General features: G+C 42.1%; 4 protein-coding genes, 2 long non-coding RNA genes and 1 pseudogene across 12 annotated transcripts; 5 read left to right on the forward strand and 2 right to left on the reverse strand.

Annotated features, from left to right (window-relative positions):
- Positions 1 to 3,260, reverse strand: part of LOC118362125 (NACHT, LRR and PYD domains-containing protein 12-like) — an 18,057-nt pseudogene extending 14,797 nt beyond the window's left edge.
- Positions 3,261 to 22,011: 18,751 nt separating this feature from the next.
- LOC118362222 (G-protein coupled receptor family C group 6 member A-like) lies at positions 22,012 to 35,036 on the forward strand. 3 transcript variants are annotated; one of them, XR_008085956.1, is made up of 8 exons: positions 22,012 to 22,995; positions 23,669 to 25,775; positions 26,451 to 26,736; positions 28,456 to 29,286; positions 30,390 to 30,599; positions 31,227 to 31,344; positions 32,387 to 33,418; positions 33,487 to 35,036. XR_008085956.1 is itself a non-coding variant. In XM_052485811.1 (8 exons), exons 3-8 carry the CDS (start codon positions 25,591 to 25,593, stop codon positions 33,325 to 33,327), a joined length of 2,571 nt encoding a protein of 856 aa, XP_052341771.1. In that variant the 5' UTR covers positions 22,012 to 22,493; positions 22,895 to 22,995; positions 23,669 to 25,590; the 3' UTR covers positions 33,328 to 35,036. The 3 variants fall into 3 exon arrangements, 2 of the variants coding, with proteins under 2 accessions (XP_052341771.1, XP_052341772.1); XM_052485811.1 differs by having other exon boundaries at positions 22,012 to 22,493; positions 22,895 to 22,995; positions 32,387 to 35,036; XM_052485812.1 differs by lacking the exons at positions 22,012 to 22,995; positions 23,669 to 25,775 and having other exon boundaries at positions 26,109 to 26,736; positions 32,387 to 35,036.
- LOC127913552 (uncharacterized) lies at positions 26,710 to 27,329 on the reverse strand. The gene is made up of 3 exons (XR_008085957.1): positions 27,078 to 27,329; positions 26,903 to 27,027; positions 26,710 to 26,852 (listed from the first exon to the last, which is right to left on the reverse strand). It is a non-coding gene; the product is annotated as an uncharacterized LOC127913552 (long non-coding RNA).
- A 7,303-nt stretch (positions 35,037 to 42,339) lies between the features above and the next one.
- On the forward strand, positions 42,340 to 51,248 carry LOC118362225 (matrilin-3-like). 2 transcript variants are annotated; one of them, XM_052485813.1, is made up of 6 exons: positions 42,340 to 42,825; positions 45,732 to 46,301; positions 47,511 to 47,636; positions 48,070 to 48,150; positions 50,371 to 50,482; positions 50,691 to 51,248. In XM_052485813.1, exons 1-6 carry the CDS (start codon positions 42,603 to 42,605, stop codon positions 50,737 to 50,739), a joined length of 1,161 nt encoding a protein of 386 aa, XP_052341773.1. In that variant the 5' UTR covers positions 42,340 to 42,602; the 3' UTR covers positions 50,740 to 51,248. The 2 variants fall into 2 exon arrangements, with proteins under 2 accessions (XP_052341773.1, XP_052341774.1); XM_052485814.1 differs by lacking the exon at positions 48,070 to 48,150 and having other exon boundaries at positions 42,341 to 42,825.
- A 673-nt stretch (positions 51,249 to 51,921) lies between these two features.
- wdr35 (WD repeat domain 35) lies at positions 51,922 to 103,536 on the forward strand. Of its 3 annotated transcripts, XM_052485815.1 has the most exons (28): positions 51,922 to 52,276; positions 52,625 to 52,742; positions 53,943 to 54,014; positions 54,094 to 54,186; positions 60,051 to 60,179; positions 60,471 to 60,604; positions 60,783 to 60,948; positions 64,554 to 64,693; positions 65,049 to 65,174; positions 68,865 to 69,050; positions 69,972 to 70,007; positions 71,601 to 71,661; positions 72,557 to 72,701; positions 77,454 to 77,523; positions 77,710 to 77,763; positions 77,884 to 77,993; positions 78,254 to 78,473; positions 78,816 to 78,896; positions 81,644 to 81,780; positions 86,249 to 86,452; positions 86,709 to 86,855; positions 87,509 to 87,641; positions 88,278 to 88,388; positions 89,479 to 89,643; positions 91,325 to 91,465; positions 93,184 to 93,340; positions 98,271 to 98,511; positions 101,193 to 103,536. In XM_052485815.1, the coding sequence occupies exons 1-28, from the start codon at positions 52,253 to 52,255 to the stop codon at positions 101,341 to 101,343; spliced, it is 3,552 nt and encodes a 1,183-aa protein (XP_052341775.1). In that variant the 5' UTR covers positions 51,922 to 52,252; the 3' UTR covers positions 101,344 to 103,536. The 3 variants fall into 3 exon arrangements, with proteins under 3 accessions (XP_052341775.1, XP_035598294.1, XP_052341776.1); XM_035742401.2 differs by lacking the exon at positions 69,972 to 70,007; XM_052485816.1 differs by lacking the exons at positions 98,271 to 98,511; positions 101,193 to 103,536 and adding an exon at positions 93,421 to 93,802.
- On the forward strand, positions 94,993 to 96,320 carry LOC127913553 (uncharacterized). 2 transcript variants are annotated; one of them, XR_008085959.1, is made up of 3 exons: positions 94,993 to 96,028; positions 96,170 to 96,212; positions 96,299 to 96,320. It is a non-coding gene; the product is annotated as an uncharacterized LOC127913553 (long non-coding RNA). The 2 variants fall into 2 exon arrangements; XR_008085958.1 differs by lacking the exon at positions 96,170 to 96,212 and adding an exon at positions 96,213 to 96,255.
- Positions 103,537 to 111,006: 7,470 nt separating the features above from the next.
- LOC118362012 (potassium voltage-gated channel subfamily S member 3-like) lies at positions 111,007 to 116,563 on the forward strand. Its single transcript, XM_035742225.2, has 2 exons — positions 111,007 to 111,142; positions 112,652 to 116,563. Exon 2 carries the CDS (start codon positions 112,748 to 112,750, stop codon positions 114,248 to 114,250), a length of 1,503 nt encoding a protein of 500 aa, XP_035598118.1. The 5' UTR covers positions 111,007 to 111,142; positions 112,652 to 112,747; the 3' UTR covers positions 114,251 to 116,563.
- Positions 116,564 to 144,179: the final 27,616 nt, after the last annotated feature.

The raw sequence follows: 144,179 nt of genomic DNA on the forward strand, positions 1-144,179 counted from the left end.
GACCACAGTAATACAAGAGAGGAGCCCTCATCAGACTACAGTAATGTAGGAGAGGAGCCCTCATCAGACTACAGTAATACAGGAGGAGCCCTCGTCAGACTACAGTAATACAGGAGGAGAGCCCTCGTCAGACTACAGTAATGTAGGAGGAGAGCCCTCGTCAGACTACAGTAATACAGGAGGAGCCCTCGTCAGACTACAGTAATGTAGGCGAGGAGACATCAGACTGCAGTAATGTAGGAGAGGAGTCCTCGTCAGACTGCAGTAATGTAGGAGAGGAGTCCTCGTCAGACTACAGTAATGTAGGAGAGGAGCCCTCAGACTACAGTAATGTAGGAGAGGAGCCCTCAGACTACAGTAATGTAGGAGAGGAGCCCTCGTCAGACTACAGTAATGTAGGAGGAGCCCTCGTCAGACTACAGTAATGTAGGAGAGGAGACATCAGACTGCAGTAATGTAGGAGAGGAGACATCAGACTACAGTAATGTAGGAGAGGAGACATCAGACTACAGTAATGTAGGAGAGGAGACATCAGACTATCAGACTACAGTAATGTAGGAGAGGAGACATCAGACTACAGTAATGTAGGAGAGGAGACATCAGACTACAGTAATGTAGGAGAGGAGACATCAGACTACAGTAATGTAGGAGAGGAGACATCAGACTACAGTAATGTAGGAGAGGAGACATCAGACTACAGTAATGTAGGAGAGGAGCCCTCATCAGACTACAGTAATGTAGGAGAGGAGACATCAGACTACAGTAATGTAGGAGAGGAGACATCAGACTACAGTAATGTAGGAGAGGAGACATCAGACTACAGTAATGTAGGAGAGGAGACATCAGACTACAGTAATGTAGGAGAGGAGACATCAGACTACAGTAATGTAGGAGAGGAGACATCAGACTACAGTAATGTAGGAGAGGAGACATCAGACTACAGTAATGTAGGAGAGGAGACATCAGACTACAGTAATGTAGGAGAGGAGACATCAGACTACAGTAATGTAGGAGAGGAGACATCAGACTACAGTAATGTAGGAGAGGAGACATCAGACTACAGTAATGTAGGAGAGGAGACATCAGACTACAGTCATCAGACTACAGTAATACAGGAGAGGAGACATCAGACTACAGTAATACAGGAGAGGAGACATCAGACTACAGTAATGTAGGAGAGAGACATCAGACTACAGTAATACAGGAGAGGAGACATCAGACTACAGTAATGTAGGAGAGGAGACATCAGACTACAGTAATGTAGGAGAGGAGACATCAGACTACAGTAATGGAGGAGCCCTAGACTACAGTAATGTAGAGAGGAGACATCAGACTACAGTAATGTAGGAGAGGAGACATCAGACTACAGTAATACAGTAGAGAGGAGACATCAGACTACAGTAATGTAGGAGAGGAGACATCAGACTACAGTAATGTAGGAGAGGAGACATCAGACTACAGTAATACAGGAGGAGCCCTCAGACTACAGTAATGTAGGAGGGAGACATCAGACTACAGTAATGTAGGAGAGGAGACATCAGACTACAGTAATACAGGAGGAGCATCAGACTACAGTAATGTAGGAGAGGAGACATCAGACTACAGTAATAAGGAGAGGAGACATAGACTACAGTAATGTAGGAGAGGAGACATCAGACTACAGTAATACAGGAGAGGAGACATCAGACTACAGTAATGTAGGAGAGGAGACATCAGACTACAGTAATACAGGAGAGGAGACATCAGACTACAGTAATGTAGGAGAGGAGACATCAGACTACAGTAATGTAGGAGAGGAGACATCAGACTACAGTAATGTAGGAGAGGAGACATCAGACTACAGTAATACAGGAGGAGCCCTCGTCAGACTACAGTAATGTAGGAGAGGAGACATCAGACTACAGTAATGTAGGAGAGGAGCATCAGACTACAGTAATACAGGAGAGGAGACATCAGACTACAGTAATGTAGGAGAGGAGACATCAGACTACAGTAATGTAGGAGAGGAGACATCAGACTACAGTAATACAGGAGGAGCCCTCGTCAGACTACAGTAATGTAGGAGGGGAGACATCAGACTACAGTAATGTAGGAGAGGAGACATCAGACTACAGTAATACAGGAGGAGCCCTCATCAGACTACAGTAATGTAGGAGGGGAGACATCAGACTACAGTAATACAGGAGAGGAGACATCAGACTACAGTAATGTAGGAGAGGAGACATCAGACTACAGTAATACAGGAGAGGAGACATCAGACTACAGTAATGTAGGAGAGGAGACATCAGACTACAGTAATACAGGAGAGGAGACATCAGACTACAGTAATGTAGGAGAGGAGACATCAGACTACAGTAATGTAGGAGAGGAGACATCAGACTACAGTAATGTAGGAGAGGAGACATCAGACTACAGTAATACAGGAGGAGCCCTCAGACTACAGTAATGTAGGAGAGGAGACATCAGACTACAGTAATGTAGGAGAGGAGCCATCAGACTACAGTAATACAGGAGAGGAGACATCAGACTACAGTAATGTAGGAGAGGAGACATCAGACTACAGTAATGTAGGAGAGGAGACATCAGACTACAGTAATGTAGGAGAGGAGACATCAGACTACAGTAATGTAGGAGAGGAGACATCAGACTACAGTAATGTACGAGAGGAGACATCAGACTACAGTAATGTAGGAGAGGAGACATCAGACTACAGTAACCATTTTCTGTCCTCCACACTGACACTGTTTACTGAATAAATTATTGCATCATGTTTCACTGCACCATAATTTGTGTGTAAACTAAGTCTTTACGTGATTGGGGAGTCGACTGGGGCGTCGCGACAACAGTGGGTTTTTCGCTGCTACACTGTGTCGGCAAAGTGTTATCAAAGTGTTATCGAAACACACACACAACAACTTTCCTGGGGATCGACTCCAGCCAAGACAAGCTGGAAAACATCATTACCCTGTATTTTGAGATAACTATCCCTTGAAAACAATCTATCATTTATTAATGATTTAATTTCAACAATCATAGTGATCCATTCCTTATGAATTGATACCGAGAAAGGACTAAAGCTGGCCAATCAGTGAACAAGTGTACTGACCACTCGGAATCTCGGACTCTGACCTCTGCTCTTGGTCACCAATTGTTCTGAAAAAAAAGAAGACGCAATTCAGAATGTATTTTTGCAGAACATGTTTTGCTTTCAATTGTTTAGAAAAATATGTTTTCATTTGACTCATCATGAAAATGAAATGTCAGGCAACCATGGCCTATTATACAGTACATATGGAGTGGCTGTGAGACCTGTGTTCAGGATACCCTTTCCTGTGCACTAAACAACCCTGCACAAGTAGGTCTTTCTTGAATTATGGTGGCATTTAGGCATGGCAATTTGGAGAAAAAAAAATCTGAATTTTTCAAGATTTTTGTGGAAGCTTAATTACTTCAAATATTTTTTTTTAAATATGATAACATTGTGCCATCAGTAGGAGTAGTAACACCAACGATGGTAACACAAATGAGACATTTTAGGAAAATTAGGATTTTCTGAAATGGAGGCCACAAATGCTCAAATCTAAGGTCATCAATGTTTAAAAAATAATTTACTAAATGTTATATGATTAATCATTTTGCTCAAATTGTTATTTCACTTAATTAAATTGAGTAACACTAAATTACATTTTAGATTTAGAAAGTAGTTTCAACAGAACACAGACATTTATAACACACTAAAAGGGTGTGATTAACTAATCATTTTCTTTAATACAGATCCCACTCCCGGTAACAATTTGCACACTGGAGAAAATGCTCAAGGCCCTCGTATATTTTTTGAATGAGTGATTTTCAAGGTGGTAACACCAATGACATAAAACTGACAAACAGTGATTATACAGCATACCACCCTGCATACCACTGCTGGCTTGCCTCTAAAGCTAAGCAGGGTTTGTCCTGGTCAGTCCCTGGATGGGAGACCAGATGCTGCTGGAAATGGTGTTGGAGGGCCAGTAGGAGACACTCTTTCCCCTGGTCTAAAAAAATATCCCAATGCCCCAGGGCAGTGATTGGGGACATTGCCCTGTGTAGGGTGCAGTCTTTCAGATGGGACGTTAAACAGGTGTCCTGACTCTCTGAGGTCATTAAAGATCCCATGGCACTTATCGTAGGGGTGTTAACCCTGGTGTCCTGGCTAAATTCCCAATCTGACCCTCAAAACATCACGGTCACCTAATAATCCCCAGTTTACAATTGTCTCATTCCTCTCCCCTGTAACTATTCCCCAGATCGTTGCTGCAAATGAGAATGTGTTCTCAGTCAACTTACCTGGAAAAATAACAGATAAATAAATACTGTACTTGTAAAGATGTTTTTTTTAAAGTTATTTAAATAGCCTTCTTTGTTTTTATTGATCTATACAATGTACTTTTATTCACTTTCTAGCATCATAAATATATAGATATCTCAAAATCCTCTTGTCACTGGAAATCTACACTTCTGAGGCAAGCCAATTTGCTTTCCTTAAATAGTTGAGAATGCTAAGAATTGTTTTATGATGGTTATACCATGAATCATTTGCGTAGCTATTTGATTTTGAATTTTAGAACCCTTGTAGGTATACAGTGCATTCAGAAAATATTCAGACTCCTTGACTTTTTCCACACTTTTTCCTTGACTTTTTTGTTGTTGTTACATTACAGACTGATTCTAAATTGTACCCCATAATGACAAAGCAAAAACAGGTTTTCAGACATTTTAGCAAAAAAAGAAAAAGAAACTGAAATATCACATTTACGTAGCTATTCAGACTGTTTACTCAGTACTTTGTTGAAGCATCTTTGGCAGGGATTCCAGCCAGAGCCCGGTCTTGAACCCGGTCATACATCTCTGGAGAGACCTGAAAATAGCTGTGCAGCTACTCTCCCCATCCAACCTGACAGAGCTTGAGAGGATCTGTAGAGAAGAATGGGAGAAACTCTCCAAATACAGGTGTGCCAAGCTTGTAGCGTCACACCCAAGAAGTCTTCTTAGAGAGTAGCTGCACAGGTCTCAGGTCTCTCCAGAGATGTTTGACCGGGTTCAAGACCGGGCTCTGGCTGGGCCACTCAAGGACATTCAGAGACTTGTCCCGAAACCACTCCTACCTTGGCTGTGTGCTTAGGATCATTGACCTGTTGGAAGGTGAACCTTCGTTCCAGTCTGAGGTCACAAGCGTTTTCATCAAGGTTCTCTCTGTACTTTGCTCCGTTTATCTTCCCTTCAATCTGACTAGTCTCCCAGTGTTGCAGTGCTGCAGAGATGGTTGTCCTTCTGGAAGGTTCTCCCATGTCCACAGAGAAACTCTGGAGCTCTGTCAGAGAGACCATCGGGTTCTTGGTCACCTCATCATTCTATTTGAAGTTGACACAGTGGAGACATTTTCCATTCTGGATTCTGTTTTGTGCCATGTCGAATTGCAATTTGGCATTTTCCATCTGGATTCTGTTTTGTGCCATGTCAAATTGCAATTGGAGGAATGCCACTTCAAGTTAAAAGGCACATTACACTACAAAATCACATTCTGCAATGTTGTGGTTGATATTTATTGTCATGAATCTTGTCCTGGAGGCAAAACTGAGCGATTTCTTACGCTAAATGGGCCAGCTGCAATGTCAAAATTGGCTACATCGTCAATTTTAAGTTAGGGTTAAGTATTAGGGTTAGCAGTGTGGTTAAGGTGGTAAGGTTTAAAATCAGATTGTATGTGCCAGCTAGTGACCACTCTGCAGCATGGCCACCAGGGCAAGATTCATGACAATAAATGCCAACCTGCACATTTTGAGACCTGAGTTTTGTACATCAGAGGTCTGAAAACATCTGAAAATGTGATTTGAGTGTAATTTAGTTTTACACTTCGGTATGCAACATATACAGGGCCTTGCGAAAGTATTCGGCCCATTTGAACTTTGCGACCTTTTGCCACATTTCAGGCTTCAAACATAGAGATATAAAACTGTATTTTTTTGTGAAGAATCAACAACAAGTGGAACACAATCATGAAGTAGAACGACATTTATTGGATATTTCAAACTTTTTTAACAAATCAAAAACTGAAAAATTGGGTGTGCAAAATTATACAAGTGTTTTTATCTGCTCTATTTTTATGCTTCCTGTTAAGTTAAATTTAGTTTTTTTGTATCTTTTACTTTCGGTTTTGTACACCAGCTTCTTTATCATGGAAAATATATTCAAAAGCGGTTTAGATGGTACAATGATTACCTAGACTACAATTGCTTGTTTTGTCACCAACTGAAATTAGGCAAACTATTTGAAGTTCAGCTGTAGTGGAACACAAAAAGGATCTCCCCTCTGACCCGCCTTTCATCCCGACTCAACAAATACCCATGAAAGAACTGACAGTACCGGATGAGCTACCCGCCTGGACTATGTCACCACCTGAAGAACCAAGCTTCCAAACAGCAGAACCTGACTGGTATCAACTGGCTCCGCCCACGGTAGAAGGAGAATCTGCTGGCTGGGAAAATCTATTTAGAATCATTATTGCTTGGATAGGCTGGACTCTATAAGAGGAAGGTAGCGCTTTAAGCTATGTAGGAAGTACATCCTTATATGGGTATGAACAGATGTATGTACTAGCCAACCACACAGGAAATAATATTGGGAGGAAGTAGTAGGTAATAAAAGGATGAATTATTCTGTGGAGGACACCTAGGGGATTTTGGACGGTGAAAAAAGGTATATATAGAGAAACTGCCAATACTTTGGCGCTGACTTCTTGAATTCTGAATTCATAGAGACAACCATTTGAACCAGGTATTGGTGCCTGGCTCATCTCTAGATTCTAACTCTATTGAATTTGGACTAGATTCTTGTGCTGAGACTCCTCGTGTTCCTATCTATTCCAAACCATTACTACTGGCAGTGTGTGGTTCTTGAGGCTTTGTCCACTATATGACAGTCCCTGCTTTGTGATCGCCTGACCAAGGTCTAATCACTGGCATTACTGGAAATAGTTTGGCATCCCGAGACAGGACTTAAACACTGAACCCAGGGGGTTTTCGTTGGAGGATAGTGAAACATCAGTAGACGATCAGTTGACCAAGAACGACTCTAGTTTCCTCATTCAATATAACTTGAATCCAATTTAGTTAAAATAACAACTCCAATTCAACCTCTCGGCAGTTAGAGGGGAGTCGCTACACTAAACTAAATTTCTCAAATTCTGACCGATTGAAACTCTGCTCCTGATCTCGTGGGTCTCCTCGTCCTCTCTCAAAGGTAATTAAATAACTATTACAAGTATTTAATATAGAGATAAGTGTTATCATTGTACCAGGCATTTTATAAGAGCATTAAGTCATTTGCATGTTTTTGATTAACGCTGTGTGTGACCAAGTAACAAATTGTGTATTTTGAAGTGTGAAAACAGAGTGTTTTCAAAAATAAACGGTAGTCTTGTTTTGTCTCGAGTAAAAGGTTCTCTCAAAGACAGTTAACGGCACGGGAGATAACAACTCTGACACTCCCCGCTACCGGGACACTGGAAACGGGGATCAATGCTCTATGACAGAATTAGTTAACATTAAAAGACAAGGAGGAAGGTGTGTCCAGTAGTGATTCATTTAATTGTCTTATCGATCTAAGTTTTATTTTCCAAGCGATACATAGCCGACGGGCAGAGTAGTGAGACTAAGTTGACTAAAGGTCTTCACACTTTAAACTAGATACATCACAGAGGGGAAATACTCAACCACAGGGAAATCATATAGAGACTGGTAGGACTAGTGCTTAATAACAACTCATGGACCAATTAGTGGTGAAACAAAGAGTCTAGAGGATAAAGGTGGGGTTCACACATCCCAGCTAGAGCTAGACCGTTGAGAGTGACAAGGCAAAAGACCTCTCTACGCGGACAACGCTTCGATATAGAAAGAGAGGCAGGGCTACGTGAGCGGTCCTGGTTATACCAAGATAACCTGAAGTATCTATAGTGCCCTGTCCAATCCAGGGAACGGGACGCTAACCACCTCTAGCACCCCGCTGCCGGCCAAGGGGCGGGGCTGAAGGTTTCGTATCGCGACACTTGGCGCCCAACGTGGGGCCCCACACCTCTATTTAAGACTCTACTACTACCTGAGTTAAAGGCCCCTACCAGCGCTCTATTTCCAAACAACTTACTAAAGTAGGTATCTTTAAAGAGTTAGAGATATGGCTACGGCAGTACCAACCTACCCAGACGCAGAGAGAGCATTGGCTCTCCCTGCGGATAAGGAGGAATTACAAAAAAATAGGCGAGCTAGTGCCTTACCTTACAAACCATCAGGATGTTTCATCTTACCGGGTTTACCATGGGGTAAACTGAGAACGGTAGACCAGACAGCCATAAAACATCTTCTGGGAATAGAAGGAAGGCAAACTTTCTGGGATGATAAAACATTCCAGAAAATAACCCTAAATGGCAACTACCATAGATACTACGGCAGCTCATGAGGAGCAAAGTAGAGTAGAAAATAATGGTACAGAACAGGAAATGATACGCAGGCAAACGGCAGGTCTACCCAGCACTGGGCTCGCAATGTGCGTACCAGGAATACCCTGGGGCCACTGACCAAGAGGGAACAGACGGCCCCTCCAATAACAGGATTAGGCAAATAGCCCTGAACCCTAAGAATTTCCCGTGAAGACACTGATCAACTTCACTAGAAATTGTTGGAACAGGTGAAAATTAATTATAAAATTATTAAGGAACACCAGTATCTTTTCAAAGTGTATAACAAATAATTGTATTATTTCCTTGGGAAAAGTAAAGCTAACATAGTGCGTAAGTGTCACTATGGGCGTTGTATGAGGGAAAATCCCTGAGAAATAAGAAAGTACTATAGAGTTTGTAACTAAATAGGAAATCTAAATAAAATCTTGAGGTAAAGAGCAATGGCGGGTTAGAGTCTAGTCTTTGAGAAAAAAATCCCTGAGGAAACTAGAAAATATTATAGAGTTTACAACTAAATAGGAAATTTATACAAACCTCAAGGTGAAGATATGTTAACAAGAGTGAATTATTTTCAGCGCCGTTAAGGCAGGCAGACCTCGTAGTAATAGGAAATTGGGTTCTAATTAAAGGTCATTCCAGAAAAAGAAGGAGGGCCAGAGGATGTAAGTGTGTATTGTGGCAAAGTGGCCTTCTATGCACAGCCCTGGTACCCCATGGCAATTGCCCTGCTACAAGACGGGACTCCAACGAATCTAGGAGACACTAGTGTAATGTTGAGAGCCATGCAGGAAGAGTTATGTTAAATATTTAGGGTATATTTTAAGCCAACAGGGCAGAAAAAAGATGAAGGTAGAAAAAGAGTGATTTTATAAGCATTAAATTTAATTATGAAAATAAATATGTTGCAGTTCTTAGGGATAATAAAGTACTGTAGGTAATGGATCACATACTACGCAACATATATACAATTATTGATGAGACTGAGTTAAGATTAACCCAGGTTATTGTTAGATAAAATACAGTGGACTCCCGAAAGAGAGATTTCATTAGTACAGAAAACATATGCTATGTTTAGCAGCGTTTTGGCCTTATCTAATCATTTGAAGGTTTGTCTTCAAATAGTAGAAAGATGACAAGAATATATGGCATCTGTTGTGACCCAGGGTCATTGAGAGTATCGGGTTAATTAAGTTGAACTATATAATTATCTACATAGAAATGTTGAGTTCTATAAAATGCATTAGTGTAAACAGGGAGACAGTGAGACAGTCAGTCAATATTTGGAGACAGAGATCATATCTGGTACTGTCAGTATTAGCTGCGGCAACAGGAAGCAGATGCGGAAGCGAAAAAGGCCGGTTTTAAACGACAGCCATTAAAAGCAGCAGTTAAGAGGAAGTTAAACATAGACATAACTATATTGAAAGAACTGAGACAGATAGTGGCCCATGTGCAAATGTATTAGATCAGTTAGACACTGACACAGTAGGGGAATGTGACTTTACATGGAAGTAAATATTGCAAAGAGTGGACGCCTCAGGGTAAAATTTCAGGATGGACTTTAAAAAAAGGATATGAAAATAATAAACCACATAGGGATAAATATGCTACAAGGAGAAGAAAATCTCCTCAGCTTATCGGACGCAAAAAAAAATATAAGTAAGGGGAGTCATAAAAAATTATTTTTTTGTTGTTCCAGACTAAATAGAGAGAGTCAGAACACACAGAGGCAGTAATAGCAGCCCTAGACAGACTCAACAGAGCAGGCATGAAACTGAACTTGACAAAGAAGCCAAATAGGTCGAGAGGAAGTGAACTTTCTCGGTTTCACAACAGGCACTGGAATTACCGCAAGCAAAATGTATTTGAAAAAGTAGCAAAGCTCAGCAAGCCTCGCACAGTAAAGGAAATGCAGAGGGCCCTAGGCAAAATAGGGTATCTAAGAAACCACGTCAAAGGTTATAGCAGAGCTGCAAAGCATTGCTACAGAGGCATAACAAGAGAAGGGCATCAAAAGGCCATGTCACACAAAGAATATGGTAGACAAACCATAACAATGGGACAAGAAAATGGAAGAATCCTGGGAAAATTTGAAATTAATGGCCAGAGAAGCCTAAGAAAATAAGCCCAGAGACCCCAACGTACCCCTCTGGCTGTGTCTGAAACCTGAAGGGCTAGAGGTGGTGAGGGATGGCTACATTTGGATTTCGAATGAGCTATCAGGAAAAACAATCAAAATGTTACAGCAAACAGCTGAAAGGGCCCACAATGAAGTACTCCAGTACAGGGGCTAAAATGGCCCTGCTAGAGCTATACTGGAACAAAATAGTGTCCCTTGCCCAAGGACAGGCCATAATCATAAAAGACACAGAACTAAACGAACTATGGGCCAATAACCATACGAAAAAAATGGTAGGTATTACAACCACCACTTGGGATAAGTGGAGGAACGTACATGCCACCAAAGGAGTTATGTTCATCAGTGACCAAGGATGGGACACTGACGAACCAGGACCAGGACCTACAACAGTCAAGGTGAAACCAAAAGAGGATAAACCTAGGGACATAGTAGTGCTCACGGATGGAAGTGAGAAAACAGGAAGTAACCAAGTGGGGTTTTATTGTAAAAAACAAAGCCACTGGCGAAACACTCATAAAAAGGAAACAAGAAATAGCAGGCACTGCTCAGAAAGCAGAAGTCATGGCCATAATGGAAGCACTGCTACACTGTTCTACACCGACTCTAAAATAGAACTGGTTACAGACAGTTACTACAGTGCCCAGGCCATGACTTCTGACAAAAAGATATGGCAGAACGATGGTTACAGAAGTGCTAAAAACAAAACAGTTCAGCACGAAGGAGAGTGGAGAAAGATCCATGAGTTAATGGATAGAAGTAGCACCCCAACCAGTTCAGGGCCTAGTCCAAGAGAGTTAATGAGATTACCAGGACAAAATAGTACGGTGGATATTCCTAATCCCCAGTCTACCCCTCTACCTTGTGTTTTAAAGGTAGGAGACTGAATCAGGATTAGAAAAAATCCAGCGGCAGACAAAAGTGACCTGGTAGTACCAAAGAAATACGGTAAAAGGCATATTATTGAGGAAGTAATAAGCGCTAATACTGTGAGGACAGCTTGCGGAAGAACAGTTGACATAGCACAATTTAAGAAAGTATGTCTTCCATAATCGTACCAGACTGGAAATACCTCCTAGAGTGCAGAGCAGGCCTCCAAGTCAGGAGGAGTCCAAACACCATTTGGGTAGGCAGGCACTTTAGACATGAGGAATTAGCCAGACAGGGCTTCAAAGGAGGGAGCACAGGAAGAGTAGTCTGGGAACGAAGCGTTCCGACAGGTCTACCTGGCTCAAGCAGACAAGTGTGTCCCTTGTGACGTATGCAATGAACCCACTGGCGATATGCAATACGAAGGGCCCGCTGAGCTAAGCATCAGGCAACTAGAGATGTGCTCTGATGGAGCCTCAGGAGAGTATAGGTGCAGGTATGGAAGAGTTCAGACGTGTGGCAGGTGCAACTGCAACACCATGACCAACTGTGCACTGGACATAAGGACCATTAATGGTTCCTGGGACATCAGAGGGTGCCAGTGTGCCTGGGGTAGATATGGAAACATCTCAGACAAAGATTGCCTGGAATGTCGCAGACAGAGGGTCACAGAGGTCAAACTAACCAGAAGTGCCCTCTTAACCCCAGTTAGAATAGAAGCACCACTCTGGCCCATTCCCACTGGAACTGCAGGCCCAGACCCAGCTCTAACAGGTCAAAGGTTCCAATTTAACTCCAGCTATGAGTATCTGAGATATAGGGACCTTGGAGAGGGACCTAGTGATGGATATGGGATAGACAGAGTCAACAGACAGGCCTGGATGGAAACAGGACAAGGTGAATGGATCCTAGTAGACCCTAGTGTAGCCTGGGATGGAGTGCTTCTGGAGTCCACGGGTTGGGACCAGGTGGACAAATATCCCCTAGACAACAACCAACAAACATTCTGTATGGATGAGAAGGTGTTGGTGGGAAGGTCAGTGCAGGCCAGTTAGAGAGCTACACTGGGGCAGAGCAATGGAAAAGGAACAAATGTTCACCTTCGTCACACCCATGACTGGAGGAAATGATGTCCCTCCCCATGATGGAGATGGCAGGAGAAGGTACAGGTTAGGCCTAGGATGGCAGCTGTACTTAGCCCATGACCCCGTGTATAAAACTGAAGGAGTCTACTCTTGTCACAAGTACATATGTAGAGATAGTGCTGCTGGAGAGGGAAAAGGTAAACAAAAGGCAGCACTCAAAAGAGAATATAGCCCACCTAAGAAATCATTCCTGGCTAGGGTGAAACTGGCATTTTGATCAGACCCTGGAGAGGGCCTATCCAAACCCAGAAACCCAATAGTTAAAAAATAAACTAAAAGATGCTCTCCCTCTTATATTTCACTGGAAATATGAAGTTGGGGGAGTACAGAACAAAGCATAAGGAATGTAAGATAGGATGATGCTGGTGGGTAAGTATGTTTTTAATTATAGTTGGCGTCCCCAGCGCCACCATATTAGAATTGTATTTGGGCCTAAAATACGATCAAGAAAATGTAGAAATGGGAAAAGTAATATACCTAAAGAAACAGGAAGAGTAAAATACCTAAAGAAACAGGAAGAGTAATATACCTAGAGCAACAAAAAATGTGAAAGTGACTTAATCACATTTAGAACAAACACAAAGAAATGGGGCATCCAGGTACAATGTGACACAGCCAATGAAACTGAGTGTCCAGGTTTCCCCAATGTAAAGCTAAAAAGCACAACTAATTACACTAAGTGGAACAACAGCCTAGGTGAAAATGTCACAATAATGGCAGCGTTAGGGTATGCAAAAAAATGAGGCATGCCGATAGACAAAGTGTTCAAGAGAATTTGGAAAGGGCTGTTTAAACTACTGGTCAAAATAAGTAAACTGACCCTAACAATTACCTGGTCAATCTTCAAGGGGATCAGATGGTTGTTAAAAGGACTGATCATCTGGTGCATGGTATATGAGAGAGTGCATCCTCCTAGAAGACAGGGACCAGCAGTTCCTGTTGAACAGGATGTACTGCTCATGACCGAGAGGAACAGATGTGACCCAAGTTTAAGGGGCAAAAAGTGACTACATAAGTGAACCCTGAACAACTCAGGTCACGACACCTTCCTGATCAGAGATAAAGAATCATCCTGCTCTCAACACAACTTAAATAAACAACCAGAATCTTTAGGCAGTGAAACTTAAAGATATCCTCTACCATGACTTCCAACGAAACTGACCATGACACCTCGGCTGAGGCATGCAGTCCCTTCACTGACCAGGTATGGGAAAACATCTGTTGTCAAATATTAGTTCTCGTAGTTTTTGGGAAAATAGCATGGGAAAATAGCATGGGAAAATAGCATGGGAAAATAGCATGGGAAAATAGGCATAATAATGTCTTAGTAACTTGGATTGCTCTATTTATCAATTAATTCGTGGCCATTGATAAACTACGGTTAACGATGGGACAAAGAATAATGCTGTCCGTTGTACCGATAATACTAATCCAGAGAATGTACACAATATTAGGAAAATGTTATTTGGTCTGTCTATGCTTAGAAGCCTTAGCTGCAGCTATGACTGTAGTAAGTAAACTAGGTGCAATAGAGAAGAACGGAACAGACGGTCAAATGGAACCTATGTGTGCTACCATAATTGGAATACACTATGTGGCGCGGATCATTGAAGCAGGCCCAGTTGGCATGCTATGTGTCCAAATAGTCAAATTAATGAGAAAACTAAAACCAAAAGATCAGCGGAACACAGTCTTAAAGGCCGTCCCCCTGGTCCTCTGGGTAACCGTCCTATTGATCCTAAGTTGCGGAGAAGAAATGGGGTGGCCCACAAACATTTTGAAAGTAGTTTGGGGATTGTGTTTACCCATATTCGTTCCCCCCACTCCCAGCAGGACCAGGAGGAACACGTCAAGCCATGGGACGGGGTAAGGATGGCTAAAGTAATAGTGCCCCCCCCAGTGACAGAACCAATAGGGGAAGCAGGGGTATTAATAGAGGTAGAGGAGAGTAGGATATGGTTCATAGACATGTGGATAAGACATTTAGCTGCCCTTAAGGCATATACAAATTGTGGGGGTTGTGGCCAATTGGAACCATTGCCACTAGGGCTAGACTCTACCAATGGGGTAGTGTTAGGCGGCACCACCTTCATATGTGCTCATTGTTATCAAGAGGGTGTAGCATACCGCATTAGGCGTAACCAGGACCCCATTGGTACATCATGGGGAGCCACGGGGCCAGTAACAGAGGAGGGAGACAGAAGGATCAGGAAATTGAGTCCCAACGGACCCAACCTGAATCTCTGGAAAAGTGACTCATGGAGAAAGCCGGGATACCGAACCTTGACCCTTAACCCCCGGAGGGTGGCTGGGGACATAGGAAATGGTACGCTGACCGGGCAGTGGGACGAGGCTCTGGTAGTCAAGGTGGTCCTTCTGTAGCTCAGTTGGTAGATCCCCGGGACCACCCATACGTAGAATGTATGCACACATGACTGTAAGTCGCTTTGGATAAAAGCGTCTGATAAATGGCATATATATATATATATATATATATACATATATATCAAAGACCTGGAAGCCCATTGGTCTCAGGAAGAACTCACCATGCTAAAACAGAGCCCGTGGTTCATGTACGGGAGTGCTAGACCACTACTGAGTTGCCAAATCTTCCCACCAAAATGGGAAAGACTCAGCTGTGACCAGTGGAACCTAAACAATTATGTGGCCGTAAAGGACCACTGGTTCCCTAGCGCAGACGATAAAATAGCCATTAGAAAGGCGAGGGGGGAGCCAATGTCCAAAGTAATGGGGTGTACTGAGACAGGGGAAAGTAAAACTCTGGCTGACTTCAGTAGGAAGCACAGAAGAGGAACCCAAAGAGGCCTTAGGAGGCAAAATGGGTTCAGGCTTAGGGAGCCAGGGAATCATATACATTCCTACGGGCACACTTGTATTACCGCAGTGCCTCCCAGACCCCAGCAAAAAGGGCCTCCAGACACAAAGTTAGAACTAAGATATAGGGAGAACCTCGCAGTCTTAGGCCATAGACTGGCCGACTTGACCCTGGCCGCAGAAAGAGCTGTAGGAGCTCTGACCCAGAATGACCCCCAGGGGAACGATGGGCCTCAAAGTCGCAGGGACAAAAAGAGGACCAGGAAGGGGCAAGGTAGACAATAGGAGAATAACCTTTCTTTCTCCAGGGCCCCATGGAAGACACCCAGTCCGGGGAGAAGATTGGGAAGAAGAAGAAGTTAATAGGCCAATAGGGCACAGAGTAATAACCAGATGGCAAGAATTAGAAAGTAAGGGTATGCCAGAGTTCCCAGACACTAGGAATTATCCTGTAGGGTGGATAGCACCGGTAATAATAATTCCTCACCCTGACACTCTTAAAACATGTGGCTCATGTGATAGAAATACTGAAGGGGTACTCAGCAGGAGATGTTGAGGACGGATTTTAGACAGCGTATGTATTTTGTGTCTAGCCCAGAGAGATAAGTGGCCTAAACTTAAACTGATAGTGAACAGGGGAAAAATTTGGGCTCATGTAGAAGAGCCTGAGGAGTTGAACCTTATGATGGTGTACAAAGGACAGGAAGTAGATTGGGATAGACGTACTGGCCCTGTTGAATTACATGGAATGGCTTTACGAGACCTATTCAACAGGTTAGAGGAGAAGAACAACTGGTTCCAAGATGCTCAGGCTGTAATCAAGGGACTCGAGGGGAGTGTACATGTCCAACCCCATTTGGGAGGATATGTAACAACGAGACCATTGTGTAAAAAGTGCTTATGTTTTCAAGTATGCTATAGGGAGAAGAAACAGTGGTACAGGGAAAATGAGTCAGAACCCTGGCCCATGGAAGGACGTTTCTCAGACTTATTTACATGGGGCGGAATAATTAGCAGGTGCAAACATAATGATGAGTATTATTTAAGGTTAAGAATAGCAAAGAAAGGAACCAAAGGACAGCCCGAGGTTTGGGGAGTGGTGTGTAGGTCAGGTTACTTATTTGTAGTTATATTTTCTTATTTTGTGTGACTTTCTTCTGGCAGCTATTTTAAAGATGGGTCAGAATGTGTTTTTTTGGTTAGATCCTGGAGAGGGTGTAGTGGAACACAAAAAGGATCTCCCCTCTGACCCGCCTTTCATCCCGACTCAACAAATACCCATGAAAGAACTGACAGTACCGTATGAGCTACCCGCCTGGACTATGTCACCACCTGAAGAACCAAGCTTCCAAACAGCAGAACCTGACTGGTATCAACTGGCTCCGCCCACGGTAGAAGGAGAATCTGCTGGCTGGGAAAATCTATTAGAATCATTATTGCTTGGATAGGCTGGACTCTATAAGAGGAAGGTAGCGCTTTAAGCTATGTAGGAAGTACATCCTTATATGGGTATGAACAGATGTATGTACTAGCCAACCACACAGGAAATAATATTGGGAGGAAGTAGTAGGTAATAACAGGATGAATTATTCTGTGGAGGACACCTAGGGGATTTTGGACGGTGAAAAAAGGTATATATAGAGAAACTGCCGATACTTCGGCGCTGACTTCTTGAATTCTGAATTCATAGAGACAACCATTTGAACCAGGTATTGGTGCCTGGCTCATCTCTAGATTCTAACTATTGAATTTGGACTAGATTCTTGTGCTGAGACTCCTCGTGTTCCTATCTATTCCAAACCATTACTACTGGCAGTGTGTGGTTCTTGAGGCTTTGTCCACTATATGACAGTCCCTGCTTTGTGATCGCCTGACCAAGGTCTAATCACTGGCATTACTGGAAATAGTTTGGCATCCCGAGACAGGACTTAAACACTGAACCCAGGGGGTTTTCGTTGGAGGATAGTGAAACATCAGTAGACGATCAGTTGACCAAGAACGACTCTAGTTTCCTCATTCAATATGTCTTGAATCCAATTTAGTTAAAATAACAACTCCAATTCAACCTCTCGGCAGTTAGAGGGGAGTCGCTACACTAAACTAAATTTCTCAAATTCTGACCGATTGAAACTCTGCTCCTGATCTCGTGGGTCTCCTCGTCCTCTCTCAAAGGTAATTAAATAACTATTACAAGTATTTAATATAGTGATAAGTGTTATCATTGTACCAGGCATTTTATAAGAGCATTAACCTCTTGCTCCTACCTGACACTGCAGGCGTCCCAGCTCGGCCCTCACTACTGATGTCTACCAGGGCTCGGCCCTCACTACTGAGGTCTACCAGGGCTCGGCCCTCACCACTGAGGTCTACCAGGGCTCGGCCCTCACCACTGATGTCTACCAGGGCTCGGCCCTCACCACTGATGTCTACCAGGGCTCGGCCCTCACCACTGATGTCTACCAGGGCTCGGCCCTCACTACTGATGTCTACCAGGGCTCGGCCCTCACTGCTGATGTCTACCAGGGCTCGGCCCTCACTACTGATGTCTACCAGGGCTCGGCCCTCACTACTGATGTCTACCAGGGCTCGGCCCTCACTACTGATGTCTACCAGGGCTCGGCCCTCACTACTGATGTCTACCAGGGCTCGGCCCTCACTACTGATGTCTACCAGGGCTCGGCCCTCACTACTGATGTCTACCAGGGCTCGGCCCTCACTGCTGATGTCTACCAGGGCTCGGCCCTCACTACTGATGTCTACCAGGGCTCGGCCCTCACTACTGATGTCTACCAGGGCTCGGCCCTCACTACTGATGTCTACCAGGGCTCGGCCCTCACTACTGATGTCTACCAGGGCTTATCTACAAGTGGCCTGAGGTCGGTGTTAGATTACGGGCATTTCAAGTGCAATGCTAATAACAATGCTTTTTGGAAACAGCTCGGAGATTTAACGTTGCTCCTACGAAGGCTCTAACGATGAACTTAGCCTTAAGATGCTTTGGGAAACCGGGCTCAGGAAGATAATATTCTGGTTCCCAGCCGAATTGGAGTTGATGACAAAGCAAAGACCGTCAGTAACCTACAAAACTTGAGACAAACACATGCAGAATTAAGCCATGGAACTAATTGATTGGCCAGTGAGTGGCCAAGCCTTCCTCACACATACAGTACAACTTACTTATTCATCAAAACCCAGCTCCTTCACCCCACCGCCAGCTATTGCACTCATAATTCCGGCTGTGAAAATAGCAAATATATTTCTTACACACCAGCTAGACCTATTGCAATACCACAAAACAGGACTACTTTCATTTTCATATCTCCTACATCCATACCATGAATACACAGGAATGTTGACATCATGTGTTCATCTAGAAGTGCTTCGAACACATTAAAACCAACCCAGAGTCATGCAGCCTTTTGGGGTGCCGATAACTAGGACGTTGTCTGCATAAATATCAGATGAGAATATGCGCCGCAATGGAACTAATGAGACAAACCCCTGAACCAACCTCAAATCTAAGGGTTCAGACACACCAATAGCGTTTGCTGACCGAGAGTACTTAGCACCTCTGAACAGAGTACAGTGTTGGCTATAATTTGCTAACCGAGTGCTCACAGATTTTACATGTAGAATCGGGTGAAAATGTAGGCAGTCAGATTTCTACCTGCGGATGGTCCCTAAAACACGGTTTGGTGAGGAATCACAAAATATTAAAGCTTGAGATCACGAAACACAATACTGTTGATTCAAATCACATAGCAACGTTGTTGATGTTCAGGTTAAATGGGTGTGTTTTTTCGATAACTGGGTTATCAGGATGTAAGAGAGCGGGACAGAATGTAAGCAAACAAGGATTCACATATTCCTCACACTGTGTTCCCCTCTTATTACCAAGAACAAATACACCACAGCAGCCACAAAACAATCAGGAACATCAATAAACTATTGTAATGGGACTGTAAAAATGTGGATTTAAAAGAACAGACTTACAGGTTTGGTGTATTTACTGTTGGTCTTGGAACCACCCCATTGCATTTGACACGGAAAATGGCAGTCTGGTTATTAGGTAGCTTTAAACCAGAGAGGAAGAGTTATGCGAGAGGTTTCACTCCGGCCAAAATCTGTCCACAAAAATAATCTCACAAAGTGAGGAATTTTTGTACGGAGGCAAATGAGAGAGTTGAATTTGGTAACAGTCAAATTTGGTTACAGAACAATGTATTGCGAATTTGCTACGTGAGGCTTATTTTATCGAATATACATTTTGTAATGGTTGATATAAGTAGAGGCAAGTGGCATTTCGGCAACTTAAAAAAAAAAGACTATATCTTGTGCTAGTTGTCATAGAGAGAGGACTGGTCATGGATATAATCTGTTTTAGCATGGACATTGCCATTGAGGTCTTCCACCATTTTAAAGCAGTACAGTGGGTGGGGGTTTCCTATGATTTGGGAGCAATCAGCCAATGAAGAAGAACAACATTTACTTCATTAAAAATGGAGATCGCCTCAATGGCGCTGCCCATATTGTCAGACACTATGATGGCAGAGATACAAAGATGAGTCCTCTATCAATTCAATTTTCCATTTAAGGGGCTTTATAGGCATGGGAAACATTACATTTACATTTACATTACATTTAAGTCATTTAGCAGACGCTCTTATCCAGAGCGACTTAGAAATTGGTGCATTCACCTTATGACATCCAGTGGAACAGCCACTTTACAATGATATAATAATACAATAGTGCATCTAAATCTTTTAAGGGGGTGAGAAGGATTACTTTATCCTATCCTAGGTATTCCTTAAAGAGGTGGGGTTTCAGGTGTCTCCGGAAGGTGGTGATTGACTCCGCTGTCCTGGCGTCGTGAGGGAGTTTGTTCCACCATTGGGGGGCCAGAGCAGCGAACAGTTTTGACTGGGCTGAGCGGGAACTGTACTTCCTCAGTGGTAGGGAGGCGAGCAGGCCAGAGGTGGATGAACGCAGTGCCCTTGTTTGGGTGTAGGGCCTGATCAGAGCCTGGAGGTACTGAGGTGCCGTTCCCCTCACAGCTCCGTAGGCAAGCACCATGGTCTTGTAGCGGATGCGAACTTCAACTGGAAGCCAGTGGAGAGAGCGGAGGAGCGGGGTGACGTGAGTGAACTTGGGAAGGTTGAACACCAGACGGGCTGCGGCGTTCTGGATGAGTTGTAGGGGTTTAATGGCACAGGCAGGGAGCCCAGCCAACAGCGAGTTGCAGTAATCCAGACGGGAGATGACAAGTGCCTGGATTAGGACCTGCGCCACTTCCTGTGTGAGGCAAGGTCGTACTCTGCGGATGTTGTAGAGCATGAACCTACAGGAACGGGCCACCGCCTTGATGTTAGTTGAGAACGACAGGGTGTTGTCCAGGATCACGCCAAGGTTCTTAGCGCTCTGGGAGGAGGACACAATGGAGTTGTCAACCGTGATGGCGAGATCATGGAACGGGCAGTCCTTCCCCGGGAGGAAGAGCAGCTCCGTCTTGCCGAGGTTCAGCTTGAGGTGGTGATCCGTCATCCACACTGATATGTCTGCCAGACATGCAGAGATGCGATTCGCCACCTGGTCATCAGAAGGGGGAAAGGAGAAGATTAATTGTGTGTCGTCTGCATAGCAATGATAGGAGAGACTATGTGAGGTTATGACAGAGCCAAGTGACTTGGTGTATAGCGAGAATAGGAGAGGGCCTAGAACAGAGCCCTGGGGGACACCAGTGGTGAGAGCGCGTGGTGAGGAGACAGATTCTCGCCACGCCACCTGGTAGGAGCGACCTGTCAGGTAGGACGCAATCCAAGCGTGGGCCGCGCCGGAGATGCCCAACTCGGAGAGGGTGGAGAGGAGGATCTGATGGTTCACAGTATCGAAGGCAGCCGATAGGTCTAGAAGGATGAGAGCAGAGGAGAGAGAGTTAGCTTTAGCAGTGCGGAGCGCCTCCGTGATACAGAGAAGAGCAGTCTCAGTTGAATGACTTGTCTTGAAACCTGACTGATTTGGATCAAGAAGGTCATTCTGAGAGAGATAGCGGGAGAGCTGGCCAAGGACGGCACGTTCAAGAGTTTTGGAGAGAAAAGAAAGAAGGGATACTGGTCTGTAGTTGTTGACATCGGAGGGATCGAGTGTAGGTTTTTTCAGAAGGGGTGCAACTCTCGCTCTCTTGAAGACGGAAGGGACGTAGCCAGCGGTCAGGGATGAGTTGATGAGCGAGGTGAGGTAAGGGAGAAGGTCTCCGGAAATGGTCTGGAGAACAGAGGAGGGGATAGGGTCAAGCGGGCAGGTTGTTGGGCGGCCGGCCGTCACAAGACGCGAGATTTCATCTGGAGAGAGAGGGGAGAAAGAGGTCAGAGCATAGGGTAGGGCAGTGTGAGCAGAACCAGCGGTGTCGTTTGACTTAGCAAATGAGGATCGGATGTCGTCGACCTTCTTTTCAAATGGTTGACGAAGTCATCTGCAGAGAGGGAGGAGGGGGATTCAGGAGGGAGGAGAAGGTGGCAAAGAGCTTCCTAGGGTTAGAGGCAGATGCTTGGAATTTAGAGTGGTAGAAAGTGGCTTTAGCAGCAGAGACAGAGGAGGAAAATGTAGAGAGGAGGGAGTGAAAGGATGCCAGGTCCGCAGGGAGGCGAGTTTTCCTCCATTTCCGCTCGGCTGCCCGGAGCCCTGTTTAAACAACAGTGAAATAAAAACAAAATTGAACATTACACTCACAAAAGTTAAAAAATATTAAATATATTTCAAATGTCCTATTATGTCTATATACAGTGTCTATCTCCATGGCCTGCTGTTCACACGCGTATCTGTTCTCTCATTGGCTAGAATAGTCCCACATGATCTCGCCTTCTCCTGCCTGTCTTCCATCTGAGGACATGTATTTCCATAATTAGAGCGGTTACTTGACTCTCTTGTCAATTTAATAGACAATCTTTGCTTAAACTGGTTTCCTAGAAGTCTGGTTTCCTGTTAAACAACAGCAAAAAACAGGAAGTGGTCAAATGCGGTAAGGTGCGGGTTGGTTTTAGGTCAGGCGCTGGCACAGTTAGTTGCATGCTGCATGCCTCACTTCTGACAACTTTAGAGATTCCGGTTTGTTAACAGTCAAAAGACTACAATAGCCAAAAAGGCTGTTGACAACCAATTGGCAACCATGGCTGCAATTGTTTAACGCTAGAACAGCTGCCGATGTCTTTGGAACATATTTAAAATGTTAATGTCATTACAATTTTAAAGTCATGTCCACCTCCGTCCTTGACATTTTTCTAAATAAGTCTATCAGTGGCATCCACAGTTTCACAGTCCCCCCAGAAGGTCTGAGCGACCACTGGCCCATCATAATTATAGATGTAGGCTAAATTGACAATCGTCTGATGGGTGACAATATTGTAAATTGTCTCGTGATAGGAAGAGACTGATGAACAGCACAGCGTGTGTAATTGACAAAGAAGGGAACGGAGTTTACCATAAAGCTACTCTTTAAAATCATCCTACAGATGTTCACGCAGGTAAGACGTTTAGATTTCTTTGTTTTGAACCTAACCTAATAGACAGGTTGGGTGGTCTTGGTGAGTTAGCGTAAGGGCAGACGGGGAAATCTCGAACTTACTCTAACGGGCCGGGTTCTTCTCATGATTGGAAGTTAGCGTCCGGGCAGATAGAGCTGACAACCTGCCCTAAAATCATTTTCATGTCATTATTTCATAACGCATTTAAAGTTTTAAAAAATTTGCGAAGTTTAATCATTTACGGTTTCAAACTTTGGTAATTGTGAATTTACAGTAGCTTTAAGCTTCAAGAAATACCGTGTTGGGTCTTAGTAGTATGTTAGATTGACATGTTATGTTGTAGTTTACGAGTTCAGACAGGCAAGACAGACGTATTTTCACGATTTCAATAATATCATCAAAATCAATAAATCAAACGACATTTTTTTGGGGCTCATTCGGTAGTTTTTACTGGATTAAATAGAATGCTGTTGAAAAATTGTTAAAATTACCGTTTATATTCTGTTTTCGTGTATTTTTGAGTTATAGCTGAGTGTCAAAACACTGGTTTTAAATGTCTAAATTCATAATCAATATGCTGAAATAAATTGTGATATTTTGAAGACGAAGGCATACAAATTACTCCCGACACACTCATGTGTCAAACTTGTGTTCATGGGTACTGCGGGAGCAGACGTGACCGAACACCCCCCTCTTAGGGCACCACCCGGTCTCCCTTCCTGGGCGAACCAGCCGAGACATGGGCGCTGGGCCAGCCGGTTGGGGCGTGGAAGCCCGACGAACCGGCAGGAGCGTAAGAGCCTGGCGAGTTGGCTGAGGCATGGGAGCCTGACGATCCCGCTGCAGAGAGGATGCCGCGGAGCCGACCGAGGAAAGTAAACCTCTCGGGCCAGCCAGGGCGTGGATGCCCGACGGGCAGGCTTAGGTACCCCCGGTTCCATCCGTGGCGGAATCCACCCCGACGTCACCAACAAAACAAAACAAAAAAACTCCTGGACCGGCTGGGCGAACAAAAACTGACGATCTGGCTGAGACGAAGCAGGTACGTGGAGTCAAACATTTAATAAATAACGGACACGACACGAGACAGGAACAGAGACAAAAGACAATCAATACAGAGCTGGGGAACGAACAAATATAGGGAAGGAAATAAACAGATCATGGCTGAGTCCAACAACATTGATGTGCGTGACAAGGGAAGGCAGGTGTGCGTGATGCAGGGCAGCCTGGGGGTGGATACGTGACAAACAGGGGTCGGTTTTCATTTGAATGATAGCTTAAAAACCTATGCCAGAGACATTCATACGAGGAGCCCTAAAATAAAAATGATTGCCTCCATGGTCTGAAAATCACAGCGGAGGTCAAAGATCATCTACAGACAGGTGCACATGAGAAAAACACTGGAGCTAAACCAAAGATATTGATCTGTTTTAAGCAATCGATTTTGTGAGATTGTGACGACTGTAAACTTTTTTACAAACATCACTAATATGAAGTAAAAAGGGATGTGTATTTCCTGTAATTATTGTGGTGAAAACATTAGTCAGTGTAATGTAGCAACACGTTCTGTCCGCCATAGGGAAATTAGCTTAAAATAAACCATGTTAAAATAGTTCAGTATTTCTATTTAAGATTACAGTAAATTAAACACAATCCCCATAAATCCAACAATGATATCTATTTCTTACTATTTTTACCATGGAAAAGCACTCCTACACACTATTTAACCGGGTGCTCTGAAGAGCTGTTATGGTGGAATGTCGTGTAAGAATGACAACTACTCCTGTCTCTTGAGTTACTGCAAATCTCCCTTAGCATAACCATCTCCAACCATGCCAGACAAGGATTGGTCACAGACAAACCAGCTGTCACTACTCAGATGGCCTGTGGTAGCTGTGCTACTGTCTCTCCTCTCTCTTTGTTTTCCGGGCAAGTGTTTCCAGCCATTGGTTCGAGTGAGAATGCCAGCAGCTCCAACAGACACAGACACAAGATAGCCGAGTCACACATTATTTACACCATTGTACCCCAAAACTCTGTATTAAAACATTTACTTCTACCCGGATCCTGCAAGTCAAGTCCCTCTTTAACCTTTTCAAAAGTCATCTTGCTACAGTACTAAAAAATAACACACTGACAAACTCAACTGGCATTTGAAGGGATACTGGTGTCAGATTCCAAACCGACTGCCGCTGTGCCCTTGAACAAGGCAATTATCCTGTTGGATTGTGTATAGAAAGCCCCCTCAAAAAACTGAATACGAGTGCTTAGAAAATGACAATGGTTGTAAACAAACCACAAACCAGAAGTTTCATATTGAGAACCTAAAGAATACATCATTAATACTATTATAAATTGCTGGGTTTTATTCTACAACTGTTTGGTTTCCTTTCATCTTCATAGATAAGAACTACACATTCATGTAATTGCCTTATTTAGAAAACAAACAGACAATGCTGTTACTCTGAATTCTGTTTGTAGTCTGTATGCAAATATTCAAACTTCCTCTGTCATATACAGGTCTTCAATAGACAGGGAGTGACACATAGTTATTACACAGACAGGACCTCAGCACCAGTCTACAGTAAATACACAATGTGGGTCTTGTTGCTCTTAATTATGACTGTAACCTCAATAGTCTCGGGACCTTCTTGTTCAGTAAACAACAATCCTCGCCGTATTTATGTCCCTGGGGACATTGTTGTGGGTGGACTTTTTCCTATTTACCTGCAGGTGAAAACTAATTGGTCCACGATTCCTCCGCAAAAGACATGCACTGAGTGAGTATACAGTGAACATCAATGAGCGTCATCAATAAGTGCTGTGTCTTTGTAGGTAATGTGTACCTTTGCTGTCAAAACTAGAATGCTATTAACTAGAATTCCATGTAATTAGAAGACTGCAACTACTGTAGCATGCTATGCAACTAGAATTCTATGCAACTAGAATTCTATGCAACTAGAATTCTATGCAACTAGAATGCTATGCAACTAGAATGCTATGCAACTAGAATTCTATGCAACTAGAATTCTATGCAACTAGAATGCTATGCAACTAGAATGCTATGCAACTAGAATTTCATGTAACTAGAATTCTATGCAACTAGAATTCTATGCAACTAGAATGCTATGCAACTAGAATGCTATGCAACTAGAATTCTATGCAACTAGAATTCTATGCAACTAGAATGCTATGCAACTAGAATGCTATGCAACTAGAATTTCATGTAACTAGAATTCTATGCAACTAGAATTCTATGCAACTAGAATTCTATGCAACTAGAATTCTATGTAGCTAGAAGACTGCAACTAGAATGCTATGTAACTAGAAATCTATGCAGCTAGAATTATATGTAACTAGAATGCTATGTAACTCAAATTCTATGTAACTAGAAGACTACAACTAGAACGTACAGTACGCTATTCCAAACCATTCTAATTGTATAATGTTTGCAGTTACGACGTGCAGATGTTCCTCCGATCGCAAGTGATGATTTATGCCATCCAAGAGATAAACAGGTCTCAGATGTTGCCCAATGTGAGTGTCGGATACGAAATATACGACACCTGTGGGGATGTAACAAATGCCATCAGAGCAACACTGAGCATGATGGAGGACATCCAGGGGAAGGGGGTGAATCCTAATGTAACCACACCACATGTTAAAGTGGTAATTGGGGAGAGGTATTCTGAGAAGTCAATAGCTGTTGCCCGTCTACTAGCTCTACCTTTAGTGGCTCAGGTATGCTAACCCTAACCTTTGATGTAGTGTCTAACCCTAACCTTTGATGTAGTGTCTAACCCTAACCTTTGATGTAGTGTCTAACCCTAACCTTTGATGTAGTGTCTAACCCTAACCTTTGATGTAGTGTCTAACCCTAACCTTTAATGTAGTGTCTAACCCTAACCTTTGATGTAGTGTCTAACCCTAACCTTTGATGTAGTGTCTAACCCTAACCTTTGATGTAGTGTCTAACCCTAACCTTTGATGTAGTGTCTAACCCTAACCTTTGATGTAGTGTCTAACCCTAACCTTTGATGTAGTGTCTAACCCTAACCTTTAATGTAGTGTCTAACCCTAACCTTTGATGTAGTGTCTAACCCTAACCTTTGATGTAGTGTCTAACCCTAACCCTTGATGTAGTGACTAACCATTTATATAGTGACTAACCATTTATATAGTGACTAAACCTTTATAGTGACTAACCCTTTATATAGTGACTAACCCTTTATATAGTGACTAACCCTTTATATAATGACTAACCATTTATATAGTGACTAACCCTTGATGTAGTGACTAACCATTTATATAATGACTAACCCTTTATATAATGACTAACCATTTATATAATGTAAGTCTAAAGAGCCATTGTAAATGTAAATATAGTGACTAACCCTTTATATAATGACTAACCATTTATATAGTGACTAACCCTTGATGTAGTGACTAACCATTTATATAATGACTAACCCTTTATATAATGACTAACCATTTATATAGTGACTCACCCTTGATGTAGTGACTAACCCTTTATATAGTGACTAACCCTTGATGTAGTGACTAACCCTTGATGTAGTGACTAACCATTTATATAGTGACTAACCCTTTATATAGTGACTAACCCTTGATGTAGTGACTAACCCTTGATGTAGTGACTAACCCTTGATGTAGTGACTAACCCTTTATAGTGACTAACCCTTTATATAGTGACTAACCCTTTATATAGTGACTAACCCTTTATATAGTGACTAACCCTTTATATAGTGACTAACCCTTTATATAGTGACTAACCCTTTATGTAGTGACTAACCCTCAATGTAGTGACTAACCATTTATATAATGACTAACCCTTTATCTACTGACTAACCCTTGATGTAGTGACTAACCCTAACCATTTATATAATGACTAACCCTTTATATAATGACTAACCCTTGATGTAGTGACTAACCATTTATATAATGACTAACCCTTTATATAGTGACTAACCCTTTATATAATGACTAACCCTTTATGTAGTGACTAACCATTTATATAATGACTAACCCTTTATATAGTGACTAACCCTTTATATAATGACTAACCATTTATCTAGTGACTAACCCTTGATGTAGTGACTAACCATTTATATAATGACTAACCCTTTATATAGTGACTAACCATTGATGTAGTGACTAACCCTTCATGGAGTATAACTTTGCTTATAAATGATTTATGAAGAGTCTGTGTTGTACTTGTGAAAACGTAAATAATCTTAATAGCCTTTATGAGTGCTCTATAAAGCCGTTGTTTATGCTCTATTAAGTCTTTATTAATGCGCTATAAAGCCTTTAATGCTCCATAAAGCATTCAATGCTCTATAAAGCCTTTATAAGTTAGGTTTAATTTCAAGTGGGAATACATAATGACCACTGTAACTTCTGCTCTCGCGCTGTTCAACACTTTGTTCCTCATTTTTGCAGATCAGTTATTCATCAACAAGTGAGTTGCTCAGTAGGAAGTGCAAGTTCCCCTCGTTTCTGCGAACGGTCTCCAGTGATGAGCATCAGACCATTGCGATCGCTGAGTTGGTGAAGCATCTCACCTGGGAGAGCGTGGGAGTGATAGGCAGTGACGATGAGTTCGGCAAGTATGGCGCCGAGAGGCTGATCGATCACTTCAATGACAGGAAACTGTGTGTGGACTTCAAGGAGATCCTATCAGCAAACTTTATACTCAACGAGACCAGAACGCAAACAGAATTGGCCATGCTCATGTCAAAGATTCGCAATTCGTCTGCCGAGGCCATTGTCATTTTCACAGCTGAATTGAATGTTAGGATTATCCTCAAAGAGGTCCTTAGAATGGGGATCAGCAGAATTTGGATTGCATGTGACAATTGGGCCACCAACAAGGAGCTTTCTGAAATGCCCGATATTCAAAAGGTTGGGAGGGTATTTGGATTCATTGCAAAGAGAAACAAAGTGCCGGGTTTTCATGAGTACGTCCGTGACTCTATGTTCCAAAGTAAAGCCCAGAACAGCTTTATCCATGAATTTATGTGTCATTATCCTCCATGTCCCGATTCCTTGGTAGATGAAAGTGTGCTGAACTGTGCATTACCCGACACCAAATCCCAGTCAGAGAGTGGTGGAAGGACATGCCTGGACAGAAGGTGCTTATTGAAGTACATTGACGAGGATGAGTCTTATTACATCTATCTAGCGGTCAAAGTCATTGCTCAGGGCCTGAGAAGCCTGCTGAACTGCGACAATGTAAGGTGTAAACGAAATGGCAGTTTTGCTGTTTGGGAGGTAAGCCACTGCACTGTGTGGTTTGACGTAATCACTAACACTTTAAAATCACTTCATTGCAAAATCGGTTCCAAAAAATAGGTGTTGGTTTTCAGACCTTTAAAGATTGTGGTCCTTCTGTAGCTCAGTTGGTAAGAGCATGGCGCTTGTAACGCCAGGGTAGTGGGTTCGATTCCCGGGACCACCCATACGTCGAATGTATGCACACATGACTGTAAGTCGCTTTGGATAAAAGCGTCTGCTAAATGGCATATATTATTTTTATATATGCTATCTGTAGGCTAGTGTAGATGCAGCTATGTGCCTCGGACCCAAATTAATGGAAAAGATAGACACCAAATAGAACGAGGAAATTAGTGCCAATCTTTCCCATTAATTTCAGATTGATGCATATACTGTACATGCTTTTATTTTATTTATTTTTATTTCACCTTTATTTAACCAGGTAGGCTAGTTGAGAACAAGTTCTCATTTACAACTGTGACCTGGCCAAGATAAAGCATAGCAGTGTGAACAGACAACAACACAGAGTTACACATGGAGTAAACAATTAACAAGTCAATAACACAGTAGAAAAAAATTCAAATAATAAAAAAAAAGTCTATATACATTGTGTGCACAAGGCATAAGGAGGTAGGCAAATAATTACAATTTTGCAGATTAACACTGGAGTGATAAATTATCAGATGGTCATGTACAGGTAGAGATACTTGTGTGCAAAAGAGCAGAAAAGTAAATAAATAAAAACATTATGGGGATGAGGTAGGTAAATTGGGTGGGCTATTTACCGATGGACTATGTACAGCTGCAGCGATCGGTTAGCTGCTCAGATAGCAGATGTTTGACTCCTCTCGATATTAGTCTACTTTGAGGATCTGGAAATTTACATTTTCTACCATAAGATATCTTTTTTTTTGTTATTCTAGAAAAATAATCTTATATTTGAATGGACCTTTATTGTGATACTGTTGTTAATTAGGATTAATTCATAGGGTTGACTGTATTTTAGCTGTATTTTAGACATACAATCTCTCCTACATAACACCACAGAGTAAACTATAAGATGCTGCCCGCTGTTCATATTTAGCTGGTTGTGTCCACAGCTTCTTGAGGAACTCAAGCGGGTTAACTTCATAGTGGACAATACCACACACATATCTTTCAATCAAAATGGTGACCCTACTACAGGATATGACATCGTAGAGTGGAACATGTCGGTTTCAGAAAATCGGATAATAACCGTTGGAGAATATAGGCCTGATGAACCCATCCGCATCAGAGAGCATCTCATCAGAGAGTTCGAAAATGTTACAGTAAGCCTTCCTATCTTAAATCTGTGTTTTAAATGTTACAGTAAGCCTTCCTGTCTTAAATCAGTAATCTTAACTTTACAGTAAGCCTTCCTATCTTAAATCAGTGTTTTAAATGTTACAGTAAGCCTTCCTATCTTAAATCTGTGTTTTTAATTTTACAGTAAGCCTTCCTATCTTAAATCAGTGTTTTAAATGTTACAGTAAGCCTTCCTGTCTTAAATCAGTAATCTTAACTTTACAGTAAGCCTTCCTCTCTTAAATCTGTGTTTTTAAATGTTACAGTAAGCCTTCCTGTCTTAAATCAGTAATCTTAACTTTACAGTAAGCCTTCCTATCTTATTAAATCAGTGTTTTTAAATGTTACAGTAAGCCTTCCTGTCTTAAATCAGTGTTTTAAATGTTACAGTAAGCCTTCCTATCTTTAATCATTATTCTTGGATGTGGGTTCACTTACCCTCCTATTAATTTTTAGGTTGGGGCAAAGAGCTCGATCTACAGTACACAATAGATAGCATTGGACATGAAGTCTACTTGACATTAGTTGTTACTCTACTATTAGCATATTATTACCACTTTATTCCATGCTGCAATGTAAAGTGCTACCTAAAGTCTTCTCTCTTTTTTTAGGTGACTTTTGCCAACTGCTGTAAGACATGTAATCCGGGATATCAGTTAATTTCAAAGATAAACTCATGCTGCAAGGAGTGTTCTCTTTGCAGTCGTGGATACATTTCTACCGGAGGTGGTAAGTACAGTAAAATATCAAGATGCTTATTGATTTTGATGTAAATTGAAAAATGATCAGACAATATCCAAAGCAGGTCAGTTTCCATACCACCGGGGATTTGTCTGAGGGGATTTTTGCAACTAATCTGATTACAGTTCTGTATGGCCACAATTTATTTTTACTTTAGGTCTGTAACTGATCTGAGGACATATTGAGTCTATTGTCTAAATGTTTAGTCTGTATTTTTTTTTATTGTTTTGTATACACTGAGTATACGAAACATTAAGTACACCTGGTCTTTCCATGATATAGACTGACCAGGTGAATCAAGGTGAGAGCTATGATCCCTTATTGATGTCACTTGTTAAATACACTTCAATCAGTGTAGATGAAGGGGGGGAGACAGGTTAAACAGGGATTTTTAAGCCTTGAGACAATTGAGACATGGATTGTGTGTGTGTGTGTGTGTGTGTGTGTGTGTGTGTGTGTGTGTGTGTGTGTGTGTGTGTGTGTGTGTGTGTGTGTGTGTGTGTGTGTGTGTGTGTGTGTGTGTGTGTGTGCAATTCAGAGAGTGAATGGGCAAGACAAAAAATGTAAGTGCCTTTGAACGGGCTATTGTAGTAAGTGCCAGTCGCACCAGTTTGTGCGACAAGAACCGCAACGCTGCTGGGTTTTTCACGTTCAACAGTTTTCTGTGTGCATCGTGAATGGTCCACCACCCAAAGGACATCCAGCCAACTTGACACAACTGTGTGAAACATTAGAGTCAACATGGGCCAGCATCCCTGTGGAATGCTTTCGACACCTTGTAGAGCCCATAGCCGGATGAACTGAGGATGTTCTGAGGGCAAATTGGGTCTCTAAGCAAATAGGTAATTTGCATAAGTGTAGTTACTGTGGACTGCTTCAAATAGTGTCATAATACCAGACAACGCCTGTTTCTCACATAACTCTATTCAAAGCCAAAAGTCCTCATGTAAATATATCCTGCATACTCCTCAAACAAGTACATGATTATTATCACAAATATCACATACTGTCTATTTGGTTCAACCCTCAGGTAAGAAGTGCGTGGCCTGTCATCCACAAAGGGAGTACACATCCTCAGACATGGACAGATGTTTGATGAAAACCATTGACTACCTGGGGTGGACTGACGCTTTCACCACTGTTCTGGTCTCATTTGATGTCTTGGGGATTGTTGTCAGCCTTCTGGTGGCCATTTTGTTTGCTGTGGATCGAAGAACACCCATAGTGAAATCCACTGGAGGCTACCTCAGCTTCCTGGAGCTGCTGTCCCTGCTGGCCTGCTTCTGCTGTATCAGTATGTTCCTGGGGGAGCCAACAAAGACCACCTGCCTGGCGGGTCTCCCACTCTTTGGCATGGCCTTCACTGTCTGCGTCTCCTGCATCCTGGCCAACCTGCTCCAGATCTTTGTCGGCTTCACTTTCAATCTGAGGGTTACAGTCGGCGACACACTGAAGCGCCTCAACCGACCCATCGCCGTGGTAACGTGCTGCTCGGCGGTCCAGGTGGCCGTGTGCGTGCTGTGGCTGACCTACGCCCCACCGTTCATTGTCGAAAGCAGCAGGTTCGACGAGGCCACCATCCTTCTGGAGTGCAACAAAGGTTCCAAGATGCTCTTTGGCGCCATGTTGACTTACATTGCCCTGCTGGCAGTGGTCTGCTTCCTGTTTGCGTTCAAAGGGAAGCAGTTGCCAGATTTGTATAAGAACGCCAGTTTTGTCTCCATCAGCATGGTGATTTTCCTGGTGGTTTGGATGGTCTTCATCCCTGTCTACATCAACATGTCGGGGAAGTACCAGCAGGCCATCGAGGCGGCGGCCATCTTGGTGTCCAATTACAGCGTCCTCTGTTGTCACTTTGCTCCCAAGTGCTACATCATGCTCTTCAGGAAAGAGCTCAACAACGAGAATGCCATCACAAATTACATCCGGAAACACTATGAAAAGAAGGGCATGGCTGTTGTCAGCAAATAGTTTGTTGATAGTAGCGATACGAGGTATTTGAGGCAGAAATGTACATGAAGGTAGGGTAAAGTGACTAGGCATCAGGATAGATAATAATGAGGTATTTGAGGTAGATATGCACATGAAGGTAGGGTAAATTGACTAGGCATCAGTATAGATAATAATGAGGTATTTGAGGTAGATACGTACATGAAGGCAGGGTAAAGTGACTAGGCATCAGGAAAGATAATAATGAGGTATTTGAGGTAGATATGTACATGAAGGCAGGGTAAAGTGACGAAGCATAAGGATAGATAATAATAATAAGAGCCTCTACAGATGGACAATCTGAATTTTTCAAAGTGTGACCCATGATAAGACTGTCAAGCACCAGTGATACTTATTGGAAGCATGGAACTTGGCATAAACCATTGCATTATGGGAACATGAACCCAAGCATTAGAGGAATCATTTTTCTCCAGAATACAGTACATTATGTCCCCCTAGCTATACTATACAGTAATGCTATACTGATTAGTAGTTGTTTATAATTGATTTAAAATCAAATCAAAGTTTATTTGTCACGTGTGCCGAATACAACAGGTGTAGTAGACCTTATAGTGAAATGCTTACTTACAGGCTCTAACGAATAGCGCAAAAAAGGTATTAGGTGAACAATAGGTAAGTAAAGAAATAAAAACAACAGTAAAAAGACAGTGAAAAACAGTACACCCACCTGTGGGGCGGCCCGTCAGGAAGTCCAGGATACAGTTGCAGAGGGAGGTGTTTAGTCCCATGTTTCTTAGCTTAGTGATGAGCTTTGAGGGTACTATGGTGTTGACCGCTGAGCTGTAGTCAATGAATACCATTCTCACGTAAGTGTTCCTTTTGTCCAGGTGGGAAAGGACAGTGTGGAGTGCAATAGAGATTGCACCATCTGTTGATCTGTTTGTGCGATATGCAAATTGTAGTGGGTCTAGGGGATAATGGCGTTGATGTGAGTCATTACCAGCCTTTCAAAGCACTTCATGTCTACGGACGTGAGTGCTACGGGTCTGTAGTCATTTAGGCAGGTTGTCTTTGTGTTCTTGAGCACAGGGACTATGGTGGTCTGCTTGAAACATGTTGGTATTACAGACTCAATCAGGGACATGTTGAAAATTGTCAGTGAAGACACCTGCCAGTTGGTCAGCACCTGCCAGAGCACACGGCCTGGTAATCCGTCTGGCACCGCAGCCGTGTGTATGTTGACCTGTTTAAAGGTCTTACTCACGTCGGCTACGGAGAGTGTGATCACACAGTCGTCTGGAACAGCTGATACTCTCTTGCATGCCTCAGTGTTGCTTGCCTCGAAGCGAGCATAGAAGTGATTTAGCTCGTCTTGTAGGCTCGTGTCACTGGGCAGCTCGGGTGTCCTTCCCTTTGTAGTCTGTAATAGTTTGCAAGCACTGCCACATAAGACGAGCATCGGAGCCGGTGTAGTATGATTCAATCTTAGGCCTGTATTGACGCTTTGCCTGTTTGATGGTTCGTCGCAGGGCATATCAGGATTTCTTGTAAGCTTCCGGGTCAGAGTCCCGCACCTTGACAGCGGCAGCTCTGCCCTTTACTTCAGTGCGGATGTTGCCTGTAATCCATGGCTTCTGGTTGGGGTATGTAAGTACAGTCCCTGTGGAGACAACGTCCTCGGTACAGTCACTGTGGGGACGACGTCCTCGGTACAGTCACTGTGGGGACGACGTCCTTCCCTTTGTACAGTCACTGTGGGGACGCACGTCCTCATACAGTCACTGTGGGGACGACGTCCTCTTAGGCCTGTTGAGTCACTGTGGGGACGGTTCGTCCTATCAGGTTTCAGTCACTGTGGGGACGACGTCCCGCACCTTGACAGCGGCAGTCACTGTGGGGACGTTGCCTGTAAGTCACTGGCTGGGGACGGGTATGTAAGTACAGTCCCTGTGGAGACAACGTCCTCGGTACAGTCACTGTGGGGACGACGTCCTCGGTACAGTCACTGTGGGGACGACGTCCTCGGTACAGTCACTGTGGGGACGACGTCCTCGGTACAGTCACTGTGGGGACGACGTCCTCGGTACAGTCACTGTGGGGACGACGTCCTCGGTACAGTCACTGTGGGGACGACGTCCTCGGTACAGTCACTGTGGGGACGACGTCCTCGGTACAGTCACTGTGGGGACGACGTCCTCGGTACAGTCACTGTGGGGACGACGTCCTCGGTAAAGTCACTGTGGGGACGACGTCCTCGATGCACTTATTGATAAAGCCAGTGACTGATGTGGTGTAACTCCTCAATGCCATCGGAGGAATCCCAGAAAATATTCCAGTCTGTGCAGCAAAACAGTCCTGTAGTTTAGCATCTGCTTCACCTGACCACTTTTTTATAGACTGAGTCACTGGTGCTTCCTGCTTTAATTTTTGCTTGTAAGCAGGAATCAGGAGGATAGAGTTGTGGTCGGAATTACTAAATGGAGGGCGAGGGAGAGCTTTGTACGCGTCTCTCTGTGTGGAGTACAGGTGATCTAGAATTTTTTTTTCTCTCTGGTTGCAGATTTAACATGTTGATGGAAATTTGGTAGAAGTGATTTAAGTTTCCCTGCATTTAACCAAATTCCAGTGGCTTCTATTGTTTATTTTCTTGCACAAGAGTTTGTTAATAACAGATTTGTACTAATAATATATACTGAACAAAAATATAAACGCAACATGCGACAATTTCAAAGATTTGACTGAGTTACAGTTTGCATAAGGAAATCAGTCAATTTACATAAGTAGGCCCTAATCTATGGATTTCACATGACTGGGAATACAGATATGCATCTGTTGGTCACAGGTACCTTAAAAAAAAGTAGTGGGGCGTGGAACAGAAGACCAGTCAGTATCTGGTGTGACCATCATTTGCTCCATGCAGCACACATTTGCTTGATATTGGCAGGAACTGGAACATGCTGTCGTACACGTCGATCCAGAGCATCCCAAACATGCTCAATGGCTGACATGTCTTGTGAGTATGCAGGCAATGGAAGAACTGCCACATTTTCAGCTTTCAGGAATTGTTTACAAAACCTTGTGACATGGGGCCCTGCATTATCATCAGTGGCGACCTGTAATTCAGGGCAGGTGGGGCTCTGTTTTGAGCACCAGAGTTTTTGCAAAAATGTTTTTTTTTTAAATAGTTTTTGTTTTTTTGGGCTTGCCTGTTTTGCATGTTATTTTGTCATTAATACTTGTCACATATTAGTTTGCAAACAATGTAAAAAAATATATATATTTATATAATTGAGTTAATAAAGCTACATTACAAACATGGTCTCTATTTTGTTTTCCTGAGAAAGGCAGCTCCAAAATGCAGATGTTTCAGCCTAGCTCAGTGCTTTCTGTGGTGGTGGAGCAAGCCAGCAGAAAATACAGAGCATTGCACCGTGATTGGCTCAGTGTTCTGTCACTTATTGGGACACCACGTCACCTCCAAGTCTATGGGTAGAGATAGAAAATTCTGGCCTCTGGGTGCTGCCATAGAGTTACAGTATAAGTGCCCATCCAAGAAGGCTCAAGGTCATTCGCCACAGATAAAATGATGTCAAATCATGTTTTATATACAGTAGCTTTGATTGGACTGATCATGTCATCATCTTACTTTCAAAATCTAGCAGTCATCAATAATCCTTGTCATATGAAGAGAAAGAATGAAGAGAAAATATTGAAAAAACGATAAACATTACACAACAAGTTGGAAATCGCAAATTCAACAATGAGTGGTTTGGAAGGATCAGTGACAGTAGCTAACTGCAAGCATTGCAATGGAATCATTAGCCTGCTATTCAGTCGAGTGGCTGTGTTGTCCCAAATCTGTGATTAATAACCTCTTAAGGATCTAACCCTTTTTTTCAATTTTCGCCTAAAATGACATACCCAAACCTAACTGCCTGTAGCTCAGGACCTGAAGCAAGGATATGCATAATATTGATACCATTTGAAAGGAAACACTTTGAATATTATTTTCTATATCATATTTGAAATGCAAGAGAAAGGCCACACAGTATTCTTGCAGTTCAGGCGCAATGTAGATTCTGGCCACTAGATGGCAGCAGTGTATGTGCATAATTTTAGACTGATCCAATGAACCATTGCATCACTGTTCAAAATGTCTGCCCAAATGTGCCTAATTGGTTTATTGATACATTTTCAAGTACATAACTGTGCATGCTCCTCAAACAATAGCATGGTATTATTTCACTGTAATAGCAGGGGTGTAAAGTACTTAAGTACTTTTAAGTAAAAATACTTGAAAGTACTACTTAAGTCATTCCTAAAGAAAATGTTGTACTTTTTACTCCATACACTTTCCCTGGCACCCAAAAGTACTTGTTATATTTTGAATGCTTAGCAGGACAGTAAAATGGTCTGATTCAAACACTTATCAAGAAAACATCTCTGGTCATCCCTACTGCCTCTGATCTGGCGAACTCACTAAACAAATGCTATATTTGTAAATTATGTCTGAGTGTTGGCGAAAGCCCCTGGCAATGCTTAAAAAAAATATGAAAATGGTGCCATCTGCTTTATTTAATATAAGGAATCTGAAATTATTTATACTTCTACTTTTGATACTTAAGTGTATTTAAAACCAAATACTTTTAGACTTTTATTCAAGTAGAATTTTACTGCGGGACTTTTACTTGAGTCATTTTCTATTAAGGTTTTTTACTTTTACTCAAGTATGAAAATTGGGTACTTTTTCAACCACTGTGTAATAGCTACTGTAAATTGGACAGTGCAGTTAGTTTAACAAGAATTTAAGCTTTCGGCCCATATAAGACATGTCTATGTCCTGGGAAATGTTCTTGTTACTTACAATGTCATGCTAATCATATATCTCCCATGGGAGAGGACATCGATCCCGTGGAGGTTTTAAGGGGTTCTTTTCAAAGTTTTAAATAATACACTTTCAACATTGGCCATGCTGTCAATGAAGCATGAGTTGTGCCGCACTCAAAATACTATTAACTCAGAACTATGAAAACGTGACTTCAGTGAGTTCAAGAAAACTGTGAAGTCGGGGAAAAAACGAGCTCCAACTGGAAAAATACATTCAACTCGGTCATTCAACAGTCATTCAACTCGGAATTCCAAGTTGGGAACTCGGGCCTCCTCCTAGAGCTCCAAACTGAAGATCAATGACCTTATTATTCAACCATGGTTTTTTCCGAGTTCCCAGTGGCTGCAGCCAACATACTGACTCAAATCTCTAGCCACTTTAATAATACAACAATTGATGTAATAAATGTATCACTAGTCACTTTAAACAATGCCACTTTATATAATGTTTACATACCCTACATTACTCATCTCACATGTATATACTGTACTCTATAGCATCTACTGCATCCTGTCTATGCCGTTCGGCATCGTGCCTATGCCGCTCATCCATATATTTCTATGTACATATTCTTATTTTATTTTTCTCTCCACCTCTGCTTCAATTTACCTTTATGGGGTGATAAGTAATCCTTATCACCCCCCCCCCGCTTTAAGATTTAGATGCACTATTGTAAAGTGACTATTCTACTGGATGTCATAAGGTGAATGCACCAATTTGTAAGTCGCTCTGGATAAGAGCGTCTGCTAAATGACTTAAATGTAAATTTAACCAGGCAAGTCATTTAAGAACACATTCTTATTTTCAATGACAGCCTGGGAACAGTGGGTTAACTGCCTGTTCAGGGGCAGAACGACAGATTTTTACCTTGTCAGCTCGGGGGTTTGAACTCACAACCTTCCGGTTACTAGTCCAACGCTCTAACCACTAGGCTACGCTGCTGCCCCATTATTCATTCCTTTGTTATTGTGAAATTGTTAGATTACTTGTTAGATATTACTGCATGGTCGGAACTAGAAGCACAAGCATTTCACTACACTCGCATTAACATCTGCTAACCATATGTATCCAATAAAATGTGATTTGATTTGTTCTCGTTGTTCTGTATATGTCATTCTGTATTATGTTTTGTGTGGACCCCAGGTAGAGTATCTGCTGCTTGTGCAACAGCTACTGGGGATAATAAAATACCAAGTCGCTCTTTCAGTTTGAATTCTGAGTGTTTTTCTTTGACAGTGATTTTTATTTTCAATAAGACCAAGTTCTTACCATCAGTTACAATATATATATAATTATTATTTAACCTTTATTTAACTAGGCAAGTCAGAACAAATTCTTGTTTACAATGACAGCCTACTGGGGAACAGTGGGTTAACTGCCTTGTTCAGTGGCAGAACAAAATATTTTTTAACTTGTCACCTCAGGGATTTGATCCAACAACCTTTTGGTTACTGGTCCAAAGCTCTAACCACTAGGCTGCTGCTTGCAATTATACATGTCAATACCACAGGCGGTCTGCTGGTAACTTAATTGGGGAGGACGGGCTCGTAGTAACATTACTAGGAGCCATCCATCCCTCAGCAGCCTTCTGTGGTTATTATTCCTGTCAATACCAAAAGACCCGGACCCTTCAGGTCGTACCCTTGCTAGTAGAGAAGTGTCCAGCACTGAAGTTGATTGGTTTCCCCATAGACTGTTCACTCTTCATGGATACTCAGCTGGGTACAGGGGAGTCTGGTCTCTCCTGATGGATTTTTTCCAAAACACCTTTCACTGATTTGTTCCCGATTGAGAAAAATTGGCTAAGCACTTTAAGTGGATACATTTCAGCACAGGAAATTGGCACTCATTTTAGAGGCAGTGGTCCCCTCCTCTCTCTCCCCAAAGACACTCATTTTAGAGGCAGTGGTCCCCTCCTCTCTCTCCCCAAAGACACTCATTTTAGAGGCAGTGGTCCCCTCCTCTCTCTCCCCAAAGACACTCATTTTAGAGGCAGTGGTCCCCTCCTCTCTCTCCCCAAAGACACTCATTGTTTTTGCCAACATTTCTAAAAAATTAAGTTCTTAAAAAGGATAATCCGAGTTATTTTCAGGGAGTATCCATTCCATAAGGGGAATATGCAAATACATGCTGAAACAGGCCAATAGAATCTGGCTTCCTTGTGCTTGGCTCTGCCCACCTTCTTCCTTGTTCGGCTCACTGTGTGAGAGTCGAGGTGCAGGAACCAGTTGGTCCACATTGTGTCACCACTGATACACTTCCTCCCTGTATGAACACAGATCAGACATGCAGCGCTCAAATGCGACCGCTTGGGCAGCCTGGTCTCATAGAGTTGACGTAACATAGTAAATGTAAATCTGGGACACTCAAATCAGTATGATATGTTATGTTTGGTATGGTTACATAAGACAGATGGTTATGCAAATACGGATGTGAAACAGGCCAGCTAGTTAATCTGGCTTCCTGCGCTAAATAGCGTTTCAATCTTCCTTGTTCGGCTCACTTGCTCTGAGACCTCGAAGTAGTAACCAGTTTGGTCCACATTGTGTCACCACTGGGTACACTTGCTCCCTGTATGAACACAGACTGACCTGATGTGTGCAGAAGGTCCCTGGTTCGCGCCCGGGTATGGGCGAGGGACGGTTTAAAATTATACTGTTACATTGAATGCTGGGACCCGGATTACTGGTATGCTATGTTTGGAAGGTCAAAAGACAGGGTGAGTGTAACGGATGTGAAACGGCTAGCTTAGTTAGCGGTGTGCGCTAAATAGCGTTTCAATCGGTTACGTCACTTGCTCTGAGACCTTGAAGTAGTAATTCCCCTTGCTTTGCAAGAGCCGCGGCTTTTGTGGAGCGATGGGTAACGATGCTTCGAGGGTGACTGTTGTCGTTGTGTGCAGAAGGTCCCTGGTTCGCGCCCGGGTATGGGCGAGGGGACGGTTTAAAATTATACTGTTACAGTTACTTAAGGCAAAAATGAAAGAAGAGTGGTTGGCTGGGGTGGATTGGTAGGTGTATAATGCTAATGTCTAGCAACTCAAAGACTGTGAGTTTGAATCTCATCACAGACAACTTTAGCATTTTAGCTAATTAGCAACCCAAAAGTTGTGAGTTCGAATCTCATCACGGACAACTTTTGCATTTTAGCTAACTACTTAGCATGTTAGCTGAACTTGAACTCTTTTAGCTAACCCTAATCTTAACCCTAACCCTAACCTTAGCCAGCCAGCTAAAATAAGCCACCTAGCTAGAATTCGTAACATATTGTACGTTTTTCAAATTCTTAACATGTAAGATGAATCATAATTATTAACATAACATAAGAAATTGGTGATTGAAAACAACAAATTAATACATACCATATGAAACATAACATACAAAATAAATTAGGGTGCTCAGATTTACGTAAAGAATAATACGAAATTCTCAGACACCAGGTTGCAGCCAGCTAGTCAGCCAGCTGATGGCAGTGCAAGAAAGCGCAACACAATTCAATAATAAATCAAGAGCAGCCTTGTAACTTTGCCCTCCCTAAGATCCTCATCCCTGCCCACCTCTACCGTCTTGCTTTCTGCTAAAATAATACTATCCATTATGGGAAAGATTATTTGAATTTGGTTCAGGATTTTCCATAAACAAAGTAAAATTATACAGTTGTTTTAATATGAGTACAAGCATTTCAGAGGTACAGTTTTGGCCAGAATACATTTGTTATGTTCAACTAATGATTTTAGTCTTTATTTTATTTAACCAATTTAACCAAATTCCAATGGTTCTGTTTTTGTGAACAAGTTTGTTCATGATTTACACTAATAATATTCATTAACAATCGAAAAATGTCAGCAAATACATTTATAGCGTTTAAAAATAGAACGTTTATTTATTTATTGTAACGGCAAAGTATTTCAGTTTTTAATTACAACTGTCGGTTTTTAATAACCTGTAATAAAGCTGAAAGACCAATATACTAAAACGAATATTATTATACATCATTTGTAGCTATACTAGATGTGTTTTATTTGTATTTGTTCTAATAAAAATAATTTATGCATATCAAATTGAGAATAAAACTTATCTCACGAATAAGCTTGTATGTGATTGTATGTGACGCTCGGGGTCGCAGTTTGCATGAACAATGGAAAACAAAATTGCATCCTCTCCAAACCCATCGCATCGTTTGCCTAGCCTAGTGTGCGTAAAGCAGGTCACACACCTGCCCCGAACCAACACCGAACTGCGATCCTTTCTTCCCACGTCTAATTTTCGATTGGACAACTTTCTCCCACGTGTGTTGGCCGGAGATGCTTAAATATGCCCCCAGAGAACAAATTATTGTACTCGTGGTTTAGTATTATGAATTGCTTCTTGATACGGACCTATTAAAAGAACCAACTGCCTGCCACAGGATGACATTAATCGGAGGACTCGTCTGTTGTATTTCCTTCCTTGCCCTGGAAGTCCAAGCAACATACCGACTTCATGGAGGATACCATCCTCGGCAGCATCAGGCAGACAGCCCTATCGTGCCACGGCAAACGTTTCAGCAGGGCTTCCAACAGCAACAACCATTTCAGAGTGTTCAGCAACCAGCTCAGTTGTCTCAGAATCAAAGAACTATTGACTTGGGAGGTTGGTTCATTTTCATGCATTGTCTATTATTCTGTAGAGAGGCTTAATGCTTTCTGTCTATAGTGCGCAGACAGCGGTAGCCGGTATTTGGAATAGTCAGCGCAGACTGCTGTTTATATTAAATTATATTTGAGATTATAGTATATTTAAAGTAATAATTTGCCATTGACGTCCATGTATAATGTGCATTAAAGTTTCGAATGTAGTCTAATCTCCTGTATTGGCCAGTCGTCTGGGATTACAGAATAAAGAATTCTCTAAATAATTTGATACTGTAAATATACATTCTTATCTTGACAGACAATAACATACATGTAGAAATTCATTAGTAGGAACATGTTACCAAATAGCACATCAAAGGAAGGACTATCAAAGGAAGGACTGTCAATGTGTAGGCTAATTTACTCAGTCCTTTGAGCTAAATTAAACCTTCCGGGTATTATATTTCAAAGTTAAATGTTCAGAACCCATCAACGTTACATTGTGAGAAATGGTTTACTGTATGATGTCGATTACTACTGTAAAGTTATATTTTTAATGTTTATTTTTTCATCAGCTTTTTTGCATCTGTACTCAATTGCTAGCAGACAGGATCGATTCTTAAGGTTAGCAGCCAGACTCTTACTGATGCTTAAGGCTATAAGCGTTTTTTGTGTACTTCACGCCATCACCATGTAAGCCATAGGCGCTGGACCAAAAACAATAACCATTGCTCTACTGCATCTTCCTCCCTCGTGGTGGCCCAAAGCACATGGCAATAATCACTAGTACTAGCAGCCACACAGGAAATGGCCACCAGTCATGTACCTCCAGCTCACTGCACCACCCCTTCGACCTGCACCCCCACCCCTCCCTTCTGTGGGTGCTTTTACCCCTTTCTTTTCCCAATCTCTTATCTTGTTCAATGATTGAGCAGGTGCTGTGGTAAAAGTCACTATTGTTTTAAAAAAAATGTCCTCTGCAGGTGAATCTTGAGAGAAATAGGATAAACATGTGCTTACATTGGATGAATTGACTTCCAAGTTCAAATGTAACCTTTATTTAGCTAGGTAAGTCAGTTAAGAACAAATTGTTATTTACAATAACGGCCTACCCGGGGAACAGTAGAACGACAGATCTTTTGTTGTTTACCTTGTCAGCTCAGGGATTCAAACCTGCAACCTTTCGGTTACTGGCCCAATGCTCTAACCGCTAGGCTATCTGCCGTCCCAAGTTACCATGTTTACTTCCCTGAGAAAAGGTCAGAAACAAAGCTTTGTTTCATCTCATATCCATTCCTAATCAACTTTACTTCAGATTCAGATTCCTTTATTACATCAGATTCCTTTATTACTTCAGATTCCTTTATTACATCAGATTCCTTTATTACTTCAGATTCCTTTATTACATCAGATTCCTTTATTACTTCAGATTCCTTTATTACATCAGATTCATTTATTACTTCAGATTCCTTTATTACTTCAGATTCCTTTATTACATCAGATTCCTTTATTACTTCAGATTCCTTTATTACTTCAGATTCCTTTATTACCTTTATTACATCAGATTCCTTTATTACATCAGATTCCTTTATTACATCAGATTCCTTTATTACATCAGATTCCTTTATTACAGATTCTTCAGATTCCTTTATTACATCAGATTCCTTTATTACTTCAGATTCCTTTATTACATCAGATTCCTTTATTACTTCAGATTCCTTTATTACATCAGATTCCTTTATTACTTCAGATTCCTTTATTACTTCAGATTCCTTTATTACATCAGATTCCTTTATTACTTCAGATTCCTTTATTACATCAGATTCCTTTATTACTTCAGATTCCTTTATTACTTCAGATTCCTTTATTACATCAGATTCCTTTATTACTTCAGATTCCTTTATTACTTCAGATTCCTTTATTACTTCAGATTCCTTTATTACTTCAGATTCCTTTATTACTTCAGATTCCTTTATTACTTCAGATTCCTTTATTACTTCAGATTCCTTTATTACATCAGATTCCTTTATTACATCAGATTCCTTTATTACTTCAGATTCCTTTATTACATCAGATTCCTTTATTACATCAGATTCCTTTATTACATCAGATTCCTTTATTACTTCAGATTCCTTTAGACTTGTATTTCTACTGCTTTGTTTTGTAGCATATTGTTGCTGTGTGTAAAGAAGCGTGCACGATTGCCCGCTTAAAAACTAACGTTTCCGTCCAATATTTTTTTAAATCGTAGCACATGTTAAGGTGACTTGCTAAAACCTTAAGCAACTCCAGGCCTGAATGTGAAACCTGAATGTGTTTGATATATACTGAATGTACAAAACATAGGGAACACCTGCTCTTTCCATATCATAGACTGACCAGGTGAATCCAGGTGAAACCTATAAATCCTTATTGATGTCACTTGTTAAACCCACTTCAACCAGTGTAGATGAAGACTTGAGACAATTGAGATATGGATTGTGTATGTGTGCCATTCAGAGGGTGAATGGGCAAGACAAAATATTTAAGTGCCTTTGAACAGGGTATGGTAGTAGGTGCCAGGCGCACCAGTTTGAGTGTGTCAAGAACTGCAACGCTGCTGGGTTTTTCCATGCTCAAAAGTTTCCAGTGTGTATCAAGAATGGTCCACCACCCAAAGGACATCCAGCTAACTTGACACAACTGTGTCAACATAGGCCAGCATCCCTGTGGAACACTTTCAACACCTTGTAGAGTCCATACCCCGATGAATTGAGCCTGTTCTGAGGGTGGAGCAACTCGATATTAGGAAGTTGTGCCTAATGTTTTGTACACTCAGTGTATATGACAGAGGAACTCTGGCTAGCAGTTCCCTGTTAAAGTGTGAAGAGCAAACCATTTCACCCTCTGTGGTAAAAACCTATGTAACGTTCTTTTCCCTCGCAGAAACCCACTGCAAAAGCCGCCCCCTAGATCTGGTGTTCATCATCGACAGCTCCCGTAGCGTACGCCCCCAAGAATTTGAGAAGGTCAAAATATTCTTGGCTGACATGGTCGACACCCTTGAGATTGGCGCAGACGCCACACGGGTGTCCGTTGTGAACTACGCTAGCACAGTGAAGATTGAGTTCCTGCTCAAGACGCACTTCGACAAGCCGGGCCTGAAAGCAGCGTTGGCGCGCATCGAATCCTTAGCGGCTGGCACCATGACTGGGCTAGCCATCAAGACGGCCATGGAGGAGACCTTCACCGAGGGATCAGGCGCCCGGCTAACCAACAAGAACATCGCCAAGGTGGCCATCATCGTGACGGACGGGCGGCCCCAGGACACGGTGGAGGAGGTTGCCGCGGCGGCGAGGGCGGCAGGCATCGAGATCTACGCAGTCGGGGTTGACAGGGCGGACATGAAGTCCCTGCGTCTTATGGCCAGTCTGCCATTGGACGAACACGTGTTCTACGTGGAGACCTACGGCGTCATCGAGAAGCTCACGTCCAAGTTCAGGGAAACGCTGTGTGGTAAGAGAATGAAGCTAGTGCTAAGGTTTAGGTGAGAGATAAGTCATGTTTGCATGTCCTCCTATAATAGCGGTGCACAATTGAATAAGAGCCTCAGTCCTTCTGGTTTCAGTTTCTTTCAGTCCTTGACACCTACTAATGTTACTGACCACCCAGGAAACATACCTGGTTTCCCAGTTCTAAACTAGTTGTTGGTTTCCCAGGTTTAAACTAGTTGTTGGTTTCCCAGTTCTAAACTAGTTGTTGGTTTCCCAGTTCTAAACTAGTTGTAGGATTCCCAGGTGTAAACTAGTTGTAGGATTCCCAGGTCTAAACTAGTTGTTGGATTCCCAGTTCTAAACTAGTTGTTGATTTTCCAGGTCTAAACTAGTTGTTGGATTCCCAGGTCTAAACTAGTTGTTGGATTCCCAGGTCTAAACTAGTTGTTGGATTCCCAGGTCTAAACTAGTTGTTGGATTCCCTAGTTGTTGGATTCTAAACTAGTTGTTGGATTCCCAGGTCTAAACTAGTTGTTGGATTCCCAGGTCTAAACTAGTTGTTGGATTCCCAGGTCTAAACTAGTTGTTGGATTTTCCAGGTCTAAACTAGTTGTTGGATTCCCAGGTCTAAACTAGTTGTTGGTTTCCCAGGTCTAAACTAGTTGTTGGATTCCCAGGTCTAAACTAGTTGTTGGATTCCCAGGTCTAAACTAGTTGTTGGATTCCCAGGTCTAAACTAGTTGTTGGTTTCCCAGGTCTAAACTAGTTGTTGGATTCCCAGGTCTAAACTAGTTGTTGGATTCCCAGGTCTAAACTAGTTGTTGGATTCCCAGGTCTAAACTAGTTGTTGGATTCCCAGGTCTAAACTAGTTGTTGGATTCCCAGGTCTAAACTAGTTGTTGGATTCCCAGGACTAAACTAGTTGTTGGATTCCCAGGACTAAACTAGCTTTTGTTTAAAAATCAAGAATGGAAACCAGCAGATGCGGCTCTCGAGGACTGGTATTGTGCACCTGTACCCAAAAAAACATTGACTAATAGTATTAATTCTTTCAATATTTAATGTGAAATAGTTATTAAAAAAAGAAAAAAGATTCCAAATGATAACCCTCATTTGACCAATTAGAAAGTCATTAATAATTGACCTGAATGAATTCTAACCTGATTAATCCTGTTCAAGGTGACGATGTTGTCAGACTAAACCAATCAGCTGTGAGGATGTTTGTTTACAGGTGTGGACGCCTGTGCCCTGGGACACGACTGCGACCACATATGTGTCAACAACAACAACAACAACTCGTACTCCTGCAAGTGTCGGGAAGGCTATACACTGAATGCAGACAAGAAAACATGCTCACGTAAGGACCACAAGCCTCTATCGGGAATGTGGATAGCACTTTGTTCGATAGGTACCTACATAAGGACTTCATAACACATTCATAACCCATGAATAACCCATATATAAGCAAGCATTTCCCCAACAACCACAGGTTGATTTTTGTGATACTTTATACTGCAGATTTCAACGATTGTTGACATAAGTATTTATGAAATGCTAATGTACTGCTTGTGAAGGTGTTATGTTATGTATGAGTTATGAATGTATTGTGAAGTCCTTATGTAGGTAGCCTTCAAATAAAGTGTTACCGGAAAGTTTTTGTTTGTAGGGGACCTATTTTACTGTATTTATTGTGTAATACAGAAATGGGAGGGTAACAAAACAAGCCTTGTATTTAGGGGCAAAGGTCAATATTAACGTGAAAGATTTTGTCTTATGTTTACACTTGGCAGCAGGTTCTTTGCAAAACCAAAACCAAAACCAAAACCAGAACCAGAACCAAAACCAAAACCAAAATGGATCAGGTTCCAACGGTTGGTGCACCTTTATTTCAGAATTCATAGGCTAGACATCCTAAGTGCTGCTGTTATGGTATGCATGCCCAGTGCTTGAAGTGGACTGAAATAGATGCCACAGTCATTCTGGCTGCTGGTACTGTTATATTTATTATTCTACAAGAGGTGGAGAAACTCATGATGTGGAACATTTAAGGTGCCCCCGGGAACTCAGTCCCTGTGTGTTCCTGCCAAAGTCAAGCACTGTGCATGCCACTATCCAATGCGTTTACGCCATCTTCGCTAGCTAACATTGCTTTGTCCCCTCTTCACCTTATACGGCCAATAGATGGGGAGTTTGTTGTGATGCGTCGGCTTGGCTTATTTAGCATTAAAACCCACAGAGCTGCAGAGTAGCCTGGGCTGCAGAGCTAAAGCTCTCGACCTGCCTTGGTTATCGACGGTTCCAAGAGCGTCCGCTTGGACAACTTTGAGCTGGTGAAGAGTCGGCGCTGGCACTGTCCAGGTTGGCCTGATCCGGGTACACCAGCTGAGTCCGGACCTAGTTCACCTTAAACCACCATCAAGGCTTTGAAGAAGGCAGTGAGAGGTTTTCAGTACATGGGTTCCATGACCGTGCTGGCCCTGCTCCACCTGCTGGACAGCAGCTTCACACAGGGAGAAGGCACCAGGCCAAAGTGCCCCGGGTGGCCATCGTGCTGACGGATGGACAGTTGCAAAAGGACATCTCGGAGCATGCCAGGAACCCTAAAGACCAAGGTGAGAGACCTTTTTCTTAAACAGTATAATGTAACACTATTTTATTGAGTTGAATATATCTGAAGTGGTAAGATGACTCCAAACTCTAAAATGACTCACTTTTTTTTGTTTGTTCATCCAGTAATTTTTTTGAGTTCATTATATGAATGCATGTTTCCTCCTACCGTAGCTGTGTAATACTTAAACATCCAATCCCATGTATATCATGCACCGTATCGCAGTTTTGAGTTTGTCAAAAGAGTGACCGTTGTCCTGTCCTGTCTTCCTTCTCTCTTTCCTCAGGTGTGGAGATGTACGCGGTGGGTAAAAAGGAGGAGAGCGAGCTCCTGGACATAGCCTCTGAGCCCCACAGACAGCATTATGTTCACTCGGCTGACTTTAGCACCGTGGAGCAAGTTCTGCCACTGTAAGGAAGAAGGAAATGGATGAGCATGGGAAGGTGCAGCATGAGCTAGCTGCTAGGGAAACAACAGCTAGATCCAGGAGAAGGACCCAAAGGAGCCTGGTCGAATGACTTGTGTTTGGCCTCATACGTTTGTTGGACTGATGCCTGGGTATTTCAAATTGTATGCAGTCACCTGTGGTTTGTTTCACATCTACGGGAGACCTTGAAAATCAAAGTATACATGATGGGTTTGTGTTATGATGAACAAGTGCTTGATTGAAGGGCTTGTCTACTGCCTTGGTTAAAGCTTGAATGAATGGCTGGCCTACTGCCTTGGTTAAAGCTTGAATGAATGGCTGGCCTACTGCCTTGGTTAAAGCTTGAATGAATGGCTGGCCTACTGCCTTGGTTAAAGCTTGAATGAATGACTGGCCTACTGCCTTGGTTAAAGCTTTGAAGTGATTGTTAACATTTTGCAAAACCCAAATGATTTACCATTGACTTCCCCTCAATGATCTAAAAAAACTTCACCTGATCTTTGACTAACTACTTGACATCCACTTGACTGTATGCATTGTCTGTATTGGAAGTTTTGACTTTACATTACGTCAACTAGTTGTGACACTTTACATTACGTTGCTCACAGTAACAGGGAATTGTAATATTTGATTGCATTGTGCAATGTGTAACTACACAATTTGTTTCCTTGTATCCACAATGGAAGATGATTTTAATAGATCCCTAAGTGTGGAAGAAGTGACACTTTATGGGGGGCTGCTGAGGGGAGGACGGCTCATAATAATGGCTGGAATGGAGTGAATGGAATGGCATCAAACCCATGGAAACCATGGAAACCATGTGTTTGCTGTATTTGATACCATTCCACCAATACCACTCCGGCAATTACCACGAGCCCATTCTCCTCAACCAATCTGTGCGTAATACTGATGCTACCTATCATATTTAGACGACCAAAATAATACAGGAAAAGCTAACAGATAAGTTGTTTATTGGTAACTGCAGTAACTTAACGTCAAGTTTTTTCATAAAAAAATATAGCATTTATTCATTATTGCCATTGATGTCTTTTTCAGAGGACGCGAATGAGATGAGTGGGAATGAGCTGAGTGAAGACGCCTGTATGTGTGAAGCTCAGATTGCGTTCCAGTTGAAGATGCAGTCCACCATAAAGCAGCTGACCAACAAACATATCCTTTTAACCTCACCGGTCCTTTTTATAATGGGTAAGGGTGGTATTTACATAGGGCTTTACACCAGATCTCAAAGCCTCTACCACCAGCTGCAATGTTGTATGGCCATGTGTATACTGGTCTACTTTAAACTGTTACACTTCCCTGTTAAACTTCAGTATATGCATTGAAGAAGACAAGTCATTTCCTTGACTGTTATTTCCACTTGATGACCTATCGAGGAAAGTGACCCAGTTTGGAGGCAGGCGTTGATTCTAAAGAAGAGGACGCTGCAAAGAGACCATTCAGAGCTCACCCAGTTAACCTCAATCTAAAGTGGCTGTATAGTTTTCCTCTTTGATCGACAACAGTCCATTTTGGAGTCATCGTACTGTATAACCTCCCTCAATACATGTGTTTTTTGTAGATCTAAAACAATGTATTTAAAAATTGAACAATAATGTTCAATTTGCTCACAACAATGTCCCCATTTCATTTTTAAAGCTAGGAACAAGACCAAAGTTGACTCTTTTTTTTTGCACAATATTTGTCTCCCCATGGTGGCACCTTTCCAGTTGAACAACATTCCATCTTCCACCACATCAGCTATAATAAAGAGGAAGCAATAGAGGCTCTGTCACTGACCAGTGATTTGTTTTCTTATTGTGGTGCAGGATATCATTTCTGTCAATATATGGTGTTCTATTGTTCTATTTTCTAGTGTTCTATTTTGGATATTTGTACAAATGTACACATTAAATACATATTTTGAACAAATCTCATTAACATTGTTTCTGTCTGTATTTTTTTGTCATAAAGATTAAAGTGCTACATGCATGTGCTGTATATACGTCAAGCACAATATAAAAAAAAAACATAAGAAATACATTTGCTGGCTGTCTCCAAGTCCACCAGCTTCTGAACAATTTGTATGGAGAATAATTAACCCCCCTAAAAAAGGGAGAGACTGAAAAGTGATTGTCAAGTTTATATATGCCATTTCGCAGACACTTTTATCCAAAACAACTTTAGGTCATGCTTGCATACTTACATCCAAAGTGAATACAGTTGTAACTACATTTTCATGTATGGGTGGTCGTGTGAATCAAACCCTCAACCCTGGTGTCAAGCACCATGACCTACCAACTGAGAGACATACATGACCAAGGAATTTTACAGACTAGCTGGATGATTAAAAAGTATGCACATAATGTTGCCAAACATTTCCCAGACTGAGCCATACTGTAGATATTCTAATACATGGCTCTGGCATTTCCCGTTTCAGAAGTGTTAACATACACAAATGGGAACAGTGCATGGAGATAATAAACTTGGAATAAAGAGACAAACATGCGGAAGGGAGTGCAACGAACAAGGACTACACAACACAACACAGATATAAATAATGATGGACTACAATTACCGCAATATTGAGAGCGGAAGCCCCGATAAAGAGCTTTCCGGTGTGTGGTTACCAGGGATACCGATGAAAGCGACGTCGATGTTCTGCAACGAAAGCTGGCTTGTGAATTTAGTTTATGAAGGAAACCCATAGTTATGAGATGCAATATATTCTCGCCTATGAATGTATTTTGCGCGGAGTTTGCGAGCTAAATTCTACAATAGTTTGTTTGTCAACGGTGACTGAATCTCCAGCTATCTAACGTTACTTCCATAAGCTAGCTAGCAAGTTGCTATCGTTTGCGCTCTAACATTGCTCGCTGGCTAATGTTAGCTTTAGCAAGCAAATTCTAGTGAACGTGTGTTGGGTCACTTGGCAGCAACGATGTTTATTTATCTCAGTAAGAAGGTAGGCATCCATTTCGGTGACATTTAGCTGTCAGATAGTTTTGTTGATACGCGTGAAGCTTCCATACGTATATCACTTGTTGTTGCCTATCAAGACGAGAACCGCATCAACATGCCATTATGATTAATATTGTATTCATCACCATCATGCACATAGTCTCTTGCATGCTTGAGCCAGCCATTTACTGCTAGCTAGCTAGTTATGAGACCTGCAAACTAACGTTAGTCATACAAACTAACGTTAGTGCATGTTACTACCTGTGAATACAATCAATGTCCCTTTGCCTACAACAGTAACAACCAGTTATAATCAATTTGATCTAAATGCACAATCCTCTTCCCCTCTCAGATTGCCATCCCCAACAACATACGGCTGAAGTGTGTGTCATGGAACAAAGACCAAGGCTTTATAGCCTGTGGAGGGGATGAGGGTCTTCTCAAAGTTCTGAAGCTGGAGACACAGACAGGTGAATTGGCTTTCCAACACAAGTTACCTCTATAAATTGAGATTGGCTGAGAGTACCATCTGAGTTACGTTATGCAATGTTTACAAACCCATTTGATTCAGATTCATTTTAGTTATTTAGCAGACACTTTTATCCAGAGTGACTTACAGGAGCAATTAGGTTTAGTGGCTCAATGCTCTCAACCGTGATGCTACCTGCCTCCCAGATTCCAAATGTTTGTGAAACAGAGCTAGAGTAGCTAATTGTGTGTGAAAAACTATTTAAAACCGAAATGAGCTTGGCAACAGTAGACATACTCTGCCAGCAGTATTATGTCAATTAGAAAGTAGGATGGTGAGTTTCTATCTAAGCTTTACCCCCGTGTGTTACGGGGGTAAAGGGCTCAGACTTTTCTGTTTCCATTGGCATGAATGTCTCATGGGACCATGGCCCTGGCGGACTTGCACTGACTTGGCTAACTGTGGACTTTTAACGCCTTGTCACAAAGCAACTGTCTTTGTGATGCAGAGGTTGTTGATTCTACTCACCCCAAGTCTTTAGTGTCACACTCCCGATGGAAACACAATTACACTAGAGCCTACATTAACATAAAACACTGGTGTGGGGTAAGTCTTAGGTGGAAGTGCAGCATAATGGTGTTAGGAACTCATTTGCTCGGGCTTCTCTGTATTAGGCTACTTTAGAGCTATGGTATGATTCAAGCAGCTTGTGATGTTGACAGGCTTATTGAACTCACTATAGGCTAGATAATCAAATCAAATGTTATTGGTCACATACACGTGTTTAGCAGATGTTATTGCGGGTGTAGCGAAATGCTTGTGCTTCTAGTTCCGACAGTGCAGTAATATCTAACAATTTCACGACAGATACCTAATGCACACAAATCTAAGTAAAGGAATGGAATTAAGAATATATAAACATATGAATTTGATATGTAAATATATGGACGAGATTGGCTTGGTTTAGGCTTGAGCATTTCAAATCATGCAAAAATGTGCACCTTTTGTATCCAGAGAAGAAGAAACACTTAAGGAATAATTACTTAGTGTTAGGAATTACTGTACTAGTATCCTATAAAGGAATTAGGAGTGTCCTATATATGTAAGTAGCCTAAACAATAGTGTTGTAATTGTAAAAACACACACAACAAAAAAATAAACATGACCTCTTGTTCTCATTGGCACTGTGAACTTTCAACAGACGATGCCAAACTCAAAGGACTTGCAGCACCCAGCAATTTGTCAATGAATCAGACACTTGAAGGCCACAGTGGTAAGTAAAGCGCTATTTATGCCTCTTTCTGGGAGCCAGTGAGACCTCTGAACTCTGTTTGTTGTTTGGTATGACACAGGTGCAGTCCAGGTTGTGACGTGGAATGAGCAGTACCAGAAGCTCACCACGAGTGACCAGAATGGTCTCATTATTGTGTGGATGCTCTACAAAGGTAGGCTACACTGTATAGTCACATTTACTGATAATAATGCATTGGGGGGGGGGTCCATCAGGATGCCGGTGGTCAGAAAGACTGTAGGGGGTCCATCAGGATGCCGGTGGTCAGAAAGACTGTAGGGGGGTTGTAGGTGTGTTACACTTGAAGGATATGTCAAGTCAGAGAAACACTTCAGCCATCTTGAAGCCATCTCAGTGTTGTACATTTCTGTTGACTATTATGACATGGTGTGGGACTATGTGATGATTATAATGATATGGTGTGGGACTATGTGGGACTATGTGATGATTATAATGATATGGTGTGGGACTATGTGGTGATTATAATGATATGGTGTGGGACTATGTGATGATTATAATGATATGGTGTGGGACTATGATGATTATAATGATATGGTGTGGGACATGTGTGATTATAATGATATGGTGTGGGACTATGATGATTATAATGATATGGTGTGGGACTATGTGATGATTATAATGATATGGTGTGGGACTATAATGATATGGTGTGGGACTATGTGATGATTATAATGATATGGTGTGGGACTATGTGATGATTATAATGATATGGTGTGGGACTATGTGATGATTATAATGATATGGTGTGGGACTATGTGGGACTATGTGATGATTATAATGATATGGTGTGGGACTATGTGATGATTATAATGATATGGTGTGGGACTATGTGATGATTATAATGATATGGTGTGGGACTATGATGATTATAATGATATGGTGTGGGACTATGTGATTATATTATGATTATAATGATATGGTGTGGGACTATGTGATGATTATAATGATATGGTGTGGGACTATGATGATTATAATGATATGGTGTGGGACTATGATGATTATAATGATATGGTGTGGGACTATGTGATGATTATAATGATATGGTGTGGGACTATGATGATTATAATGATATGGTGTGGGATATGATTATAATGATATGGTGTGGGACTATGGTATAATGATATGGTGTGGGACTATGATGATTATAATGATATGGTGTGGGACTATGATGATTATAATGATATGGTGTGGGACTATGATGATTATAATGATATGGTGTGGGACTATGTGATGATTATAATGATATGGTGTGGGACTATGATGATTATAATGATATGGTGTGGGACTATGTGATGATTATAATGATATGGTGTGGGACTATGTGATGATTATAATGATATGGTGTGGGACTATGATGATTATAATGATATGGTGTGGGACTATGTGATTATAATGATATGGTGTGGGATAATTATAATGATATGGTGTGGGACTATGTGATGATTATAATGATATGGTGTGGGACTATGTGATGATTATAATGATATGGTGTGGGACTATGATGATTATAATGATATGGTGATTGTGATGATTATAATGATATGGTGTGGGACTATGTGATGATTATAATGATATGGTGTGGGACTATGTGATGATTATAATGATATGGTGTGGGACTATGTGATTATAATGATATTATATGTGATTATAATGATATGGTGTGGGACTATGTGATGATTATAATGATATGGTGTGGGACTATGTGATGATTATAATGATATGGTGTGGGACTATGTGATGATTATAATGATATGGTGTGGGACTATGTGATGATTATAATGATATGGTGTGGGACTATGTGATGATTATAATGATATGGTGTGGGACTATGTGATGATTATAATGATATGGTGTGGGACTATGTGATGATTATAATGATATGGTGTGGGACTATGTGATGATTATAATGATATGGTGTGGGACTATGTGATGATTATAATGATATGGTGTGGGACTATGTGATGATTATAATGATATGGTGTGGGACTATGTGATGATTAGAATGATATGGTGTGGGACTATGTGATGATTAGAATGATATGGTGTGGGACTATGTGGGACTATGATGATTATAATGATATGGTGTGGGACTATGTTATGATTATAATGATATGGTGTGGGACTATTTTATTTTTTAAAATTTCACCTTTATTTAACCAGGTAGGCGAGTTGAGAACAAGTTCTCATTTGCAACTGCGACCTGGCCAAGATAAAGCATAGCAGTGTGAACAGACAACACAGAGTTACACATGGAGTAAACAATTAACAAGTCAATAACACAGTAGAAAAAAAGGGAGTCTATATACATTGTGTGCAAAAGGCATGAGGAGGTAGGCAAATAATTACAATTTTGCAGATTAACACTGGAATGATAAATTATCAGATGGCCATGTACAGGTAGAGATATTGGTGTGCAAAAGAGCAGAAAAGTAAATAAATAAAACATTATGGGGATGAGGTAGGTAAAAATGGGTGGGCTATTTACCAATAGACTATGTACAGCTGCAGCGATCGGTAAGCTGCTCAGATAGCAGATGTTTGAAGTTGGTGAGGGAGATAAAGTCTCCAACTTTTCGTTCCAGTCACAGGCAGCAGAGAACTGGAATGAAAGGCGGCCAAATGAGGTGTTGGCTTTAGGGATGATCAGTGAGATACACCTGCTGGAACGCGTGCTACGGATTGGTGTTGCCATCGTGACCAGTGAACTGAGATAAGGCGGAGCTTTACCAAGCATGGACTTGTAGATGACCTGGAGCCAATGGGTCTGGCGACGAATATGTAGCGAGGGCCAGCCGACGAGAGCATACAAGTCGCAGTGGTGGGTGGTGTAAGGTGCTTTAGTGACAAAACGGATGGCACTGTGATAAACTGCATCCAGTTTGCTGAGTAGAGTGTTGGAAGCAATTTTGTAGATGACATCGCCGAAGTCGAGGATTGGTAGGATAGTCAGTTTTACTAGGGTAAGTTTGGCGGCGTGAGTGAAGGAGGCTTTGTTGCGGAATAGAAAGCCGACTCTTGATTTGATTTTCGATTGGAGATGTTTGATATGAGTCTGGAAGGAGAGTTTACAGTCTAGCCAGACACCTAGGTACTTATAGATGTCCACATATTCAAGGTCGGAACCATCCAGGGTGGTGATGCTGGTCAGGCGTGCGGGTGCAGGCAGCGAACGGTTGAAAAGCATGCATTTGGTTTTACTAGCGTTTAAGAGCAGTTGGAGGCCACGGAAGGAGTGCTGTATGGCATTGAAGCTCGTTTGGAGGTTAGATAGCACAGTGTCCAAGGACGGGCTGGAAGTATATAGAATGGTGTCGTCTGCATCGAGGTGGATCAGGGAATCGCCCGCAGCAAGAGCAACATCATTGATATATACAGAGAAAAGAGTCGGCCCGAGGATTGAACCCTGTGGCACCCCCATAGAGACTGCCAGAGGACCGGAAAGCATGCCCTCCGATTTGACACACTGAACTTTATCTGCAAAGTAATTGGTGAACCAGGCAAGGCAGTCATCCGAAAAACCGAGGCTACTGAGTCTGCCGATAAGAGTATGGTGATTGACAGAGTCGAAAGCCTTGGCAAGGTCGATGAAGACGGCTGCACGGTACTGTCTTTTATCGATGGCAGTTATGATATCGTTTAGTACCTTGAGCGTGGCTGAGGTGCACCCGTGACCGGCTCGGAAACCAGATTGCACAGCGGAGAAGGTACGGTGGGATTCGAGATGGTCAGTGACCTGTTTGTTGACTTGGCTTTCGAAGACCTTAGATGGGCAGGGCAGGATGGATATAGGTCTGTAACAGTTTGGGTCCAGGGTGTCTCTCCCTTTGAAGAGGGGATGACTGCGGCAGCTTTCAATCCTTGGGGATCTCAGACGATATGAAAGAGAGGTTGAACTGGCTGGTAATAGGGGTTGCGACAATGGCGGCGGATAGTTTCAGAAATAGAGGGTCCAGATTGTCAAGCCCAGCTGATTTGTACGGGTCCAGGTTTTGCAGCTCTTTCAGAACATCTGCTATCTGGATTTGGGTAAAGGAGAACCTGGAGAGGCTTGGGCGAGTAGCTGCGGGGGGGGGAGCTGTTGGCCGAGGTTGGAGTAGCCAGGCGGAAGGCATGGCCAGCCGTTGAGAAATGCTTGTTGAATTTTCGATAATCATGGATTTATCGGTGGTGACCGTGTTACCTAGCCTCAGTGCAGTGGGCAGCTGGGAGGAGGTGCTCTTGTTCTCCATGGACTTCACAGTGTCCCAGAACTTTTGGAGTTGGAGCTACAGGATGCAAACTTCTGCCTGAAGAAGCTGGCCTTAGCTTTCCTGACTGACTGCGTGTATTGGTTCCTGACTTCCCTGAACAGTTGCATATCGCGGGGACTATTCGATGCTATTGCAGTCCGCCATAGGATGTTTTTGTGCTGGTCGAGGGCAGTCAGGTCTGGAGTGAACCAAGGGCTGTATCTGTTCTTAGTTCTGCATTTTTGAATGGAGCATGCTTATCTAAAATGGTGAGGAAGTTACTTTTAAAGAATGACCAGGCATCCTCAACTGACGGGATGAGGTCAATGTCCTTCCAGGATACCTGGGCCAGGTCGTTTAGAAAGGCCTGCTCACAGAAGTGTTTTAGGGAGCGTTTGACAGTGATGAGGGGTGGTCGTTTGACTGCGGCTCTGTAGCGGATACAGGCAATGAGGCAGTGATCACTGAGATCCTGGTTGAAGACAGCGGAGGTGTATTTGGAGGGTGGGTTGGTCAGGATGACGTCTATGAGGGTGCCCTTGTTTACAGATTTAGGGTTGTACCTGGTGGGTTCCTTGATGATTTGTGTGAGATTGAGGGCATCTAGCTTAGATTGTAGGACTGCCGGGGTGTTAAGCATATCCCAGTTTAGGTCACCTAACAGAACAAACTCTGAAGCTAGATGGGGGCGATCAATTCACAAATGGTGTCCAGGGCACAGCTGGGAGCTGAGGGAGGTCGGTAGCAGGCGGCAACAGTGAGAGACTTATTTCTGGAGAGAGTAATTTTCAAAATTAGTAGTTTAAACTGTTTGGGTATGGACCTGGAAAGTATGACATTACTTTGCAGGCTATCTCTGCAGTAGACTGCAACTCCTCCCCCTTTGGCAGTTCTATCTTGACGGAAGATGTTATAGTTGGGTATGGAAATCTCAGAATTTTTGGTGGCCTTCCTGAGCCAGGATTCAGACACTGCAAGGACATCAGGGTTAGCAGAGTGTGCTAAAGCAGTGAGTAAAACAAACTTAGGGAGGAGGCTTTTGATGTTAACATGCATGAAACCAAGGCTTTTTCGATCACAGAAGTCAACAAATGAGGGTGCCTGGGGACATGCAGGGCCTGGGTTTACCTCCACATCACCCGCGGAACAGAGGAGGAGTAGTATGAGGGTGCGGCTAAAGGCTATCAAAACTGGTCGCCTAGAGCGTTGGGGACAGAGAATAAAAGGAGCAGATTTCTGGGCATGGTAGAATATATTCAGGGCATAATGCGCAGACTGGTATGGTGGGGTGCGGGTACAGTGGAGGTAAGCCCAGGCACTGGGTGATGATGAGAGAGGTTGTATCTTTGGACATGCTGTTTGTAATGGGTGAGGTCACCGCATGTGTGGGAGGTGGGACAAAGGAGGTATCAGGGGTATGAAGAGTGGAACTAGGGGCTCCATTGTAAACTAAAACAATGATAACTAACCTGAACAACAGTATACAAGGCATATTGACATTTGAGAGAGACATACAGCAAGGCATACAGTAATCACAGGTGTTGAATTGGGAGAGCTAGCTAAAACAGTAGTTGAGACAACAACAGCTAATCAGCTAGCACAACAACAGCAGGTAAAATGGCGTTGACTAGGCAGGGAGGGTCGGATTAACTACACACAGAGCCTGAGGGCGGCTGGGGCCGACAGATAAAACATAAACAAGCAGAATGGAGTACCGTGATTAATGGACAGTTGATGTGATGATTATAATGATGTGGTGTGTGAATAGGCTGCTGGTACGAGGAGATGATTAACAACAGGAACAAGTCCGTGGTGAGGAGCATGAGTTGGAATGCAGACGGCCAGAAGATTTGTATTGTTTACGAGGACGGGGCAGTCATTGTTGGATCTGTAGACGGTAAGTGCTCCTCTCTTTAACACGTCTGTCTGGACAGTTTGGTTCGTTTTCCCAAACAGAGATTAAGCCTATTCTTGGGCTAAGAAACACTTCCATAAAGAGGATGACCTAAGAATTGTTTTTCTAATTCATGCACTGGGTCCATCGGGTTATTTCAGTTTTAACAGTCAGAACAAGTTGTCATTGGATTGCTGTTGCTTTCTCACACCCATTGTATAATGGTAATGAGAAAAGCATCAGGACGAATATGGCACGTGGTTGTTTTATAATGGATGTGTTTGGTCTTTTTAGGTAACCGAATCTGGGGGAAAGAGCTCAAGGGAATTCAGCTCGCTCACGTGGCCTGGTCGCCAGATAGCAAGATCCTCCTTTTTGGGATGGCCAATGGGGAAATCCACATCTACGACAATCAGGGAAACTTCATTGTAAGTCTGGTAGCCTTTGAAAAAGATAGCAACACCCCAAAAGTAACGATGGATAGCGCTTTTTGTACACTTAGTAAAGGTGCACGTTTCAATCGTTTTAGAGTGTTTAATGCAACCCCACTTCTGAAGAGTGGATAACATAGTTCTAGGAGACTTCGAGATAATCATTATGTTGCAGATGAAGATGACGGTCAGCTGTCTGCATAACGTGACTGGAGCCATCAGTATCGCAGGGATCCACTGGTACGCAGGGTCAGAGGGCTACGTGGAGCCAGACTGCCCCTGCCTGGCCATCTGCTTCGATAACGGACGGTGTCAGGTCATGCGATACGAGGGTGATGAAAGTGAGTGAATTGGTTAAGAACTTTTGTGCAACAGCACAGTTTTAAAAAATATGGCAAATAGAAATCAAACTGGATGGACATCAGAAAAAGATGGGTGAGGTTGACGGTAGAGGAAGGACAAAATAGAACTATTGTAAAATAGATTGTGTTCATAAAATGTATATAGTATGTATAAGCTGGAAGTGGAAGCCTGGGTGTTGTTGTTCATTAGTTTGTTCCAATGGGTAGAAGGGTGGTTAAGTTAGTGGAAAATAATAAAGGAAAATATAATAAATAAGTAAAAAAATATATATTTATGTGTGTATGTACAGTTGAAGTCGGAAGTTTACATACACTTAGGTTGGAGTCATTAAAACTTGTTTTTCAACCGCTTCACAAATTTCTTGTTAACAAACTATAGTGTTGGCAAGTCGGTTAGGGCATCTACTTTGTGCATGACACAAGTCATTTTTCCAACAATTGTTTCACTTCTAATTCACTGTATCACAATTCCAGTGGATCAGAAGTTAACATACACTAAGTTGACTGTGTCTTTAAACAGCTTAGAAAATGATGTCATCTACAAAGTCAAGGTATTAGAGTGGCCATCACAAAGACCTGACCTCAATCCTATAGAAAATGTGTGGGCAGAACTGAAAAAGCTTGTGCGAGCAAGGAGGCCCGTATACCTAACTCATTTACACCAGCTCTGTCAGGAGGAATGGGTCAAAATTCACCCAACTTATTGTGGGAAGCTTGTGGAAGGCTACCCGAAACGTTTGACCCAAGTTAAACAATTTAAAGGCATTGCTACCAAATACTAATTGAGTGTATGTGAACCTCTGAGCCATTGAGAATGTGATGAAATAAATAAAAACTCAAATAGATCATTCTCTCTACTATTATTCTGACATTTCACATTCTGAAAATAAAGTGGTGATCCTAACTGACCTAAACCAGGGAATATTTACTAGGATTAAATGTCAGGAATTGTGAAACACCTTTAAACTCAGTTTATGTAAACTTCCGACTTCAACTGTACTACGTTAGTTACGTCATACTAGTTGAAATACATGTATGGTTTTAGAAACATTACAAAGCATGCTCATCCATTTCTTTGTAGTTTGTTGGTGTAATTTTTGCGTCCCCAAAAATGTTTGGGCTGGTAAAAAATCTGAGTGACTGGTAGGACTGTTTTCGCCAGCACAGACTGGAATGTGTTCCGGGATGAATCAGTCACCGGCTTCATTAATAAGTGAATTGATGACATTGTCCTCACAGTGACCTTACGTACATATCCCAATCAGAAGCCGTGGATTATATGCTACATCCGAACTGAGTTAAAGACTCGCTATCAAGGAGCGGGACAATGATGCGGACGCTTATAAAAAATCTCGCTGCGACCTCCGACAAATCATCAAACAGGAAAAGTGGCAATACAGGACTAAAGATGGAGTCCTACAACACCGGCTCTGATGCTTGTCAGATGTGGCAGGGCTTGCAAACTATCATGGATTACAAAGGAAACCCCTGCCGTGAGCTGCTCAGCGACACAAGCCTACCAGACAAGCTAAATACCTTCTATGCTCACTTCACACTGAACCATGCATGAAAGCACCAGTTGTTCCGGACAACTGTGTGATCTCGTTCGCCATAGCCGATGTGAGCAAGACGTTTAAACAGGTTAACATTCATAAAAACGCAGGGCCAGACGGATTACCATGACGCGCGCGCTGACCAGCTGGCAAGTGTCTTCACTGACATTTTTCAATCTCTCCCTGACCCAGTCTGTAATATCTACATCTTTCAAGCAGACCACCATAGTCCCTATGCCCAAGAACGCCAAGGTAGCCTGTCTAAATCGCCCCGTAGTACTCACATCTGTAGCCATGAAATGCTTTGAAAGGCTGGTCATGGCTCACATCAACACCATCATCCCAGACACCCTGGATCCACTAAAATTAGCATAACGCCCCAACAAGACACTATCTCTATTGCACTCCACACTGCCTTCTCCCACCTGGATAAGAGGAACATCTATGTGAGAATGCTGTTCATTGACTATAGCTCAGCGTTCAACACTATAGTGCCCTCCAAGCTTATCACTAAGCTCAGGACCCTGGGACCAAATAGCTACCTGCAACTGGATCCTGGAATTCCTGATGGGCCGCCCCCAGGTGGTGTGGGTAAACAACGACACATCCGCCACCCTGACTGTCAACACGGGGCCTCTTAGGGGTGTGTGCTTAGTCCCCTCCTGTACTCCCTGTTCACCCTCGACTGCATGTATAAGCGAATATGTACGACTCCCAACACCATCATTAAGTTCGCTGATGACATGACGGTGGTAGTCCTGATCCCTGACGACGATGAGACAGGCTATAGGGAGGAGGTCAGTGGTACATGGCATTGTGGTGCCAGGACAAAAACCTCTCCCTCAACGTCAGCAAGACAAAGGAGCTGATCATGGACTACAGTAAACGGAGGGCTGAGCACACCCCCATCCACATCGAGAAAGCCGTAGTAGAGCGGTTTGAGAACTTTCAGTTCCACATCATTAAGGAATCAACATGGTCCACACACACCAACACAGTCGTGAAGAAGAAGGCACGACAACGCCTCTTCCCCCTCAGGAGGCTGAAAAGATGGGGTGGAATGGGGAGTTAGAAAGGGGTGAGGGGAATGGGGAGTTAGAAAGGGAATGGGGGTGAGGGGAATGGGGGTGAGGGGAATGGGGAGTTAGAAAGGGGAATGGGGGTGAGGGGAATGGGGAGTTAGAAAGGGGAATGGGGAGGGGTGGAATGGGGAATGGGGAGGGGTGGAATGGGGAGTTAGAAAGGGGAATGGGGGTGAGGGGAATGGGGGTGAGGGGAATGGGGAGTTAGAAAGGGGAATGGGGGTGAGGGAATGGGGAGTTAGAAAGGGGAATGGGGAGGGGTGGAATGGGGAATGGGGAGATGGGGAATGGGGAGGGGTGGAATGGGGAGTTAGAAAGGGGAATGGGGGTGAGGGGAAGGGGGGGGAGGGAATGGGGAGTTAGAAAGGGGAATGGGGGTGAGGGAATGCGGAGTTAGAAAGGGGAATGGGGGTGAGGGAAATGGGGAGTTAGAAACGGGAATGGGGAGGGGTGTAATGGGGAATGGGGAGGGGTGGAATGGGGAGTTAGAAAGGGGAATGGGGAGTTAGAAAGGGGAATGGGGAGTTAGAAAGGTGTGAGGGGAATATTGAGGGGTTGAATGGGGATGAGGGGGTGGGATGGGGAGTTGGAATATTGTGGGGGTGGAATGCGGAGTTAGAAAGGGGTGAGGCGAATGGGGAGCGAGCTGAATGCGGCGGGAGAAAATGGAGTTTTGTAGAGATTGCAGAATCCTTGACAGTTAAATGTCGGCTGTAATGACTTATTGACAAATTATGCCAGAACCTCAAGGTTTAAACTGTAAAAGAGATATTTACATGTTTTCATTTTAACATCATTCCAATCAGTTTTTCCTGCTGGGTGGAAACCCCTGGCTAAGGTTGGTTACACTTGAGTAAGTTTGGGGTAATATCGTGATAATGACAATGAAGGTCCTTGCTCCACCGCCAATTCCCCTTCCTTGTAAACCCTTTCTCCTGACCATCTCCAGGCCCAGTGTTCATAGACACACTGATGAACGTGGCCAGTATCCAGTGGAACCAGTGTGGCAGCGTGCTGGCTGTGGCAGGCTCCCTGAGGGGCATGGAGAAAGAGGTCAACGTGGTGCAGTTCTACACCCCATTCGGAGAGGTGAGAGAGCCAGGACATCCCAGACGCCAACCTCTCATAGCATAGCTTTCAGATGTTCCCTGGCAATGTGGAAAATTGCAGGCAAATATGACTTGTTTTTAGTTTAAGTCAACCGGCTTTCTGAGGTAGACTGAATGATACTAACCCCCCCAAAATTAAGTTTGTGTAAATAAAAAGTTATTTAATAAGTTGTATGAATACAAAGTTGTGGCAGATCGGCATTGATGTCAAAAGGATTCTATGTGACTCCAGTTGCGTAGATCTCCAATTATGATTCGGCCTCTACAGAGTACACAATATTGTCATTAGGCTATATGGCATTTGACCAAAGCAATTTTTACTCCCTTTTGCATAGCATTTGCGAACTTTGAAGGTACCTGGCAAGCAGATGACAGAAGTTGCTTGGGAAGGGGGAGGACTGAGGATTGGACTGGCTGTTGACTCCTACATTTACTTTGCCAACATAAGGCCCGATTACAAGGTAAAACAATCATCTGGGGAATAATCGGCTCTGCTTGAAGGTAAACAGGGTTTCTTGTACTTTGGTTAAATTCTCTGTGTTTAAAAACTGTTAACACAAGCCGTTTGTAAATGGAGATCAATTAAAATGATTTTAGTGTGAGAGGTAGGCCATTTAGGGTCTTATAAAATCTGCGATGCAGACGGAATCACGGAATACAGACATTAAAACAGAATTCAACAGTTACAACAGTTTGATGCTTAGCACACATAGTGTGGCTGTTTAAAACATTTATTAAACTTATTGCAACATTTGATTTAAGTTTCTCACAATACATGAACAGAATGCATCAGTGATTTAGTATTTGATACCATTGAGGAAGCAACGTCATGCCATGAGAATGCTATCTAACGATAATGTCTTCTGGTAGATGGAAAGGCTTTCTTGAAAACCTTCTCAATTAAATGTTAACCACAAAAAAAAAAGCCTTCTTGTCAGAATCATATCATGATTATATGCATCAATCCGGTAGGCATTTACAGGAACACCTCTAGCCAAACACAACAGTCTACACACAGAATGATAGAGAAATGCCCTTATGCCACACAGACGGAAATGGGAAATATTGTATTAGGTTTAGCTTTTTAAGCCAATAGTTGCTAACCAGGGGTGGGATAATGTCAATGTTGTGTTGATTAGATAGTAGCTGAGAGCTTGCGGAGTCTTGATACTTTTGAGATGTATTTATGACAGTTTGCGGTAGAACAAGTGAAAATTGCATGCACTTTCAGAATTGTTTGGGGAGCTACTCATAGGTGGTCTGCGAGCTACTGGTAGCTATCGACCTGTTAGAGACCCCTGAGTTAAAGATACTAACAAAATGAACACTAGCAGAGATGACACAGCTCTGTTGTAACCAGTACTTACTGTACCTACTGTAGTATTCTTTTAAAAATGCTTTCTGTCCAGTAGCAGTGCATGGGTACAATCACTGGGGAAGCCAAGCCATATTGCAACTTGTGATGTGATAATTGTGTTGTTTGCTCTGTAACCCGTTCGTTAATACGCCACCGTGATATACAATAAGGCAGAATAAATCCAACCACACAATACATTTGTTTCATCACAAAACCGGAGAGTCCGGTGAAGTCCACAAAGCAACTATAGCATTTAACAAATAGTTGCATGATCTGCAGCATGGGCAAGCAAGTTAATGTTCCCGTTAAACAGCTGATTTACAACCCCAGAGAGTTATTGCAAGTCAGCACAAAGACAACAGGAGCACTACCTCCAGCACCGTTTCAACTTCAAACATTATTATGTTTTTTAATCCTTTATTTAACCTTTATTTAACTAGGCAAGTCAGTTAAGAACAAATTCTTATTTACAATAACGGCCTACCGGGGAACAGTGGACTAACTGCCTTGTTCAGGGGCAGAACGACAGATTTTTGCCTTGTCTGCTCGGTTACCTTTCGGTTACTGGCCCAATGCTATAACCACTAGGCTACCTGCTGCCCCAGGTTAAAGAGTGACTGCCTTTAGAAAGCAACGAATCCCTTTGAAAATGGGCTATGTGGCATCGATATGAGTCAGGAAAAAGTTATTCTAGTTGACAAAATTGACTACAGAGTGTAAATAGGATAATTTAGGTCATAAAGTCAGTCTCGTCTAAACTCATCTGTCTCTGTCGTACAGTACTACATGCTTTTACTTTTGGTTGTGATAGGCTCCCTGGATAAAATGCCTACTAGCCTAGCTTCCTCTCATGGGAAACAATGAACCAGCTAAGTTAGCTAGCTAGTTAACGTGGGTCTACTAGGCTACACATTGAACTTCAATCGTCTCAGGCTGGTGGCACAATATATTCATTTATAGTTAGATCAGAATCACCTTTATAATCATTGGCCTGTATGGAGAATTAAGTCCAAATCGCCATCTCCGTACATGGTTTAGGAAAGGGACGATTTAGCTAGCTAGCTACTGCAGGACATCAACACAAGCACACCAGAAACAATTACGTTTTGCTTTTCATGTGATTTGGTTGGTGTAGTGGTTAAATTGTCCAATACAATTTCCATTCTGATCCTTTAGCCACAATGGAGAGTGGTGAAATGTTTGTCTTGACGCAGACATATCCAATGTCCAGAGTTTGATTCAAGTTGAAAATAATAATACATCTTATCTGTTGTTCTTCTGGATGAAAAACATTTATAGACTTCTACCAAAACATATTCTGAAACTAAAGAAACAAACAGCATGGTAAACATGGTGTTGTATGGTTCAAAGGCTGTGCTGCCATGCCAGTCACTCCCAGTAGGCCTTGGAGCAGGTAACTGTATTCTCCATTGGCCAGACGAGGGGGAACACAGACTTGACAGGGGATCAATGGCAAACACACAAACAACAGGAATGCATCATGAATTTATGATCACAATATGATCTATTTGGCTCCTACAGTTGGTGTGACTCCAAATCCAAAATGGCCTCCATCGGGGGTGTTTTGCAGCACCAGGACTAACCACAGTTGAGCTAATAGGCTAATTGTTTATTTATTTCAATGTTAAGGGAGGTCAAATGCTTTCTGGCATCAATCAAATGTGACGATGGCAACATGTCATGTTCTTTTTGTCCAGACAGCATCAGATTCATGGTCTACACATACTGAGACAGAGAGGTGCTGTTTCACTGTCCAGACAGCATCAGATTCATGGTCTACATATACTGAGACAGACAGCATCAGATACATGGTCTACACATACTGAGACCGAGAGGTGCTGTTTCAATGTCCAGACAGCATCAGATTCATGGTCTACACATACTGAGACAGACAGCATCAGATACATGGTCTACACATACTGAGACAGAGAGGTGCTGTTTCAATGTCCAGACAGCATCAGATTCATGGTCTACACATACTGAGACAGAGAGGTGCTGTTTCAATGTCCAGACAGCATCAGATACATGGTCTACTCATACTGAGACAGAGAGGTGCTGTTTCACTGTCCAGACAGCATCAGATTCATGGTCTACACATACTGAGACAGAGAGGTGCTGTTTCACTGTCCAGACAGCATCAGATACATGGTCTATACATACTGAGACAGCATCAGATACATGGTCTACACATACTGAGACAGAGAGGTGCTGGTTCACTGTCCAGACAGCATCAGATTCATGGTCTACACATACTGAGACAGAGAGGTGCTGTTTCACTGTCCAGACAGCATCAGATACATGGTCTACTCATACTGAGACAGAGAGGTGCTGTTTCAATGTCCAGACAGCATCAGATACATGGTCTACACATACTGAGACAGCATCAGATACATGGTCTACACATACTGAGACAGAGAGGTGCTGTTTCAATGTCCAGACAGCATCAGATACATGGTCTACACATACTGAGACAGAGAGGTGCTGTTTCACTGTCCAGACAGCATCAGATTTATGGTCTATACATACTGAGACAGAGAGGTGCTGTTTCCTTCTCTTGTATGATTTCTACTGTGAGATACTGTAAATTCAGCAAAGTAATGAAAACACAGAAAGACGAAAGATCATTTAAAAAAAAAATATATATATATATATATATTTGTTTTATTGGTCAAGTATTTGGGGAAAGCCTAGCTTCCATTGGCATTCATGAATACACACCAGTGATTTACTCTCCATCTCATCTCTCTCTGTCTCTGTTTTTCTCTGTCAACAGTGGGGCTACTGCTCCAACACGGTGGTGTATGCCTATACCAAGCCTGACCGGCTGGAGTACTGTGTGGTGTTCTGGGACACCAAGAACAACGAGAAGTTTGTCAAGTACGTCAAGAGCCTCATGTCCATCACCACGTCCGGAGACTTCTGCATCCTGGCCACCAAGGCAGATGACACACACCCACAGGTACACACACTGTCTGGTACACACACACTGATACAGGTACACACACTGGTACACACACCGTCTGGTACACACGCACTGGTACAGGTACACACACAGAAGTACGTACACTGGTACACACACTAGTACTGGTACACACGCACACACCCAGGTACACACACTTGTACACACACTGTCTGATACACACACTAGTACTAGTACACACACACACCCAGGTACACACACTGGAACACGCACTGGTACTGGTACACACACACACACATCCACAGGTACACACACTGTCTGACACACACACACTGGTACATACACAGGTACACACTGGTACAGGGCTCCCGAGTGGCACAGTGGTCTAAGGCACTGCATCTCAGTGCCAGAGGCGTCACTACAGACACCCTGGTTCGAATCCAGGCTGTATTACAACCGGGCCATGATTGGGAGTCCCATAAGGCGGCGCACAATTGGCCCAGCGTCGTCTGGGTTTGGCCGGAGTAGACCGTCATTGTAAATAAGATTTTTTTTTCTTAATTGACTTGCCTTGTTAAAATAAAAGTTACACATACACATCTACACACACCGACACAGGCAGAAGGACTGGCAGCCTCACCGGGTCGCTATGCACGAACTTACAACTATGTTGAATGGAATCAAGACGACATTTACAAAGGGAGTAGTTGTTGATATAGGAGAGGCCGAATACTTGACTTGAATGACCCGTCATAATGAACTTGGCTTGACCAAACATCCACATTATTATGTTCAAACCGTTTAACAGTTCCAAGTAAAGTGTTACTCAAATCTGACAAGCAGTAAGAGAAAGTAGAAATTGGAAGTACTGTAAGAAACAACTTGTAGCTTGATCAGTCTCATGTCAGTATCTCTCTGCGTGTCATGCCTTCTCTTGTTTTCAAATTCATTGCCACAAAGGAGGATGCTGACGTAGAGTCGGGAAATAATGCCATGGTAACGTACACCCTCTAAATATGACCCTGTGTGGTAATGTACACCCTCTAAATATGACCCTGTGTGGTAATGTACACCCTCTAAATATGACCCTGTGTGGTAATGTACACCCTCTAAATATGACCCAGTATGTCAATGTCCACCCTCTAAATATAACCCTGGATGGTAATGTAAATCCCTCTAAATATGACCCTGTGTGGTAATGTAAATCTCTCTAAATATAACCCTGTGTGGTAATGTAAATCCCTCTAAATATAACCCTGGATGGTAATGTAAATCCCTCTAAATATGACCCTGTGTGGTAATGTAAATCGCTCTAAATATAACACTGTGTGGTAATGTAAATCCCTCTAAATATAACCCTGGATGGTAATGTAAATCCCTGTAAATATAACCCTGTGTGGTAATGTAAATCCCTCTAAATATGACCCTGTGTGGTAATGTAAATCCCTCTAAATATAACCCTGGATGGTAATGTAAATCCCTCTAAATATAACCCTGTGTGGTAATGTAAATCCCTCTAAATATGACCCTGTGTGGTAATGTAAATCCCTCTAAATATAACCCTGGATGGTAATGTAAATCCCTCTAAATATAACCCTGGATCGTAATGTAAATCCCTCTAAATATAACCCTGGATGGTAATGTAAATCCCTCTAAATATAACCCTGGATGGTAATGTAAATCCCTCTATACATGACCCTGTGTGGTAATGTAAATCCCTCTAAATATAACCCTGTGTGGTAATGTAAATCCATCTAAATATAACCCTAGATGGTAATGTAAATCCCTCTAAATATAACCCTGGATGGTAATGTAAATCCCTCTAAATATGACCCTGTATGTCAATGTCCACCCTCTAAATATAACCCTGGATGGTAATGTAAATTCCTCTAAATATGACCCTGTGTGGTAATGTAAATCCCTCTAAATATAACCCTGGATGGTAATGTAAATCCCTCTAAATATGACCCTGGATGGTAATGCAAATCCCTCTAAATATAACCCTGGATGGTAATGTAAATCCCTCTAAATATAACCATGGATGGTAATGTAAATCCCTCTATACATGACCCGGTGTGGTAATGTAAATCCCTCTAAATATAACCCTGTGTGGTAATGTAAACCCCTCTAAATATGACCCTGTATGGTAAAATACACCCTCTAAATATAACCCTGTGTGGTAATGTAAATCCCTCTAAATATAACCCTGTGTGGTAATGTAAACCCTCTAAATATGACCCTGTATGGTAAAATACACCCTCTAAATATAACCCTGTGTGGTAATGTAAATCCCTCTAAATATAACCCTGTGTGGAAATGTAAATCCATCTAAATATAACCCTGGATGGTAATGTAAATCCATCTAAATATAACCCTGGATTACCACACAGGGTCATATTTATGTAAATCCCTCTAAATATAACCCTGGTAATGTACACCCTCTAAATATAACCCTGGATATTAATGTAAATCCCTCTAAATATTACCATGTATGGTAAAATACACCCTCTGAATTTGACCATATATGATGGAGGTGATTGAGTTTTGAATGACTGTTGAAGAAATGAATGACTTTGTCTTGTTTTCCAGTATGTGCTGGTTCTCTGTAACTCCATTGGGACCCCACTGGATTCAAAATACATTGACATTGGTGAGTGATTTTTAGAAAGATGAGAGAATATTATGTTTAAAGCAGGTTTTAATAAACTGGAACAGTTTATTGTTTCACAATGTATCAACGATAGTTTCATTCAATTTCCCTAATAATACTTCAAAAGTGTAGACGTCAGAAATGTCAAGAAGTGCACATCAGTGGAGAAACACCCTGCCGTTTTGGACAATGCGAATACTTTAAACTCTTTGGCAGGTTTTGTACCAGATTCCTCTGGAATGAGAAAGCCCGGCACTTCCTACCGCTGATCTGTCACCCAGTTTCAAAGAGCTGCTGTCTCGTCTGGGGTTCTACCCGCCAACAATCCTTCCCTTTCATGGGCTTGTTCATGACATACACCCTGAAGATTCCCCCCATCTATAGGTCTCCTACACATTCTGTAATATTCCTTCTGCCCACGTTGCAAGCCAAGTCTGTGCTACTGGCCAAACGTTTACCCAAGACCATAGCGCAGGCAGTTCAAAGTCTGTCACCTGAGAGGGCTGGGAGAGCCTCAAAGAGATCCAAGTGTCAGAGCATGCTGAATCAACAGTAAAGAATGTATACTTCCTCTTTGTGGTGAATCTTCCTCACTGTGACCTGAGGAGACCTCTTCGTGGGCCTGGAGCGTTGCATTGAAAGAATGTGCCTGTCACTATTTTTGTTTCTGGAAATTATAATGTTTATTTATATAAATTGTTTATTTAGTCAGAATATTATTTTAGCTGTGAAGTTTTTCACTGATTTTTATGAATGATATAATTACATTTTTGGTTTCTGTTGCTACGTTTAGCTCCGGTGTGTCCCACTGAACACGACCCTTGGTTACAGATTTTGATTGAATTTAGGATCCTTAGTTTACTGAAATAACCTTGGACCATGTCACCTCGGACAGATCCTCTGTTCGTGACCATGACTAAGACCCATGTGATCGCTGCGTCCAAGGAGGCTTTCTACACCTGGCAGTACCGCGTGGCCAAGAAACTAACTGCCATGGAGATCAACCAGGTGTCCAGGACCAGGAAGGAAGGTAGGGAGAGGTGAGTGCTGCCGGTACCGGGCCTGTTCAGAGGATAGAATAGGGAATCATGTCAACTCTATTCATTCCGTTTCTATCCAGAAAGTTCAGGTGGCAAGGTTCAGGCACCTTGCACAAGAGCAACAAACCAGATTAAAGATCTTCTGTCATTTATGAGAATATATCCTGAATGAAACCAAATAAACTGAACGGAACCACCCCTCGACATGACGTTATTCTAAACTGTTGATTTGGCCCGTGGCACTAATATCATGAAACAAGTGAGTTTTGCAGATTTTTAAGGGGGTTAGAAGATGTTTAAGACTAAAACCAATCAATAAAATGTATTTATAAAGCCCTTCGTACATCAGCTGATGTCACAAAATGCTATTACAGAAACCCAGCCTAAAACCCCAAACAGCATGCAATGCAGGTGTAGAAAATCACTTTATTTGTGAATTGTACAACCAAAATTGGACTTCTGCTTAATCCCAACCCCTCTAAGAAAGACACATACAGTGACTTGCGAACATATTCACCCCCCTTGGCATTTTTCCTATTTTGTTGCTTTACAACCTGGAATTAAAATATATTTTTTTATGGGTTTTTATCATTTGATTTACACAACATGATTCACACAATAAGCTTGGCACATCTAGCCACTTGGATTTTTGCGCATTCTTCAAGGCAAAACTGCTCCAGCTCCTTCAAGTTGGATGGGTTCCGCTGGTGTACAGCAATCTTTAAGTCATACCACAGATTCTCAATTGGATTGAGGTCTGGGCTTTGACTAGGTCTATCAAAACATTTAAATGTTTCCCCTTAAACAACTCGAATGATGCTTTAGCAGTGTGCTAGGGGCATTATCCTGCTGGAAGGTGAACCGTCTCTGTCTCAAATCTCTGGAAGACTGAAACAGGTTTCCCTCAAGATTTTCCATGTATTTAGTGCCATCCTTCAATCCTGACCAGTTTCCCAGTCCCTGTCGATGGAAAAACATCCCCATAACATGTTGCTGCCATGCTTCACTGTGGGATAGTGTTATCGGGGTGATGAGGTGTTGAGTTTGCGCCAGACATAGCGTTTTCATTGATGGCCAAAAAGCTCAATTTTGGTCTCACTTGACCAGAGTACCTTGTACCATATGTTTGGGGTGTCTCCCACATGCCTTTTGGTGAACACCAAATGTGTTTGCTTATTTTTTTTTTTAAGCAATGGCTTTTTTCTGGCCACTCTTCTGTAAAGCCCAGCTCTGTGGAGTGTAGTGTTTAAAGTGGTCCTATGGACAGATACTCCAATCTCCGTTGTGGAGCTTTGCAGCTCCTTCAGGGTTATCTTTGGTCTCTTTGTTGCCTCTCTGATTAACACTCTCCTTGCCTGGTCTGTGAGTTTTGGTGGGCAGGTTTGTTGTGGTGCCATATTCTTTCAATTTTTTAATAATGGATTTAATGGTGCTCCGTGGGATGTTCAACGTTTCTGATATTTTTTTATATCCCAACCCTGGTCTGTACTTCTCCACAACTTTGTCCCTGACCTGTTTGGAGAGCTCCTTGGTCTTCATGGTGCCGCTTGCTTGGTGGTGCCGCTTGCTTGGTGGTGCCGCTTGCTTGGTGGTGCCCCTTGCTTAGTGGTGCCCCTTGCTTAGTGGTGCCCCTTGCTTAGTGGTGTTGCAGACTCTGGGGCATTTCAGAACAGGTGTATATATACTGAGATCATGTGACAGATCATGTGACACTTAGATTGCACACAGATGGACTTTATTTAACTAATTATGTGACTTCGGAAGGTAATTGGTTGCAACAGATCTTATTTAGGGGCTTTTTCATTTTTTTTTATTTAAACAAGTAATTTTTTCCATTTCACTTCATCACTTTGGACTATTTTGTGGATGTCCAGTACATGAAATCCAAATAAAAATACATTTAAATTACAGGTTGTAATGCAACAAAATAGGAAAAACACCAAGGGGGATGAAGTTGGAGTGGAGGACTGCCGGATTGTGCACTCATGGAGAACTTGTTGTGGAGGTTAAGTGCCTTTGCATGGCAGGCAGTGGCATCATGGATTGCCAGCTCACTTCCCGACAGATTTTTCTGGTCAGACCCCGGGATTCGAACTGGTAACCCTCCGGTTGCTGGCTCGCCTCTCTAACCGCTAGGCTACCTGCCACCCTAGTCTCTGGCTTGTTTGATCCTGTGCAAGGTGTTGACATTGAAATGAAAAATGTCCATTCATCTGCCTGAACCAGTAGACAGCGGGTTGAACAGTGAGTCAGTGATACTGACCTCAGACAGACAGGCAAGAGTAGGGCCTACTGTCCTGCCAGGGATGTTCCTGTCTGCATGCCAACACATCAGCTTGAAGGAAAGTCTAATATGCTCTCGCTCTGTCTCTCTCTCTTGCTGTCTGTCTCTGCCCACCCAACGCCCTCTCTCTCTACACCACTATCTTTCTGAACCCGCCCCACCCATTTCTGTCTGTCTGTCCGTCCGTCCGTCCGTCCAAAAGACAGACAGAGAGACAGACAGACAGAGAGACAGACAGACAGAGAGACAGACAGACAGACAGACAGACAGACAGACAGACAGACAGACAGACAGACAGACAGAGATCGGGACGGTCAAAGAGTCAGACAGACAGTGAGAGAAAGAGAGAAACAGCCAGACAGAAATGGGTGGGGCGGGTTCAGGAAGATATAGTGGTGCAGAGAGAGATGGGAGAGAGGGCGTTGGGTGGGCAGAGACAGACAGCAAGAGAGAGAGGGAGAGAGAGCATATTAGACTTTCCTTCAAGCTGATATCAGGAAGATATTTCTCTCTCTCCCTGTCGGTCTCTCTCTTTCTCGACATGTCTGTCTGTCAATTAAATTCAAGGGGCTTTATTGGCATGGAAACATATGTTAACATTGCCAAAGCAAGTGAAGGAGATAATATGCAAAAGTGAAATAAACAATGAACGGTGAACATTACACTCACAGAAGTTACAAAATAATAAAGACATTACAAGTGTCATATTTTATATATATATATACACAAAAGGGATATATAAGTACAAAAGGGACAATAAATAAACATATTTGTTGTATTTACAATGGTGCTTGTCCTTCACTGGTTGTACCTTTTCTTGTGGCAACAGGTCACAAATCTTGCTGCTGTGATGGCACACTGTGGTATTTCACCCAGTAGATATGGGAGTTTATCAAAATTGGGTTAGTTTTCAAGTTCTTTGTGGATCTGTGTAATTTGAAGGAAATATGTGTCTCTGATATAGTCATACATTTGGCAGGAGGTTAGGAAGTGCAGCTCAGTTTTCACCTCAGGTCTGCCTACTGCAGCCTTTCTCAATAGCAAGGCTATGCTCTTTGAGTCTGTACATAGTCAAAGCTTTCCTTAAGTTTGGGTCAGTCACAATGGTTGGGTATTCTGCCACTGTGTACTCTCTGTTTAGGGCCAAATAGGATTCTAGTTTGCTCAGTTTTTTTTGTTAATTCTTTCCAATGTGTCAAGTAATTATCTTTTTGTTTTCTCATGATTTGGTTGGGTCTAATTGTGTTGCTGTCCTGGGGCTCTGTGGGTCTGTTTGTGTTTGTGAACAGAGCCCCAGGACCAGCTTGCTTAGGTGACTCTTCTCCAGGTTCATCTCTCTGTAGGTGATGGCTTTGTTATGGAGCGTTTGGGAATCACTTCTTTTTAGGTGGTTGTGGAATTTGGCTGACTTTTTTCTGGATTTTGATAATTAGCGGGTATCGGCCTAATTCTGCTCTACATGCATTATTTGGGGTTTTACGTTGTACGCAGAGGATATTTTTGCATGCAGAGTCTCAATTTGGTGTTTGTCCTATTTTGTGAATTCTTGGTTGGTGAGCGCACCCCAGACCTTACAACCATAAAGGACAATGGGTTCTATAACGGATTCAAGTATTTTTTGCCAGATCCTAATTGGCATGTTCAATTTTATGTTACTTTTGATGGCATAGAATGCCCTTCTTGCCTCTCAGATTGTTCACAGCTATGTGGAAGTTACCTGTAGCGCTGATGTTTAAGCCAAGGTATTGTATAGTTTTTTGTGTGCTCCAGGGAAACGGTGTCTAGATGGAATTTGTACTTGTGGTCCTGGCGACTGGACTTGTTTTGGAACACCATTATTTTGGTCTTACTGAGATTCACTGTCAGGGCCCAGGTCTGGCAGGGCCCAGGTCTGTCAGGGCCCACGTCTGGCAGAATCTGTGCAGAAGATCTAGCTGCTGCTGTAGGCCCTCCTTGGTTGGTGACAGAAGCACCAGATCATCAGCAAACAATAGACATTTCACTTCAGATTCTAGCAGGTTGAGGCCGGGTGGTGCAGACTGTTCTAGTGCCCTCGCCAATTTGTTGATATATATGTTGAAGAGGGTGGGGCTTAAGCTGCATCCCTGTCTCACCCCATGGCCCTGGTGGATTTTTTTTGTTTTTGTTGCCCATTTTAACCTCACACGGCTTTTATAATGTCGTATGTTTTACCCCCAACACCACTTTCCATCAATTTGTATAGCAGACCCTCATGCCTAATTGAGTCGAAGTCTTTTTTGATATCAACCAAGCATGAGAAGACTTTGCCTTTGTTTTGGTTTGTTTGTTTGTTAATTAGGGTGTGCAGGGTGAATACGTGGTCTGTCGTACGATAATTTGTTAAAAAGCCAATTTGACATTTGTTCAGTACATTGTTTTCACTGAGGAAATAATATTTGTCTGCTGTTAATGTTAATACAGGGGATTTTCTCCGTCTCTCTCTGTAGGGTTTATCATATTGATGATAGTCCATCTGGGACCACTGAGGGCCCCCTGGACTTTGCCAAGGCCTTCACTGTGAGTTGCATTTTTTTAGAAGCACACAAACACCCACTTTGTTAACACAAGCTGAATATGTCACCCTCGGTTACAATGCCTGTTAAAACTCCCAAGATAGAGCTATCAAAAATACATTCAATAAAGTTGCATGGAAATCGTTAATTCTTAACCCATTGCCTCATATATTTTCCTTTTCTGTTTTAGGCAACACGAGACCCCATTTGTTGCATCACAGCAACAGACAAGACACTGATTGTGGTAGGTATTTATCTCAGGATTTTAATTGAGTATTAAGTTTATCAGTCTATCAATGATCAGAAAAGTCCAGTTTGGAAATGTTTATTTTTTTTTACCGTGTTTGTCTGTTTGTGATCAAAGGGCCGTGAGTCTGGTACCATCCACAAATACAGCCTCCCTAACGTTGCTCTGGTGCAGAAATACTCCTTGAACTGCCGGGCCTACCAGCTCTCACTCAACTGTACCTCCAGGTCAGGACTGTTGGCTGGTTACTGTAATATTACACCATACGTGGTGTTTCAGTAGCAGATCTTGATAAGAGTTTATAACAACGAAGCGTATTGCTTGCAGTACAGAAGTACAACCGACAGAGCATTGCTATGAACCATATGAAAAGTTATTGCCTGGTTCAAAAGCTGTTTGGTGAACTTCATGCAAGAAACAAAGTGACGTTGTTTTTTAAAAATTATTGTAAAATCTTGTATTGATAAAAACCCATGTTTTTCTTTAGCCGCCTGGCGATTATTGATATTGCGGGAGTGCTGACGTTTTTGGACCTGGAGGTGCGTTCGTCTTCGGATGATGGCTCTGGAAGCCAGGCGGGGACAGGCGACCCCTCCAAGTTTGAGCGTAAGGACGTCTGGGACATGCTGTGGGCCAATGACAACCCTGATCTGTTTGCCATGATGGAAAAGACCAGGATGTACGTGTTCAGGAACCTGGACCCAGAGGTGTGTCCCTCTGACATACAGTACCAGTCAAAAGTTTGGACACACCTACTCATTCCAGGGTTTTTCTTTATTGTTGCTATTTTCTACATTTGTAGAAGACATCAAAACTATGAAATAACTCATATGGAATCATGTAGTAACCAAAAAAGTGTTAAACAAATCAAAATATATTTGTCAAAATAGCCACCCTTTGTCTTGATGAAAGCTTTGCACACTCTTGGCATTCATTGAAGGAGTTCCCACATAGGCTGAGCACTTGTTGGCTGCTTTTCCTTCACTCTGCTGTGTTTTGTTTTTTTGACATACAATTTCTCATGATTTTAATATTCCATATTAAATCAGGAACCCATTCAAACGTCTGGATACATTTGCAACTTTGAAGACCTGGAAATCAAATCGGTCCTGCTAGATGAAATCATGAAGGTAACCTTCTTTTCTTCATATGCAAAAGTCACACTTTCCGTAATACCTGGTAATATGACAGCAAACAAAGTTAGGCAGTTAGCTGTACGGGAACAGATGTTTACTATTGCTATTGGAATACAGTGCCTTGCGAAAGTATTCGCCCCCCTTGAACTTTGCGACCTTTTGCCACATTTCAGGCTTCAAACATAAAGATATACATTTTTATTTTTTTGTGAAGAATCAACAAGTGGGACAAAATCATGAAGTGGAACGACATTTATTGGATATTTCAAACTTTAACAAATCAAAAACTGAAAAATTGGGCATGCAAAATTATTCAGCCCCTTTACTTTCAGTGCAGCAAACTCTCTCCAGAAGTTCAGTGAGGATTTCTGAATGCTCCAATGTTGACCTAAATGACTAATGATAAATACAATCCACCTGTGTGTAATCAAGTCTCCGTATGAATGCACCTGCACTGTGATAGTCTCAGAGGTCCGTTAAAAGCGCAGAGAGCATCATGAAGAACAAGGAACACACCAGGCAGGTCCGAGATACTGTTGTGAAGAAGTTTAAAGCCGGATTTGGATACAAAAAGATTTCCCAAGCTTAAAACATCCCAAGGAGCACTGTGCAAGCGATAATATTGAAATGGAAGGAGTATCAGACCACTGCAAATCTACCAAGACCTGGCCGTCCCTCTAAACAATCAGCTCATACAAGGAGAAGACTGATCAGAGATGCAGCCAAGAGGCCCATGATCACTCTGGATGAACTGCAGAGATCTACAGCTGAGGTGGGAGACTCTGTCCATAGGACAACAATCAGTCGTATATTGCACAAATCTGGCCTTTATGGAAGAGTGGCAAGAAGAAAGCCATTTCTTAACCTCTTGCTCCTACCTGGCACGCAGGCGTCCCATCTAGAGCTCTGGACATGCAAATGCGCTACGCTAAATGCTAATAGTATTAGTTAAAACTCAAACGTTCATTAAAATACACATGCAGGGTATTGAATTAAAGCTACACTCGTTGTGAATCAGATTTTAAAAATGCTTTTCGGCAAAAGCATGAGAAGCTATTATCTGATAGCATGTAACACCCCAAAAGACCCGCAGGGGACGTAAACAAAATAATTAGCATAGTCGTCGCTACACAAACCGCACAAATAAAATATAAAACATTCATTACCTTTGACCATCTTCTTTGTTGGCACTCCTAGATGTCCCATAATCACTATTGGGTATTTTTTCGATTAAATCGGTCCATATATAGCCTAGATATCGATCTATGAAGACTGTGTGATAAACGGAAAAAAATAGTGTTTCATAACGTAACGTCATTTTTTTTATATTCAAAAAGTCGACGATAAACTTTCACAAAACACTTCGAAATACTTTTGTAATGCAACTTTAGGTATTAGTACACGTTAATAAGCGATACAATTCATCAGGAGACGATGTCAATTCTATAGGTGTCCGTCTCGAAAAAATGTCTGGAGAGAGCTCGACCAAAACATCCGGTCGGAGACCGGAGGGAATCGGTTCCCTTGATTCGGTATGACCAAGAATCAAAGCTGAATCAAATGACAAGACTCTAGACAACGTGTGGAAGCTGTAGGCACTGCAACCTCGGCCTCATTTAATTCGGTTCACTTTGAACCATTCCTTGAAGTCGCGCATGGATATTTATTTCCATTTTCAGTGATCAGATTTTCCTGCACTTTTCGATGAAACGCACGTTCTGTTATAGTCACAGCTGTGATTTAACCAGTTTTATAAACGTCTGAGTGTTTTCTATCCACACATACTAATCATATGCATATACTATATTCCTGGCCTGAGTAGCAGGGCGCTGAAATGTTGCGCTATTTATAACAGAATGTTTGAAAAAGTAGAGGGTCGACTTAACAGGTTAAAGATATCCATAAAAAGTGTTGTGGTGGCAGCATCATGGTTTGGGCCTGCTTTTCTTCAGCAGGGACAGGGAAGATGGTTAAAATTGATGGGAAGATGGATGGAGCCAAATACAGGACCATTCTGGAAGAAAACCTGATGGAGTCTGCAAAAGACCTGAGACTGGGACGGAGATTTGTCTTCCAACAAGACAATGATCCAAAACATAAAGCAAAATCTACAATGGAATGGTTCAAAAATATCCAGGTGTTGGCCAAGTCAAAGTCCAGACCTGAATCCAATCGAGAATCTGTGGAAAGAACTGAAAACTGCTGTTCACAAATGCTCTCCATCCAACCTCACTGAGCTCGAGCTGTTTTGCAAGGAGGAATGGGAAAAAATTTCAGTCTCTCGATGTGCAAAACTGATAGAGACATACCCCAAGCGACTTACAGCTGTAATCGCAGCAAACAAAGTATTAACTTAAGGGGGCTGAATAATTTTGCACGCCCAATTTTTCAGTTTTTGATTTGTTAAAAAAGTTTGAAATATCCAATACATGTCGTTCCACTTCATGATTGTGTCCCACTTGTTGTTGATTCTTCACAAAAAAATACAGTTTTATATCTTTATGTTTGAAGCCTGAAATGTGGCAAAAGGTCGCAAAGTTCAAGGGGGCTGAATACTTTCGCAAGGCACTGTACATACAGGCACCCAGCAGAACACAAATGAATGTGCAAAACAACAGCAAAGACGTGTCTATTTCTGTTAGTTATGTAAAGTATACTTTGCTAAATGGAGTCAGATGCCAAAAGGTCCGGAATATCCATGATGCAATGGGAATGTGGAGTGATCTTAGATTTCCTCTTAGGATCCGGAGAGGCCGAACAAGGATTACCTCATCAACTTTGAGATCCGCTCCCTCCGCGACAGCCGCGCGCTGATCGAGAAAGTGGGCATCGAGGACGCCTCCCAGTTCATTGAAGACAACCCTCACCCCAGACTCTGGTAAATACATGGACAGTCATCTTGTTCCCGGCCCCCTTTGGGGAAAAAGCTTGCGGATGAGGTTACATAGACAGTAACCCTGCATGTCATGGAGTCACTTAAAGGGACAGTTCATTCCAAATTGATAGTTAAGTTGAGATAAGTCCAGGTCCCTGGCCATCTGATGTGTAGATCCAGCTATATGCTGACCTTGCTATCTGATGTCTGCATCCAGCTATATGCCTCAATCCAAAATGGATGGAAAAGATAAACACAATATCCATTTTTTTTTGCGTTTAATTTAGTTTTGAGGCATGCAGCTGGATCTACACGATTGACGGCTTGTGATTCTTCTTGACATTAGACTACTTTTAAAGTCTGAAAATGACTTATCATTTGATATTGGAGTGAACTGTCTCTTTAAGGCCTTTCAATAATCTATTCTGTCAGTCAGTCCTCCATTCTTACCCAGTTTGAATGGACTCTTGTATTGACATCAATGTCTACCCTGAGCCTTTGCAGCCTTTCCAGTAGGCGCTCACACCCGCCAAGCATCAGTTTGCTCAGAAAACGTGCCACACAGACGTTTGGGTCGGGGGTCAAAATATATTTGTAGGACCTATGTGACATCAGAAAGTGGGAATGCTTTTTAGGAGTGTATGGTCTGTTTAATGATGTTCTCCTCAAAGAACAAACAGAGGAGAAACTATGGCATGTGTAACATGTGGAATGTCTTGCAACAGAAGGAGATTTGTCCTATTCTTAAAATATCAGTCCTAGTCACATTTTCAGTTTAGTTGTATGCTCGTATTTGAAGAACATAATTTAAGGTGAGCCTGGGCTTTCCATCCCTGATACAGGTTGAAAGCATCACTGTCCTTTGTTTTTTTTTTTTAAATCAAAGGCTAATATTCATCTGGTTATGTGGGAGAATCCCCACGCTGGCGCGACGGAGTATGGTTGATTTATCTCGCTGTTTTGGTAGCACTCGGCTAAAAGATTCTGGTTGAAAGAGGACTTCGGCTCCCCATGTCATTTTTCACACCGACTCGAGGAATTCTGGAACTTTGGGGAAGAAATGTCCCTTTCCTCCCCTTGGTGCTGAAACCAACCTGTCAGGGGTGAGAAGTCCCTTCCATTGACTGAACAAGGTGTAGTGGTAGAGACCTGATGTGCCACAGATATTTTGACATGCCTGTATTGCCCACAAATGTTCCATTTCTAAGGTGCTCCGTGTACATGATGCATACCAAAGGTAATGAGTCATTTTCAGGATCAGGAGTTCAGGTGGAGCAAAAGTTGTAAGAACAACCTTCGTCACTCACTCGCACACACGCACACACACACACACACACACACACACACACACACACACACACACACACACACACACACACACACACACACACACACACACACACACACACACACACACACACACACACACACACACACACACACACACACACACTGATTCAGAACACATCCCATCACCCCCAGTCTGATTCAGAACACTCCACCCCAACTCCCCCCAGTCTGATTCAAAACACTCCACCCCAACTCCCCCCAGTCTGATTCAGAACACTCCACCCCAACTACCCCCAGTCTGATTCAAAACACTCCACCCCGACACTCCAGTCTGATTCAGAACACTCCACCCCAACTCCCCCCAGTCGGATTCAGACCACTCCACCCCAACTCCCCCCAGTCTGATTCAAAACACTCCACCCCGACACTCCAGTCTGATTCAAAACACTCCACCCTGACACTCCAGTCTGATTCAGAGCACTCCACCACGACACCCCCAGTCTGATTCAGAACACTCCACCCAAACACCCCCAGTCGGATTCAGAAGACTCCACCCCAACTCCCCCAGTCGGATTCAGACCACTCCACCCCAACACCCCCAGTCTGATTCAGAACACTCCACCCCGAAACCCACAGTCGGATTCAGAACACCCCATCCACCCTGACACTCTAGTCTGATTCAAAACACTCCACCCCAACACCCCCAGTCTGATTCAGAACACTCCACCCCAGTCTGATTCAGAACACTCCACCCCAGTCGGATTCAGAACACTCCACCCCAACACCCCCAGTCTGATTTAGAACACTCCACCCCAACACCCCCAGTCTGATTCAGACCACTTCACCCCAACACCCCAGTGAGATGTAAAGACATTCTCTGCAGCATGTCATTCTTTTAATTGTTTTACATTTATTTAACTAGGCAAGTCAGTTAAGTACAAATTCTTATTTACAATGCCGGCCTACACCGGCCAAACCCGGACGATGCTGGGCCAATTGTGCGCCGCCCAATGAGACTCCCAATCACGGGACAGTTATTATACAGCCTGGAATCGAACCAGGGTGTCTGTAGTGATGCCTCTAGTACTGAGATGCAGTGCCTTACATGCTGACCAGACTGGACACGTCGCGTGCGCAAGCGTTGCAAAATAAATTTAGAAATCCATGTTATTCAATTATTGCACCCACACTGCTCACGCACGCCAACGACCACCTGCATTGCACGGGGCTAAAATAGAACTCCTTTCTATTTCTGAAGCAGATCGTGCTGAAAGTCCTGCCTCTGCCATCTCCTCATTGGTTATACCCACGTGGGTGATTGAAAGACTAAATGTTTTGCCGGTTGTCGTGGTACAAGTGTAGATGCCAATCACCATATAAGTTCAAAGATGAAAAAACCTGGAAGGAGGAGAGATGACTATAAACGATTCGGTTGGCCGTTTTATGTGTGGATTAATTGTCGGAGTAGAAGACCTTGTGTATTTCAGGTAAAATAACAACTCAATGTTTATATCCCAGGACAAATAAGCTAGCAACAGCAAGCTAGCTAAATAGGACAAATTAGCTAGCAAGTACAAGCTAACTAGCTAAATTGCCATACATTTGCCATGCCTGTGGATGTATTTCAACCTTCAAACTCTGTGCCTCTTTGCTTGACATCATGAGAAAATCAAAAGAAATCAGCCAAGACCTCAGAAAAATTGTAGACCTCCACAAGTCTGGTTCATCCTTGGGAGCAATTTCCAAACGCCTGAAGGGAGCACTTTCATCTGTACAAACAATAGTACGCAAGTACCATGGGACCATGCAGCCGTCATACCGCTCAGGAAGAAGACACGTTCTGTCTCCTAGAGATGAATGTACTTTGGTGCGAAAAGTGCAAATCAATCCCAGAACAACAGCAAAGGACCTTGTGAAGATGCAGGTACAAAAGTATCTATGTCCACAGTAAAACAAGTCCTATATCAACATAACCTGAATGGCCGCTCGGCAAGGAAGAAGCCACTGCTCCAAAATGCCATAAAAAAGCCAGACTACGGGTTTGCAAGTGCACATGGGGACAAATATCGTACTTTTTGGAGAAATGTCCTCTGGTCTGTTGAAACAAAAATAGAACTGTTTGGCCATAATTACCATTGTTATGTTTGGGGGGAAAAGTGGGAGGCCATCCCAACCGTGAAACACAGGGGGTGGCAGCAGCATGTTGTGGGGGTGATTTGCTGCAGGAGGGACTGGTGCACTTCACAAAATAGAGGTCATCATGAGAAAGGAAAAGTATGTGGATATATTGAAGCAACATCTCAAGACATCAGTTAAGTTAATGTTTGGTCACAAATGGGTTTTCCAAATGGACAATGACCCCAAGCATACTTCCAAAGTTGTGGCAAAATGGCTTAAGGACAACAAAGTCAAGGTATTAGAGTGGCCATCACAAAGCCCTGACCTCCATCCTATAGAACATTTGTGGGCAGAACTGAAAAAGCGTGTGCAAGCAAGGAGGCCTACAAACCTGACTCAGTTACACCAGCTCTGTCAGGAGGAATTGGCCAAAATGTACCTAACTTATTGTGGGAAGCTTGTGGAAGGCAACCCGAAACATTTGACCCAAGTTAAACAATTTAAAGGCAATGCTACCAAATACTAATTGAGTTTATGTACACTTCTGACCCACTGGGAATGTGATGAAAGAAATAAAAACTGAAATAAATCATTCTCACTATTATTCTGACATTTCACATTCTTAAAATAAAGTAGTGACCCGAACTGACCTAAGACAGGGAATATTTACTAGGATTAAATGTCAGGAAATGTGAAAAATAGAGTTTAAATGTATTTGGCTAAGGTGTATGTAAACTTCCGACTTCAACTGTGTGACAACACTAAAGTTTTCAAAATGTGTGTTTTTTCAGGAGGGGTTTTGTTGGTATACCACAGGTTATGCTTATATTGCATTTGCATGTAGGGTTGCAAAATTACAGTAATCGTGGTTGGAAGATTCTCAGAATCAGGAGCGAATTCGGATTCCTCCAACCACGATTTCTGGTAAACCTGGGGATTTTGGGTAAGTTACTGAATTTTACAACCCTAATCACATCTAGTGAGCCTGTGTAAATGTTCTGAACCTTCTCAAGAGACATTTCACAACATTATAGTCTTCAACGTGCTATTGATCTGCTCCCAGGCGCCTGTTGGCCGAGGCGGCCCTCCAGAAGCTGGACCTGAAGACTGCTGAGCAGGCTTTTGTCCGCTGTAAGGACTACCAGGGCATCGAGTTCGTCAAGAGCCTGGGCAACCTGCAGAGCGAAGCCATGAAACAGGCCGAGGTGGCGGCCTACTTCGGCAGGTTCGAGGAGGCCGAGAGAATGTACCTGGACATGGATCGCAGGTAAGGTGTTGGATGTCATGTAGGATGTTGTGCTTTACCTGTATGGCTTATGCTAAGTATTGAAGACACTAAACAATAAAGGATACCATTGTTTTTTGTTATGTTTTAGAATGTTAATGCAATGTTCACTTGTTGATTCAAGTTGGTAAAATGGTGTTGAAGTTTTTCACTATTGACTTAACTTCCATGATGTGATGCTGTCCTAATATGGATGCTGTACCTTACAGCTAACGGCAGATAACATCTCTCTCTTTAGGGACCTGGCTATCAGCCTGAGGATTAAGCTGGGGGACTGGTTCCGCGTCCTTCAGCTCCTGAAGACGGGATCAGGTGACTGTGATGATGCCCTGCTGGAGCAGGCGTACAATGCCATCGGGGACTACTTTGCAGACCGACAGAAGTGGTACGGGCCTTTCACTATTTATATTTCAAGATGGTGAATGGTATTTTACCCCTTTTTCTCCCCCAATTTCATGATATCCAATTGCGATCTTGTCTCATCGCTGCAATCCCCCAACGGGCTTGGGAGACACGAAGGTTGGGTCATGCATCCTCCGAAACATGACCCGCCAAATTGCGTTTCTTAATACCCGCTCGCTTAACCTGGAAGCCATCTGTTGGGTGAAATACTGTTCAACTGATGACCTAAGTCAGCCTGCAGGCGCCCGACCTCGCCACAAGGATTCACTAGAACACGATGAGCCAAGTAAAGCCCCCCCCCGGTCAAACCCTCCCCTAACCCGGATGTTGCTGAGACAATTGTGTGCCGCCCTATGGGACTCCCGGGTCACGGCCGGTTGTGACACAGCCTGGGATCCAACCCGGGTCTGTAGTGACGCTTCAAGCACTGCGCTGCAGTGCCTCAGAACGCTGCGCCACTCGGGAGGCCATCCTTGCATATGTGATTCTAGACAACAGAACAGAGTCCAGTGGTCTTGCCAGGATCCTTTCCCTCAGCATTTAGTCTCTTACGTTGACACTTGTGGTTTCATAATATCGTGTGAGTGTACTAGTATTGTAGTCTGCAAATGCTTTGTTGCCAATGTTCCTCTCCAGGGTTAATGCGGTCCAATACTACCTTCAGGGGCGCAACCAGGAGAGGCTGGCAGAGTGTTACTACATGCTGGAGGATTACGACGGACTGGAACGACTGGCTAGTTCTCTACCGGAGAACCACAAACTGCTACCGGTGAGGGCTGTAGAAAAGAGAGGACCGTAGTGCTTTTATACCTACGTTACAGTTAAAAAGCGAGTGCAGGGGCCACTTCTTGTCCTCAGTATTCAATGAGGTCTGGAGGGCTGCACTAAAAATTGGTGATATTTCGTCGCCATCAAAATGTGCAAAAACATAGTCCTCTGTCCATTGTTGAATTGTTTTGGGAATGTTTGAAGTTTCTCTGATTGTTAACGAGCTGGATAGAGTGAAGAGACTGTAAATGTCTGTCTGCCACCCCTGAGCTAGTGTTTTGTGTAGGTTCTCCACTTTCTCTGACTCACCTCTCCTACCCGTCCGTCTGGCTTCCATCAGCATGTCAATAAATACAGTGTGTAGGTTTCTACCACGGTTGGGTTCAATTTGGTTTTCATTTTCAACCCAATCAATTCAGGAAGTGATACCTGAAATTCACTTCATGAAATTAAATGGAGAACAATGGGGAATTTTCAATTGATGAATTGAATTTCACTTCCTGACTAAATGGACTCAAATCCATAAATATCTCCTTAACTTTAAAGGCTTCGATTGTAATTTCCCCCATTCTGCCATTTCCACGTGGACAAAGAAAACCTTTTCCCCTCATCTATCTTTTATGTTTGCACGTCGTAGGACATCGGCCAGATGTTTGTCACCGTAGGCATGTGTGAGCAGACGGTAAACGCCTACCTGAAGTGCAACCAGCCCAAGGCTGCCGTCGACGCCTGCGTTCATCTAAACCAGGTGAGAGACGGCCAAACGGTCAGAGACCTCCAGAGGGGCTGCGGTTCTGAGCTTAGGACAGTTTTATCTATTCAGTGCTCATTCCAAATTGGAAAGTGTAAACTGGCAGTCCCCGCTGTCCTCCACCAACTAGGTTTTGACATCACCACACCAGATGATATCACTGCACCAGTGGCAGACCACAGTAGGACTTTCTGTTCTGAGGATTGCACTGTCAATGGTTTTTACTACTGAAGTGTGTTTTTTCAGATGTCTTCGGCATCAGCACGACAGACATGAGCAACACTATTTTCTTTAATGTGCCACGTTTCTTTTGAGGCATCATACTTTGCTGATTTTGAGTGTAACTGAAGCTTGGCATCATAACAGAATTGCTTGATGTAAATGTGACCAGGAGAGAAGTGTTAGGATATGTGATAGATCATTTAGCTCAAGGCAGTTTATTAAAAGCATGTTATTTTGGCCACAGTTTTCCTGATACACATGCTTTAATCATGATACTTTTCTCCCCATTTCCTGTTGTGTTGAAAACCACGTATGGCCAGGACCTCCAGCATTAGGCTCACACCAATAGCTTTTAAATTATCTTTCAACTGGTTATTTTTTCCAAAGCCCAAACATATTGTTTTTTAAATCTAATTTCTACATATTAGAAAATATACAGTACCAGTCAAAAGTTTGGACACAGCTACTCATTCCAGGGTTTTTCTTTATTTTTAGTATTTTCTACATTGTAGAATAATAGTGAAGACATAAACTATGAAATAACACATATGAAATCATGTAGTAACCAAAAAAGTGTTAAACAAATCAAAATATATTTTATATTTGAGATTCTTCAAAGTAGCCTCCCTTTGCCTTGATGACAGCTTTGTACACTCTTGGCAGGCGTGTCAAAACTTTTGACTGGTATTGTATATTAAACAATTATTTATTCACAAAACATACCAACATATCACAATTAACCAACAACAAAATACTACTTTCCACACCACATGTAAACACAAAGACACAACATTGTTCTGACTCACACTTATACATTCATATCAGGTGCATTTATTAGTTCATAACTGTTTCTGCTTTTTCACAGTGGAACAAAGCTGTGGAGCTGGCCAAAAACCACAACATGAAAGAGATCAACTCTCTTCTGGCCAAGTATGCCTCTCACCTGCTGGAGAAAAACAAGCCTTTGGAGGCCGTGGAGTTGTACCGTAAAGCCCATCATTTCCTAGAAGCAGCTAAACTCATGTTCAAGGTACTGCCAACGATTACGCCTTAACGCCATGCAAAGTCACATTCTTGTTTTGAAGTGGCTTCTGGCGTTAAGAAGGCAAATGTTGGAATGTAATTGGTAGGACACACATAAAGGGACATGATCAACCAATAGAAAATCTGCAACACTTCCAATGATGAATACCATACTTCACCACTACAGTAAATACCCACACTTCACCACTACAGTAAATACCACACTTCACCACTTCAGTAAATACCACACTTCACCACTTCAGTAAATACCACACTTCACCACTACAGTAAATACCACACTTCACCACTACAGTAAATACCACACTTCACCACGACAGTAAATACCACACTTCACCACTACAGTAAATACCACACTTCACCACTACAGTAAATACCACACTTCACCACTACAGTAAATACCACACTTCACCACTACAGTAAATACCATACTTCCCCACTACAGTAAATACCATACTTCCCCACTACAGTAAATACCACAGTTCCCCACTTCAGTAAATACCACAGTTCCCCACTTCAGTAAATACCACACTTCACCACTACAGTAAATACCACACTTCCTCACTACAGTAAATACCACACTTCACCACATCAGTAAATACCACACTTGCCCAGTACAGTAAATACCACACCTCCCCAGTACAGTAAATACCACACTTCCCCACTACAGTAAATACCACACTTCCCCACTACAGTAAATACCACACTTCACCACTATAGTAAATACTACACTTCACCACTACAGTAAATACCACATTTCACCACTTCAGTAAATACCACACTTCCCCACTACAGTAAATACCACACTTCACCACTACAGTAAATAGCCACACTTCACCACTACAGTAAATATCCACACTTCACCACTACAGTAAATACCACACTTCCCCACTACAGTAAATACCCACACTTCACCACTTCAGTAAATACCACACTTCACCACTACAGTAAATACCACACTTCCCCACTACAGTAAATAGCCACACTTCACCACTACAGTAAATACCACACTTCCCCACTACAGTAAATACCACACTTCCCCACTACAGTAAATACCACACTTCACCGCTTCAGTAAATAGCCACACTTCACCACTACAGTAAATATCCACACTTCACCACTACAGTAAATACCACACTTCCCCACTACAGTAAATACCCACACTTCACCGCTTCAGTAAATACCACACTTCACCACTACAGTAAATACCACACTTCCCCATTACAGTAAATAGCCACACTTCACCAGTACAGTAAATATCCACACTTCACCACTACAGTAAATACCCACACTTCACCACTACAGTAAATACCACACTTCCCCACTACAGTAAATACCCACACTTCACCGCTTCAGTAAATACCACACTTCACCACTACAGTAAATACCACACTTCCCCACTACAGTAAATACCCACACTTCACCGTTTCAGTAAACACCACACTTCCCCACTACAGTAAATAGCCACACTTCACCACTACAGTAAATACCACACTTCACCGCTTCAGTAAATATCTTCCAATTCAGTCCTTAGCTAATAACCTTCAGAGGTATTTAACTATATTGTGCCTCGGACCGGATTAGACAAAGACCCCTGGCTGAGCTCTTATTATTCTCCTGTACACTGGTGTCAAGAGACCCATCTGTCATCTGCTGTGTTAACTTGTCAGATAGCGGATGAGGAGGCTAAGAGGAGGACCCGGCCATTGAGGGTGAAGAAGCTGTATGTGCTGGCAGCCCTGCTGGTGGAGAACTACCACAGCCAAGTGAAGACCTCCCAGCAGAACAAGGCCAAAGGGAAGACGTCAGAGGTACACAGACCACACAGTCATTAAGACATACAATCCTTTAGTTCCTATGTGTCATTGTGGTTTGTTGGCTGCTATCAAATCAAATGTTATTTGTCACACGCTTTGTAAATAACAGGTGTAGACTAACAGTGAAAGGCTCACTTACGGTTGCTTTTCCAATAATGCAAAGTTTTAAAAAAAAAAGAGAAAAAAATAATGCTATTTAATGCTAACAGTAATGTCATTTACAATTTGTTGGGAGTTGTTGGTTACAAGGGTCTGATTTATATAGTGTTTACACCAGTGCAAAGGGAGCTCTTGTTATTTTCCAAAAGTGAATACAGATTAAGCATATCAATAGTTTGGTGTTTAATTCCCCTCTGATAACAGTAAATTCCCCTCTTATAACAGATGTACTGATACTATAGCTTGGTCTTTAATTCCCCTCTGATAACAGATGTACTGATACTATAGCTTGGTCTTTAATTACCCTCTGATAACAGATGTACTGATACTATAGCTTGGTCTTTAATTCCCCTCTGATAACAGATGTACTGATACTATAGCTTTGTCTTTAATTCCCCTCTGATAACAGATGTACTGATACTATAGCTTTGTCTTTAATTCCCCTCTGATAACAGATGTACTGATACTATAGCTTTGTCTTTAATTCCCCTCTGATAACAGATGTACTGATACTATAGCTTGGTCTTTAATTCCCCTCTGATAACAGATGTACTGATACTATAGCTTGGTCTTTAATTCCCCTCTGATAACAGATGTCTTGATAACAGATGTACTGATACTATAGCTTGGTCTTTAATTCCCTCTGATAACAGATGTACTGATACTATAGCTTGGTCTTTAATTCCCCTCTGATAACAGATGTACTGATACTATAGCTTGGTCTTTAATTCCCCTCTGATAACAGATGTACTGATACTATAGCTTGGTCTTTAATTCCCCTCTGATAACAGATGTACTGATACTATAGCTTGGTCTTTAATTCCCCTCTGATAACAGATGTACTGATACTATAGCTTGGTCTTTAATTCCCCTCTGATAACAGATGTACTGATACTATAGCTTGGTCTTTAATTCCCATCTGTTAACAGATGTACTGATACTATAGCTTGGTCTTTAATTCCCCTCTGATAACAGATGTACTGATACTATAGCTTGGTCTTTAATTCCCCTCTGATAACAGATGTACTGATACTATAGCTTGGTCTTTAATTCCCCTCTGATAACAGATGTACTGATACTATAGCTTGGTCTTTAATTCCCCTCTGATAACAGATGTACTGATACTATAGCTTGGTCTTTAATTCCCCTTTGATAACAGATGTACTGATACTATAGCTTGGTCTTTAATTCCCCTCTGATAACAGATGTACTGATACTATAGCTTGGTCTTTAATTCCCCTCTGATAACAGATGTACTGATACTATAGCTTGGTCTTTAATTCCCCTCTGATAACAGATGTACTGATACTATAGCTTGGTCTTTAATTCCCCTCTGATAACAGATGTACTGATACTATAGCTTGGTCTTTAATTCCCCTCTGATAACAGATGTACTGATACTATAGCTTGGTCTTTAATTCCCCTCTGATAACAGATGTACTGATACTATAGCTTGGTCTTTAATTCCCCTCTGATAACAGATTTCCCTCTGATAACAGATGTACAACAGTGTTCATTCATCATTCATCAGCCACTCCCTTCTCTTCCTTCAGGCTACATCTGCTCTAGCTGGCCTGCTGGAGGAGGACGCCACCTCCTCAGACAACCGCATGGTGGACAGCGCCTGGCGTGGGGCCGAGGCCTACCACTTCTTCCTGCTGGCTCAGAGGCAGCTGTACGAAGGCTACATGGTGAAAGCCATGAAGACAGGTACCCCTCTCTCTATATGTTACATTTTCTATCCTTCTTTCTTCTCTCTGCTGTTCCTGACAACCTTCTCGCTTCACCAGGTATGAAAAGACACGGCAAATAACAAAGACAGCCTTCTCTTTTAACAAGCGTCTATTAAAGGGTATGTAGGCCTATGCCTTCTCCGAGGTATGACTGTGCCCGTAACCCTTTCTCATTCATCCTTGAGGGGGTGTTTTTTTTTTTTTATACTAGCCCTCTGTTCATACATTCAAACTGTTAAATCACTCTGTAGCTCAGTTGGTAGAGCGTGGTGCTTGCAACGGCAGGATAAGTGGGTTCGATTCCCGCGACCACCCGTACGTAAAATGCTTTGGATAAAAGCGTCTGTTAAATGGCACATCATATTTCTTATTTGATTGTTTATCTCCACTCTTTCTGAAGGCACACAAAATAAACAAACTAAATCTCAATGGAGACCATGACAAAAGCCTACACCGGAGTAAACGTCTGTATTTATTAAGACCACCTTGATATGTTTCTTTTTTGTTTTTTTAGGAGCTTGGTTTAACTGAACAGGTTCCTGTATTCCCTTCCAATAGGTGCACTTCTTTGCAAGGCTTTGGAAGACCTCCCTGGTCTTTATTTAATTTAATTAGGCAAGTGCGTAACAGTTCTTAACTGACATCTCCCCGTGGAGTGAGAAGGTATGTGATCGTAGGTACGGGGAAGGATGACAGAGGCAGAGAAAACAGAGACTGTTCCGCCTTATTATCGTTGGACCATGCTGGTCATTTATGAACATTTGAACATCTTGGCCATGTTCTGTTATAATCTCCACCCGGCACAGCCAGAAGAGGACTGGCCACCCCTTATAGCCTGGTTCCTCTCTAGGTTTCTTCCTAGGTTTTGGCCTTTCTAGGGAGTTTTTCCTAGCCACTGTGCTTCTACACCTGCATTGCTTGCTGTTTGGGGTTTTAGGCTGGGTTTCTGTACAGCACTTTGAGATATCAGCTGATGTACGAAGGGCTATATAAATACATTTGATATGATTTGAAATACAGTTTACAGGGAATTTATTCTTCTTTCACACGGTAAAGTGGGGAAAAGGGTCTAGACGGAACCAAAGCAAAGAAAGTAAAAGTTAAGAGTCCCCTCTCCTATTTTACATGCCTTCCTACTTCTATCCTAACCTTTAGCACCACCTGGTGCACTAACCAAAATATAGGGGGTGGTCCGCCCAGGTCTTACTTAGTGTGCATAGACAGATTAAATACTACTGGTTATGTATGCCCTCAGGCCTCTCGCCTAAACACTCCCAAGGTGCATTCCCCTTCCCCCCCTGGGAACAAATTACCAATAATTTACGTGAACAATTTAAATGAACCAAAAACACTAAGTCCTATTGGCATACACATACCTCGGAAGGAGCGGCTACAAAATAATAGCCACAAACCTTTTACTGACCGTCACAACAATCAACACAGGGCATACAAAGAAGCTCTTTACCCCCTGGGGCAGGAACACTGGCTTTTATCCAGCTGGAGAAGGAGTTGGTTATTGCAGAGACCGCTGTATCCCCTGACGAGAGGGAGGGTTCAGAGCTCCAATCAGCAATGGGGCTGACCAATCAGGTACTTCAGGAATCCAGGAAACCATTTCCTGAAATACACACACATAGAACGTAACAAGAACAAATTCTTATTTACAATGACGGCCTAACAAAAGGCCTCCTGCGGGGACGCGGGCTGTGATTAAAAATAAAAAAATATATAAGTATAGGACAAAACACACATCACGACAAGAGAGACAACGCTACTTAAAGAGAGACCTAAGACAACAACATAGCAAGGCAGCAACACATGACAACACAACATGGTAGCAACACAACATAGCAACAGCACAAAACAGGGTACAAACATTATTGGGCACAGACAACAGCACAAAGCGCAAGAAGGTCGAGACAACAATACATCACGCAAAGCAGCCACAACTGTCAGGAAGAGTGTCCATGATTTGAGTCTTTGAATTAAGAGATTGAGATAAAATGAAGAGATTGCGATTAAATCTGTGTTTGAAATTCACCGCTCGACTGAGGGACCTTACAGATAATTGTATGTGAGGTTACAGAGATGAGGTAGTCATTCAAAAATAATATGCAACTCATTATGTGACTTAAGCACATTTTTACTCCTGAATTTATTTAGGCTTGCCATAACAAGGGGGTTGAAAACTTATTGACTCAAGACAGTTCAGATTTTTATTTGTAATTAATTTGTAAAAACTTCAAAAAACGTTGTTCCACTTTGACGTGACAGTGACACAAATTCTCAATTTAATTCATTTTAAATTCAGGCTGTAACACATGAAAATTTGGAAAAAATCAAAGGGTGTGAATACTTTCTGAAGGAAATGTATTCAGGGTGTGATTAGCTTGGTTTAGCTGAACAGGTATATGTATTCAGGGTGTGATTAGCTTGGTTTAGCTGAACAGGTATATGTATTCAGGGTGTGATTAGCTTGGTTTAGCTGAACAGGTATATGTATTCAGGGTGTGATTAGCTTGGTTTAGCTGAACAGGTATATGTATTCAGGGTGTGATTAGCTTGGTTTAGCTGAACAGGTATATGTATTCAGGGTGTGATTAGCTTGGTTTAGCTGAACAGGTATATGTATTCAGGGTGTGATTAGCTTGGTTTAGCTGAACAGGTATATGTATTCAGGGTGTGATTAGCTTGGTGTAGCTGAACAGCTATCTGTATTCAGGGTGTGATGTGATTAGGGTGTGATTAGCTTGGTTTAGCTGAACAGGTATATGTATTCAGGGTTGATTAGCTTTTAGCTGAACAGGTATCTGTATTCAGGGTGTGATTAGCTTGGTTTAGCTGAACAGGTATCTGTATTCAGGGTGTGATTAGCTTGGTTTAGCTGAACAGGTATCTGTATTCAGGGTGTGATTAGCTTGGTGTAGCTGAACAGGTATATGTATTCAGGGTGTGATTAGCTTGGTTTAGCTAAACAGCCATCTGTATTCAGGTTGGGATTAGCTTGGTTAAGCTAAACAGCTATCTGTATTCAGGTTGGGATTAGCTTGGTTTAGCTAAACAGCTATCTGTATTCAGGGTGTGATTAGCTTGGTTTAGCTGAACAGGTATCTGTATTCAGGGTGTGATTAGCTTGGTTTAGCTAAACAGCTATCTGTATTCTAAGGGTGTTTGCGGAATGTGGTCACATGTCAGTTTCTTGGAAAATAGTTGTGTAGGTTACCTATTCATGTATAAATTACGTGTACAATGTTTTACCAGCACTGACCTTAACCCTTGTGTTGTCTTAAGGGTCAAACATGACCCGCCACTATTTTTAACAGCAGAGAAATCCCCCTAAATTATATTTCTTCAACAAAAATTTGATGTCTTTTCATAGAGTGACCCCAACATTAGAAAAAGTGAAACATCGCCTTGTTCATATTTCCATGAAAGCTGTACACCACCAGGGTACAAAGATAATTGTTTGACCCAGTAGTTATAAAGAAATGGACTGAGGTGGCACAATGTCACGTGTGACAATTTCTTCACCTCCTTTTGAACTCAGCCAGCAGCTCCTGAAGAGGAAGATCACCATGGTTGGCACAGTTAGAAAGAACAAGCCTGAGCTCCCCCCTGCACTCCTCGCAACAAGGGGGTGTGAGGCCTTCTCATCAAAGTTTGCCTTCACCCCCACCACTACTCTAGTTTCTTACCTCCCAAAGAGGAACAAGAATGTGGTCCTCCTGAGCACACTGCACAAAACGGCTGAGATCGTTGATCGTGAGGACAGGAAGCCAGTCATCATCCTGGACTACAACCACAAGAAAGAAGGCGTGGAAAACCTGGACAAGGTGATTGGAACTTACAGCTGCAGGAGGATGACTGACCCCTGGTCAGCTTCCATAACATCATTGATGTGTCCTCATACAATGCCTTCATGATATGGAACAAAATCAACCCTACCTGGATGCCTGATATGCAGAACAAGAGGAGGGTGTTCCTGGAACAGCTGGGAAAGGCACTTGTAACACATTCAATGAAGGGAGCGCCTCCCCTGTACAGCAGCCTCTGCAGCGCTTGTGAAAACTGTTCAGGGGGCTGAATCTTGTCCTGATCCACCTGAGGCTGCAGCTGGGGCAGGCAAGTGGAGGAGATGCCAATTATTCCCCCCAAAGGACTGTAAAACAAATACTATGTGCTGCACATGTGAGAAATGTATCTGCAAAGTCCATGCACACACACTTGCATATTGTTCTACATGTGCTAATTAGAGTGGATTGATTTATGTTCTTCACGTTTTTGTTTTATATCTATTATCTTATTTTATTCTTATTTATTGTTGTTGTTTATACACCTTGTGGGTGAGGGCAATGTTGTTTTTTTTTAAATGGGAGAAGACTAGTATTTTGTAGTTGAATTCCTCATTTTACAGTATATACGAATATATCACTATGTTGCCAAAAAAGTAAGACTGTTATTGCTTCCCTTCAATAAAATTAATTAAAAACTACTTTCTGCACATTTCTGCTACTTTCTTAGGCTATACAAGTGCTATCTTTTTCTAAAAAATAAATGACTACACCTATGCAGTAACTTTAGCAATAATAATAGTAATAATAAACCTCTACTTTAGTAAAGAAAACAATTATGATAGGTGTGTTGTAATAAAAACAACTGGTGTCCACTGATTAAATGCAGTCTTTCTGCATTGTGAAGAGGGGGACCCCTCAGATATTCACACAGTTTTGTGATGAATGACAGGTTGTTTCTTCAAGCAAAATAGATTTGGGGTTTAAAATTCAATTAAGCTGCTTTATTTTAGGGGGTTAGTGAAGGCAGGTAAAAAAATGTTTACCCTTAGGACAAGGGGAGTATACACAAGATGTTAAAATGAACTGTAAATACTCAACTAATCTCCCCTCCAGCTCTCCACCTACGGGACTACGAGGACATCATCCCAGTGGTTGAGATCTACTCCCTGCTGGCCATCTGCTCGTCAGCCAACCGGGCTTTCAGTACGTGTTCCAGAGCTTTCATCAAGCTGGAGTCCCTGGAGAGCCTGAGCCCTGAGCAGAGACAGCTCTACGAAGACCTGGCTCTGGAGATCTTCACCAAACACAGCCCCAAGAACAACCACATGTCTGGACTGGATAACGCTCCTGAGGGGTGAGGGCCATGACCACTGCATTACAGGCCTGGGTTCAAATAGGATATATACTTAAAACTTCTTATGGATCAAATCCCTTTAGCGGGATCAATTTGACAACATGAAACACACGTGCAATACACCAAATTAAAGCTACACTTGTTGTTATTCCAACCGCAGTGTCAGATTACAAAAATGCTTTACGGTGAAAGCAAACCGTGCTATTATCTGAGGACAGCAAACAAACACAGACAATCATAATTCAACCCGCCAGCCGTGACACAAAACTCAGAAATAAAGATATAATTCACGCCTTACCTTTGACGAGCTTCTTCTGTTGGCACTCCAATATGTCCCATGAACATCACAACTGGTCCTTTTGTTCAATTAATTCCGTCGTTATATATCTAAAATGTCAATTTATTTGGCGAGTTTGATCCAGAAAAACACTGGTTCCAACTCACGCTACATGACTACAAAATATCTCATAAGTTACCTGTAATCTTTGTCCAAAAATTCCAAACAACTTTCGTAATACAACTTTAGGTATTTTTTTACGTAAATAATCGATAAAATTTAAGATGTGATAAACAGCGTTCAATACCGGACGAAAACAAAGAAAGCATGTTCCAGGTCGTGCGCACCAAATCATTAGAGTGCACCTGGAGTGACACAGGAAAATAACAGGGCTACTTCTTCATTTCTCTAAAGAAAAACATCAACCAATTTCTAAAGACGGTTGACATCTAGTGGAAGCTATAGGAACTGCAAGGATATTTCTATTAAAACGGCCTTGCCATAGAAAACCAATGGGAAACGGATTGACCTCAAACAAAAAATTTCCCTGGATGGATTGTGCTCGGAGTTTCGCCTGCCAAATCAGTTATATTATACTCACAGACTTTATTCAAACAGTTTTAGAAACTAGAGTGTTTTCTATACAAATCTAACAATTATATGCATATCCAAGCTTCTGGGCCTGAGTAGCAGGCTGTTTACTTTGGGCACACATTTCATCCGGATATGAAAATAGCGCCCCCAAGCCATAATTAATGAATATTTTAGCTGTGCTTGATCGAGCTTGCCTGCCGGCTGGCTTAATGGGTGGGAGCCAAACCCTGTCCATCTTGAACCCTGGTCTGGACTGCTAAACCCTGTCCATCTTGAACATAGATCTGGATTGCTAAACCCTGTCCATCTTGTACCCTGGTCTGGACTGCTAAACCTTGTCCATCTTGTACCCTGGTCTGGACTGCTAAAACTTGTCCATCTTGTACCCTGGTCTGGACTGCTGTACCCTGTCCATCTTGTACCCTGGTCTGGACTTCTGTAGCCTGGTCTGGACTGCTAAACCCTGTCCATCTTGTACCCTGGTCTGGACTGCTAAACCTTGTCCATCTTGTACCCTGGTCTGGACTGTTAAACCCTGTCCTTCTTGTACCCTGGTCTGGACTGCTAAACCCTGTCCATCTTGTACCCTGGTCTGGACTGCTGTACCCTGTCCATCTTGTACCCTGGTCTGGACTGCGGTACCCTGGACGGCTAAACCCTGTCCATCTTGTACCCTGGTCTGGACTGCTGAACCCTAGTCTGGACGGCTAAACCCTGTCCTTCTTGTACCCTGGTCTGGACTGCTAAACCCTGTCCTTCTTGTACCCTGGTCTGGACTGCTAAACCCTGTCCATCTTGTACCCTGGTCTGGCCTGCGGTACCCTGGACTGCTAAACCCTGTCCATCTTGTACCCTGGTCTGGACTGCTGAACCCTAGTCTGGACTGCTAAACCCTGTCCTTCTTGTACCCTGGTCTGGACTGCTAAACCCTGTCCTTCTTGTACCCTGGTCTGGACTGCTAAACCCTGTCCTTCTTGTACCCTGGTCTGGACTGCTAAACCCTGTCCATCTTGTACCCTGGTCTGGACTGCTAAACCCCGTCCATCGTGTACCCTGGTCTGGACTGCTAAACCCTGTCCTTTTTGTACCCTGGTCTGGACTGCTAAACCCTGTCCATCTTGTACCCTGGTCTGGACTGCTGTACCCTGGTCTGGAGTGCTAAACCCTGTCCTTCTCGTACCCTGGTCTGGACTGCTAAACCCTGTCCATCTTGTACCCTGGTCTGGACTGCTGTACCCTGGTCTGGACTGCTAAACCCTCCTCCTTGAACATAGACCTGGACTGTTGTACCTCTGATAGCTACAGTTACACTCTCTTTTTCTCTCTCTCCCTTTCCTTTTCTCTCTTTCTCTCTTTTGCTCTCTCTGCTGATCATCGGGGATTACTAATATACATTGTGGTCATTTCCCCTTGTTGGAGAAAGCCCTGCGCGGGTTCCAACTGTGTCTTGTGTAATTGCTCTGTCCAAGTAATATAACAGGACTATGGCTGTCTCATTGTAGTACTTACTTAGTTAAATGGTAATTACCTGATCATTCTAAACTTGGGTTTATTTTGAGCTTCAGTGACGCAAGCATCCCTGGGTAACAATTGGTACTATGTAGATACTGATTGAGTTGAATCCTTTCAGGTAAGTACCAGATAGTATTTATTGTTGCCACAGTTTCTTAGTTAGTACTATATACATACCAGGAAGGTACCAGCTTTAACCGGTAAAACAAAGTATTAGCAAAACGTACACTGTTCCACATGAGAGGCCTGTAGTTAGTACAGCTTCATCTTCTCCAACCATTATTCTGTTCTCTTCCAGGGCTGAGGGGAAGCTGCCCACCTGCATCGTGACCGGCTGGACCATCTCAGAGTACCAGTTCTGGATGTGCAGCGTGTGTAAGCACTGTGCACTGGAAAACGAGATTGGCAGCCACAACTTCTGCCCTCTGTGCCACAGCTCGCTGGCATAAAGTCCAAGATCTCTAAGTCAATCAGTACTGCAAACTTTTGAGTTTCCAAGGATAAGCCCCAAGAACAGGGCAGCTACGGCACATACATTGGCTCACACTACACTCAGGCTAACTAAATACGGTGCCTTCAGAATTAATTTATAGCCCTTGATTTATTCCACATTTTGTTGTTACAGACTGAATTCAAAATGGATTTAAAACAATTCTCACCCATCTACACACAATACCCCATAATGACGAAGTGAAAACTGGTTTTTAGAAATGTTTGCTAATTTATTGAAAATGAAAAACAGAAATATCTAAATTTACATAAGTATTTACACCCCTGAGTCAATACTTTGTAGAAGCACCTTTGGCGGTGATTACAGCTGTGAGTCTTTCTGGGTACGTCTCTTAAGAGCTTTCCACATCGGTACTGTGCAACATCTGTCCATTTTTTACATTTTTATTCTTCAGGCTCTGTCAAATTGGTTGTTGATCATTGCTAGACAATCATTTCAGGTCTTGCCATAGATTTTCAAGTAGATTGAAGTCAAAACTGTACCCCGGCCACTCAGGAACATTCAGTGTCTTCTTGGTGAGCAACTCTCGTGTAAATTTGGCCTTGTGTTTTAGGTTATCATCCTGCTGAAAGATTCATTAATCTCCCAGTGTCTGGTGGAAAGCAGACTGAACCAGGTTTTCATCTAGGATTTTGCCTGTGCTTAGCTCCATTTCTTTTTTTTATCCTGAAAAACTCCCCAGTCCTTATCGATGACAAGCATACCCATAACATGATGCAGCCAGCACTATGCTTGAAAATATGGAGAGTGGAACTCAGTAATGTGTTGTATTGGATTTGTCCCGAACATAACACTTTGTATTCAGTACAAAAAGTTAATTGCTTTGCCACATGTTTTGCAGTATTACTTTAGTTTCTTGTTGCAAACAGGATGAATGTTTTGGAATATTTGAATTTCTTCTTTTCACTCGGTCAATTAGGTTAGTATTGTGGAGTAAATACAATGTTTTTGTTCTATCCTTTTCTCCTATCACAGTCAATAAACTAACTGTTTTAAAGTCTCCATTGAACTTATGGTGAAATCCTTGAGCAGTTTCCTAGCTGTCCGTCAACTGGGATATTCAATGTCTGCTTTTTGATTTTAAACCTTCTACCAATAGGTGCCCTTCTTTGCGAGGCATTGGAAAACCTCCCTTGGTCTCTGGTCTTTGTGGTTGAATCTGTGTTTGAAATTCCCTGCTCGACTGAGGGACCTTGCAAATAATTGTATATGTGGGGTACAGAGATGAGGTAGTCATTCAAAAGTCATGTTAAACACTATTATTGCACATAGAGTAAGTCCATGCATCTTATTATGTGACTTGTTAAGCAAAGTTTTCCACCTGAAATTATTTAGGCTTGCCATAACAAGGGGGTGAATACTTATTGACTCAAGACAGCTGTTCATTTTTTTATTGATTTGTAAAAATTTCGAAAACATAATTCCACTTTGACATGATGGGGTATTTTGTGTAGGCCAGTGACCAAAAAAATCTCAGTTTAATCCATTTAAAATGCAATCTGTTACACAACTAAACGTGTAAAAGTCAAGGGGTGTGAATACTTCCTGAAGGCACTGTAATTCCGTCCTTATTGCAGTGTATCGGAGATCTGTGAATCTGACACACACCATCCATGTCAGCCAGTCCAGTAGTCAGTACTTCATTTGTTTTGCATAACAAATGTATTGATTATGGATTGGCATGGGGTGTCAACATGATGGAGCTCTGTCTATTAGATGAAATACTTCAAATAGTAGCCTGATACAGAACTCAAAGTGTTATTATATTCATCCATTTATTTCAACTCGTTTTTCCATTTTTCTAGCACTAAGGTTTCCAGGGTGTTTTTTTATGTTCATGTGGTTTGCTACATTTGTCTGTTGACAGTACATATCACACATCTATTTTTTTAAACTCTTATTAAGCAGTGATGTTCTCTTAATTTGAAAGATTTTAAAGACTTAAAATGTTTTTGTGACATGTCGACGCATACACATTTTGTGCAACTGGTTTCATAAAACTGTTCATCTTTAATTTTTACTGAACAAAATATTGAAAAGGGACCAATTTTAGTATATTGTCTTTACATAATTAGATGGAATTTCATTTTTATATTGATAAAAATGTATATTAAATGAAATAACATATTAATCTTTTTGGTGCATGTTTTATTTGTTCCACTTTTACTTGTTAATTGGAAAGAGGTTTATACTGGACTTACCAGGAGACTCTGAAATCCACCTTTACCTGCTGGTAGAGCACTTATGCTAATCAGAGAGATTGTCTTAATGTCAATGATATTAACCACCAATGTTGAAGGAATTTCATCTCCTGGAATGAGCTTGGTCTGAGTTTGCCAAACTTTCTTATAAACTCTGTCTAGGGCGGCAGGTAGCCTAGTGGTTACAGCATTGGGCCAGTAACCAAAAGGTTGCTGGATCGAATCCCTGAGCTGACGAGGTAAAAATCTGTTGTTCTTACCATGAACAAAGCAGTTGTAGGCTGTCATTGTAAATAAGAATTTGTTCTCAACTGACTTAAATATAAATTTGGTCATGTAATTAATGTCAACAAGCACGCAATGGAAAATCATTGTTCCATACAGGTACTCCCTGTTTTCTTTTGTTTGTTGCCTTGGAAACACAGCCAACTTCAAATCAGGTTGATCAAGGTCAGGCTGGCAACAAGAGTGGGATTTTTTGCTTGTGTACAGTCTATTTCTGCCATCTATGGTCCACAATTGGTATCACACAGAGAGCAATAGATAACATCATTTTTTAAGCAGGAGAAAGGGGGATATCTAGTCAGTTGTCCAATTCAACTGAAATGTGTCTTCCGCATTTAACCCAACCCCTCTGAATCAGAGAGGTGCAGGGGACTGCCTTAATCGACATCCATGTCTTCGGTGCTCAGGGAACAGCCTATATTTGAAGTGCATATCCACTAATGTAGAAGACGAGGTCAAATCAATGTTGTTGAGTCCATTTTCCTCCAGGTCTCAAAAAGCAGAAATCAGTCACGAGAGTATTTCTGGAGAGAGATATGCTTTTTCTTTATCTAAATGACAAACTTAAAAAGGCTCCTAATGGCGAATGAGGAAAACATGAAATGCATAAAATATGGTTGATTGGTATTTGATTGTGTGGGTAAATTTGATGTATTATTTACATGGGTAACAATATGAACAGGGTTATTCAATTCCACAGAACAGAGACCACACAAAAAGCTAGAATCAAAAATGATTGCCCCATGCAGCACAAGATCTGGAATATCAAGGAAGTTCAACATAACATTATGACACAGACAATAATACTGTTAAAAGTGAAAAACATACATTTATACATACAGTACCAGTCAAAAGTTTGAACACACCTACTCATTCAAGTTTTTTTCTTTATTTTTACTATTTTCTACATTGTAGAATAATAGTAAAGACATGAAAACTATGAAGTAACACACATGGAATCATGTAGTAACCAAAACAAGTGTTAAACCAATCAAAATATATCTTATATTTCAGATTCTTCAAAGTAGCCACCCGTTGCCTTGACGACAGCTTTGCACACTCCTGTCATTCTCTCAACCAGCTTCATGAGTAAGGATTTTCCAACAGTCCTGAAGGAGTTCCCACATATGCTGAGCACTTGTCAGCTGCTTTTCCTTCACTCTGCGGTCCAACTCATCCCAAACCATCTCAATTGGGTTGAGGTCAGGTGATTGTGGAGGCCAGGTCATCTGATGCAGCACTTCGTCACTCTCCTTGGTCAAATAACCCTTACACAGCCTGGAGGTGTTTTTGGGGTCATTGTCCTGTTGAAAAACAAATGATAGTCCTACCAAGCGCAAACCAGATGGGATGGCGTATAGCTGCAGAATGCTGTGGTAGCCATGCTTCTTAAGTGTGCCTTGAATTCTACAGTGGCAAGAAAAAGTATGTGAACCCTTTGGAGTTACCTGGATTTCTGCGTAAATTGGTCATAAAATTGGATCTGATCGTCATCTAAGTCACAACAATAGACAAACACAGTCTGCTTAAACTAATAGCACACAAACAATTATACGTTTTCATGTCTTTATTGAACATACCGTGTAAACATTCACAGTGCAGGGTGGAAAAAGTATGTGAACCCTTGGATTTAATAACTTGTTGGCCCTCCTTTGGCAGCAATAACCTCAACCAAACGTTTTCTGTAATTGCGGATCAATATATAATAATAATAATAATAATACGGTCAGGAGGAATTTTGGATCATTCCTCTTTACAAACTGTTTCAGTTCAGAAATATTCTTGTGATGTCTGGTGTGAACCGCTTTCTTGAGGTCAGCATCTCAATTGCGTTGAGGTCAGGACTCTGACTGGGCCACTCAGGTTGAGGTCAGGACACTGACTGGGTCACTCTGGAAGGCGTATTTTCTTCTGTTGAAGCCATTCTGTTGTTGATCTACTTCGGTGTTTTGGGTCGTTGTCCTGTTGCATCACCCAACTTCTGTTGAGCTTCAATTGGCGGACAGATAGAGTAACATTCTCCTGCAAAATGTCTTGATAAACTTGGGAATTTATTTGTCCAGGTCCTGAGCCAGCAAAGCAGCTCCAAACTACGATGTTCCCTCCACCATATTTTACAGTTGGGATGAGGTTTTGATGTTGGTGTGCTGTGCCTTTTTTTCTCCACATGCAGAGTTGTGTGTTCCTTCCAAACAACTCAACTTTAGTTTAATCTGTTCACAGAATATTTTGCCAGTAGTGCTGTGGAACATCCAGATGCTCTTTTGTGAACTTCAGAAGTGCAGCAATGTTATTTTTTTGGACAGCAGTGGCTTCTTCCGTGGTATCCTCCCATGAACACCATTCATGTTTAGTGCTTTACGTATCGTAGACTCATCAACAGAGATGTTAGCATGTTCCAGAGATTTTTGTATGTCTTTAGCTGACACTAGGCTTCTTAACCTCATTCAGCATTCTACGCTGTGCTCTTGCAGTCATCTTTGCAGGACGGCCACTCCTAGGGAGAGTAGCAACAGTGCTGAAGTTTCTCAATTTATAGACAATTTGTCTTACCATGGACTGATGAACATCAAGGCTTTTAGAGATACTCTTGTAACCCTTTCCAGCTTTATGCAAGTCAATAATTCTTAATCTTAGGTCTTCTGAGATCTTTTTTGGTCGAGGCATGGTTCACATCAGGCAATGCTTCTTGTGAATAGCAAACTCAAATTTTGTGAGTTTTTTTTATAGGGCATGGCAGCTTTAACCAACATCTCCAATCGTGTCTCAATGATTGTACTCTAGGTTAGAAGTCATTAGCTTAGGGTTTCACATACTTTTTCCAACCTACACTGTGAATGTTTAAATTATGTATTCAATATAGACAAGAAAAATACAATAATTTGTGTGTTATTAGTTTAAGCAAACTGTGTTTGTCTGTTGTTGCGACTTAGATGTAGATCAGATCTAACTTTTTGACCAATTTATGCAGAAATCCATATAATTTCAAAGGATTCACATACTTTTTCTTGCCACTGTTAATAGAATTCAAGGCAGCACAGCATCCCCACACTGTCACCTCCTCCTCCAAGCTTCACGGTGGGAACCACACATGCGGAGATCATCCGTCCACCTAGTCTGCGTCTCACAAAGGCACAGTAGTTGGAAACAAAAATCTCAAATTTGGACTCATTAGACCAAAAGGACAGATTTCCACCGGTCTAATGTCCATTGCTCGTGTTTCTTGGCTCAATCAAGTCTCTTATTATTATTGGTGTCCTTTAGTAGAGGTTTCTTTGCAGCAATTCAACCATGATTCACACAGTCTCCTCCGAACAGTTAATGTTGAGATGAGTTTGTTACTTGAACTCTGAAACATTTATTTGGGCTACAATCTGAGGTACAGTTAACTCTGATTAACTTATCCTCTGCAGATTAGGTAACTCTGGGTCTTCCTTTTCTGTGGTGGTCCTCATGAGAGCCAGTTTCAATAGCACTCGATTGTTTTTGCGACTGAACTTGAAGAAACTTTAAAATTTCTTGACACTTTCTGGATTGACTGACCTTCATGTCTTAAAATAATGATGTCCTGTCGTTTCTCTCTGCTTATATGAGCTGTTCTTGTCATAGTATGGACTTGGTCTTTTACCAAATAGTGCTATCTTCTGAATACCACCCCTACCTTGTCACAACACAACTGATTGGCTCAATCGCATTAAGGGAAAAAAATCCACAAATTAACTTTTAACAAGGCAAATGTGTTCATTGAAATGCATTCCAGGTGACTACCTCATGAAGCTGGTTGAGAGAATGCCAAGAGTGTGCAAAGCTGTCATCAGGGCAAAGGGTGGCTACTTTGAAGAATCTCAAATATAAAATATATTTTGATTTGTTTAACACTTTTTGGTTACTACATGATTCCATGTGTGTTAGTTCATAGTTTTCATGTCTTCACTATTATTCTACAATGTAGAAAATAGTACAAATAAAGAAAAACCCTTGATTCAGTAGGTGTGTCCAAACATTTGGTGCTGTACGTTAGGCTGACCTGCTTAAGTTTCAAATGTCTTTTTGAAGGTATGTTTTCACAATAGAATTTCCTTTCTGTAGTTTTTCAACAGTATTTGGATGATTCTTTTTCATTAACCTCTTGCTCAGCCTTAAAGTCAATGTCCAGTGTTTTTCTTTATGAAATATGACATGTAATAATTACAATAAGTTAAATAGTTTTGTAATTAAGTATTTTAAAAAGCAGCTTTTCTGTGTTTGAATGGTGTGGGCGTGTGGGCGTATATCAGCCATTAAATGTATTCAACTAAATAGCTGATTGGCCAGCTCAGCCAATGATCCAACGTTATGTCAAATGATATGAGGACATACTGTAGCTAGCATTTTTTTAAAGTCTGAGATACAAATTTGAAGTGTGTTTTAAAGTGTTTTGTCTTCAATTTATGCTTTGGCAATAAATACGAGTATAGGATGTCAACAACATGAATTGGGTAGGAGTCAACAGAATATGAACTTTTAAAGGTGAGATCTTCACTCGACAATTACTTTAAGTGCTTCTTTTGCATGCTGAGAAAATGGACACCATCTCTCCTTATAAACAATCCTGTTATTGTGTGGTATGGTTGTAGTGTTGTGGTATTATTATTACAGTCGATGGGGAGATGATACACCTGTTAAAACAACCATCGCTTGTGGATACCAGTCTTTTTGTTGACTGTAGAAGGCTCTGGTAGATACCATTGCATGTCCCATGTTAAACCTATAGATGGAGATAGAGGCTAATTTTATGGAAGCTGCCTTCTCTAGAGGACAATACACCAACTGCTCTTGCACTGCCCTCCACTCCTACTCTCTTTATTATCAAGGACCAAGGTCATAAAATGTTTTCAACAGACCAGATGATGATGTTAGCAAATAGGAAAACAACAAACCTGCTGCCTGCCACTTGTTTTGGTAAACAGCTGAGGGATAGTGCAAGAAAAATGTAACCACTCAAATGTATAAACATAGTTTTGAAAGCAAAGGCTGGCCATCCATGAGATCAAACATAGTTTTAACCATGTTTTGAAGCTATACAGTGTTTGTTTACACCCCTAGCGTTGTCATGGGTTTTGTTGCCGAGCATCTCGCAGCATGATAAAAACGCGTTGTGCAGCAGCACATATTGTGCTCTTCTGTCAGACATGCGATGATGTCCCTGGGGAGAAACAGTGTTCATTGTTTGCAGTAATTTCTTTGCTATTATAATATCACAAATGGATGTGGCTGTTTCACCATTAAGAACTCCAGCTTTAATTAACCTCTACAGGATCGGTGCCCCCCCCATCGGGACGGTTGAGCTAATGTAGGCTAATGTGATTAGCATGAGGTTGTAAGAAACAAAAATTAAATCCCTGGACAGAAAGCTTAAATTCTTGTTAATCTAACTGCACTGTCCAATTTACATTAGCTATTACAGTGAAAGGTTACCATGCTATTTTTTTGAGTCGAGTGCACAATTATGAACTTGAAAATGTATGAATAAACCAATTAGGCACATTCGGGCAGTCTTGATACAACATTTGAACAGATATGCAATGGTTCATTGGATCAGTCAAACTTTGCACATATACAGCTGCCATCTAGTGGCCAAAGCCTAAATTGAGCCAGGGCTGGAATAATACATTATGGCCTTTCTCTTGCATTTCAAAGATGGTACAAAAAAATAATACAAAATGTTTTTCCTTTTATTATCTCTATCAGATCTGATGTGTTATTTTCTCCTACATTTTCTCCTTTTGTGGGGAAAAAAGGTATTCTGATTGGCTGGGCCTGACTTCCCTGTGGGTGAGCCTATGTCCTCCAAGGCCCACCCATGTATGAGCCCCTGAAAATTCACATTTTCACAAACTTCAATGTGTTTCCTTTCAAATTGTATCAAGAATATACATATCCTTTTTTTTAATAGATATATATTTTTTGATTGTTTTTATTTCACCATTATTTAACCAGGAAGGCTCGTTGAGAACAAGTTCTCATTTACAACTGTGACCTGGCTAAGTTAAAGCCAAGCAGTGTGACACAAACAACAACACAGAGTTACACATGGAATTAACAAGCGTACAGTCAATAACACAGTAGAAAAAAGAAAGTCTATATACAGTGTGTGCAAATGGCGTGAGGAGGTAAGGCAATAAATAGGCCATAGTAGCAAAATAATTACAATTTAGCAGATTAACACTGGAGTGATAAATGAGCAGATGATGATGTGCAAGTAGAGATACTGGGGTGCAAAAGAGCTTCAGGCTTCAGGTCCTGAGCTACAGGCAGTTAGATTTGGGTATGTTGTTTTAGGCACATTGTTTTTTAAATGGATGGATCCATAAGATGTTTTAAGGCCCATGAGATAGTTTCTACCCACAGGCAGTGTGGCTACTAGCTGACTGAATGTCTGATGATGCATAGGCCTGTTTTACTTTGCTACTTTATTTATCAGCTTGTCCAATCTGTTCTTTACACATGACAAATGACCTGGAAACTTGATTCAACCAAAGATAACATTTCTATTGGTTTACTTTTCCCAGTTGACCGTTATCCCCAGTCTTGCCACTGTTAGTGTTGGCTTTGCTGTCAGTAGATTGAGGAACGCCCCCAGATGAGTCTATAATAGGCGAACAGAATATATTTATATCTTAATGTTATGATAGAAACATAGGCAGGCTCATGTCATGAGAAATATGTGGAAAATAGGAGGGACTAGTAAGGGAATAGCATTCAATATTATACAGCATAATATTGTCCTACACTGTGGTATTGGTCATGTTTTTGGGGTGAATAAGTAGTCGAACATATAAGTAGACTAAACATTAATGTGTCAATGTCAACTAATAATAAGCCCTCGTGCAAAACGCTTTGTTTATCTTGTTTTTGGAGTTGTAAATTCAGCATTTCTTGCACGTTACGAGTTTCAAATTGAATTTAAACTGAATATCCTTGATATGTGAGATCTCACTTCGATTTCTACTCAGTTTATTTGCCGCGTGCGTCGGCTCATGGGACGAAGCGCGCACGCCACTAGAAAATGGACCAGTGAGTGACGCATTGATCCTGCCCTTGGCCACTGAATCACTTAGCTCCTCTTCTAAACGCCCGGAGCATCCCGGCTGAAACAGTGTGATGAGACATGAAAGGAACAGGAGCGCGAGTTGAAGTGCCTTTCAGCAAAATAAGTTTGCCAAAATGTATATATTGCCTCTGGAATAATGTCATTTAATATAAAGACAGGTAGGCTATGTGACTCTTGAGTTTTTGTTGTTTGTGGGGAGTCTATCATTAACTTTCTTAGATAGTGAACTGTGCTGTTGGTTTTATTATAGTTTGTATTGTGTCGTATTAACTTCAGATGCAATTCTTCTGAATATTTAGAATTATTCATTATTAAATTGATTTAGGTACGTTCTTGGTCTGAACTGCTTGTTATACTTCTCTCTGCAAGGTAAGGGTATATGGGTCTGTTATATATTTTTTTTAAGATAAAATTAATAAATGAAGAAACTGAAAGAATGTATCTTTTATACTTTTTACATCTGATTTTTTTTTAAATGTTGGATAACGTGCGTTTATGAAGCACATTGATTGTAGCATGAATATGGGATATTTGTTTAAAATTATTTTGTTGTTGCATGATATCTCAATTTGGGTTTAAATTAACCCAACACTGTGGAACGTATATCAAGGTATCATGATCATATAAAGCACTGTAATGTAAGCACAATGATAAGGCACAGTACTATACTGAACAAAAGTATAAACGCAACATACAACAATTTCAATGGTTTTACTGAGTTACAGTTCATATAAGGAAATAAGTAAATTTAATTAAATTCATTAAGCCCTAATATATGGATTTCATGACTGGGCAGGGGCGCATACATGGGTGGGCCTTGGAGGACATAGGCTCACCCACAGGGGAGTCAGGCCCAGCCAATCAGAATACATTTTCCCCCACAGAGAGAAATACTCCTCGGTTTTATCAGCTTTCTGGTCTCAGATGATCCCGCAGGTGAAGAAGCTGGATATGGGGGTCCTGGCATGGCGTGGTTACACGTGGTCTGCGATTGTGAGGCCAGTTGGACGTACTGCCAAATATTTGGAGGTGGCTTATGGTAGAGAAATTAACATTAAATTCTCTGGCAACAGCTCTGGTGGACATGTTTTTCGTCAGCATGCCAATTGCATGATCCCTCAAATCTTGAGATATCTGTGGCATTGTGTTGTGTGACAAAACAGCACATTTTAGAGTGGCCTTTTATTGTCCCCAGCACAAGGTGCACCTGTGTAATGATCATGCTGTTTAATCAGTTTCTTGATATGCCACACCTGTCAGGTGGATGAGATCTCTTGGCATAGGAGAAAGGCTCACTAACAGGGATGTAAACACATTTGTACACAACATTTGAGAGAAAAATTCTGAGATCATTAATTTCAGCTCATGAATCATGGGACCAACACCTTACATCATGTGTTTATATTATATTACTGTATAATGTTTTATAAGACACAATTATTTATGATACAGTACATCAATGGTGTACTATTTGTTTGGTGAGTTTCAGAACCAAACTCTATTGTGCAACAATAATTAATTCACACAATGTATGAAATGAGGGGACCTTCTTCTAAAAGTGTGCAAATAATGTTTTCTTCTTGATCTCACGGTTTGAAACAGAGATAGTATAGTAATGCTGTTATTCGTGTCGGTTCCTGACGTCTACATCCTGTTTCCTTGTGTAGGTGATGGATCCTCAGCTGGGAAGTGACCTGAGCCAGCATTGAGCAGTGACCTCCTCTCCCTTCTTGTAAAGGCACCACCCATGCCACAGTTCCACCATGCAGTACGGCCAGATCCTTCACAGGTGTGGCCCGGACGATAGCTTCCTCAACCTGAACGTGGGTGGTTTTAAGCAGCGCGTGGAGCGCAGCATCCTGCAGCGCTTCCCCAGGACCCGCCTGGGACGCCTGCTGTACTGCGTCTCCGAGGAGGCCATCCTGGAGCTCTGCGACGACTTCAGCCCCACCGACAGGGAATACTACTTTGACCGCAACCCGTGCTTCTTCCGCAATGTCCTCAACTTCTACCACACGGGCAAGATCCACCTGATGGAGGAGCTGTGCGTCTTCTCCTTCAGCCAGGAGATTGAGTACTGGGGCATCAAGGAGCTCCACCTGGACTCCTGCTGCAGCAACAAGTTTCAGGAGCAGAGACAGTTTGCAGAGGACAAGGACTGGGACCGGAGGAGCGGTGAGCAGCAGCAGCAGTTTGGGAGCATTGATTCGTCCATGGAGGAGCTCTCAACTATGGACAAGGACCTGGAGAAGTTCGAGGGTACCTGGTGCTCGGAGGTCCGCAAGAACATCTGGCTGCATCTGGAGAACCCGGGCTACTCATGTTTGGCCAAGGGGATCGCCGTGGCCTCGCTGGCTGTGGTGCTAACCTCCATCGTGGCCATGTGCGTCCACAGCATGCCCGAGTTCCACCAGGTAGACCTCAACGAGAAGGAGATTGAAGACCCGGTGCTGGCCATTTTCGAGGCTGTGTGCGTCATCTGCTTCTCTGTGGAGTTCCTGGTGCGGCTGGCAGTGGCTCCGTGCGCCCGTAATTTCATGAGCAACGCTCTCAACATCATTGACTTTGTTTCCATCGTTCCCTTCTACGCCACACTGGCCTTTGAGACAGTGGATGAGGAGAACGAGGAACTGGAGAACGTGGGCAAGGTGGTTCAGATCCTGCGACTGATGCGAATCTTCCGCATCCTCAAGCTGGCGCGTCACTCGGTGGGACTACGCTCACTGGGTGCCACGCTAAGGCACAGCTACCACGAGGTGGGCCTCCTGATTCTCTTTCTCTCTGTGGGTATCTCAATTTTCTCTGCGCTCATCTACTTTGTGGAGAAGGAGTCAGAAGAGTCGGACATAACGACCATCCCCGTAGGCTGGTGGTGGGCCACTATTAGCATGACAACAGTGGGCTACGGCGACACCTGCCCGGTGACAGTTGTAGGGAAGCTGGTGGCCACCATATGCATCGTCTGTGGGATACTAGTGGTGGCCCTGCCCATCACCATTATCTTCAACAAATTCTCCATGTACTACCAGAGGCAAAAGGCTATGGATGCCAATCAGAGCAATAATGAAACCGACCAATGCAATAATAACGATATTAAAATCCCCAACCCCAGTCTAACATACTTTAATGTCGGCAACCAGTACACCTTAAAGATGAACTCATTCATCACCAATATCTCTGTCAGGAGCAGCGTCGGCAGTGATGAGGACACGGACGCATCGAGCATCCAGGGTGGCGAGACGACTTGTATCCTGAGGGGCACTTGAGAGCTTAATTTACTAGACTTCAACCTTTTTTTACTCATTGAGGAGCATTACTGTAGGTCATCCACAAATTATCTTGTTATTTTTTTTGTTCCTTCCATGAGAAGTTCCATCTCTGCATTATACAGATCTTCTCCGGGTGTTCCTTAGTCTCCCACGATTTCCTTTGTCTTGTGGGTTCCATGTCGGGGACTGGAACAGTGGATGCTGTCTTTCTTACAGTGTGGCCACAGTTGAGAGCAGGGAGGGGAAATAGGGCCACCCTGTTTTCACCCGAGGCTTCTTAAAATACGCTGGACATGGCAATAAGCACTTTATGGTTCTCAGGGTGAAAGTGAGCTGTATCTCTCCACGCTCTCCTCCTTAGAGACTATGATCCATTAGGCCTAAGAATTGGCCTGTTTTTCATCCATGACTTGAGAACCTATTTTGAAGTTGAGCAGTTTCTGTTAACATGTTTTTTTTTTTAAATCAATGTTTTTTTTTTCCCGTCCAATCATATGGAACGAAACAGACATTGTTTGAAACAACCCACTGGGCACACCATGTCATTTCAACGTGGATAATTAGGTCATATTTGGTTGAGACGTTGATCAATGAGATTACAAGCTATATTCACCCACTCAAAAAGACAGACAAAAAATGTGTTGCATTTCCAATGTGTGTTAGCACTATGCTTTTAACCATCTACATTCACAACCAATGTATGGTTTTTCATTTATTTTTCACCCAAATGTTTATCTCTGCGCTTTCAACCATTTAAAAGCACAGCAAAGTTAAAATGGGAATACAATGTCAGATATTTTGTTTATTTCTACATCAGATTAATGTGTTATCACTGTGCTTCGTCTAATAGCAGAACCAAACAACCTGGATTGCATGGTGATCAATGGCGTTTGAGATTCTGACAGATTATTACAGCAATGTGAAGATCTCCACTGACCTGCGGTGACCCTTGCATGCTGTCTTGAACATGCACGCTTTATATGATCACATAAGAAGACAATTATATTTACAGTAACCTCAAAATGTGGCCATGGATGTGTTACTCATTTTAAGGATGAATGTTACATTAGTTTGTAAAACAGCCTTAATTTGAGGCTATTTGCTGTTTTACAAAATGTAATATTAAATTGTGTTTGGTTGACAACGCAAACAAATATCAACATTTGAAGGACATGTATCTCAAATCCAATGTTATTTGTCACATGCGCCAAATACAACAGGTGAAATGCCTTTCACCTTACAGTGAAATACTTACAAGTCCTTAACACTTATTTTTCTTAAAATTGCATTGTTGGTTAAGTAAAAAAATAGATAAGTAAAAAAATAATCCACTGCTGATGGCTCTATCTGAGCTACTGGTTTAGTCTGGTTTTAATTCCAGGTTGTTAGTCTGGCTTTAATTCCAGGTTGTTAGTCTGGCTTTAATTCCAGTTTGTTAGTCTGGCTTTAATTCCAGTTTGTTAGTCTGGCTTTAATTCCAGTTTGTTAGTCTGGTTTTAATTCCAGTTTGTTAGTCTGGCTTTAATTCCAGTTTGTTAGTCTGGCTTTAATTCCAGTTTGTTAGTCTGGCTTTAATTCCAGTTTGTTAGTCTGGCTTTAATTCCAGTTTGTTAGTCTGGCTTTAATTCCAGTTTGTTAGTCTGGTTTTAATTCCAGTTTGTTAGTCTGGCTTTAATTCCAGTTTGTTAGTCTGGCTTTAATTCCAGTTTGTTAGTCTGGCTTTAATTCCAGTTTGTTAGTCTGACTTTAATTCCAGTTTGTTAGTCTGGCTTTAATTCCAGTTTGTTAGTCTGGTTTTAATTCCAGTTTGTTAGTCTGGCTTTAATTCCAGTTTGTTAGTCTGGCTTTAATTCCAGTTTGTTAGTCTGACTTTAATTCCAGTTTGTTAGTCTGTCTTTAATTCCAGTTTGTTAGTCTGGTTTTAATTCCAGTTTGTTAGTCTGGCTTTAATTCCAGTTTGTTAGTCTGGCTTTAATTCCAGTTTGTTAGTCTGGCTTTAATTCCAGTTTGTTAGTCTGGCTTTAATTCCAGTTTGTTAGTCTGGCTTTAATTCCAGTTTGTTAGTCTGGCTTTAATTCCAGTTTGTTAGTCTGGCTTTAATTCCAGTTTGTTAGTCTGGCTTTAATTCCAGTTTGTTAGTCTGTCTTTAATTCCAGTTTGTTAGTCTGGCTTTAATTCCAGTTTGTTAGTCTGGTTTTAATTCCAGTTTGTTAGTCTGGCTTTAATTCCAGTTTGTTAGTCTGGCTTTAATTCCAGTTTGTCTACAAATGAATAATGGATATGTTGGATTCTTGTCTCCATCTCAACCAAAAATCCAAGTTAAAGAATAGGACTAAATCAAATCAAACTTTAAATGCAACTTTGATTTGATTTAATCCTAATCTTTAATTTAGAGTTTTGGTTGAGATGGAGAAGTGAATGCGACATATCAATTATTAAATTGTACAAAAACTAGAATTATTAAAGCCAGACTAAGTCCGTGGTACAGATGGAACCATCCAAGCAGAAGATAAATATCCTTGACAACCAAACACAATTCAATATCACTAAATATCATTACACTTGAAATCAACCAGAGCTTGAAACTCTAAGCCTATTGTATTGTCTATTTTTTAGTTACATTTTCTGTTGAATTGAAACAATTGATGACTTTGCAAACGCTATACAGTATAGGCCTAACTAGTGTAATTTATGATATGAGTATGCTCAGATTGAATTAAATTTACCCTTTGGAATGACTTTAAAAAAATACTTTTTAAGTAGAGATCTCTCAACAATCATTCTCATGATAGCACATTGGTAATAATCAGTGACAAATATCATGGCTGGGCTTAGTTAAAACCCTGGATGGGAGACCAAAGGGTAGCTGTAGATACAGTAGATCTCCAGTAGGAGGTGCTGCACAACCTGATAGTTGATATAACGTTGAAGATCTTGTATATTTTTAGGTTTGAGGTTTGACTATGTTGAAATTTGAATACCTTCAAAACAAAAGTTAATGACAAAAATATAAATGCAACATACAACAATTTCCAAGATTTTGCTCAATTAAAGGTCATAAAAGGAAATCAGTCAATTGAAATAAATCATTAGGCCATAATCTATGGATTTCACATGACTGGGCAGGGGCGCAGCCATGGGTGGGCCTTGGAGGGCGTAGGCCCACCCACTTGGGAGCAAGGCCCACCCACTGGGGAGCCAGGCCCAGCCAATCAGAATGAGTTTTTCCCCACAAAAGGGCCTCATTACAGACAGAAATACTCCTAAGCTTTTTGTGCATATGGAACATTTCTGGTATCTTTTATTTCAGCTCATGAAACATGGGACCAACACATTACATGTTTACATTTTTGTTCAGTGTATTTTCCACGTAGATTCCACGTCACAATACATTGACAAATTATGTTGAAACAACACTGATTCAACCAGGAAGAAAGTGACTGAAACAAAAGTAAAAATGTTTAAAAATCTGGCCAAATGTATTTCATGGCATGCTACCGCATTTCTGTTCTATGCTAATATTTGAAAGAGACGATTGTACGTGTGCTTTAAGGATAAAGTCAGCATAGGGGGATTGCTGTAATAAAGTATGAGCTATAATAAAGTAATATAAAGTATGACCTTTGAAATTGTACAGCTGTGGCTCGTCTTTAAGACACCATTGCATCAATCCAGAGTCCTCTACTTTGGCATGCTATATACAGAGCATTCGGAAAGTATTCAGACCCCTTGACTTTTTCCTAAATGTTCTTACGTTACAGCCTTATTCTAAAATTGATTAAATCATTTTTTTCCCTCATCAATCTACACACAATCCCCCATAATGACAAAGCAAATACAATAAAAAAACAACCAAAATATCAAATTTACATAAGTATTCAGACCCTTTACTCAATACTTTGTTGAAGCACTTTTGGCAGCAATTACAGCCTTGAGTCTTGGCTATGACGCTACAAGCTTGGCACAACTCTATTTGTGGAGTTTCTCCCATTCTTCTTTGCAGATCTTCTGGCTGCACAGCTATTTTCAGGTCTCTCCAGAGATGTTCAGTCGGGTTCACGTCCGGGTTCTGGCTGGGCCACTCAAGGACACTTCAGAGACTTGTCCCAAACCCACTCCTGCGTTGTCTTGGCTGTGTGCTTAGGGTCATTGTCCTGTTGGAAGGTGAACCTTAGCCCAGGTCTGTGGTCCTGAGCACTTTGGAGCAGATTCTCATCAAGGATCTCTCTGTGCTTTGCTCCGTTCATCTTTCCCTGGATCCTGACTTGATGCTGCCACCACCATGCTTCACCGTAGGGATGGTGCCAGGTTTCCTCCAGACGTGACGCTTGGCATACAGACCAAAGAGTTCAATTTAGGTTTCATCAGACCAGAGAATCTTATTTCTCATGGTCTGTAGAGTCTTTAGGGGCCGTTTGGCAAATTCCAAGTGGGCTGTCATGTGCCTTTTACTGAGAAGTGGTTTCTAACTGGCCACTCTACCATAAAGGCCTGATTGGTGGAGTGCTGCAGAGATGGTTGTCTTTCTCCCCCGATTGCTCAGTTTGGCTGGGCGGCCAGGTCTAGGAAGAGTCTTTGTGGTTCCAAACGTCTTCCATTTAAGAACGATGGAGGCCTCTGTGTTCTTGGGAACCTTCAATGCGGCAGACATTTTTTGATACCCTTCCCCAGATCCGTGCCTCAACACAATCCTGTCTCGGGGCTTTAGGGACAATTCCTTCGACCTCATTGCTTGGTTTTTGCTCTGACATGCACTGTCGCATGTTGGATCTGATATAGACACGCGTGTGCCTTTCCAAATCATGTCCAATCAATTGAATTTACCACATGTGGACTCCAATCAAGTTGTGGAAACATGTCAATTTCGAGTCCCAAAAGGAGTACTGCTGTAAATAAGGTATTTTTGTTTTTTATTTGTCATAAATGTGCAAACATTTTGAAAAACCTGCTTTGTCATTGTTGGGTATTGTGTGTAGAATGATTAGGACAAAATGTATTTAATCTATTTTAGAATATGTCTGTAAGCTAACAGAATGTGGGAACGTGAAAGGGTCTGAATACTTTCCAAACGCACTGTAACAACCAGTTATGGCACGTTTACCTATTTTAGGTCCTAAAATATTTCCCATATCAGTTAGCCATGCCAGAAAAGGCACTGCTCAGCAAATATGACAGGCAGACATACAGTCATACAGAAAATGTCTTACACATGACTGTTTTCTACAACCTCTGTGAAGCTTAAGAGTTTTGAACACATTTTTCATCTACCTCAATTTCAACAACTTGATATTTGTTCGTCAGGTGCATAAAAAAACGTCAGGTGCATAAAAATGTGCTTTGCCTGTCTATTTCTCTCTCACACTCGATCTCTCTCTTTCACTTCTCCTCATCCCACCCATCTGATCTCCCAGAATGCACTCAGAGGGACGTCTCTCTCTCTCTCTCTCTTTTCTCAGATTAAGATGTGTATATCAGATCGATCAGAGAGAGAAAGGCCAAACATTGGGGCGGTCATCCAAGAATTACAGTGTAATGACCCAGACAAAAGTGCTTTCCCAAGTGCCACTGTTAATCCAATTGATTTGATCTTATTTTGGGGGCGATCATTGATCAAAGTGTCTCTGTTAAAATCAAATTAAAAGTGTCTCAACTCAATTTCAATCGCACCTGTCGCAGCAGGTAACTCTCTACAAGTATAAAAGTAATCTGTATTTACTAGTGTCGTCTGTCAATTATGTTTTTCTCTACGTGAACGAGGCAGAAGCGGAACCACTTAAAATATTGTAATTGAGGTTGGTTTGGTTTAGGAACATCCAAAATCTGTATTTCTTAGATTTTTGACAATGCTTATCACCTAGAATAGCACATTATTAGTCCATCTGAGACTTTGTGTGTTTTGGGAAGCAGACCTGAAGACAAAACACAACTGTTGTAATGCCTGAAAGCTCTGGTCATCAGAGTAGCTGGGCTGTATCACCCATTATTACACACAGATTGTTTGTCTTTAAAATGGAATTCTGGAAGTATTCCATGAATGCAACGAAGATGGGACTTTGAAAGAAAAAGCATTAAAAGGGGTACTGTTTAGTAGGCACACACATTCACATATAGAATGTCTATGTTTTTTTGTTAGCAGATGTTTTCATATTTGTTACATATTTGTTATCCACCACAGCAAACAGTGAATACAGACCACGAGAAGCATCTACTGAAATGAGGACAAGCTAAGTCAAGCACAAACTGTTCTACACTGATGTGAAAGTATATCGAAAGGACATTGGCCTTTTTTTGGGCAGCAAACTGCAGCTGTCAGAGATGGCTAAGTAGCCTGGTGGTGAAACTGACATTCTAACAAACGTTTACATCAGCACTGCAGAGTGTGTGTCATTCCCCTTTCGAGATATCCATGACGTGACCTTTTATTGTAGGCCCAGAAGTTGGTTGATGATTATCACAGTTACTACAGCTGTAGTAAACCGTTATTGTCGTCCACAATATTATAAGCCTAATCTATTTACCAATATATGTATGTAGCAGATATAATCGACAATGTCCTCATACCAGCAACACTATGTCTACTGTGACTTGTTACATTTTTACTCGTGAACTTATTTAGGCTTGCCATAACGAAGGGGTTGAATACTTATTGACTCAATAAATTTTAGATTTAAATATTTTAATTAATTTGTGAACATTTCTTAAAAACATAATTCCACGTTGACATTATTGGGTATTGGGTGTATGCAAGTAACAAAATTCTCAATTTAATCCATTTAAAATTCAGGCTGTAACAACAAAATGTGGAAAGAAAACCATCGGTTATGAATAGTTTCTGAAGGCTGGTTATAGGCAGACTTTCATATTAGACCTATACCTTAGTAGACCATATAGCAGAGTCATTGTTTTACAAGTCACAAGTAAGTCTCAAGTCTTAACACTCAAGTCCCAAGTTAAGATAGGCAAGTACGAGTCAAGTCTCAAGTCGAGTCAAGTCTCAAGTCAAGTCTCAAGTCAAGTCTCAAGTCAAGACCATCAAGTTTCAAGTCACGTCACAAGTCCTAAATTTGAGTTGAGTCCTAAACAAGTCATAATGTGCCCTTCACCAAATGTATTACCATTTCATATTTTTAACAGGAGTAATAGTATATTACATTTACACAAATCATGAATGCTTTAAAAAAATATCTATATATTTATTACTTTCCAAATAAACGTTATATTTCCATGGAAATACATGGGTAGCCGTGAGAAATACTAGGATCACTATGGGGCGCAGTCGGGCGATGTAGGCTTGTACACAATCGCCCAACCTTAACACACACACACACACACTGTGGGGTTACAGTAGGCTAACATATGTCAATGGTTTTAGTAACAGCAGTAACATCAGACAGGATTTAGGCTACCAACGGCCTAGCCAGTTGTAGCTCAATCTTGGGTGCAATGATCACGTTCCCACACTGACTGACTGTGTGGAGGCTCATTGATTTAACGTTGGCCTACATTATAAACTAGTAAAGTAATAAAATATATAGCTGTCAGCTATATTAGCCACGACTTACCGTTCTTTGTGCAGCTTCAAATGTCGAACAAAGTTGGAAATTGTTGCGCCTGTCTAATTTTCTTCCCGCATGTTTTGTAAGTTGCAATACTTTTTTTGTTGATACCGTGTTGTCTTTATATCCGAAAATAATAATTTTGGGTATCATCTTTCCAAGGGCTCCATCTGAATTCACCCGCCTATGTTCCTCTGCACTGCCACGCACAACTTTTTCTCAGCTGGCACAATTTGATTGGCTGCTGTCCGATTCAAACTGTAATCCGTTAAATGAAGAGTTGATGCGCTGCACTTTTTTAATAGCATCATTTTTTATATTTGGGCTTGGGGAGGGTATCAAGTCAGGTCGAGTCATAAGGCTCACATCCAAGTAAAGTCAAGGGTCATTGGTGTTAAAGTCAAAGTCGAGTTGCAAGTCATCATCTATCCTATTTAAAAAGGACTGAAGAAAGAAACTGATCATTTGGTTCCATTTCAACATATTTATTAGTGAAACCAAAGTGTTGTAACATATCAAAATTATATCAAAATTAAAACCAAAACTTTTCAAATGTTCAAATCAAAAGGCTATTGCACAGAAAAACGTGGAAACACTGGACAGCATGTGGTTAATACATAATAAACTAAAGCACTGATCATTGGGAACAAGATCAGAATGATTGTTAATGCTCAACCCATAAATTAAATAAATAAGTAGCCTAGCCTACAAAACTAAAACAATCAATCAGTTCAAATCAAAAGGTCTGATCAACATGACATCAGTGATGCAGCAACATGCCGAGTCCCCGGAACCGACATACTCACAAGTCAACAGATGGTTTATTATTTAGTTTAAAAGCTCTGGACGAAGGCCAAAAAAAAAACAACAACTTTTCAGTGAGAAAATAGAAATCCATTTTGGGTATAACATTTAAACATTTTCAAAGATGTAGCCTATGATGCGATACTCGTTATCATTTTAAGGAGAACCAAAACTACTTCAGCGCAGAAGTTTCGGGCATCTTCCCAATTAGGTAACCTTGTTTTGTTGTTGGCTGCTTGAAGAGAACTAGGGCCAACCACTCGCAGCCAATGCATTGTGGGAAAGTGTGCATCGAATCCTACTAGGTGGACAGCTTACACGAGTATAACATCCTGGCTTTTAAACCATACTCAATTTTCTAACCGTTACAATTGCGTTTTCTTTTTTGGTCTTACGTGATTGCGTTGTTTCTCGCTATTTGTTGACTTCGGTAGCACGTCCCAATATCTAATTGATCAGCTGTTGTCAAAGCCAAAAATGAGTATGACATCCGGGCATTTAAAGTAAACTATATTTTCTAAATGTTGCATATTATTATCTTTCCACACTCTCAAAACGGCCTACTATTAGGATGCAAGTACAGTGCCTTGCGAAAGTATTCGGCCCCCTTGAACTTTGCGACCTTTTGCCACATTTCAGGCTTCAAACATAAGGATATAAAACTGGTATTTTTTGTGAAGAATCAACAACAAGTGGGACACAATCATGAAGTGGAACGACATTTTTTGGATATTTCAAACTTTTGAACAAATCAAAAACTGAAAAATTGGGCGTGCAAAATTATTCAGCCCTCTTAAGTTAATACTTTGTAGCGCCACCTTTTGCTGCGATTACAGCTGTAAGTCGCTTGGGGTATGTCTCTGTCAGTTTTGCACATCGAGAGACTGAAATTTTTTCCCATTCCTCCTTGCAAAACAGCTCGAGCTCAGTGAGGTTGTATGGAGAGCATTTGTGAACAGCAGTTTTCAGTTCTTTCCACAGATTCTCGATTGGATTCAGGTCTGGACTTTGACTTGGCCATTCTAACACCTGGATATGTTTATTTTTGAACCATTCCATTGTAGATTTTGCTTTATGTTTTGGATCATTGTCTTGTTGAAAAGACAAATCTCCGTCCCAGTCTGACGTCTTTTGCAGACTCCATCAGGTTTTCTTCCAGAATGGTCCTGTATTTGGCTCCATCCATCTTCCCATCAATTTTAACCATCTTCCCTGTCCCTGCTGAAGAAAAGCAGGCCCAAACCATGATGCTGCCACCACCATATTTGACAGTGGGGATGGTGTGTTCAGGGTGATGAGCTGTGTTGCTTTTACGCAAAACATAACGTTTTGCATTGTTGCCAAAAAGTTCAATTTTGGTTTCATCTGACCAGAGCACCTTCTTCCACATGTTTGGTGTGTCTCCCAGGTGGCTTGTGGCAAACTTTAAATGACACTTTTTATGGATATCTTTAAGAAATGGCTTTCTTCTTGCCACTCTTCCATAAAGGCCAGATTTGTGCAATATACGACTGATTGTTGTCCTATGGACAGAGTCTCCCACCTCAGCTGTAGATCTCTGCAGTTCATCCAGAGTGATCATGGGCCTCTTGGCTGCATCTCTGATCAGTCTTCTCCTTGTATGAGCTGAATGTTTAGAGGGATGGCCAGGTCTTGGTAGATTTGCAGTGGTCTGATACTCCTTCCATTTCAATATTATCGCTTGCACAGTGCTCCTTGGGATGTTTAAAGCTTGGGAAATCTTTTTGTATCCAAATCCGGCTTTAAACTTCTTCACAACAGTATCTCGGACCTGCCTGGTGTGTTCCTTGTTCTTCATGATGCTCTCTGCGCTTTTAACGGACCTCTGAGACTATCACAGTGCAGGTGCATTTATACGGAGACTTGATTACACACAGGTGGATTGTATTTATCATCATTAGTCATTTAGGTCAACATTGGATCATTCAGAGATCCTCACTGAACTTCTGGAGAGAGTTTGCTGCACTGAAAGTAAAGGGGCTGAATAATTTTTCAGTTTTTGATTTGTTGAAAAAGTTTGAAATATCCAATAAATGTCGTTCCACTTCATGATTGTGTCCCACTTGTTGTTGATTCTTCACAAAAAAATACAGTTTTATATCTTTATGTTTGAAGCCTGAAATGTGGCAAAAGGTCGCAAAGTTCAAGAGGGCCGAATACTTTCGCAAGGCACTGTATGTGTTTTCGGACACACACACACACACACACACACACACAGTGTGATACACTTTAGATTAGATTTCTTGTAGTTGTAAATACAGCATTTAAACTGCATATACTCCCTTACCTAATACTGGCTGATGACTTTGTTCTTCTGCTAGTTAGCCATTATTTAACTGTAGAAATGATGCATCATCATAAAAATAATTTGTTCATTTCTAATGCAGAATAATCTTTATACTCATTGAGATATATATATATATACACATATTTGGAATCACTAGCCACTTTAGTAATGGAACACTAGTCACTTTAATAATGTTTAAATAATGTTTGCATTCTGCTTTACTCAGCTCATACGTATATACTATATTCTACTCTACCATATTTTAGTCAATGCTCCTCCGACATTGCTCAATATTTATATATTTCTAAATGCCATTCTTTTAACTTTTAGATTACTGTGTATTGTTGTGAACTGTTAGATACTATTGCACTGTTGGAACTAGGATCACAAGCATTTCGCTACACCAGCAATAACATCTGCTAAATATGTGTATGTGACCAAAACCATTTGATTTGATTGCACTGCAGCCAGGCTCAAATGACAAAATGTCAATAAACGACTAGCAATGTCTTGAAAGAAAAACCCATGAGAGGTCATTTTTGGCACACGAGCAACCAGAGCCCTTTTCAGCTGACTCATACCACTGCGTCTTAAGTGTTCTATGTAGTCAGTCAGTCTCTGTCTTTCTCAAACTTCCATTATCCTAGAATGACTGTTTTAGATTGCCCAGTTATCTCCATTCTAAATGTTTTAGCAAATCCATGAAATTGGTTCCTGCTGCAAATAGGTATAACACATGCAAGTAATAAGGAACTATGTGTATCTATACTGTAACTATCTGTCTAATGTAGCCAACCATGCAAATACACAGTTTTTCCAAATACCACTTGGTGTACTGTGGGACCACAAATACACCTGGAAGAAGAACAACCAAGATTCTATAAGCGTCTTAAAAAGGACGCCAAGAGACAAATGTCTACGTTAGTGCCTCCGAGGCGTTCCCTCGAGCTAAAGAGATATTGATTTTGTGTCCACTGTTAATGTCGGGCGATTCTGACGCCCCACAGCATTGGAAACATCTGTGCGATTTGCTTGCAGTGGAGACGAGCGTGAGCAGCAGGCTATGGACTAACGAAGAAGTGTGTTTGAGATGCACTAATAGTTCAGACACCTTTCACTGAGGATGGAGGGGTGGGGTGGGGTGTGGTGGGTGGGGGACATTGTGAAATTGCAATTTTGTCCCCCCCAGTTTTATAATTGGAATGTGATACAAAACGAGGCAACAGTGTGTTTTATGACCATGCAGATGACTCAGTCAGTTAGGCTGTTTGGAGTGTCTATCTATCTATCTATCTATCTATCTATCTATCTATATCTATATCTATTCACCCCCCCCCCCTCCCCCACTTCTAAAAACAAAAGTTGCACCCCTGAGTTCAGATGTCAAGTTGACAGCCGTTCAAAGATGCTTCCATGTGTAGCAGAAATAAATCAAGTTCAGATAAAGTTTGACAATCAAAATTCATCATACTACTGACTCCCTTATACTTCTTCCTGAAATTCACATGTTTAGTGAATCCGGGCTAAAGAGTGCAGACAGCTGGAGGAGAATATACTCTATGGCAACATGCTCTTCTGTGTGGTATAGTTGAAATAACTTCTAGATCAGGCTGTTCAATTGCGGTCCTGGAGGGCCGAAACACTTCTGTTTTTTGTTTCTACCCAGCCTGGTCTCATAGACTAGACGTAACACAGATGACGGAACATAGATAGACGTAACATAAATGTAAATCCGAGGACACTCAAATTAGTATGATATGTTACGTTTGGTATGTTTACATGACATAGTTATTTAAAGGAAACCTTCACCCACAAGTTATCTTTTGGTATGTGTTTCATTGTGTTTCATCCATTGTTGACATAGTGACAAAATGTTTTGCTTGTCAACACTCAAGATATGTAACTTACATAATACAGAAATCATCCCAGGTACGACAAAACGCAGCATCGTACAATACAAAACGCAGCATCGTACGATGCAAAACGCAGCATCGTACGATACAAAACGCAGCATCGTACGATACAAAACGCAGCATCGTACGATACAAAACGCAGCATCGTACGACACAAAACACAGCATCTCATGATACAAAAAGCAACATTGTATCATACAAAACGCAGGATCATATGATGCAAAACGCAGCATCTTATGATACAAAACGCAGCATCGTATGATACAAAGCGCATCATACAGGGATCATTTCTGTATTTTGAATGTTACACAACTTGAAAAGTGGGAATTGTATTGATTTATTGCCATCTCACTCGCTGACATCCTTTTTATCATATGTCAGGTATTTCCTCACTTTTACAAGCGGCATGATTGAGATATCCCCCGAATGCAATAGACTAGACATCTGGAGGGATGGCTCACAGGCTGATGGTTAAAGGTTGCGTGGTTTTATAGTTATTGGTTATCGGTTATGTCACTCAATCCAGAGGCAGTAAAGAGATTCCTAAGTGTGTTAGCTAAGACCCAAGCAGCAAATACGTCAAATGACATTGAATGACATCAATCACTTTGTCTATTACGATTGTTTGAATTGCTGAAGAATCTTAAGGCACTATTCCTGCAGATGTCTCACTGATCAAGGAAAAATGTAGTGTAATCATCAAATTGAATCTGGAATCTAATGCAGATGTACAGTGATGTGTGACTGTCCTAATATGGATACCACACGGCTGCACACAATTCATGTCTGTGTGCCTACCGTTACCAGAGATCTGTATATAATGATGAGATGCTCATGTCTCCTCCCTAACAAATGGGAGTCATTGTCCCAAAGGCAGGAAGACAGGTTGATAAGCTTAGGTTTAAAATAAGCCCATAGAAGCACATTGGACACATTTTTGAAAGATTTTTGGCAAAAGTGAAAACTCTCGCTTCACATCTTCCTCTCTGCCTTAACTCTTGCTGTACAGATGTAGGATCTTAATTTGATCACCTTGTTGTTGTAGGAAATGTCCTGCACAGCAGAAAATGCTAACTTGTAGTATTTTCAAGGTTTAAAAAGGCTTCTAAAGTTTGTAATTTCCCCTTTAACATAGACTTGATTTGCGCCAATGAAAAATGTATCAACCCAAACAATTATAATCCACACAACAATTCAAATGTCTTATTGCTGCAGGATTATTGTTATTTCTGTGAGAAACTGGTCAAATTCAGATCCTATATCTGTAGGTCCATTTGCAGTTGTCGAAAGACAACAGCCACAGAGATTTCTTCAACAATTCCAGACCTTCAAGGTCACGAGAACAATACGGACACCTCTGATTTGTCCCTTGGTGGATAAAGATATCTGTCAACAAACCTGGTGAGTGGAAATAGGCCATCGTGGGCCGAGAATATGATTTTGGATTTCATACGACACGAAATTCACACCATAAATGGAAAGTTAGCTCCAACGAGGGATCATAGCCTGGTGTCATGCTGTGAGCTAGATCTCCTGTATCTATTTTCTAGAATCGCAAACAAAAAGCAATGTGAAAATCATCTTCTTATCTCTGCACCTAATATAAGACATTTTAGTGGATCAGAACAAAATGGATGGGAATGCCTCTGACTTGATCATGTGAAAAAAATGTATTACTGTTGTCAGGTCCGTCTGAAACAGAGCAGTGATCTGGTTGCCCTTGAATGGTAACTGATGAAAGTGCCTTAAAATAGGCCTGCGTGAGTTCAGTGGAAGTGTTCTTTCGATTGGCAAAACACTGTCATTCAAGTCTATAAATATTGATTTAAATTGAGCAGAAGAGGTACATCCCTTTAGTGAGTGCTGTACAAAAAAAATAACCTAATAAATTATTTTCACGTTTGACAATTAACATATGAGGAAAAAGTCCAAAACTCTGAATTAATGTAGGGAGACCAGGCCAGCTGCTGCTCCCCTACCACCCAACCCCGTTGAGGGATCACCATCACTGTCTGACATTCATCTCTATTTACATGGCCGTCACATCACCCCCAATTCAACATACAGAGGTAGCGTGGAGAGAAATGTTCAATAGAAATGATGAAGTCATCTGTGGAAATCCAGACACGCTTAAATAACTATAGGATTATATAAAAAGACTGGCAGTCCATCTGTGTAATGGCATGGTTTAATTCTACACACCCTGACAGATATTGGATATGTAACAATTATAAATATATTATTACACAGTTTTATACAAAGAGCATGTTGTCCACTGTTGTTACATGCTCAAGTGAGGGAAAGGGTGTAGAACTGACCACTATCTGGGATAATAACAGACAAAGAGAGTTAAACTGCTCAACCATTATATGACAAACATGTAACTACACCCACAGATGGGCTATCCAAAGTCGGTTGCACACCAGCCCGGCTGAATCTAATTGCCGAAAGATGTTGGCTAGCTTACTAGCTAGTCTCGGTTAATTCCAGACACAAGACCTGGTTAGACTGTTTCAAGTTATCAAGAATGGTGAGTGACTAACTGTGTACTGTTCCCTTTCAGTCGGTCATTCAGTATAACAGTCAACGACCAATCATATTCACCTGAAAACTGAAATATCACCCAATGGGACAATGGATGCTGAGCCCGCCCTCGGAAGCACTGCCTTCCTCGCTATAATACCAGGGCATGTATTCATTTTCTAAATGATTTGATCTTCTGCTGGCCTGAAGTAAGAACGTGTCACGTAATTTACAAACTTTTCAAGCACACAAAGACTATGACAGTCGACTCTGACTTAGGCGTCTGTTAGTGGGGAGAGAATACTGGTCCCCCTAGATGTTGCAAGTTTTTGGTCTTGGTTTTTGTGTCTGCTAAAAGCTAACTACATTCTGCTCTGCTTGAGTAGTAGCTAATGCTTCTTTGCTTGGGTAGGATTAAGAATAAGTGTCCAGTGGTAAGAGTAAGTTCAAAAAGGCTAACCAGCCAAGTTTGAACCTCCAACTGTATGTACCCTAGGATGCCAAGAGTGTGCAAAGCTGTCATCAAGGCAAAGGGTGGCTAGTTTAAAGAACCGCAAATATAAAATATATTTTGATTTGTTTAACACTTTCTATGGTTACTACATGATTCCATATGTGGTTTTTCAGAGTTTGTTTTCACTATTATCCTACAATGTAGAAAATAGTAAAAATAAAGAAAACCGTGAAACTTTTCACTATTACTGTACGTGGATAAGACCAAGGACATCCGGATTTATGATCAGCTTTTGTTTCGCTAATCCAGCTCGGGGTAGGGCGCTTTCTGAGCAGTGCCTTACTCATTTCTCCCTGGTGTATGACAGCAAAGGACAAGGGTTTCCAACAAGTCAATTCGTCAAATTTCTTCCCTGCTAGAGCTGCCCCAGTCAACTTTAAGTGCTGTTATTGTGAAGTGGAAATGTCTAGGAGCAACAACGGCTCAGCCATGAAGTGGTAGGCCACACAAGCTCACAGAATGGTACCGCAGAGTGCTGAAGCAAGTAAAAATCTGTAGTCTTGGTTGCAACACTCACTACCGAGATTCAAACTGCCGCTGGAAGCAACGTCAGCACAAGAACTGTTCGTCATTGAGTTTCATTAAATGGGTTTCTATGGCTGAGCAGCTGCACACAAGCCTAAAATCACCATGCGCAATGCCAAGTGTCGGCTGGAGTGGTGTATGACAATGCCACAACCTCAAACAGTCACACTCCAAATTCCACTATGGCCAAGACCAAAGAGCTGTCAAAGGACACCAGAAACAAAATTGTAGACCTGCACCAGGCTGGGAAGACTGAATCTGCAATAGGTAAGCAGCTTGGTTTGAAGAAATCAACTGTGGGAGCAATTATTTGGAAATGGAAGACATACAAGACCACTGATAATCTCCCTCGATCTGGGGCTCCACGCAAGAGCTCACCCCGTGGGGTCAAAATTATCACTAGAACGGTGAGCAAAAATCCCAGAACCTATGATGAAAATTGCAGGCCTCATCTTTTTAAGTGGGAGAACTTGCACAATTGGTGGCTGACTAACTACTTTTTTGCCCCACTGTATGTCCCTCATAGTATGTTATACAGAGTGAAATGGAACGTACAGTTATTAATATAACTACTGTTCCCTGAAGAAGGGAATGAGGTATTACATGCTTTGGCTCCGCCTAGTCAGAATTAAGGAAATTAATATGAGCCCCGGTATTATAGGCAGGAAGGCGGGGCTTCGCCATCCATTGGACCGTTAGGCGTGATTTTAAGTTTTCAGGTGAATACGATTGGTCGTTGACTCCCCATAGTGTCACGAACCGGCTCAAAGCCCGTAACTAAAGGGAGACAACGTGGAGATAAGGAGTAACAAAACATATATTTACTAAAGTAAACTAAGTACAATATACAATGATGTGTGTAATCAGTAATCATTAGTGTAAGTGAGTGTTTTGCATGCATGAATGTGATAATAGTAATCTCGTTCTAGGTCGCATTTCCTGAAGAGGATCATTGAAACCGTTCAGCCCTCCTTTAATTACAGATTGTGCACCAATATTACATTCTAAATTCCTGTTTTATTCAATTAAGTGCTCTTTAATATGTACCACATGGAGAATTCAATAAGTCATTTTTTTTCCAATGAGATGCAAAAGATGCCAAATTTCTGCATTTTGACATGTCCCTCCGTGCACCCTTTGACTTCTAGAAAGATTTTAACCCACCTAACCCCCAACATTTCTCAGTTTTCACCATCATAGTTATTTTGTTGCTTTGAGAAAGTAATTTTAAGGCCAACCCTGTTACGTGAATTGAAAAATGTAACATCTAATAATTAAATCACAGTGTAAAAGCCGGTGAGCTGCTTCTACTCTCTTATGCCATTTTTCTGTTGTTTTGAGCGGGTGGAGAATAACAAGTCAACCCTGTTACTCATAGACAGACAGGCTAGAAATGGTTTTTGTGAAGCTTCAATTGCCCCTCCCTGTTGCGTACAACAAGCTTCCATTTCCCCCATCATGAAGGAATTTGTGGCTGATTTAAGATGAAAACGTCAACCCTGTTACGGTCAAACCTGTTACTTTATTTGGCACTTAATAGGGATTTACTATAGTCACTTTTTATTTAACCTTGAGATTGGAAAATTAGTTTTTAATTGAGTTGGAAATGTCCTATTGATGATGTAAAAAGTATGTGAAATCATGCGTTTTTTTTACCAAGTTACATTTCTCAAATGACACTGAATTTGTGGAAGGACCCAAATACTAATGCCATTTTTCCCAGTAACGACAGATGGAAAACGTCATTGCCTTCTGAACATACGGAAAGCATATCGTGGCTATTGTTCCCCATGCTGTGTTTGCTGTAAAAGCATTGCAAGTAGGACGTTCATCCATGCAACACCAAAATCAATTCCTCTCGAATTACCTTCCAATATCGACAACCTCTCTGTGCTCTGAGCAGATGCAGCAATGGTAATTTGTATATGTTTTTGTTTTTTTGCACGCCACAAGATTCAGTGAGGACTTGGAAAGATACATGTTTAAGATACGTGTTTAAATTGTCCTAATATGGACCCCGTACAGAGAGAGGCACAGTTTATGGCTTGATGAGTAGCAAGGTCAGAGTATTCTCATAGCCACTCTTCTTTGTCTAATGCTGGTATAAACACTGAGTCAGCACTGACAGTTGACATAATCTCTATTACTAAACATGATTTATTGTTTTTTTTTGTTGAAAACTGAAAACCTATTGGGTCTTCCGTTCTACCACTTTTGTTGTTTTGCCCTGGTGGCGTTTTATCATTATGCATTTTTGATTCTTTCCACTTAGGCAGCGTAATGCATCTCCCAAGCACTTTAAGGTTTATGAAATACTATAAATGTCTTGGCTAATGTGTTTCTCTGGGTTTGTGGTTCTCTGGCATAATGTCTCAAAGGGCAGAGGATATTGTCTGGACAAAGATGAAAGCGCCATAGAATGTGAGGCTTTCAGCAAGAGAACATACCACATGGCTCTAAAAGCATTGTCAGAGGCTCGTGCCCTCCTAGAATCAATATTTGAAATGTAAGGTTATCCACTATTCAGGAAATTAGTGCTGCTCAATTTCTGGGATCCTTGTAAGCTGTAGTCAATGTCGAGAAAGTTTTGTAATTGAATAGTGACAAATTACAGCTTGGCTTTCAAAGATTTAATGTCAATTTGAGAATTGGACAAGGACCAAATCAATCACTCGTGCACAGCAGATTCATATGTATATTGAGCATATGAAGATTTTGATTTGTATTATATCCATCTGTTATTTTACCAGGTAAATTGACTGAGAACACGTTCTCATTTGCAGCAACGACCTGGGGAATAGTTACAGGGGAGAGGAGGGGGATTAATGAGCCAAGTGTAAACTGGGGATTATTAGGTGACTGATGGTTTGAGGGCCAGATTGGGAATTTAGCCTCCCCTACGCTTACGATAAGTGCCATGGGATCTTTAATGACCTCAGAGAGTCAGGACACCCGTTTAACGTCCCATCCGAAAGACGGCACCCTACACTGCCCTGGGGATTTGGGATATTTTTTTTTTTAGACCAGAGGAAAGAGTGCCTCCTACTGGCCCTTCAACACCACTTCCAGCAGCATCTGGTCTCCCATCCAGGAACTGACCAGGACCAACCCTGGGGATTATATAGTCTTGAACTGGGATTTTTAATGAATGCCCAAAATATTATATATATATATATATATATAATATTTTGGGCATTCATTAAAAATCCCAGCTCTAGACTACATTACTTAACATTTCATTGTAGCGTGTCGTTATAACATTCTATTTACAACAGGATATGTGTGTCTTGATGGATTCAGACTTTAGCAGGTAATAAAATAATATATACTTAAAAAAAAAAATCTAAACATGCATGGATTGATTTTGGAATGTAGACCAAAGTAAACTGTGTTGTCATTTTTATTACTACTGACAGTTGAGATACAGCATCTCAGTTTAGCGGGGTACAACCATAGAGATACAATATAATACATAACCTGATCTAACTTTATATATGTGTTCCAAATCATGACATTTGCTTATCAAAATTATAACTTCAAGGACGCAAGAAACTCGAAGGGTTAAGGTTAGGCATTAACCCCTATGTGGTTAAGGTCAGGGTATTGGTTAAGGTTAGGCATTAAACCCTATGTGGCTAAGGTCAGGGTATTGGTTAAGGTTAGGCATTAAACCCTATGTGGTTAAGGTCAGGGTATTGGTTAAGGTTAGGCATTAAACCCTATGTGGTTATGGTCAGGGTATTGGTTAAGGTTAGGCATTAGCTCCTATGTGGTTAAGCTCTCCCGCTATCTCTCTCAGAATGACCTTCTTGATCCAAATCAGTCAGGTTTCAAGACTAGTCATTCAACTGAGACTGCTCTTCTCTGTATCACGGAGCGCTCCGCACTGCTAAAGCTAACTCTCTCTCCTCTGCTCTCATCCTTCTAGACCTATCGGCTGCCTTCGATACTGCGAACCATCAGATCCTCCTCTCCACCCTCTCCGAGTTGGGCATCTCCGGCGCGGCCCACGCTTGGTCCTTGACAGGTCGCTCCTACCAGGTGGCGTGGCGAGAATCTGTCTCCTCACCACGCGCTCTCACCACTGGTGTCCCCCAGGGCTCTGTTCTAGGCCCTCTCCTATTCTCGCTATACACCAAGTCACTTGGCTCTGTCATAACCTCACATGGTCTCTCCTATCATTGCTATGCAGACGACACACAATTAATCTTCTCCTTTTCCCCTTCTGATGACCAGGTGGCGAATCGCATCTCTGCATGTCTGGCAGACATATCAGTGTGGATGACGGATCACCACCTCAAGCTGAACCTCGGCAAGACGGAGCTGCTCTTCCTCCCGGGGAAGGACTGCCCGTTCCATGATCTCGCCATCACGGTTGACAACTCCATTGTGTCCTCCTCCCAGAGCGCTAAGAACCTTGGCGTGATCCTGGACAACACCCTGTCGTTCTCAACTAACATCAAGGCAGTGGCCCGTTCCTGTAGGTTCATGCTTTACAACATCCGCAGAGTACGACCCTGCCTCACACAGGAAGCGGCGCAGGTCCTAATCCAGGCACTTGTCATCTCCCGTCTGGATTACTGCAACTCGCTGTTGGCTGGGCTCCCTGCCTGTGCCATTAAACCCTACAACTCATCCAGAACGCCGCAGCCCGTCTGGTGTTCAACCTTCCCAAGTTCTCTCACGTCACCCCGCTCCTCCGCTCTCTCCACTGGCTTCCAGTTGAAATCCGCTACAAGACCATGGTGCTTGCCTACGGAGCTGTGAGGGGAACGGCACCTCAGTACCTCAGACTCTGATCAGGCCCTACACCCAAACAATGGCACTGTGTTCATCCACCTCTGGCCTGCTCGCCTCCCTACCACTGAGGAACTACAGTTCCCGCTCAGCCCAGTCAAAACTGTTCGCTGCTCTGGCCCCCAATGGTGGAACAAACTCCCTCACGACGCCAGGACAGCGGAGTCAATCACCACCTTCCGGAGACACCTGAAACCCCACCTCTTTAAGGAATACCTAGGATAGGATAAAGTAATCCTTCTCGCCCCCCTTAAAGATTTAGATGCACTATTGTAAAGTGGCTGTTCCACTGGATGTCATAAGGTGAATGCACCAATTTGTAAGTCGCTCTGGATAAGAGCGTCTGCTAAATGACTTAAATGTAAATGTAATGTAAATGTTAAAGTCAGGGTATTGGTTAAGGTTAGGCATTAGCTCCTATGTGGTTAAGGTCAGGGTATTGGTTAGGGTTAGGCATTAACCCCTATGTGGTTAAGGTCAGGGTATTGGTTAGGGTTAGGCATTAACCCCTATGTGGTTAAGGTCAGGGTATTGGTTAGGGTTAGGCATTAAACCCTATGTGGTTAAGGTCAGGGCATTAGTTAGGGCTAGTTTGTCGGTCGAGTGAGAAGGTGAGAGAAGCAATGGAGAGCAAACCAAAATGTGACTGTGGGCCTTGTCCTAAGCAGAACGTTGGGCAAACAGACCCAGAATGTTGGGCGAATAGACTATCATTTCAAACTTGCCCACCAACTTGTACTATCAAATAGAAACACGCTATGCTTGCGAGCCGGCTCTCGGCCGAGAGACGACAGCAGAAGATACAGGCCGAACCGTAAGTCAACAGACAGTGGTGAGGGTACCCAGCCGAATCCAACAGACAGTGGTGAGGGTACCCAGCCGAATCCAACAGACAGTGGTGAGGGTACCCAGCCGAATCCAACAGACAGTGGTGAGGGTACCCAGCCGAATCCAACAGACAGTGGTGAGGGTACCCAGCCGAATCCAACAGACAGTGGTGAGGGTACCCAGCCGAATCCAACAGACAGTGGTGAGGGTACCCAGCCGAATCCAACAGACAGTGGTGGTGGTACCCAGCCGAATCCTACAGACAGTGGTGAGGGTACCCAGCCGAATCCAACAGACAGTGGTGAGGGTACCCAGCCGAATCCGACAGAGAGTGGTGAGGGTACCCAGCCGAATCCAACAGACAGTGGTGAGGGTACCCAGCCAAAGAGCAGTGGGATGCTGGCATGCGAGTGTCAGCAATCGGAGATGCTGCGAGTTCTCATCAAATCAAATTTATTTATATAGCCGTTCATACATCAGCTGATATCTCAAAGTACTGTACAGAAACCCAGCCTAAAACCCCAAACAGCAAGCAAACCTCTTACACAGTCAGTTTTATAGTTTAAACTGCAAATGTAATATTTTTTACTGATATTATGGTTGTCTGGTTCAAATTAGCAAAGTAGTTAAAATGCTGTCAGTTCCACAAACTTTAGGTCACTTTGTGTGCTAAATGTGAAATGTGTTTTTTTTGCAATTGGAAGTAATAGATGTACATTTCGATTGGGAAATGCGTAATAGTTGTGTTTTTGTATTTTTTATGATTGGGTCCTACTGGCTTATTACTGTATGTCCGAGTTCATGGACTGCTTATCCTTTACCATCATGCTGTGTGTGACTGCTGTCTTTCCATCAGCCCTATGCAGTGGTGTAGTGGTGCCTGGAGAACTGGGTATACTCTAATTCTGCCTGAAAGTTCCCAAACGGCCCGCCTAGCGAAGGAAAGATCCTATGTTTTTATGTGTTTAAAAAAATTGATTTTTAATTGAAAAAAATACAAATGTCCACAACAAAGCTTAAACCACAATCTAATTGGGTGGGCCTGTCAGGGCCTGGCTCCCCAGTGGGTGGGCCTCTGTTGGGCAATTAGGCCTGGCTCATAGTTGAAGTTCCAATTTATCGCAAAGGTTTTCGATGAAGTTGAGGTCAGGGCTCTGTGCAGTCCAGTCAAGTTCTTCCACAACAATCCCGACAAACCATTTCTGTATGGACATTGCTTTGTGCACGGGGGCATTATCATGCTAAAACAGGAAGTGCCTTCCCCAAACCGTTGCCACAAAGCTTGAAACACAGAATCGTTTAGAATGTTATTGTATCCCATAGCGTGTAGATTTCCCTTCACTGGAACTATTAAGTTCTCCAGAGAACATGGTTCCACTGCTCCAGAGTCCAATGGCGGCGAGCTTTGCACCAATCCAGCCGACACTTGTTATCGCGCATGGTGATCTTAGGCTTGTGTGCGGCTGCTCAGCTATGGAATCCCATTTCATGAAGTTCCCTACGACCAGTTCTTGTGCCGACGTTGCTTCCAGAGGCAGTTTGGAACTCTGTAGTGAGTGTTGCAACCGAGGACAGACGATTTTTACACGCTTCAGCACTCGGCGTCCCATTCTGTGAGCTTATGTGGCCTACCATTTCACGGCTGAGCCGTTGTTGCTCCTAGACTTTTCCACTTCAGAACAACAGCACTTACAATTGACCTGCGGCGGCTCTAGCAGGGCAGACATTTTACGAACTGACTTGTTGGAAAGGTGGCATCCTATGACGGTGCTATGTTGTAAGTCACTGAGCTCTTCAGTACGGGCCGTTCTACTGTCAGTGTTTGTCTATGGAGATTGCATGGCACTGTGTTTGATTTTTTTTTTTTACACCTTTCAGCAATTTGAAGGCATGTCCACATATTTAAGCCATGTAGTGTACTCGCCACTGCTTTTAACTCGGAAACAAGTGTGCAATAATGCAGAAGGCAATCACATTGTGTAGCTACATCACATAACTTTTCCCCACCCTCTGGTGGACATAGGAAAAAGAGACGTTGTATAATAAATGTCACTCTAGGTATGGGGAACAATACATTACGTTTTGGTAACCTCTGCACTTTCCAAAACGGGACGCAAGGTGTGAGCGATAAATAATCCTCGTCCACCTGGCTGTAGTCTCTCCAGTAAGGCCATAGTTCAGTCCCCCTCCTGCCAAGTGGCTGCCTTGTCAGCATTCCTCCAGGGCCATCATGGTCACATGCTGACACATTGAGGAGCAATCTCCCTGATTAAGAGGCACGCTATATGACAGTAACAATGGGGAAATTCATCAGACAACCTCTGACTGAGGAAAAAAATCTAACTCCATGCAAAGTTTTTCCAATCGGCATATACACTGAGTGTACAAAACATTAAGAACACCTGCTCTTTCCATGACATAGACTGACCAGGTGAAAGCTATGATCCTTACTGATTTCACTTGTTAAACTCACTTCAAATCAGTGTAGATGAAGGGGAGGAGACAGGTTAACAAGGATTTCTAAGCATTGAGACAAAGATTGTGTATGTTTGCCATTCAGAGGGTGAATGGACAAGACAAAATATTTAAGTGCCTTTGAACGGGGTATGGTAGTAGGTGCAAGGCGCACCAATGTCAACAACTGCAACACTGCTGGGTTTTTCGACTCTCAACAGTTTCCCGTGTGTATCAACCAATGGACATCCAGCCAACTTGACACAACTGTGGGAAGCATTGCAGTCAAAATGGGCCAGCATCCCTATTGAAGTGTACCTATGATGAAAATTACAGGCCTCTCTCATCTTTTTAAGTGGGAGAACTTGCACAATTGGTGGCTGACTAAATACTTTTTTGCCCCACTGTATATCATTATACTTCCATTCATTTGTATGGGTTACCTTCAGACGAGTCCTGTGACACTTGTGGGAGTCGTAAAGCAAAACAGAAAAAAACATTGCGTTCGTAAGTGTTTGCCTCTTTCCACAGTGAGTCATATCAGTTTGTAGCCCAAACGGTTTGGACTCTACAAACAGAAGTTGGCACATCAACCTTACTGACATCCCGTGGGGCTTGTGGGGGGGGGAGCAAAAGGAGAGCAAAGGGAGAGCAAAAGGAGAGCAAAGGGAGAGCAAAGGGAGAGCAAAGGGAGAGCAAAGGGAGAGCAAAAGGAGAGCAAAAGGAGAGCAAAAGGAGAGCAAAGGGAGAGCAAAGGGAGAGCAAAGGGAGAGCAAAGGGAGAGCAAGGGAGAGCAAAGGGAGAGCAAAGGGAGAGCAAAGGGAGAGCAAAGGGAGAGCAAAAGGAGAGCAAAGGGAGAGCAAAGGGAGAGCAAAGGGAGAGCAAAAGGAGAGCAAAGGGAGAGCAAAGGGAGAGCAAAGGAGAGCAAAGGAGAGCAAAAGGAGAGCAAAGGGAGAGCAAAGGGAGAGCAAAGGGAGAGCAAAGGGAGAGCAAAGGGAGAGCAAAGGGAGAGCAAAAGGAGAGCAAAAGGAGAGCAAAAGGAGAGCAAAGGGAGAGCAAAGGGAGAGCAAAGGGAGAGCAAAGGGAGAACACCATCGTGTTTGTGAGAGTCTCATCTTTCCATAGTTTGTAGGCAAAACCATCCGGATGCAACAGAGGTCTTCTTGAGAAGACCGATTTTTGGGATGATTTATTTCACCTTTATTTAACCAGGTAGGCTAGTTGAGAACAAGTTCCATTTACAACTGCGACCTGGCTGTCTCATGTTCAGACAAACACCGCTGTAGCTCGGCCACCTTCCACCGCAGATGCAGAAGGCCGACATCGGCGGATGGGTGGATTGAGACACAGCCCATACAGTGACCCCAGCCCCGAGTCTGACTCAAGGCCATCGCAAGTTCAGGTTGAAGGTAAGGATACAGCTTATCAATTTTCATGATATTCGAAAACAAATTGTTCCACATAAGTAACAAATAAGTAACTGTAGGCTAATAACGAATCAAATAACTTGACAAGGCATTGAGACACATTAAAAATGTCTGTTGCAGAGTAACTAGCAGAGATCCAGTGCCAGTGCAACCCAGGTGGAGTCAACTCATGCCAGTGCCACGCAGGGGGTGTCAACTCATGCCAGTGCCACCCAGGGGGTGTCAACTCATGCCAGTGCCACCCAGGGGGTGTCAACTCATGCCAGTGCCACCCAGGGGGAGTCAACTCATGCCAGTGCCACCCAGGGGGAGTCAACTCATGCCAGTGCCACCCAGGGGGAGTCAACTCATGCCAGTGCCACCCAGGGGGAGTCAACTCATGCCAGTGCCACCCAGGGGGAGTCAACTCATGCCAGTGCCACCCAGGGGGAGTCAACTCATGCCAGTGCCACCCAGGGGGAGTCAACTCATGCCAGTGCCACCCAGGGGGAGTCAACTCATGCCAGTGCCACATCAAGTAGGGAGCCACGGGTGCTGACAGACACGGTCCTGAAAAAAACAAGATGACATCAATAACTCCATCCTCGAAAGGAACAATAAATTGAATGTGATTTGCATTCCATTAAATAACAAAGGATTCGCTAAAGAAACTGGTCACATGTGAAAATCAAATGTTCCCTTGGAAATAAATTATCTAAACTACAATCAAGCATTTTTAATTAATTCCTTACTTTACAGAATTAAATTATATGGAGGTGGGGAGGTGGGAGAGGTCGTAGGGTCATCAGGTCTGTCCTACTATAGCGGGATGCCATGTTTTGGAGCACACTGCAAGTCATTACGATATGGCAAGCCTTTTCAGGTCGATATTGCAATGTGCCACCATCAGAAGACAAGCACATTCACAGATGGATTTGTCACGGTAGTCATCAGTCAGGGTTTTAGCGGATAACCTCTGTCTTCTACAAAAATAAACAATTGTGACAATTCAAGTTGCTTTAGCAATGGCAAATACATTTAAAATGTGTAGGCAACACTCACCAATAAGCCATCACCAAGAGCTCCAACCTGCAGGCGAAGGCCAACATTGCTGTTCGGTTAGAATGAACAAGTTGTGTGTTCCACCTGGCCACCACATTCAGCAGCATCACATTTCTCCTGCATATTAAGTGATTGGAAGCCTAGTTGAACTCATTTTGGGATCGTGATTTTATGGCGATGTGGTAGACGTCTATTGCTCTGATCGTATTTTGGGAACCCATTGATGGCACAGAAACCCATCTTGACTTCCACTTGTTGTGCGATGGAGAAATTGGATGAAACTATTGATTTTGCTGGTGATTGCATCCAAAACAGTATCAAATCGGCTCATCAACGGTTGTGCTACAAATACAAGGAAACAATTGAAATGATTCATTTCACAATTTAACTCATTTTCAACATATATTTATTCCCATTCTACCTTATTCCACCACTTGGCACTGTGCATAGGCCTATGGTTATGGCTGTGCTGTAAAATGTACATTTACACACACACATACTTTATAAATCTCACATTTTGCATGGAAATGACCCAACGCATGGTTTCCGCACAGATTTCTGCCTTTCTGATAAATGAGGCCCCAGATATGTCTAGCTTAAACTGACTGATTTGAATGGGGATTTGTTTTTATTATGTCACTTAGATTGACGCGCAGGTTGCGTCAGTAAGACTCTTCAGCCTTAATATGAACTCATGCAGAATTAAGCATTTCTTGTAGTAAAAGGCTACACCAAATGTAGGCTAGATTTTTGACTCGGGACAGGAGTTCTCATCATCTTGAGAGAATTGTGAATGAGCAGTTCATAACTATCTGTAGAGGTGCCATCTTCATCAGCATCATACAAGCTGATAGTAGTTCATAACTATCTGTAGAGGTGCCATCTTCATCAGCATCATACAAGCTGATAGTAGTTCATAACTATCTGTGGAGGTGCCATCTTCATCAGCATCATACAAGCTGATAGTAGTTCATAACTATCTGTAGAGGTGCCATCTTCATCAGCATCATACAAGCTGATAGTAGTTCATAACTATCTGTGGAGGTGCCATCTTCATCAGCATCATACAAGCTGATAGTAGTTCATAACTATCTGTAGAGGTGCCATCTTCATCAGCATCATACAAGCTGATAGTAGTTCATAACTATCTGTAGAGGTGCCATCTTCATCAGCATCATACAAGCTGATAGTAGCCCAGGCTATTTGACCATAACATATGCATCCAAGCCAAACTGAAATCTTGTTTTCACAGCTTTCTATTTCCTTATAAACTGGTCAAACTGAATGTTTGGAAATTTTGCAAAAAATGTTTACCTTTTTAGGTCTTTGCTCTATGAAAGAAGCATTAAGAGGACAGGGAAAACGTTGCAATGTCAGCTAGATTGAAGCAACCATTCTATTGATTTATGGCATTATTCTGCTGTGCAAGGCTTTTAGGGCAACATACAGACCTTTAATGAAGCTGCATGTATCTAATTATAGACATGTTGACAAAAAAGTAGTCTACTTGAAATGTCAGAAATTATAAAACAGAAACGTATCTAAATCAGGCAACAAAACCCCTTCAAATCCTTCCCGCAGTCTGACTAGCATACAGCGCATTTTTTATATTTTTTATTTTACCTTTATTTAACTAGGCAAGTCAGTTAAGAACAAATTCTTATTTTTCAATGACAGCCTAGGAACAGTGGGTTAACTGCCTGTTCAGGGGCAGAACGACAGATTTGTACCTTGTCAGCACGGGGATTTGAACTTGCAACCTTTCGGTTACTAGTCCAACACTAACCACTAGGCTACCCTGCCGCTCCAATATTAGCGGGTTAGTCGGGTGCAGACCTCAGAATTTCACTTAATCAGTCAGGTCGTCCTCCAGCCACAGTCAGTTCGTCCTCCAGCCACAGTCAGGTCGTCCTCCAGCCACAGTCAGGTCGTCCTCCAGCCACAGTCAGGTCGTCCTCCAGCCACAGTCAGGTCGTCCTCCAGCCACAGTCAGGTCGTCCTCCAGCCACAGTCAGGTCGTCCTCCAGCCACAGTCAGGTCGTCCTCCAGCCACAGTCAGGTCGTCCTCCAGCCACAGTAAGGTCGTCCTCCAGCCACAGTAAGGTCGTCCTCCAGCCACAGTAAGGTCGTCCTCCAGCCACAGTAAGGTCGTCCTCCAGCCACAGTAAGGTCGTCCTCCAGCCACAGTCAGGTCGTCCTCCAGCCACAGTCAGGTTGTCCTCCAGCCACAGTAAGGTTGTCCTCCAGCCACAGTAAGGTTGTCCTCCAGCCACAGTAAGGTTGTCCTCCAGCCACAGTAAGGTTGTCCTCCAGCTACAGTAAGGTCGTCCTCCAGCCACAGTAAGGTCGTCCTCCAGCCACAGTAAGTTGTCCTCCAGCCACAGTCAGGTTGTCCTCCAGCCACAGTAAGGTCGTCCTCCAGCCACAGTAAGGTCGTCCTCCAGCCACAGTAAGGTCGTCCTCCAGCCACAGTCAGGTCGTCCTCCAGCCACAGTCAGGTCGTCCTCCAGCCACAGTACGGTCGTCCTCCAGCCACAGTCAGGTTGTCCTCCAGCCACAGTCAGGTTGTCCTCCAGCCACAGTCAGGTCGTCCTCCAGCCACAGTCAGGTTGTCCTCCAGCCACAGTCAAAGTGAAAAACATTCCAGGGAGGCAGTAATGATTAATTTAGCTACCTGATACCTGACTTCATGGAGCAGCGCTTGGTTAGCGATTTGTTTGTAATTGAGATGAGTTACGAGCAGTGTGAATGCCAGGAGCTACTACCCACTAATGACACCGTGAGAGATGTGGATCTAGTTTTTCTTCATAATTATTGTTGGTAAAGTATGCAGTGTGACAAATGCATTAATCCTATAGTTAGAGAGTAATCACACTGTGTCTACCAGTCTCCAGTCTCCTCCTGAATGTACCACAGCAACACTATGCAAGCCGGTTGATGTCTAGAAAGCCTTTTTTAGGGGTTTTCGCAATTATTGAGACACATGAGAGAGAGAGAGCAGGGCGAACTGCCGAAGCCGTGTTCTTTCATTATTATGGGACATAAAACAGTGATGCAATCTGAAGTGGACTGCCGAGTTGCACACCAATTCTGTGAAATAAAATGTCCATTAGTGTCTTTACATGATCTGTAGCTATATTGAATCAAATGAAACGTCTTGCCTTTTAAAATAGGTTTAGCTGAGAAAAATGGAAGACAATGAAAAAAAAATGGTCCAGGTGGAGTATGGTCTATCA

The sequence above is a fragment of the Oncorhynchus keta genome, chromosome 29 (assembly GCF_023373465.1).
Source record: "Oncorhynchus keta strain PuntledgeMale-10-30-2019 chromosome 29, Oket_V2, whole genome shotgun sequence".
Classification (NCBI taxonomy): domain Eukaryota; kingdom Metazoa; phylum Chordata; class Actinopteri; order Salmoniformes; family Salmonidae; genus Oncorhynchus; species Oncorhynchus keta.

Excerpts from the sequence above, each read along its gene's own strand:
- LOC118362222 (XM_052485811.1), top strand. The coding sequence starts at position 25,591 with ATGTGGGTCTTGTTGCTCTTAATTATGACTGTAACCTCAATAGTCTCG. Across the intron at positions 26,737-28,455 it reads CTCTACCTTTAGTGGCTCAG|ATCAGTTATTCATCAACAAG; the intron begins GTATGCTAACCC and ends TCATTTTTGCAG. Across the intron at positions 29,287-30,389 it reads GCAGTTTTGCTGTTTGGGAG|CTTCTTGAGGAACTCAAGCG; the intron begins GTAAGCCACTGC and ends TTGTGTCCACAG.
- LOC118362012 (XM_035742225.2), top strand. The coding sequence starts at position 112,748 with ATGCAGTACGGCCAGATCCTTCACAGGTGTGGCCCGGACGATAGCTTC.
- LOC118362225 (XM_052485813.1), top strand. The coding sequence starts at position 42,603 with ATGACATTAATCGGAGGACTCGTCTGTTGTATTTCCTTCCTTGCCCTG. Across the intron at positions 42,826-45,731 it reads AAGAACTATTGACTTGGGAG|AAACCCACTGCAAAAGCCGC; the intron begins GTTGGTTCATTT and ends TTTCCCTCGCAG. Across the intron at positions 46,302-47,510 it reads GTTCAGGGAAACGCTGTGTG|GTGTGGACGCCTGTGCCCTG; the intron begins GTAAGAGAATGA and ends GTTTGTTTACAG.
- wdr35 (XM_052485815.1), top strand. The coding sequence starts at position 52,253 with ATGTTTATTTATCTCAGTAAGAAG. Across the intron at positions 54,015-54,093 it reads GACACTTGAAGGCCACAGTG|GTGCAGTCCAGGTTGTGACG; the intron begins GTAAGTAAAGCG and ends GGTATGACACAG. Across the intron at positions 87,642-88,277 it reads AGAACCACAAACTGCTACCG|GACATCGGCCAGATGTTTGT; the intron begins GTGAGGGCTGTA and ends TGCACGTCGTAG.